Genomic DNA, 144,179 nt, shown 5'->3' with positions numbered 1-144,179 from the left:
GTGGTACTGGTGGGGTCTTCCCATCCGCCTCAAGTTTGTGGATTCACAAATGCTTTGCTGCATACCTCGGTTGTAACGAGTGGTTATTTCAGTCAAAGTTGCTCAGTCAAAGTTGCTCTTCTATCAGCTTGAATCAGTTGGCCCTTTCTCCTCTGACCTCTAGCATAAACGAGACATTTTTTGCCCACAGGACTGCCGCATACTGGATGTTTTTCCCTTTTCACACCGTTCTTTGTAAACCCTAGAAATGGTTGTGTGTTACAATCCCAGTAACTGAGCAGTTTGTGTAATACTCAGACCGGCCCGTCTGGCACCAACAACTATGCCACGCTCAAAATTGCTTAAATCACCTTTCTTTCCCATTCTGACATAGTTTGGAGTTCAGGAGATTGTCTTGACCAGGAGTCTTGACCTTTTTTTACATTGAGTAAGTGGCTTTAAAAAAAAATCCAAGTATGAGCCTAATTAAACATGCAGTTTTTTTTTTTTTTTTTTTCATTTTTACATTTATTTTTTATTACCGGAAGTTCAATTCCAGGCTGCAGCAAAGTCAGATTATGAAGAAGAATCATCTGTTTCCTGTAGTCTTGTCCCGATGGCCATCTAGGAGAAAGGGTCTTGACTGTGGATCTGCCTCTGGGGCTCATCTAGTTATCCTGGTTTCCCCTGACATTCAGGGCTGAGGAGGTCCTCTCTAGATTCACTATCTAGGCTAGATGCATAATGGATCTGGGTGACTGCAGTGACCATCTAATCTGGATTCAGACTGGATCTGGTGGCTACGGTAACCTCGGAATAAGACAGAGAAACAGACTTCTTCTAATGATGTAGCAAGTGCATCGTGTGTTATGGGATGTGTTCCCAGTATTAGTTTTCCTAATTAATGCAGCCTAAAAAAACTTTAACTGATTTGAATATCGGAAATGTGTTAGCGTGTTATGTGTAAGCCAGGTAAAAGAAATGGATCTTTAATCTAGATTTAAACTGACAGTGTGTCTGCCTCCCGAACAGTGTTAGGTAGGTTATTCCAGAGTTTGGGCTCTAAATAGGAAAAGGATCTGCCCGCCCGCAGTTGATTTTGATATTCTAGGTATAATCAAATTGCCAAAGTTTGAGAATGCAGTGGACATGGAGGACTATAGTGCAATAAGTGCTCATTCAAATAATGAGGTGCTGAACCATTCAGGGCTTCATTAGAATAATGTTGTGAAGCACCATTACTTCAAACGAGTTATACCTGAAGCATGCCCTCTGTAAAAATATTACAGTAATTTAACCTTGAGGAAAAATGCAGTTTTTACGAATGCTCTAGAAATGTGTCTTTCAAAGGAAAGATTTGACAGAGCAGCCATCAAGTCTTAGACAGAGTTCTAGGTTTTTACATGCAGTTTTTAGGTCCTATAATTAACACCTCTGTTCTACACTTGTGACATGACATACTTCACTTGTGATCGATATGATACCTCTTCATTCACTGTAATATACTGGTGGGGGTCAGATAAGTATGATTTAAACCATGCACTTCCATTAATGCCAGCAACATTTTTTAGTCTATTCAAGAAAATGTTGTGGTCAATAGTGTTGAAAGCAGCACTAAGATCTAAGAGCACTAATAGAGCTCAGAGTAATGAGGCAGCACAAGCACTATCACTACTGCAACAGGGAACTGGAAGGGTGTCAGATTATGTCATCAAGTTCTGCATGCTCGCCGCGTCTAGCAGTTTTAACAGCAGAGCGCTGTGGGACCACTTCCTCCATAGACTGGCTGAGCACATAAAGGATGAGATCTACTCCCTGGAGTTGCCTCCCTCATTCGATGGGTTGGTCGAAATCGCCACTCTGTGTATACTCTGTGTATGGAGTATGGACTCTGTGTACTCTGTGTATGGAGATCAGGCATGAGAGTTCATGAGAGTGCTAAAAGCGCAACATCACCACGGTTTGGGTTCTCTAAAGAGGAACCCATGCAGATCGGCCAAGCTTATCTCACAGCCTGGGAACGGTGGCATCGGATCACCCAGGGGTTGTCTCTATTGGGGGTGAGGCGGGGCATATGGTTACTGCCCCCAGAAAAAAGGCAACCTCGTTCTGGAGAGAGGTCACAAAGTACAAACCCGATTCCAAAATAGTTGGGCCACTGTACAAATTGTGAGAAAAAAGGAATGGAATAATTTACAAATGTCATGCCAAATATTGGCTCATTTTGGATTTCATAAGAGCTACACATTCCAAAAAAGTTGGGACAGGTAGCAATAAGAGGCCGGAAAAGTTAAAGGGGGGGTGAAATGCTCGTTTTCACTCAATATCCTGTTAATCTTGAGTACATATAGAGTAGTACTGCATCCTTCATAAATCCAAAAAGTCTTTAGTTTTATTATATTCATAAGAGAAAGATAGTCTGTACCGATTTTTGCCGGAAAAACACGACCGACTGGAGGCGTGACGTGTGGGCGGAGCTAAAGAATCACGAGCGCGAATAGGCTTTTGCGTTGAGAGCATGTGGAAACTGTGACATTACCGTGAGGGAAAAACCATCATCCAAAACAAACCATGGCTTACAGTCAGATTCAGCCGTTTATTTATGATCCAGAATCAAATCCAGAGGCTGAAACTGAACGAAAGCAGCAGCAGAAACGACTCGCTCCGAGCGGGGCTCGAACCCGGGTCTCTGGCATGGGAGGGGACGCACTAACAAGGAGGCAGAGATATTTGAAGCAGTTTTACTCACCGCCTGCGATTCCAACACACGGTCGTGACCCTTTTTCCTTGGGATTGCATCATCCTTAAAAAATAAACGATACGCAAATCCGTCGTCAAACTGGGCCTTGTGAACAACCATCTTCGAAATGCAGGGAACAAACAAAAACACTTGCAAAACTCCGTTGATGCTCAGTAAAAATAAACTCCATCCACTGGTCCCTTAATGCTGTTTTTTTTTTTGGTAATCTGTGCAGGGTTGTCTTGCCCTGGCAACCAAAAACACACTTCTTTTGTGACTTTTCGCGATGCTCTCGCTCTGATCAGTGAAGCGCTATGATCAGTGAAATGTCTGTGCTGCTCAGCCTCGCTATACGGGAGCGCGCTCTTCCGGCAGAAGTGCGTCAGGACCCATATAAGGAAATTCCGCTCCATCTAACGTCACACAGAGCCATACTCGAAAAAAACTTTCCGAAACTTGTGACAAACCGGAAGGAGTATTTTGGGAACAAAAATACTCCTTCAAATGTACAACTTAATTTTTGAAACTTTGTCCATGTTTAGCATGGGAATCCAACTCTTTAACAGTGTAAAAAACTTAGTATGCATGAAATAGCATTTCACCCCCCCCCCCCCCCTTTAAATTTACATATAAGGAACAGCTGAAGGACCAATTTGCAACTTATTAGGTCAAATGGCAACAAGATTGGTTATAAAAAGAGCCTCTCAGATTGCAGTGTATCTCAGAAGTCAAGATGGGCAGAGGATCATCAATTCCCCCAATGCTGTGGTGAAAAATAGTGGAGCAATATCATAAAGGAGTTTCTCAGATAAAAATTGCTAAGAGTTTGAAGTTATCATAATCTACAAAGCATAATATCATCCAAAGATTCAGAGAATCTGCAACAATCATAAGGGTCAATGCCGGAAAACCATACTAGATGCCTAGATCTTCAGGCCCTTAGATGGCACTGCATCACATACAGGAATGCTACTGTAATGGAAATCACAACATGGGGTTATGAATACTTCCAGAAAACATTGCCGGTGAACACAGTCCACTGTGCCATTCGCCGCTGCCGGCTAAAACTCTATAGGTCAAAAATGAAGCCATATCTAAACATGATCGAGAAGCACAGGCATTTTCTCTGGACCAAGGCTCATTTAAAATAGACTGTTGGCAAAGTGTAAAATTGTTCTGTGGTCAGACAAATCAAAATTTTAAGTTCTTTTTGGAAAGCTGGGACGCCATGTTATTCAGACTAAAGAGGACAAGGACAACCCAAGTTGTTATCAGAGCTCAGTTCGGAAGCCTGCATATCTGATGGTATGGGGTGGCATGAGTGCGTGTGGCATGAGCAGCTTAACACATCTGGAAAGGTGCAATCAATGCTCAAAGATATATCCAAGTTCTAGAACAACATATGCTCCCATCCAGACATTGTCTCTTTCAGGGAAGACCTTGCATTTTCCAACATGACAATGCCAGACCACATACTGCATAAATTACAACATCATGGCTGTGTAGAAGAAGAATCCGGGTACTGAAATGGCCAGCCTGCAGTCCAGATCTTTCACCCATAGAAAACATTTGGCGCATCATAAAGAGGAATATGCAACACAGAAGACCTAAGCCAGTTGAGCAACTAGAAGCCAGTATTAGACAAGAATGGGACAAAATTCCTATTCCTAAACTTGAGCAACTTGTCTGCTCAGTCCACTGTTATAAAAAAGAAGAGGGGATGCCACACAGTGGTAAACATGGTCTCGTCCTAACTTTTTTTTTTAGATGTGTTGATGCTGAAATTCAAAATCTACTTTTTTTCCCTTAAATTGATACATTTTCTCAGTTTAGACATTTGATATGTCATCTATGTCGTATTCTGAATAAAAGTGAAATTTGAAACTTCCACATCATTGCATTCTGTTTTTATTCACAATTTGTACAGTGTCCCTAGGGCTGTCACGATATTAGATTTTTCATATCACGGTTATTGTGGCCATAAGAATTCACGATGTCGATATATCGTGATATTTATAGAAACCTTAGGGGTAGGGAAGATATCAGTCAAATTATTTTTAACTTTGTTTATTGAGTTTTCTTTTTCACCCAACGAGCATAATATTGATACTGATAAACGCAGGGCACAAGACTGGCTTTCTCCGTCTTCTTTGAAGCTCTTATGAAATAACAAGAGAGAAAATACTGTCAAGTTCAACAGTATGATGAACAAATATTAATGGTAACACTTTACAATAAGATGCCATTTGTTAACATTAATGTATTAACGAAAATGAATGAATAATGAACAATACATTTATTACACAATTTATTAATCTTAATTAATCTCTGTTAATGTTAATAAAAATCAAGTTATTCATTGTTCATCTTCATAGTACATTAATGTTTACAAACACAACTTGTGATTTTAACAATGCATTAGTAAATGCTGAAATTAACATGAACTAAGATTAATAAATGCTTTGGAAATATTGTTCATTATTATTTATGTTATTTATATATGTTAAATAATGTAATTAACTAATGTTAACTAATGAACCTTATTGAAGAATGACCACAGATGAGGCATTAAGTGCATGGCACTGTGACCAACTTAACATTTTACAGAGTTTAATGTAGCAATGTGGTCGCTCAGTTTTTCAAGATCTGTTTTAATCGTGTAACTGTTCATAGATTTGAACAAAGAAAGAAATGAAGTGTTACTACTCACAGGCCGTATTGATAGCAAATACAAAAATAAGACGAGTAAAGAAAACACGGTACTTATTAAAATAATCACCCTTTACTTAAGTATATGAACACAGAAAACCGCTGTTAATAGCTTATATAATATTTCACAGTCTATGACTAGTAAAATAATAACAACTTAATCTGATGAACACAGCTCTCCTCAGAGTCGCTGCGAGTGCTGAGTCTTCTTCTTGTGTGACAGGTCTCAGCGTTAAGGCATGATACAGCCACCTGGGCACTCAACCAGGTACTGTTACCAAGTATTTACATGTGGTGTCATCATAAGAGAAGTGTTCATTTTAAATATTGCAGTTATCACTAATACCGGTATATCCTCATACACTAAATTAACATGATATCGATAATTGTTTATTTGAATATCACGGTTATCGTCAATACCGGTATATCGCAACAGCCCTAAGTGTCCCAACTTTTTTGGAATCAGGTTTGTACAAGTAGCTACTAATTTTCACACTCCTGACAATCACAAAGCGGTTCAATGATTTCTGGAGTTTGCCAATTTATACAGGTGGTTTATTTGAGTGTTTAGTCAGATCACCCTTCCTCTGACTAATCTCACACTCCACATGATGGCGATTCTGTTGGTCTGATCAGGCTCAGGAGGCCTTTGAAAGACTGAAGGGATGCTTCATTTCAGCCCAAATTTTAATTAACCCAGTCCCGTCTCGCCAATTCATAGTGGAAGCATCAGAGGTGGGAGTGGGGGCTATTTTGTCTCGAAGTTCACCCCAATATTTCATGTTTCGAGAATCAAGCCTATTAACTCTCCACTCCAACTCCAGACCTTGGTCCCTCCACCTCCCAGACTGATCGAGGGTTTGCTTGCCTACTCTGTATGATGGCTCCTTGATGGCTCCTTGATGTTAGGCTAAGGGGTAGGGCAATAACTGTTATCCCAATCCCATGTTATACTACAGAACTGAAGAGGAGAAAAGTTGAAACAAAAATTGTGAAATCTTGGACTGATGATGCTATTGAGAGTTTAAGAGGATGTTTTGACTGTACCATATGGAATGTTTTTATTGATTCATCTGCTGATATTGATGAGCTTAATGATGTGGTTAGTTCCTGGGTAACTTATTGTGTTGACTCTGTCATTCCCGAAAAAGTTGTGAAGATATATCCAAATAATAAGCCATGGGTGAGCACCAATCTTAAGGATTTGTTGATTAAGAAAAGAACTGCTTTTCAACGAGGGGATTTGCTTGAAGTTAAAAATGTACAGAAATTAATTAGACAATTACAATTACAATTACAACAATAACTGATAGACTGGGAGGGTAAAGCTCTGGAGGAGAGATGCTGGATTCCGGCTCATGGATCGCGCCCTCAGATCAATTCCATGGTGACTCTTCCAAAGATGCCAGAAGGCATCCCATGAGGGGAGGAATTCTGCCATGGTCGGCACCTCTCTTTCGGTTTCATTCCTACATGTGGTGGTTTGTTTTTTCCTGTCATCAGCTGCTGCACGTGTGCAACATTCAGTGCTAACTCAAAGCACTGTGCGCTCCATTAGCCCCACACCTGTTACTCATTTCCCCTTGCTATTTATTAAGTTGGCTTGAGAAAGCCAACTTACTGAAATCCTATTTAAACTTATTATTATTAAGTTGGCTTGAGAAAGCCAACTTACTGAAATCCTATTTAAACTTCTTCTTCTTATTATTATTTTTCTGGCCGGAAAATTTTTGGACACTAACTCCTCCTAGACCGTTCAAGCTACATACTCCACACTCGGGTCAGACCTTCATACTGTTCTGACTTGGTGTGCTATATCTTTTCAGACTGGTTTGAGTTACGGTTTTCTTAAAAATTAATATTAAAAATCATAAAAATGCCCATAGACTTTCATTGACAGGATGTTCAGATGACCCAAGCTCCAAATCCCATTAGACTCAATCAAGCTTTGATACTAATCAATTTAAACACATTCAAACTCATCTAATCTATCTATCTATCTATCTATGTATCTATCTATGTATCTATCTATCTATCTGACTATTTATATCTATCTATCTATCTATCAATCTGACTATTTCTATCTATCAATCTGACTATTTCTATCTATCTATCTATCTATCTATCTATCTATCTATCTATCTATCTATCTATCTATCTATCTATCATAAATCATGGTAAACTATGATAAATCATGCTAGAATCAGTAAATCATACTTGAACATGGTGGTAAATAATGGTAAACTATGGTAAATCATGGTAAACTATGGTAAATCATACTTGAACATGGTAAATCGTGGTATACTATAGTAAATCATGGTAAACTATGGTAAATCGTGGTAAATAATGGTAAACCATGGTAAATCATGGTAAACTATGGTAAATCGTGGTAAACTATGGTAAATCATGCTAGAATCATAGTAAATCATACTTGAACATGGTAAATCATGGTATACTATAGTAAATAATGGTAAACTATGGTAAATCATGGTAAATTGTGGTAAATAATGGTAAACTATGGTAAATCATGGTAAACTATGGTAAATCGTGGTAAACTATGGTAAATCATGCTAGAATCATAGTAAATCATACTTGAACATGGTAAATCATGGTACACTATAGTAAATAATGGTAAACTATGGTAAATCATGGTAAACTATGGTAAATCATGCTAAACTATGGTAAATCATGCTAGAATCAGTAAATTATACTTGAACATGGCAAATCGTGGTATACTATAGTAAATCATGGTAGACTATGGTAAATCATGGTAAATCATGGTAAACTATAGTAAATCGTGGTAAATCATGGTAAACTATGGTAAATCATGCTAGAATCAATAAATCATACTTGAACATGGTAAATCGTGGTATACTATAGTAAATCATGGTAAACTACGGTAAATCGTGGTAAATTGTGGTAAATCATGGTAAACTATGGTAAATCATGCTAGAATCAATAAATCATATTTGAACATGGTAAATAGTGGTATACTATAGTAAATCATAGTAAAATACGGTAAATCGTGGTAAACTATGCTAAATCAGGCTAGAATCAGTAAATCATACTTGAACATGGTAAATCATGGTATACTATGGTAAATCATGGTATACTATGGTAAATCGTGGTAAATAATGGTAAACTATGGTAAATCATGGTAAACTATAGGTAAATCATGGTAAATCGTGGTGAACTATGCTAAATCAGGCTAGAATCAGTAAATCATACTTGAACATGGTAAATCGTGGTATACTATAGTAAATCATGGTAAACTATGGTAAATCATGGTAAACTATGGTAAATCATGCTAGAAACATGCTAGTCGCATGCTAGTCATGTTAGAAACATGCTAATCATGCTAAAATCATGTTAGCAACATGCTAGTCGCATGCTAGTCATGCTAGAAACATCCTAGCAACATGCTAATCATGTTAGCAACATGCTAATCATGATAGAAACATGCTAGTGACGTTAGCAATATGCTAATAATGCTAGAAACATGTTAGCAAAATGCTAATCATGGTAAAATAATGCTAGCAACATGCTAGTCCCATGCTAATCATGTTAGAAACATGCTAACAACATGCTAATCATGCAAGCAACATGCTAGTCGCATGCTAGCAACATGCTAATCATGCTAAAAACATGCTAGTGACATGCTAGCAATGTGCTAATCATGTTAGAAATATGCTAGCAACAATGTTAATCATGGTAAAATCATGCTAGCAACATGCTAGTCGCATGCTAATCATGTTAGCAACATGCTAGCAACATGCTAGTCCCATGCTAATCATGTTAGAAACATGTTAACAACATGGTAATCATGGTAGCAACATACTAGTCGCATGGTAGTCATGCTAGCAACATGTTAATCATACTAGAAAAATGGTAGCAATATGTTAATAATGCTAGGAATATGCTAGCAACAATGCTAATCATGGTAAAATCATGCTAGCAACATGCTAGTTGAATGTTAATCATGCTAGAAACATGCTAGCGACATGCTAGCAACATGGTAATCATGCTAGAAACATGTTAGCAACATGCTAATCATGCTACAATCATGCTATTCGCATGCTAATCATGCTAGAAAAATGTTAACATTATGCTAATATTGCTAAAATAACGCTAGCAACATGTAAGTCGCTTGCTAGAAACATGATAACAACATGTTAATCATGCTAAATTCATGCTAGCAACATGTTAGTCGCATACTAGTCATGCTAGAAACATGTTAACAAAATGCTAATCATGCTAGCAACATGCTAGTCGCATGCTAATTATGCTAGAAACATGCTGGCATCATGCTAATCATGCTAAAATCATGCAAGCAAGATGCTAGTCGCATGCTAGTCATGCTATAAACATGTTAACAACATGCTAATCATGCTAGCAACATGGTAGTCATGCTAGAAACATGCTAGTAACATGCTAGCAACATGCTAATCATGCTAGCGACATGGTAGCAAACATTCTAATCATGGTAGAAACATGCTAGCAACATGCTAATCATGGTAAAATAATGCTAGCAACATGCTAGTTGCATGCTAGTCATGCTAGAAACATGCTAGCAACATGCTAATCATGCTAGAAACATGCTAGTCGCATGATAACCATGCTAGAAACATGCTAACAACATGCTAAAATCATGCTAATCATGTTAGCAACATGTGAGTCGCATGCTAATCATGCTAGAAACATGCTAACAACATACTAACCATGCTAGAAACATGCTAGCGACATGCTAACAACATGCTAATAATGCTAGAAACATGCTAACGATATGCTAACAACATGCTAATCATGTTAGAAACATGTTAGCAAACATGCTAATCATGCTAGAAACATGTTAGCTACATGCTAGCAGCATGTTAATCATGCTAGAAACATGCTACAAACATTGTAGCGACATGCTAGTCATGCTAACAACATACTAGTAACTTGCTAATCATGCTAGAAACATGTTAGTCGCATGCATTCTTTCTGTCAAACTAATCTATCTATCATTTTTTCTTTTTAACTAATCTATATCATTCTTTCTAACTAATCTATCTGTCATTCTTTCTAACTAATATATCTTTCTTTCTTTCAACTAATCTATCAATCTAACTTTAAACTATAAACTTCTAACTTCTTTAAACTTCTTCAAACTTTCTGGTCAGGCTTTCTCAAGCCAACTTAAAGTTTGTCTCAACAAACTTTTTTTTCTAGTTCTTCTTCTTATTATTATTATTTTTCTGGCCGGAAAAGTTTTGGACACTAACTCCTCCTAGACCGTTCAAGCTACATACTCCAATCTCGGGTCAGACCTTCATACTGTTCTGAATTGGTGTGCTATATCTTTTCAGACTGGTTTGAGTTTTCGGTTTTCGGTTTGACGGTTTTCTTAAAAATGAATATTAAAAATCATAAAAATGCCCATAGACTTTCATTGACAGGATGTTCTGATAACCCAAGCTCCAAATCCCATTAGACTCAATCAAGCTTTGATGCTAATCAATTTAAACTCATTCAAACTCATCTAATCTATCTATCTATCTATCTGACTATTTATATCTATCTATCTATCATAGATAATAAATCATGGTAAACTATGATAAATCATGCTAGAATCAGTAAATCATACTTGAACATGGTAAAAATCGTGGTATACTATGGAAAATCATGGTAAACTACGGTAAATCGTGGTAAATAATGGTAAACTATGGTAAATCATGGTAAACTATGGTAAATTGTGGTAAACGATGGTAAATCATGCTAGAATCATAGTAAATCATACTTGAACATGGTAAATCGTGGTATAGTATAGTAAATCATGGTGAACTATGGTAAATCATGGTAAATCATGGTAAACTATGATAAATCATGGTAAACTATGGTAAATCATGCTAGAATCAGTAAATCATACTTGAACATGGCAAATCGTGGTATACTATAGTAAGTCATGGTAAACTATAGTAAATCGTGGTAAATCATGGTAAATCATGCTAGAATCAATAAATCATACTTGAACATGGTAAATCGTGGTATACTATAGTAAATCATGGTAAACTATGGTAAATCGAGGTAAATCATGGTAAACTATGGTAAATCTACGTAAACTATGATAAATCATGCTAGAATCAGTAAATCATACTTGAACATGGTAAATTGTGGTATACTATAGTAAATCATGGTAAACTATGGTAAATCATGGTAAACTATGATAAATCATGCTAGAATCAGTAAATCATATTTGAACATGGTAAATCATGGTATACTATAGTAAATCATGGTATACTATAGTAAATCATGGTAAACTATGGTAAATCATGGTAAATCATGGTAAACTATGGTAAATCATGCTAGAATCAATAAATCATACTTGAACATGGTAAATCGTGGTATACTATAGTAAATCATGGTAAACTATGGTAAATCATGGTAAACTATGATAAATCATGCTAGAATCAGTAAATCATATTTGAACATGGTAAATCATGGTATACTATAGTAAATCATGGTAAACTATGGTAAATCATGGTAAATCATGGTAAACTATGGTAAATCGTGGTAAATCATGATAAACTATGTTAAATCATGCTAGAATCAGTAAATCATACTTGAACATTGTAAATCATGGTATACTATAGTAAATCATGGTAAACTATGGTAAATCGTGGTAATCATGGTAAACTATCATAAAGTAAATCATGGTAAACTATGGTAAATCATGGTAAACTATGATAAATCATGCTAGAATCAGTAAATCATATTTGAACATGGTAAATCATGGTATACTATAGTAAATCATGGTAAACTATGGTAAATCATGGTAAATCATGGTAAACTATGGTAAATCATGCTAGAATCAATAAATCATACTTGAACATGGTAAATCGTGGTATACTATAGTAAATCATGGTAAACTATGGTAAATCATGGTAAACTATGATAAATCATGCTAGAATCAGTAAATCATATTTGAACATGGTAAATCATGGTATACTATAGTAAATCATGGTAAACTATGGTAAATCATGGTAAATCATGGTAAACTATGGTAAATCGTGGTAAATCATGATAAACTATGTTAAATCATGCTAGAATCAGTAAATCATACTTGAACATTGTAAATCATGGTATACTATAGTAAATCATGGTAAACTATGGTAAATCGTGGTAATCATGGTAAACTATCATAAATCATACTAGAATCAGCAAATCATACTTGAACATGGTAAATCGTGGTCTACTATAGTAAATCATGGTAAACTATGGTAAATCGTGGTAAATCATGGTAAACTATGATAAATCATGCTAGAATCAGTAAATCATACTTGAACATGGTATACTATAGTAAATCATGGTAAAAACATGCTAGCAACATGCTCCAAAGCACTGAACAACATTCATTTGGAAAACAGTGTCTCAATAATGCAAAATGATAGTTACAGGCAGTTCATCATTGAATTCATTGATGTCATCTCTGTTCAGTTGAAATAGTGTCTGTTTTAATTTGCAATCAAGTCAACGATATCGCTGTAGATGAAGTGACCCCAACTAAGCAAGCCAGAGGCGACAGCGGCAAGGAACCGAAACTCCATCGGTGACAGAATGGAGAAAAAAACCTTGGGAGAAACCAGGCTCAGTTGGGGGGCCAGTTCTCCTCTGACCAGACGAAACCAGTAGTTCAATTCCAGGCTGCAGCAAAGTCAGATTGTGCAGAAGAATCATCTGTTTCCTGTGGTCTTGTCCTGGTGCTCCTCTGAGACAAGGTCTTTACAGGGGATCTGTATCTGGGGCTCTAGTTGTCCTGGTCTCCGCTGTCTTTCAGGGCAGTAGAGGTCCTTTCTAGGTGCTGATCCACCATCTGGTCTGGATACGTACTGGATCCGGGTGACTGCAGTGACCCTCTGATCTGGACACAGACTGGATCTGGTGGCCACGGTGACCTCGGAACAAGAGAGAAACAGACAAATATTAGCGTAGATGCCATTCTTCTAATGATGTAGAAAGTACGGTGTTATGTGAAGTGTTCCGGTTCCAGTTTACCTAATTAATGCAGCCTAAAAATCTTTTAACGGATTTGGATATTAAAAGCATATTAGTATGTTATGTGTATGCCAGGTTAAAGAGATGGGTCTTTAATCTAGATTTAAACTGCAAGAGTGTGTCTGCCTCCTGAACAATGTTAGGTAGGTTATTCCAGAGTTTAGGCGCCAAATAGGAAAAGGATCTGCCGCCCGCAGTTGATTTTGATATTCTAGGTATTATCAAATTGCCTGAGTTTTGAGAACGTAGCGGACGTAGAGGAGTATAATGTAAAAGGAGCTCATTCAAATACTGAGGTGCTAAACCATTCAGGGCTTTATAAGTAATAAGCAATATTTTAAAATCTATACGATGTTTGATAGGGAGCCAGTGCAGTGTGGACAGGACCGGGCTAATATGGTCATACTTCCTGGTTCTAGTAAGAACTCTTGCTGCTGCATTTTGGACTAGCTGTAGTTTGTTTACCAAGCGTGCCGAACAACCACCCAATAAAGCATTACAGTAGTCTAACCTTGAAGTCATAAATGCATGGATTAACATTTCTGCATTTGACATTGAGAGCATAGGCCGTAATTTAGATATATTTTTGAGATGGAAAAATGCAGTTTTACAAATGCTAGAAACGTGGCTTTCTAAGGAAAGATTGCGATCAAGTAGCACACCTAGGTTCCTAACTGATGACGATGAATTGACAGAGCAACCATCAAGTCTTAGACAGTGTTCTAGGTTATTACAAGTAGAGTTTTTAGGCCCTATGATTAACACCTCTGTTTTTTCTGAATTTAGCAGTAAGAAATTACTCGTCATCCAATTTTTTATATCGACTATGCATTCCATTAGTTTTTCAAATTGGTGTGTTTCACCGGGCTGCGAGGAAATATAGAGCTACGTATCATCAGCATAACAGTGAAAGCTAACACCATGTTTCCTGATGATATCTCCCAAGGGTAACATATAAAGCGTGAAGAGTAGCGGCCCTAGAACTGAGCCTTGAGGTACTCCATACTGCACTTGTGATCGATATGATACATCTTCATTCACTGCTACGAACTGATGGCGGTCATATAAGTACGATTTAAACCATGCTAATGCACTTCCACTGATGCCAACAAAGTGTTCAAGTCTATGCAAAAGAATGTTGTGGTCAATTGTGTCAAACGCAGCACTAAGATCCAATAAAACTAATAGAGAGATACACCCACGATCAGATGATAAGAGAAGATCATTTGTAACTCTAAGGAGAGCAGTTTCAGTACTATGATACGATAGTCATGCTATAATCATGCTAGCAACATGCTAACAACATGTTAATCATGCTAGAAACATTTTAACAACGTGCTAATCAAATGCTAATCACGCAAAAAATATACTAGCAACATGTTAGTCATGATAACAAAATGCTAGCAACATGCTATTAACATGCTAATCATGCTAGGAACATGTTAGTCATGCTAGAAACATGCTAACAACATGCTAGTCATTCTAACAAACTGCTAGTAACTTGCTAATCATGCTAGAAACATGCTAGCAGCATGTTAATCATGCTAGAAACATGCTAGAAACATGGTAGCGACATGCTAGTCATGGTAACAACATGCTATTCAAATGCTAATCATGCTAGAAACATGTTAGCAACATGCTAGTCATGCTAGAAACAGGGTAGCAACATGCTAGTCATTCTGACAAACTGCTAGTAACTTGCTAATCATGCTAGAAACATGTTAGCAGCATGTTAATCATGCTAGAAACATACTAGAAACATGGTAGCGACATGCTAGTCATGCTAACAACATGCTAGTCGCATGATAATCATGCTTGAAACATGTTAACAACATGTTAAAATCTGTGACGACTAGTAAAAGAGGAGGAAGCAATTGCAGGCAATCAGATGAAGTTTATTGAAATCAGAGTCCAGAATGTTGGCAATGGAAAAGAAGGTCTACGGTGGCGTGAGAAGAGCTGGATGGTGAAGTCGATGGTGAAGGTGAAGACGGTCAAATGGATGAAACCAGGAACGGACCGGAACACTGACACGAAGACGACAACACGAACACAATCCAGCACACGAACACGGGAGACGGTAATCCAGCTAGGAAGCGGAGACATGAGTGAGGATCTGACGACAGACAGAGAGAGAGGTGAGTGTTTATAGCTGAGTGGAGATGAGGATCAGCTGGAGCGAGACAATCAACATACAGGTGACAACAATTAGCCAAACGAGCACATGGAGACTACGAGAGTACAAATACAAACACAAAACATGACACGGAGGAAACAATGGATTTCCTACCGTGACAGTACCCCCTCCCCTAGGACGTCACCTGACGTTCCCAGCCTGCTTTACCTGTAGATTGTAATCATCAATAAGGCGGTGATCCAGTATGTCCCGAGCAGGAACCCACCTTCTCTCCTCCGGACCGTAACCTTCCCAATCCACCAAGTACTGAAATCCGCGTCCCCTCCGTCTAGAGTCCAGAATACGATTAACCAAATATGTGGTCTCCCCATTAACGATACGAGGCGGGGGGGGAACCGGGGCAGGCGGATTAAGACGGGAAAAAATCACCGGTTTAATTTTGGACACATGGAACACGGGATGAACCCTCCTGTACGCCGGAGGAAGGCTAAGATGCACTGTTACCGGATTAATGATTTTGGTAACAGAAAACGGGCCAATAAATTTGGGAGCAAGTTTATTCGAAACGGAACGCATAGGAATATTCAGGGTTGAAAGCCACACTCTTTGACCGACGACGTAATGGGGAGGCTTCGACCGGTGGCGATCGGCCTTAGCCTTGGTGCGCGACCTAGCCTGGAGCAGAGCTCTGCGAGCTCTGGTCCAGGTGCGGTGACACCTCTGGACTAATGCGTGTGCGGAGGGGACCGAAACCTCGGATTCCGTACTGACAAAATTAGGTGGTTGGTACCCTAAACTACACTTAAATGGAGACATGCCCGTAGATGACACTGGCAAAGAATTGTGTGCGTACTCCACAATTGAGAGTTGCTGACACCAGGACGAAGGATTATTGGAAGCCAAACATCGCAAAACCCTTTCGACATCCTGATTGGCTCGCTCGGTTTGACCATTGCTCTGGGGATGGAACCCGGAAGAAAGACTAACAGTCGCTCCTAACAATTTACAAAATTCTCGCCAAAATTTGGACACAAATTGGGGACCCCTGTCAGAAACCACGTCTGTCGGAAGGCCATGTATATGGAAGACGTGGTCAATGACAGCTACCGCTGTTTCCTTGGCTGAAGGTAATTTGGGCAAGGGAATAAAATGAGTCGCCTTCGAGAACCGGTCCACTAAGGTTAAAATCACCGTATTGCCCTTAGAGGGCGGGAGGGCGGTAATGAAATCTAGCGAAATGTGGGACCAGGGTCTCGAAGGGACAGACAGCGGTAAGAGTAACCCATCTGGAGGTCGATTGGAAGTCTTACCAATAGCGCAAACTGAACAAGCCAAGACGAAGTCGTGGACGTCACGAGCCATACCAGGCCACCAAAATCGTTGCTTGACTAGAAACCTAGTTCTACTAACCCCTGGGTGACAAGCAACACTGGAACAATGACCCCACTGGAGAACGTCTGACCGTAACCCCTCCGGCACAAACAATCGGTTTGGTGGGCAACGAGCCTGGGGCGTTACCCCTTGTAAGGCAGTCAACACCTTCGATTCGACCTCCCATCTGAGCGCGGAGATAATGATGGTCCCCGGTAAAATGGGCTCGGGAGTAGCAGTACGATCGGAACGCTCAAAAAGACGGGATAAAGCATCGGGTTTGATGTTTTTGGAACCCGGCCGGTAAGAAAGTGTAAAATCGAAACGACCGAAAAACAATGCCCACCGAGCCTGCCTGGAGTTAAGTCTTTTGGCGGTTCTAATGTATTCGAGATTCTTATGGTCCGTCCATACAATGAAAGGTACACCCGACCCCTCAAGCCAGTGACGCCATTCTTCCAGTGCAAGTTTGACTGCCAACAACTCTCGATTGCCAATGTCATAATTAACTTCCGCAGGAGATAGACAGTGAGAATAATACGTGCAAGGATGCACCTTTCCGTCTGAGGATGCGCGTTGGGACAACACTGCTCCTACCCCCACCTCTGACGCGTCGACCTCCACTACGAATTGACGTGAGCGATCAGGGGTGACGAGAATGGGAGCTGAAACAAAGCAGCTTTTCAGTTTGGCAAACGCAGCCTCGGCTGCGTTTGACCACCTGAACGTCAAACTAGGGGAGGTCAAGGCGGTCAGAGGAGCGGCTAGTTGGCTGAAATTGCGAATGAAACGCCGGTAAAAATTGGCGAACCCCAGAAATCTCTGCAGGGCCTTGCGAGACTCTGGGGATGGCCAATTTACCACAGCCTTAACCTTCTCAGGATCCATGCGAACACCCTCAGTCGAAATGATGTGTCCTAGAAAAGAAACAGACTGTGCATGAAAAACGCATTTCTCCGCCTTGACAAACAATCCATTCTCTAGCAACCGCAGAAGCACTCGTCGTACGTGTTGCACGTGTTCCTGGAGAGACGAAGAAAAAATCAATATGTCATCCAGGTAAACATATATGTACAGATCGACCATGTCTCGCAACACGTCATTAACGAGTGCTTGGAAGACTGCTGGCGAGTTCGTAAGCCCGAAAGGCATCACGCAGTACTCAAAATGACCTCTAGGGGTGTTAAAGGCAGTCTTCCACTCATCCCCCTCCCTGATGCGGACCAAATGATAAGCATTACGTAAGTCCAATTTAGTGAAAACGGACGCTCCCTGCAACCTCTCAAAAGCTGAAGACATAAGCGGCAAAGGATAGGTATTCTTTACCGTTATGTTGTTCAGCCCTCGGTAGTCAATGCAAGGTCGCAAGGATCCGTCCTTCTTTCCCACAAAAAAGAACCCCGCCCCCGCTGGAGAAGAAGAAGGGCGGATAAACCCCGTTGCTAGAGAACTGGATATATATTTCTCCATGGCCGCCGTCTCTGGAATAGACAAAGAATATAACTTGCCCTTAGGCGGAGAAGTACCTGGCAATAACTCTATCGCACAGTCATAGGGACGATGAGGAGGAAGAGAATCAGCACGAGACTTACTGAACACCTCCTTCAGGTCGTGGTACTCCGCGGGCACGTTAGCCAAATCCACTGCTTCCCCCTGAAACACAGACTCAGAAACATTAACACCAGCAGACAAAAGACAAGACAAATGACATTCCTCGCTCCAGCTAACCACAGATCCGAGGCGCCAATCGATCCTGGGGTTGTGTTTCTGGAGCCAGGTGTGACCGAGAACAATGGGGGATTGAGGTGAGTCCGTGATGAAGAATGAAATCTCCTCCGTATGGTTGCCAGATGTGATGAGAGAAACAGGTAAGGTGGTCTGTGTGATGACTGGCAGTCTGTGTCCGTTGAGTGCAAAAGGTGCAATGGGGTGTTTGAGGGAGGTGAGAGGAATATTGAGTTTAGTAGCAAACTTAAAGTCCATGAAACTACCCTCGGCCCCAGAATCCAACAAAGCGTGATGATCGAGTGCGTGGGTGGACCACCGTAGACTCACCGGAAGGAGTGTCGATGTAGATGAGGTCTTCCTGGCAGAGATCCCACCCGATAGTAGCCTCCGTTTTACTATCGGGCTTGGTCTTTTACTGGACAGCGCTGGATGTGATGTTCTTGGCTGCCGCAGTATAAACATAGTCCCAGGGATCTCCGCCTGATCCTCTCCTCCCGGGAGAGCTGAGCTCGCCCCACCTGCATGGGTTCAAGATCTCCAGGTGGGCTGACCGCAACCTCTGAGTGCTGACGCTGAGCCTCCGGTCTGGTCGCGAGAACTGCTCTCCCCCTCCGTCTGGCGGCTTGGTCGAGTCGGTTGTCTACTCTGATGGTGAGGTCGGTCAGGCCATTGAGAGAAGTGGGGAGCTCGACGGCGCGGATCTCCTGTTGGATGCGGTCAGCCAACCCATGCAGGAAGTGATCCCACTGCGCCTCTTCGTTCCACTTACACTCCGCCGCCAGGGTGCGGAACTCAATGGAATAGTCGGATACGGACCTGTCTTCCTGACGTAGGTCCGTGAGAAGTCTTGCCGCCTCCCTCCCGGCGACGGAGCGGTCGAAGACCCGTCTCATCTCCTCCGAAAGGGCGTGGAACGAGGCACAGCAGCTGTCTTGGTTCTCCCACACCGCCGTCCCCCAGAGGGCAGCCCTCCCCGTCAGTAGTGACAAGACGAATGCCACCTTCATTTCCTCGGTGCAAAATGTGCGGGGCTGCAGGGCGAAGTGCAGAGAACAATGAGACAGAAATGATCGACAAAACTCTGGCTCACCCGCATATTTCTCAGGGATGGGGAGGCGTGGTTCGAACTGGGAAATCTCCCCGGAGACAATCGGCGGTGTGGGTGGCGTGGGAGGCGCAGCGGGTGGCGGTTGTAGTTGATGTTGAGCCTGGAGAGCGAGCTCGGACACCTTTGTAACGGATATGCAGATCATCGATTCAGGTGTTTAATTCAGATTTTCCAAATGAAACTCTTTTTGCACCAAGTGCCTGGCCTGGCGCCAGCCTGGCTGGACTTAAATTATTTACGATGCCCATGCGAGCTTCAAAGAAGAAACGAAAACCCCCAACCCAAATTCCTCCAACACACTGGAGACAAAGGAAACCTTTCGTATAAGTTCCTTACTTTCATTTTATTATTAATATGTATTTTAATTATGTTTATGGATTGCATAAAATGGTTAATCCTTGTTATGTGAAGAGTATAAGTTGCAAGCTCATACTTTAGGAAATGTCTCTCCTCACTTTAACCTTCTCAAAGAGAACCATGTTTCTGCAACCCCCACTTTTGCAGGTTGTAAAAGTTTACGACCACACAGGACAGGAGAGAAGCCAAATCACTGGCTTCTTTTGAACAATGCATTCTATGGAATGTATTCATTAACTTTCTGTTTTTATGTTTTATAAATGTATTACGTATTCCCTTTTGGTACATTTAGATGTTTCCCAACATCTGCAGTGTTATCATGTGTTAAGCAAATCTTTAAATGTGTAATTCGATCTAAAAATTAGATCTTTGATCATATATATATATTATGTTTAGTCTTGTTCTAATCGTCATGCTCTGACAGACCCATTTATCTAGCGCAAAGTAATGAAATATGTATGTAATCTGAATTACAAACTTGCTAGAATAAACCCTGGAATTTGGACAAGCCCTAGATCTCCAGGGGGGGGGGGTTGTCTCCACAGAGACAAAGGAACTTTTCCCTCCGCTTCAGATCGCGGACTTTCATTGGCTGTTTACGCGAAAAAGGGGCGTGAACTATTTCAAGCTATAAGAATTGACCAAACAAGGTCCACCTCTCTTCTCGCTTTTTCTTCCTCTTCTTCTCGTTCTTGGTTCTCGGACACGCTGCTCTCCTGTGCGACCCTCCGCGCGACCTCGCGCCGCCCTCATAGCGCAAGCCCCCCCCCTCAGCACAGGGGCTGAGAGAAAAAGCCATTTTAATGGCTCCTTTAGAAGCTTTCATTTCGTTCGTTTCTTTTCTTTACTAAGTTTATTCAACTATTCGCCTCTCCACGCAAGGAAGGCGAATTCTGGGACATTGTTTGTTGAACCTTTCAAATACCGCGCGAGGACAGAACAAAGGACCACGTGCTCCACGCTCACGCAAAGATCCAGCGAAGCGTGCACGCGCGTCACATGGCCTCCAGCACACGCACGCTGTTTTCAAAAGGACAAGCGCACAAAGCTTCACAAAAAGACCACGCTCACGCGCTGGGCCATGCAAGTATCACTTTTCTATGGAGATTTAAATGCTGCTTTAAAGTGTTTTTATGATCTGATAGTTGTTGGCTTCCAAAAGTTACTGACTATGATTTTCATACCTGAGCTCCTTATGTGATCTCATTCTATTTTCTCTCTCTCTCTCTCTCTCTCTCTCTCTTTTATTTGGATTCGTTATGTATTGTATAAAGCTTACTGTTTGTATTGTCGTACGCATATTTACTCTGTGTGATTTGTAGTTTGATGTATTACTAGTTTAATTATTAAAAACCCATATACTGACGATTGGCTTGGACTCCACCCCACTCACATTACGAGTCACTGAGATGTCTGATCTATAGCTACAAGCTCTAAATTTAGAAACTAAATTTATCATAAGGATAGGATAATATTTTCATGGCCAGAGAATACTTTTCCTTGAATTATAAGGCGTGATAACTTTATTGAAAATTGATAGGTCTACAGTGGTTTGCTGGACATACCACGGTTTGATTTGCAGTAATTTACAGTAAGAGATATCACAATAATTGATATGAAGAATGTAATATTGACATATTAATGAGTAAGTTACAGTGCCCTGTGATTATTTATTGTTATAGGCAATTGAGCTATTTTTCATAATCAATCAAATTTAATGTAACTGTCATCTGAGATCTAAATTAATCATATTCCTGGTTAATTATTCAAATTCCCTATATATCATTTGAGTTAATTATTCTGTAAGACTCTTTGTTGTTACATTATGGTGGAGAATGCGGGCATTTCAAACTTCGTTTTGTGAGCAATCAATCTATGTATATGGTTTTTAATAATTTCTGCACGTGCGCTATGAAATTATGTAATGTTACTTGTGAGATAAGTCGCAAGACGCGAACTCACTCAACTGACGGAGGCAAAAAGCTGGTCAGTCAGCGCGCTAGATATTTGTAGAAACTTAACAGTATAGTCACTGTTATTTTTAATGAAAGTAAACTGCAGTATAATGTTAAAAGTATCCTGTTAAGAAAGACCAAAATCTTTTTACAGTGAGAACATTTTAATATGAATAATTAAAAGATAAAGAAATCTTTTAATAGTTGCAACATGTAAATCTGAACATGAGCGATGTTCCTCTGATTCAGTTAAAAAGGCCTTGCTTATTGAATTCGTGGTAAACCACAATAATATTCAAAAATAAAACGATAAAAACTCCTGGTCTAAAATTGGCTTAGCTACCCGATTTTTAAACCTAAAACATTTAAATCATAAGTGCTATTTTGATAAATGTTTATTGGAGTCAACAGTTGGAAAATTCCTGTTTTTATTACAGTTGTGTTTTGGAAGTGAACGGATCCTTCTTCAACCTATGTTAATATAGCACCTCAGAGATTAAAACCTTTGGTTTGTTACTTGTGATTTTTGATGCAGAAAATCAGCCTGACAAACGATCAGATAATTTCTAAGTCATATTGAAATTGTAGTTCCGCTATCTAAACACCAGAGGGAACGTGTGGGTTAGAAATTTCAGGGTACACCCTGCTTTCTGATTCCAGCTTGCATGAGTGCAAAGCTGCCAACCTGTGGCCATTTCAGATAATGCGCTCTGATTGCTAATTTATAATCCCCTGTGATGTATATTTGAATTGGATGTCTAAATTCTCGATAATTATTTGCATTTACAGCTTTGCTCGTGCGAATATTATTACAGGGAAACAAAAGAATGTTCTCTGCCTTTGACTGTTTACATTTACTTTGAGTTTGGTTCAAACATGATTTGAATTAAAATGTAATTGTTAATAGTGGAAATCTAGATGTGTCAGGTCAACCACTGATTGACCCACTTAGAAGGTAAGCCATCTAGTGGCAGTCTCCTGTTAAATCGACTAACAGACCTCTGTCTTTTCCATTCTGTTTTGAAATTGCATGTCCACTTTTACCCTCTTTGATTAATCTCACACTGTTTGATTAATTTCATGATCATTAATGATGACTTACAAGCTATCAATGGTTATTATAGGATATTATTCAGATTTTCCTTTTTAATTCATACATGCTTATTTTAAATTTTGATTTAAACCAGTTTTGAATTTTTAATTTGAATTAAGTTTTCTGCTCAGCAGGTTAAAGACAGAGAAGCAGTACTTCCCCCCCCCCCCCCCCCCCCCCCTTGTGGTGAAAACCAGCTACTCCTTCTCCCTTGTTTCATTCCTGTCTTTTAATTTGATGTTTATTATTTTTCTTCTCTCTTTTGACTTAGGTTATTTTGATAATTACCATTATTATCATTATTCCTTTGTTTTGTTTTATTATTATTAGGTAAAGCTGTTACCTCTCCTCTCTACATATATAGTAACTCAATTGATGTTAAACAAACCAAACCTTAATTAACTTTAAGTTTCCTTTGTTCATCCTTTGTGTATTTGATTGTAGAACTCCCTCGGTGATTGGACAGTCATCTCAGGTTTCCAGTGAGCAAGGCTGCCCGACCGGTGTCACCGATACTGGCTGCGAGTGAAACTCGGTTCCTCTTGTCTCAAGAGACATCAGCAATTTTGGCACTCCAAAGGTTGTGCTAAAAGTCACAATCCGTTCGAGACGGCGCCACGCCAGAGTAACGGAGGACCGGGGACACTGCGGTTCAGTGTTTGGGGAGCACCGGGGAGGTTGACCAAGCCACTGGTTCCCACCTGAATGACTTCAATTCAACCAGGTGAACCAAAAGTGATAAAACCTATCCACTTATTATAAGCCACAGAATATTAGATATTCCCCCGGATATATTTTAAGTGTTCTGACCCTTTTACTGCTTTAAGCCACACCATATTTCTAGGTTTCCTACCCAGATAGCCCACTCACCTGTTGGCCCTATCTTAAAACCTAGCAGTAGGCTTAGGCCTCCTTATTCCCACTAACACATTGTGTTTCTATTGTTTTCATCTCATTTCAAGTGTTGTGTTTCACTTTGATCTTTTTCTACCCTCTGTTCTGTTGTGATTTGTTTCTTTCATTTCACATAGAGACAGTAACCTGGGAGCCACCAACGAAGTTAAATAGTAGAGCGACCACCAGCAGCCGGTGTCATCACACGACCCGCTAGGCTACTGCCTGTCAAATCTCCATTTCAGGTCCTTCGTTGACCCAAGTTAATTGGCTTGACTTAACTGTCTGACTGTTTGCATCAGTCAGCCCCAAAATTCTCATAAACGGCACAGCCCGTATGAATATAGCTCGTTAAACGTAGAACGAACTTGCATTGGTCTTTTTGTGTGTGTGTGCTGTGCTTCTCTCGCCGACAGAGAATCAGGATGTTCCAGGCATCCAGTCCAGCAGGCCACCTCTCGACATGGTTGAAAGCAGTGACGACCCCCTTCCTGCCCAAGGACGCCAGTAACCTGCAGCACCCAGAGCAACTAGACACCGAGCTAGATGAACTGATAGCACGCGATCCAAACCAAAGTGACTACTACAGAGAACTCGCCAGGATCTTCGGAAGCCTAGTTCCCATTCTCGTCGCCCAGGCACGGCTCAGTGAACGGAGCAACATCGCGGAGGAGGCCTGGAAGGACCAGGCCCCAACCCAGAGTCATCTTGATCAGCTCCTCCTCGAGACCCAGAACCAGCGCGAGAAAGAGGACGACACAGATCCAGAGCTACAGAAAGGAGTTGAAAGACTTCACAATGCCCTGCAAGATCTTCGCCTCGACACGGATCAAAGAGAACAGCTGGAGAGAGAAGCCAGAAAAGACCTCACCAAAAAACTCCAGCAAGGTGACGCTCTCCTAAAAAGAGCAGAGACTGAATTGAAAGAAAGAGACTATAAAACCTGGGCCTGCAAAACACACTTGCAAGCGGCCCGAGCTAAATTCAACAAGCTTACTCTGCAGAGAGATGAGCTCCAAGATGAACTTGACACTGTTCACACCGAACTGAGACAATCTCACAGATTACAGAGTGGCTGGATCGGAGAAACGCACACCACAAAATTTCTCCCGGGCCACCACTCCAACCCTTTCAGCCAAGAACCCAGAGCTGGAAAAGGGGGTGTAATCTCCCTTCTAAGGAAATCACCAGCCAACTTACAAGAACATCTGTCAACAACGGAGGGAAGAGAACCCTTCCAGAGAACGCATGTCACCAAACCCTGCACTGATCACAGAGAACTTCACAAGCTAGCCAGAAGCATCTCCACATTCATTCCAGATCCTGCAGGAGGACATGACGTTCATGCTTCTTTACAAGCCATTGACTTTCATTTGCAAACTGTCGCCAACGTGACAGATGTGAACACATTGTACCTGTTAAAAATCACGTCCAGCCATGATGTGCATTGCTTTCTGGATCGTCAACCAGAGACTGTCAAAGCGTACTACCAGCAACTGCTACAGACTTTGATTCTTGAATTCTCTGATCCAAACTCAGACCATGGGCTCCTTATTGCTATGGACCTCAAACAGGGCCGATTTGAAAACCCACAGACTTTCTGTAGTCAGTTACAAAACACCTACTTCGGAGCATGCAACGAACCAGGTATGGAACAGGATTTCAACTTAAAAACTCTGTTCCTCCTAAACCTACATGCCATTTGGAGTTTTCATCTCAGAGTCCCAGTGTGTCCCCGTAACAGGATTACACAAGAGTTACGGAACTTAGCCCACAAAGCTTGCACCAAGCAAAAGACTATTTGTGAAAAGACTGTGAAAAAACCCAAAGTCTCTGAGCACTGCTTGGAGTTAACCCTAGATGGCATCCTACAACACCACAGTCACAGACATTTTTACAGAGAGTCAATACCGTTCCAAGCCAGCAGAGGGCAACACAGTGCAGCCACGTCTGAGACAGCAGAGATCCTGAGGGTGCTGAAAGTGCTTCTTCACATGAAAACTCACAAGGAAGATGAGCCAAGCACCCAGAACACTGCCCGTCATCTACAGACCACAGACCTAACTGTTACTGCACAAAGTGACAACAACACCCACGCTCCACAGTCAACAGCTGCACACCCTGAACGAGACAGCACAGGTCCTCACACCAGGTACCACAAACACAAGGTACCAGAAAATGCTGTTTTGACTACCTGCCTTCGCAGCGAGCTACACAAGACCGGTCCTCACCAACCACCGATCGTCACACCTGCCCTGATGCCAACATTCCTGGGCAGCCTTGTCAAAAAGGGGGTGGGCCGAAAAGGAGTCAACAGGGAAGACCTGATCGACACAGGATTAAACCTGACGGTGACCTCATCTTACCTTTTCAAAAGACTCCAATTTGAAGCTAAGAGACAAGATCGAACTCTTACACCTCAAACTTATGAACTGAATGTACAGGTGTACAGACAGGATGACATCCAGTTTGAACAGGTTGTTTCCATTCACCTGACATTCGTTCCGATGAGTCTAATACATCCCATGTATGTCCCACCAATGAACACTCATACATTGCTCATCGACAAAGACCTGCTAGAACACTTTGACCCTTTTCTGAACTTCAAACAGCTAAAAGACTTTGCTCAAGTGCGAGAACCTCTTTCTCTCCAGCCACACAGGTTGGAGGACTTTAACGATCACACTGACACCCTTGCCAAAACTGGCACACTAAACAACATTCTGTGGTCACTCCCAACCCACCCACCCACATTCAAGGTTGAAGTGATTACACACAGCACAAGAACTTTACTAGCTAAACTGCCTACCTCAGAATCGCTTACGCAGGCTCCGTTGTCTACACTGACCAACAAAGCGGATATGCGGGCTTCTGAAACCTCGATAATGACTTTGCTTTACCACCTCTCAGACCCCTCCATCCACCCTGGCAACCAGTCTACTGTCACTGGCAACCAGTCTACTGTCACTGGCAACCAGTCTACTGTCACTGGCAACCAGTCTACAGTCACTGACAACCAGTCTACTGTCACTGGCAACCAGTCTACAGTCACTGACAACCAAAGCCCCAGACCACTGCATGATACACAAACCATGCTGCGTGCACAGAACAATATTGTGGGTTGTGCACCGTCTGACATCACAATGCCAGGGCGTGTAATGCCACGGAGCAAAAGGGGGATAATGCCAATATATTTCCATGACGCAGCATGTGCTGCACCACGCAGCACCAGAGCCACTGACAAAACACTGAAGCAAGCGTCATGCCAGCAGCAAGATGTGGCAAAACATGGGCGAGGGCGAGCTAAACCCAGTCGCCGCCCACGAAGCAAAGCGACTGTCCTGTCCAACCAAAGACAGGCCTTGTTTGTTTCTTTCTCCCCTTTCTCTCTCTCTCTCCCTATTATCTGTACCAGGATGCTGCTGTGGTTTGCCGTGCCGTGCTGTCAGCCAAAGAGAGGACAGCTGCCACCGAGAAAACCGCTGAGACTCCTGACTACCGATGACAGGGCACACTACCCCAGCACTGTAACCGAATACAGCTGTACAAGGTTCCGATGGAGAGAGGACTCCCTCACTCACACTGAGGCCGATGTAAAACACATGTTCAGCCAACATGAGAAAGTGACTGTTACACAAATGGAGTTAAGTGGACACCACCACCGCTCCAAACAGTTCCCGGGAGCTTTGCTTAGAGCCGCTGCTGCCGCCAGAATGTTTAACATTGTTATGTCCAGTGTCAATGCAGCGAACCAGACTGTAAACTCCTTGAAACCACTGTTTACTGTCTTCCAGAAGAACTTTACCCAGACTCAGCTGTTTACAGCATTAACAACAGACATGCTGTGGGAGGTTAGCTCCTCCAAAGACAGCCTAACCACGAGTAAAACCCCACCATACATGATACCCTTAAGCCTTGTGTTAACTGTGCTGTCTTACACCATCACCATGCCAGCTGACCTGCTACGAATGCACCTGGCCAACTCTCTGGATAGCGCCTTCCTACGGCATGTCAACCCCAAACCGAGAGAAGTGAACGTGCTCCTGAACCAACCCATCAGCGAGTCAAGCCAAGTCTACAGACCTAAAGACATTGTCAGTGTCAGGATGTGGAAGAGCAACACCCACACCAAAACACACATTCCAAATGTGGTGGCCTACCACGACAGCGACACACAGCTGTACCTGGCCCCAAACATGCACATGTGTACTTTAACCAAAGACATTCATTATCTCTGCCTTAGCAAACCCTTCCTCAGACACAACTCTGAAGGAATCTGCGAGCTGCAACCCTGGGTCAGCGATACGCGCTGCCCTGCCGAAGCCAAGCCTCGTACACAAGTCACAGAAATGCAAGCAGAGATTGTGGGTAACAGATGGCTCGTCAACACTCCTGTGCACTCAGCTACGCTGACCTACGACCAGCATGACACCGCCACCCGTGCTAACCTGCTGGACCAAGTACTGAAAGGTACCACCCAACACATTGACATTACTCCTGTCGACACAGCCCTCCAAGCACAGCCTCGACAGCCCGTTCTGAACCAGTCATCTGCGGTCCGAGCCTGGACTGCTCCCGACACTGCACGGTGCATCTCCACCGTCATTGGTCCCGCCCTGACTCTTGGCGTGACCTTCATCCTATACAGGATACTCAACGGATGCAAATCTCTACAGCCAAACTCATGACAACTGTGGCTGGAGGTCTCCGATGGAATCCCCGGAAAAGGGACGCAAAGTCAAAGACAATACCGAACCTCACCAAGCTGAATCCTCAGCTTCAGGAACCACCTGTCATCATGACCCACCTGCTGCATGACCATCACGATTCACCTGTCATCTGCCCATCCTGATGATAGCCGTCCGATGATGTCCACACAGGGACTTCATCTGACGGAAGGGGGATGTGTAACGGATATGCAGATCATCGATTCAGGTGTTTAATTCAGATTTTCCAAATGAAACTCTTTTTGCACCAAGTGCCTGGCCTGGCGCCAGCCTGGCTGGACTTAAATTATTTACGATGCCCATGCGAGCTTCAAAGAAGAAACGAAAACCCCCAACCCAAATTCCTCCAACACACTGGAGACAAAGGAAACCTTTCGTATAAGTTCCTTACTTTCATTTTATTATTAATATGTATTTTAATTATGTTTATGAATTGCATAAAATGGTTAATCCTTGTTATGTGAAGAGTATAAGTTGCAAGCTCATACTTTAGGAAATGTCTCTCCTCACTTTAACCTTCTCAAAAAGAGCCATGTTTCTGCAACCCCCACTTTTGCAGGTTGTAAAAGTTTACGACCACACAGGACAGGAGAGAAGCCAAATCACTGGCTTCTTTTGAACAATGCATTCTATGGAATGTATTCATTAACTTTCTGTTTTTATGTTTTATAAATGTATTACGTATTCCCTTTTGGTACATTTAGATGTTTCCCAACATCTGCAGTGTTATCATGTGTTAAGCAAATCTTTAAATGTGTAATTCGATCTAAAAATTAGATCTTTGATCATATATATATTATGTTTAGTCTTGTTCTAATCGTCATGCTCTGACAGACCCATTTATCTAGCGCAAAGTAATGAAATATGTATGTAATCTGAATTACAAACTTGCTAGAATAAACCCTGGAATTTGGACAAGCCCTAGATCTCCGGGGGGGGGGTTGTCTCCACAGAGACAAAGGAACTTTTCCCTCCGCTTCAGATCGCGGACTTTCATTGGCTGTTTACGCGAAAAAGGGGCGTGAACTATTTCAAGCTATAAGAATTGACCAAACAAGGTCCACCTCTCTTCTCGCTTTTTCTTCCTCTTCTTCTCGTTCTTGGTTCTCGGACACGCTGCTCTCCTGTGCGACCCTCCGCACGGCCTCGCGCCGCGCTCATATCGCAAGCCCCCCCCCTCAGCACAGGGGCTGAGAGAAAAAGCCATTTTAATGGCTCCTTTAGAAGCTTTCATTTCGTTCGTTTCTTTTCTTTACTAAGTTTATTCAACTATTCGCCTCTCCACGCAAGGAAGGCGAATTCTGGGACATTGTTTGTTGAACCTTTCAAATACCGTGCGAGGACAGAACAAAGGACCATGTGCCCCACGCTCACGCAAAGATCCAGCGAAGCGTGCACGCGCGTCACATGGCCTCCAGCACACGCACGCTGTTTTCAAAAAGACAAGCGCACAAAGCTTCACAAAAAGACCACGCTCACGCGCTGGGCCATGCAAGTATCACTTTTCTATGGAGATTTAAATGCTGCTTTAAAGTGTTTTTATGATCTGATAGTTGTTGGCTTCCAAAAGTTACTGACTATGATTTTCATACCTGAGCTCCTTATGTGATCTCATTCTATTTTCTCTCTCTCTCTCTCTCTCTCTCTCTCTTTTATTTGAATTCGTTATGTATTGTATAAAGCTTACTGTTTGTATTGTCGTACGCATATTTACTCTGTGTGATTTGTAGTTTGATGTATTACTAGTTTAATTATTAAAAACCCATATACTGACGATTGGCTTGGACTCCACCCCACTCACATTACGAGTCACTGAGATGTCTGATCTATAGCTACAAGCTCTAAATTTAGAAACTAAATTTATCATGAGGATAGGATAATATTTTCATGGCCAGAGAATACTTTTCCTTGAATTATAAGGCGTGATAACTTTATTGAAAATTGATAGGTCTACAGTGGTTTGCTGGACATACCACGGTTTGATTTGCAGTAATTTACAGTAAGAGATATCACAATAATTGATATGAAGAATGTAATATTGACATATTAATGAGTAAGTTACAGTGCCCTGTGATTATTTATTGTTATAGGCAATTGAGCTATTTTTCATAATCAATCAAATTTAATGTAACTGTCATCTGAGATCTAAATTAATCATATTCCTGATTAATTATTCAAATTCCCTATATATCATTTGAGTTAATTATTCTGTAAGACTCATTGTTGTTACACCTTTGTCACCATTGCTTGGAAAGCTCGACCCATCTCATCTATCGCCTTGTCTTGGCGATCCATACGACCAATGGCTCTCTGCAGAAATTCCTCCAGATGAGATGGGGAGCGATTGCCTGCTGCTTCCATGATGGTCAGATCCTACTGTGGCGACTAGTAAAAGAGGAGGAAGCAATTGCAGGCAATCAGATGAAGTTTATTGAAATCCAGTTCAGAATGTTGGCAATGGAAAAGAAGGTCTACGGTGGCGTGAGAAGAGCTGGATGGTGAAGTCGATGGTGAAGGTGAAGACGGTCAAATGGATGAAACCAGGAACGGACCGGAACACTGACACGAAGACGACAACACGAACACAATCCAGCACACGAACACGGGAGACGGTAATCCAGCTAGGAAGCGGAGACATGAGTGAGGATCTGACGACAGACAGAGAGAGAGGTGAGTGTTTATAGCTGAGTGGAGATGAGGATCAGCTGGAACGAGACGATCAACATACAGGTGACAACAATTAGCCAAACGAGCACATGGAGACTACGAGAGTACAAATACAAACACAAAACATGACACGGAGGAAACAATGGATTTCCTACCGTGACAAAATCATGCTAATCATGTTTGCAACATGCTAATGGCATGCTAATCATGCTATAAACATGCTAGCGACATGCTAGCAACATTCTAATAATGTTAGAAACATGTTAGCAACATGCTAGTCATGTTAGAAAAATGCAAACAACATGCTAGCAAAATGCTAATCATGCTAGAAGCATGCTAGCGACATGCTAGCAACATGCTAATCATGCTAGAAACATGCTAGCTACATGGTAGTCGCATGATAATCATGCTAGAAACATGTTAGCAACATGCTAGTCATGTTAGAAAAATGCAAACATCATGCTAGCAACATGCTAATCATGCTAGAAGCATGCTAGCGACACGCTAGCAACATGCTAATCATGCTAGAAACATGCTAGCAAAATGCTAATCATGTTAGAGACATGCTAGCGACATGTTAATCATGCTAAAATCATGCTAGCGACATGCTAGTCGCATCCTTATCATGCTAGAAACATGTTAACAACATGCTAATCATGCTAGAAACATTTTAGCAACGTGCTAGTCAAATGCTAATCATGCAAGAAATATACTAGCAACATGTTAGTCATGATAACAATATGCTATCAACATGCTATTAACATGCTAATCATGCTAGGAACATGCTAGTCATGCTAGAAACATGCTAGTAACATGCTAGTCATTCTAACAAACTGCTAGCAGCATGTTAATCATGCTAGAAACATGCTAGAAACATGGTAGCGACATGATAGTCATGCTAACAACATGCTATTCGCATGCTAATCATGCTAGAAACATGTTAGCAACATGTTAGTCATGCTAGAAACATGGTAGCAACATGCTAGTCATGCTAACAACATGTTAGTAACTTGTTAATCATGTTAGAAAAATGTTAGTCACATGCATTCTTTCTGTCAAACTAATCTATCTATCAATTTTTCTTTTGAACTAATCTATATCATTCTTTCTAACTAAACTATCTGTCATTCTTTCTAACTAATATATCTTTCTTTCTTTCAACTAATCTATCAATCTAACTTTTAACTATAAACTTCTAACTTCTTTAAACTTCTTCAAACTTTCTGGTCAGGCTTTCTCAAGCCAACTTAAAGTTTGTCTCAACAAACTTTTTTTTCTAGTTCCCATCTATGGCTTCTCTCTGTGACATTATGTATTTTGTGTTACGTGTGCTCTTACCTTATATGTTCTGAGATATCCTCTCTGCTAATCATTTTTTACTGTGTCCAGGATCCTCAGAGAGGATTAATTTATCCACTGTATAACTGTCCTGGATTGGGAGTGCTAGACTGAACTTTTTTCTGTCATCCTCCCAGCCATCCATCCATCCAGTTGGTTTTGACACCCTGATTTCTCCTAAACTTTTTGTTATCTCTCTGATGTTATCATCCAAAGTTTATAATAGATGTAATTCCTCTTTTGGCACAGCACTTGAGTCAAACCGTATTTTTTTTTTTTATATATAAATTTTTTTTGTTTGTTTTTTTTTTTTTTGTGTATGTGTTGTCTAGGCTCAAGGATGGCAGAAACAGGGAAATTTATGAATGAGCTAGAAAAGACAAATTTTCAACCTGGACCACCTGGAGCTCTTTATTCCTGTCCCAGCATTCCCAACTGCTCCAAAAATAAAAACTTTCAACTTACGTGTCACGTTGGGAGCTTACTTGTACAAAAACAAATAAACAACGACTCTCCAGCGTTTCAAACTGTATACACAACAACAACAACAACAACAACAACAACAACAACAACAACAGACAGCTAGCTAGCACACATGCTATGGTCTGGGGCAGGTGAAAAGTCTCCAGAGGCAGTAAAGGCCAAGAAGGGCACACTTCAGATGGAGTCTCCAGTTTTTATCCACAAGCTCTCCCTCCAGCAACCAATCAGAGCAACCAGGTGATTGATTAAAAACCAGGACCAGCTGATCTTCATTAAGTTTTTGCAGGGCATAGAGAGGGAGAGAGAGAGAGAGAGAAAACAAAACACTGCCAAGACAAACTGTAAATCAACATAGCAGCAATATATAACTTTTAATATTTTTAAGCATTATCAACTCTTGTTGATAAAAAGTACAACCCAAAGAGTCTTCTTTCCAAAGACACCAAAATCATGCGTGTAACACACTGAAGTAAGGAACTTTTACAATTTTAAGTCAGGTAGGGCACTTTCAGCTGTGAGTCCCATAATGGGGGGTACTGGCTAACAGGAAAATCTGCAACTAAATCTGCAATTAACTGGCCCACGAATGTTGTTTCTTATGCTTAAATAGCATTAAAAAAAGGTTATTTTTTCAGGCTTGACCTTCCAATGCACTTATGCATTTATAACATGCTAAGAACACGCTAAGAATGCATGCGAATGGCTGGTCTATCCTTTGGGATTCTATGGGAACCAGAGCTTCTAACGGCAGCTGCAGTTTCTCAATGACCTTACCAATCAGCGATTGGCTCTTTCATTTAGAAGGTGGGACTATTCCGCCATACTGTGCATTGCAGTTTCTCCCATTCATAAGTATAGGAATGAACCATCTTTGTATTTCTATAGTCTTTGGTGTGTGCCACTGTAAAGTCTAGGTCTATTGCTCACAGCCTCAGTTTCATCCACAAAAAAATTGTAAATGCTGTCTACCCTGACTAAAGTCTAACTACGCATCATATAAAACCCACACAAAACACAGTCACAAACAGAGATAAGAGGTGTATTTTATGCTCTTCAGGTCCCATTCACCAAGCTACCCCAGTAACCACCAACATGACTTTAAGTTTTGTGAGCAGGACACTAACTATAAGATGATGTGAAATAAAAAATAAAAATTTCAGGATGATTTTTAACTAGTCAGACATCTATGTGTCTTGCCCATCATTTGAACGGCCACATCTGAGGTAGTAAATGCATCATATTAAGTTTTTTTTATCAACTTACAGGTTATGAAGATTATTAGAACTTCAGTATGGGCGCACTCAGTCATTTCACTAAATTGTAATGTTTAATAATGAAGTGCTACACACAGTCTATTTAAGACTAATTGGTACTCGCTATGACTGCTGTCAAATGCTAGACTAAGACAGTCCATTCCTCAAATTCATAGAACCTGAGTAAAGAAAATGCTGTACATATTCAAACAACCATTTCTTTATTTATCCTTGCATTGCAAACGAGCAGAGACAGTCCAAAAAATGTGTTACTTCATTCAAGCTTCATTCAAGTTTTTTTAATATACTTATATATATATATATATATATATATATATATATATATATATATATATATATATATATATATATATATATATATATATTAAAAAAATCGACCTCAGTCGACTGCATCAATCCAAAACACAGCATGCATTTGTTCTCTAGCTGATTGTAAATGTGCTAGTTCCACACACAGATGACTTAAGTCTGACTGTACTGGTGATGGTCCTCTCTTCTTTTCTTTACTGCTTCCTTTTCTTCTCACCCCTTCTGGTTCATATGCCACATCCTCTTTTTCTTCCTCTTCTTTCTTCTGATTGGTCAACTTCCTTCAATTTTACAATGGTAATTAAAAGTTGTTAAAGTTATAATAGGAAATAGTAAGTTAGGGAAGGTGGGCAGTCTGGACACAGAATTAACACCACTGCATGTGTATACAGAGTATATCACTGTTAATATATTTATAGTATAGGACACAGGTGCTCAGGATACACTGTACTGTTTTAATGGAAAACATTATTTGCTAGTTTTACAACATTTTGTTACAGTGTACTCAATGATAAAAATTAGAATCAACAAATTCAATAGGCTACTTATTATAGAGATTTGGTTGTTATTTGTTCATGATCGAGCAATGTGTATCAAGATACCATGTTTAGTTAAGTGAGTGACTCATAATATATCTACTAATTATGTATTTAATGATTAGTTTGTGATGATTTCAAGATCTACAAAACCTTTTGTAGATGATAACAAATTTGTAACTAACACATTTTAATCATATACAAATGTGTATTAACATTTAGTAAACGATTAACTAATTTTCAACAAAAACTGAACACTATTATGAAGTATTAAAACAGTAGAGAAAACATACTTCATTATTTTATCATTGCACGGGCACTGAAAGATTCATGAACATTACATCTAACTTCCTTTATATGTACTAAAAGAGAAACGGCTCAGAAGCAGAGGAACATGGTACTTCTGTGAAGGATCACTAATGGTGAAGATGACCTGAAAATGAGAGCGAGAGAGAGAGAGAGAGAGAGAGAGATGCAGTAATAATTAACTCAGTAACAGCTGTTATTAGAAGGTCTGTGAAGTAGTGGTTTTCATTCTTGATCCCAGGGACTCTCTGGTCTGCACATTTTGTATATCATCATTTAACACCAGATTCAAATGTTATGATAAAATAAAAACTGATGATAAAATAAAAACTGATTGTGTAATGTAAGAGACACACAAAATGTGCAAAGTGGTGTGAAAGTGTCTGAACATCTGATACAAAAAAAAAAAAAGTATTCTAGGTAACTTTAAAATTAAGTTAAAAAAAATTGTCATACCTCAACATATGGATAGAAGCATGTCTCCCCCAAGGCATCCCAGTATTTTCCAGTCTCAAAACGGATTTTATACACACCAGCAATAAAACTTTCTTTTGTGATTAACCCAGGACACCGTCCATCATCATTAGTTATCCTATAATTTATATTTTATTTTTATTTTAATGATCTTTAGAAACTTTTGAAATTGATTTACTTGGAATTCACTAAATCTTAAAAATGCATAAAATCAGTCTGGTTTATACAAAACTGAAGACATTTAATCATTGGAATCAGTTAATCAGTGGAATAATTTGACAAAACTTTGATTATTTGTTTACCCTGTTGTGAGTAAGTACCACTCTGATGAAATGGGGTTTAGGCGATGAAGGCTAATGGTCATGTTGGCTCCAGGAACTCCTTTGGCTGTATTTAGCACATGAGTTGTGAGAGGGCTAGACAGAGTAGTGGCTATGTTCATATTCTGTGGCAGAAAGTGATATTACATGAATGCAGTATAATCCAGGATTGTCTGTAGAAGCTTAATGATAGGAATCCTGCTCACCTTCCAAAATATTGACATAACACCAAATGTTAAAATTTCACACAATTTAAAATTTCTTAATATTGAGAACATAATATAGCCCCAGGAATGCTTTCCTGTCAGTTGAAAAGCAGAAACGTTTTATTTTGCAGAATAATAATCTGTTGTAGGTGATCTATAAATATATGTTTTTTATTTTATTTATTTTTTTCTGGTGTGTTGTGGACAATTAAAGCATTTTGATAAAGAAACTGTAAATAGCTATGTTACATAAGACATCCTTTAGTGACAGACTTATCTCAACAAGTACTTTATTTTATACTTATTCCCTTATTACTATATTCATTTCATTACTGGTAGATTAATTTAGAAACAAAAATAATCTTACCTTATATGCTAGCATATGACACCTGATATGTTGAAGTCTGTTCATTTGAAGTGTGTTTTGTAGTAGTGCACACCAGTGGTTTAAAATAAATACAAACTGTGCAGAGGCATTATAGTGTGAGATCACAAATGAGCCAGCACCCGACAGCCCATTAATTAAATGAATTGTGAGAAGAAAATGTAATCCATTCGATACAGATTCCTCAATTGAGCACAAATGCTGGTTGTCTGATTTCAGAGTTTCTTCACTAAAAATGTGGACTGTGTGTCTGCAGAAGTGTAAATACCAAGTCAGTGACCTCTGGGTAATTTGCCTTGCATTGATAACTTGGGGCAAAGTGCAATGAATGCTTTCACAATTAAAATTACTGTAAGGAGCTTTCTAAATGCATATACATATCTTAAAATGCCAAAATGGTCCTCATATAATAAGTATTTTATTTATTGTTTTATTTATTGAGCATTGTGCTATCAGGCGCAAGGTTGGGGGTTCGATTCCCCGGGAACACATGATAGGTAAAAATTGATAGCCTGAATATACTGTAAGTCACTTTGGATAAAAGCGTCTGCTAAATGCATAGATTAATTTTTTTTGACTTGCAATTATTCTTAAAGCTGCGGTAGGTAACTGTTGACGCTCTAGCGGTTAATAAATAGAACTGCTTGCGTCTTGCGGAAGAACATTGTAGCCGGAACTACTTCTCTCTGTTTATGTCTATGAAGAATCACAAAGGTACTGGGTTACTCCGCCACGGTACCCCCGAAGCAATCTAAAATAGTCCGAATATAAACACTTATAATAGGTGCACCCTAGTGATTCAGGAGAAGCTAAAAACACGGTTTGGAAAATGGATTCATGGTGTACTCGTTTATTATATACATTTTCTACACTTTGAACACAAACAAAAGTTACGGACCGCAGCTCTGTTTTTTTCTTACCGGGAGCGGATGATTTTCTGCAAATGGCAATAGGACCACTGGGAGGAGCCAGAGGAGCTTGATTTTTTCACAGATTATCCGTCTCATATTCTACTGTCAGGACATAATGACAGGTTTAACAAATATGTAAAAAATATATTTTTACAAAAGTTACCTATACTGCAGCTTTAAAGCATGGGACTCAAAAAGCTACAGAAATGCGAAAATAAATCTTATGTGACATTATTATGGAATAAATATGTTCAGATATATTCATTAATGTTTTGGTCCAACCTCTTGCTTCTATTTCTTCACAGAATGTGTCTTTTGCCTCACTCAAGATTCAAAGACATTTGTACTGTCAATCTTCATATCAACAACAACAACAGTATAGAACCACAGAGGTAAGTAATCCTCAGGTGATTCAAAATCCAAATGGATACATTCTTAGCCATAGACGAGACCAGACAAAGTGTGTGTGGTAAGTCCTTCTGTATAGTCCTGGAGTGATCAGTGACAGCTGGTGATAATTAGTAATCGGGAGATTGACAGGGCTGATACTGGGTGAGGGTGGAGGATGGGGATTCCATGACAGAACCCCCTCAACACGGACTACTACTGAAAGCCGATGACCCCATTGTTGTGATGGAAACCTCTGTTGCGAGGTGCAGGTTTCTCCAGATGTGTATTGTAGAAAGTGGTGAGTAGGTCAGGGTCCAGTATGTTCCTTCTTGGGACCCATGAGTGTTCTTCAGGACTATAGCCCTCCCAGATATTCCAGTACACCACCTCCAGGAGTCTCAGATTTTTTTGTGCTGTAAAGACTCCTCCATCCTCTTCCACTGGCAGTAAGGTACATCACTAGGCTACACATAACACACTAAAATACTTCCAATATCCAAATCCGTTAAAGGATTTTTAGGCTGCGTTAATTAGGTAAACCGGAACCGGGGACACTTCCCATAACACCCAATGTACTTGCTACATCATTAGAAGAATGGCATTTACACTAATATTAGTCTTGTTTCTCTCTTATTCCAAGGTCATCGTAGCCACCAGATCCAGTCTGTATCCAGATCAGAGGGTCACTGCACTGAATTCAATGATGAACTGCCTTTAACTATCATTTTGCATTATTGACACACTATTTTTCTAATGGATGTTGTTCAGTTGCTTTGCAATGTATTTTGTTTAAAATACATATACTCTATATAAATAAAGGTGACTTGACTTGACTTGATACCTGGCGGAGGTGTGAAAGACCCGTTTGGTGAGAACAATAGAATCATGAATGTGGGAGTATTCATAGCCAAAAACACAGACAGAGCGCACAGGAGTGTTTGCATATGTGATCTTACAGAGATGACAAGTGCCATAAATTAATCAAATTAGCCTTCTCTAAAAACACACATGACATGGCCTTAGAAAATATTTCATAAACTTCCCAGTTTTACAGATTGGATTATGAAATTTCAGTTGAAGCTGTGGTAGACTTGTGGCTTTAGTTACATTGTGTTCCTAAACTCATATCCTACATCAATAATTTATTTAATAAATTTTTTAAAAATATGTTTTTAATCTTTTTATTTTTATGTTTGAGCTTATATATCTCTATTATCATAACAGTCTGAGTAATTTTGATTCCTGAACAGTAAACTTTGAAGTGTCAGCTTTGTAAACAAATGTTGATTATGTATCTAGTCAGAAAGAATCATGAGCAAAAACCTTTTTATATTGTATGTCATTTCTGTCTTATGACAAAAAATGGGGGGTGACTGGTAAGGGGTTAATTACTACATCCATGTTCACTGCTCACAAATAATAAATTGGCAAGAGTAATGAGAAATAACAAGATGAAATATAACTGCAAGCAAGCAATTATGGGGCCAATTATTCCAGCGGCAAATTGAGGAGCTAAGCATGGCATGGAGCATCAGACCAAATGCAAGCAATAAAAGCTATTTTAGGATGATTGTAATTGAAAAGGCTAAAAATCATAAATAAAACCTCTGGGAGCATGATTTATTGGCTTATCAAGTTTGACCAATAGGTGGCACTGTTATCAAATCGATGGGAGTTCTGTGTGAGTTGACAATGACACACACACAAAGTTTGGTGTCAATATTCCAAAGCATTTCAGAGGTACAGCCTGTTTCATTTTGGCATCAAGCTCAAATTCATTGCTGTGGTATGCAAAAATGGTTTTGTCTATCAACACAAAATCCATAACTTTTTGTCAGCATGGTCTCATTACAATAGGCAGAATTCACAGAAAGTTATTAGCATTTATTTGAAATTTCATTATAACTTTTCAAACCATTTTGAGTACATCCAAAGTTTTGTAATGTTACAACAATGCATTCTTAACATATAGAATTTTATATCATAAAATATAAAAATTATATATATATATATATATATAGAGAGAGAGAGAGAGAGAGAGAGAGAGAGAGAGAGGTAGATAAGGTAAATAATTGTTGTAGAAATGTGTATAGAGAATTTAAATCATTTCTAAAATCTTTCAAAGAAAAATAATATGTATTTTAAAAAGCTAATGAATTTTACTGGTAATATAGTTTTATATAATAATTTCACAAATGTTAAATGATCATTAAAATGATTTTTAGAAGTGGTTATAAATCATGAAAAGTGTTGGCAACAATTTATAATAAGCTCTCTTTGGTTTACATTAGTTAATGCATTAACCAACATAAACTAACAATGAACAATCTTTTTTTTTTCAAATAATTTATTAATCTTTTTATGTTAGTTATTCCTATAATTAAAAATATGAATGTTTATGTTATATCACAGTACATAAACTAATCTTAAAATAAAACTGTAATTAAACAAATTATTAGTAATAATGTATTAAAATATTTTAAATAAGCTTATATATGTATATGTATGCATGTATGAAAAACATATTTTTTACTGCATTTGTTTGTGTTAGTAAAAAATGTATATGTTAATTCATGGTATAGTAACTGATGTACATTATAAATTGTAATTAATAATGTAGCAATCCATTTTGAACAATATATTAACTAAGATTCATAAATGCTATAAAAATGATGTACATGTTAACTATATAATGGTAAAAAAAAAAACATTATTGAAAAGCATTACAATAATTGTGTGTATGTGTAATTGAGTGTGTGAGAAAGACAAATGCCATACAATTGTTGTTAATGTAATTTAATATAATTAATGTTAGTAACTGAAACCTTATTGGAAGTGTTACTCAAGTTTTATATATTGTGTTGTGTCTGTATGTGTTTCTTGATGGTTCGAATTAACCCTTTCATTGCTGTATCCCTTAATTCAAAACTGCTAAACCAAGTGTGCCCCTGTTTCATGGTGATCGACTGTCCTGCAATGTTCAGCTCCAAATCTAATGAGTCACGCCTACCTTTAATCTTCAAGCAATCCTGAAGACATTAATTAGTTGCTTCAGGTGTGTTTGATTTTGGTTGGAGCAAAACTTTGCATGACAGCTGATCGCCACCTACATCCATCTGCATGGACTCTTGTAGGTGTTTTAAACTTCCTTACTCCTATTATCAATGGCAACGGCATTGGGAAGCCAGTACATTACCAAACATTTATAGGTGTATTTATGAACTACTTAATAATGCCTATTAAAGGAGTACTATTATGCTGTTTCACTTTTTCAACTTTAGTTAGTCTGTAATGTTGCTGTTTCAGCATAAAAAAAGTTCTGCAAAGTTACAAAGCTCAAAGTCCAATTCAAAAGGAGAAATTTTATTTAATAAAAATCACATTTTAAAAACTACAATGAACAACTTATTTGGACTACAACAAATATTTTCCGGGGTTTGTGATATCACAAATATGGACAAATGGGATGAAACTTGGTTGAGCTGCACTAGAGAAGGCTGGTGTTATATGTAGTTGACCATGAAGGCTGGAAGAAAAAAAAAAGTTAAGACATGACCACTGGACAGCAAAATGCTTACTGGTTCAAAAGGGTCAGAAAAAAAAAACAAGTGGAGAAGAATAGGAACACATTAACTGCAAAGGAATTAAGAATTAAAGTGAAGAATCAGGTGAAACTATCAGGGAGCATTTAGTCTACAGTACCACCATTTTCCAGAGCTGCAACTTTCCTGGAGTTACAAGGTGTCAGGTTCTGAGAGACTTAAAAGATCCCAAAAAATGAATTAATTAGAATACCGTGAAGTATTGTGAAATACTATATATTAAGACTTTATATATAGGCTTTATGAACAGATAGGTTTTGAGTGACTCTTGAAGGACCAGCACCACCTCCTCTTGCACAACGGTTTGAGGAATATATCTTCCAGAATCTGGAATTAGGGTGCTGATTTAGGAGCTTATTTTTATTCCATCTCCTATCCTGAAAAGTCTGTCTTGCAGAATTTACTAAAAATTAATCTTCACATTAATTCCTAATTCTTTTGAAATTCTTTTTGTCATTTCTTCTCGACCTGTTTTTTTCCCCCTTCTTCTTCTTTTCTGACCCCGCTGACCCAGTCAGCATTTTTTGTCCAATGAACATGTCTTAACTTAGCCATTTCTGTATTGCATTTGTGTTTGATATTTCTCATGGGGATTTCATAATTTTCTACTTTTCAGTTTGACTTTTCATGTATGTACTGTACATGTTGAAGAACTGACAATAAAGCAGACTTGACTTGACTAATACTAATAGCTGAAACTTTGGAATAGTTTACCTATAAATGTGCGATTTGCTTCACTAGCAAGTTTTAAATCTGCTCTCAAATCTTATTTGTTTTCTTTGGCTTTTGATTAAGGTTAGTTTAAGGGTTTGATGTTAAAGTGTTCTGATGTGTTTATTTTTCATGTGATGCATGCTTCCTTTTAATGCTCTTTATATGATATGTGTTTTGGTGCAACTCTGTTGTTTTTAAATGTGCTATTGAAATAAATGTTGACTTGACTTGATAGCTGAAGAGAATGATAAAGAAGGGCAATCTGTTAGCATGCTAACCATTTAGCATTCTTATTTAGAATGGCAGCGATTATCATAAATTCAGTCATTTCTGTGCAGCTTGATTCAAAGATCATCTGATCAGATTTTGGGCAGAACTGGACAAAATTTGAGGTAATGAAGAAATTGTCATTAAAAAAACAACAAAAAAACAAAAACAAAACAGCAGTTTATACAATTCAACATGTTTTTTTTTTTTTTTTTTTGTATAAAACACGTTTTTCATTGACATTTCTATTTGTTTGAAATTTATTTTTGCAATTCTGTCTGGTGCTTCTAGTGGTAAATTACAAAGCATTGGACCAAAACAAAATGTATTGTGCCAGAGGTTTTAGATTTCGATTTAGGATCTGGGAGTACAAACATAAAAAGAAAAAAATAATTGCATAAAATTTTTCATATATAAAATACAGTCCGAAATTAAGTTAATTGATAAGAACAATAAAGCCACTTCTAACTCCTTAATACCTAATGTGTGTAAAATCATAAAACACTATATTTATTACTGTATATGTGTGTCTGTGCCTGTGGATAGTTGGAACTAATTTGTTTCCTAATTATTTCCTATCAATTAAAATTATTGTGAAACAAAAAATGCTGTAGAGAATTATGGTCACTGATTAATCCTGTAGTTGAGTGGTCTCTTCAGTATGGCTCTGATTTAAGACTCCTGTACAGACAGCAGGTGAAAAACATGCCAACAATCTGAAAGAACAAACAAGAGAAGAAACGCCTGATATTAATAAAATTCCAAACAATATCATAAATGTACATATGATGTACATAGTCATCATGGAAAAAATAATAATATGGACAGAACTACTCAGTTATATACGGAGCCCCTCTGGTCCCAATTTTGTCAAAACAAAAAAGATAACTATCTTGTGGCTTCAAGATAGTAACTCGTGGCTTCAAGATACTATCTCGTGGCCTCAAGATACTAACTCGTGGCCTCAAGATAAGTAATTTGTGGCCTCAAGATACTAACTCGTGGCCTCTGACACATGGACCCTTTGTTATAAAACTGGACCCTGTACTGTAGTGAAATGTAATACTTCACATTCTGTGCAATATTTTCTGTTTTAATATTCAGTGTAATATAGTTTGCTGCAGTTCTGCTTCTATTTATTTACTAGTACTGTTCATCACAATCAATTAAATTATGTTAATACAGTAATGTAAATCATGTAGGCTGCATATCCATAGTCTTTTATAATTCTTCTTCATATTTTATAGCATATATATTTCTGAGTTAAACAAAAGCAAGTAATTGCAATGATACATACAACACTCGGTTAATCTTTGTAACGTAAATCTCCTCAGATGACTGATGCCTGACGAGTTACATAAGATAGTAACTCGTGGCCTCAGACAGGACCTCTACAGCCCTGAAAGACAGCGGAGACCAGGACAACTAGAGCCCCAGATACAGATCCCCTGTAAAGACCTTGTCTCAGAGGACCACCAGGACAAGACCAGAGGAAACATTTGATTCTTCTGCACAATCTGACTTTGCTGCAGCCTGGAATTGAACTACTGGTTTCGTCTGGTCAGAGGAGAACTGGCCCCCCAACTGAGCCTGGTTTCTCCCAAGGTTTTTTTTTCTCCATTCTGTCACCGATGGAGTTTTGGTTCCTTGCCGCTGTCGCCTCTGGCTTGCTTAGTTGGGGTCACTTCATCTACAGCGATATCATTGACTTGATTGCAAATAAATGCACAGACACTATTTAAACTGAACAGAGATGACATAACTGAATTCAATGATGAACTGCCTTTAACTATCATTTTGCATTATTGACACACTGTTTTCCAAATGAATGTTGTTCAGTGCTTTGACGCAATGTATTTTGTTTAAAGCACTATATAAATAAAGGTGATTGATTGATTGATACTATCTTGTGGCCTCATGATACTAACTCGTGGCCTCAAGATACTAACTCGTGGCCTCAAGATACTATCTTGTGGCCTCAAGATAAGTAACTCGTGGCCTCAAGCTATTAACTCGTGGCCTCAAGAAGTATCTGACACATGGACCCTTTGTTATTAAACTGGACCCAAGTACTGTAGTGCAATGTAATACTTCACATTCTGTGCAATATTCTGTGTTTTAATATTCAGTGTAATATGGTTTTCTGCAGTTCTGCTTCTATTTATTTACTAGTACTGTTCATAACAATCAATTCAATTCTGTTAATACAGTAATGTAAATCTTGTAGGCTGCATATCCATAGTCCTTCATAATTCTTCTTCATATTTTATAGCAAATGTTTCTGATTTAAACAAAACCAAGTAATTGCAATGATACATAACACAACACTCGGTTAATCTTTGTAACCTAAATCTCCTCAGATGACATAGATGCCTGACAACTTTGTTGTTGTGATTAACGTAAACACGCAATTCATACTTTGCAGTCAGGTGACTACCATGGATACCTTGCGGGCAACAAACGCTGACAAAAAGCTTTCAAGTGTGCATCCAATTGCACAACAACTATGTGGCATGCAGACGACGATTGTTTCACCTCAAAACACCAACTTTTGTATATTAAAACTGGCAATGTCCTGGCAAGATCCTATTAATTCATAGTACTGGCTGGGAAATACCCGGAAATACACATAAATACATACAGTCAGATGGAGGTACCGTGACCTAAGCCTAGAATGCCCTCTGCTGACTTTTTATCGTTAGGGCTACATGGACATGCTTCAATTTGTAAAACACTTTAATAATTAATGAACCAGTCTGCACACTACTATAGGCTAACTTAAAATCAGAATCAGAAATACTTTATTGATCTTTATTGATATTGATAACCCGGGAGACAATTCTTGTGTCACAGTTGATGTGCACATCAAGACATTTAAAGGAATATAAATAATAATAGAAGTTGGTAAATAAACAAGTAGCCTATATACTGTACATGTAAAAAAATATAAATATATGCTAAAAAATATGAAGAAGAATTATGAAGAACTATGGATATGCAGCCTACAAGATTTACATTACTGTATTAACAGAATTTAATTGATTGTGATGAACAGTAGTAGTAAATAAATAGAAGCAGAACTGCAGCAAACTATATTACTCATAATATTAAAACAGATAATATTGCACAGAATGTGAAGTATTACATTGCACTACAGTACAGGGCCCAGTTTAATAACAAAGTGAGTGAAAAAGAGTGAAAGTGACGTGACATTCAGCCAAGTATGGTGACCCATACTCAGAATTTGTGCTCTGCATTTAACCCATCCGAAGTGCACACACACAGAGCAGTGAACACACACACACACACTGTGAACACACACCTGGAGAAGTGGGCAGCCATTTATGCTGTGGCACCCAGGGAGCAGTTGGGGGTTCAGTGCCTTGCTCAAGGGCACCTAAGTCATGGTATTGAAGGTGGAGAAAGAACTGTACATGCACTCCCCCCACCTACAATACCTACCGGCCCGAGACTCAAACTCAGTCACTAACCATTAGGCCATGACTTCCCAATGTAGCCATGTAGCTCAATGATGAACTGCCTTTAACTATCATTTTGCATTATTGAGACACTGTTTTCCAAATGAATGTTGTTCAGTGCTTTGGCGCAATGTATTTTGTTTAAAGCACTATATAAATAAAGGTGATTGATTGATGTGTCAGATACTTCACTATCTTGAGGCCACGAGTCAGTATCTTGAGGCCACAAGTTACTTATCTTGAGGCCAAGAGATAGTATCTTGAGGCCACGAGTTAGAATCTTGAGGGCACGAGCTAGTATCTTGAGGCCACGAGTTAGTATTTTTAGTATATATTATTTTGACAAAGTGGGACCAGAGGGGCTCCGTAGTTATAGCATGTAACAATGTTAAATTTACGATTTAAAGCCCTTAATTTATGACCCCTGATTGACATGGCAGGATGCATCAACCATGTATTGTCAGATGTAAATTTATGACTACATTTATGACCTCTTACCTCTCATGTCTGGGCAGTTTTTTATTGTGTAGTTCCTTCCTTGTCTACTTACACTTACTTCTAAAGAAGAATGTTTGGTGATGAAAGACATCCAGCTTGCTGTACGTCGACAATAATGGGATGATTATTTGAACTCAACACATAAACATGACCTTTGTCACTAAAGTGCAACAACTGTTGGTATCTTTACATTACAATTTGCCCATATTTTATTCTTTCAATTCTTTAAATTAGTCTCACTTTGAGCATCACTTCTTCTGCAGTGTGTCCGAATACCTTTTTCTCACGAGTTTCAGGAATCATGCATACATGTACAGGCAATGCTCATGAAACTTGAATCTTGTTTCAGTCCTTGAGGGTTGAAAATTTTTATGTTGTGCTTCCAAGGTTCATACCAAACTAAAGTTTAATCAAGGATATGGATATCATTTTCATCGCTATCTTAGATTATTTTAATACCCAAACAGATATTGGATAACCATTTTATTCCCTCTACTGAAAGCAACAGCTCATCGATTTATCATAACAGTTTGGGGATTATAATATCAAGGAGCTCACTTGCTAAATAATTGAATATGCTGCTTGATTTACTTCTACCATGTGAATAAATAGATGCTAAAAACCTATTTCCTCCCTGTCACAGCCACACCTTCTACACTCCCGGAATCAGACACTCATGCCACACCCACTCGTCCCCAATCACCGGAATTCTGAACACCTGTGCGTCATCACCAGTGCCACATATAAAGCCATCCGTCACCATCACCCAGTGTCTGGTCTTGCACCGATCTCCTCACCCTAACCAAACCGCCTATCGGCTAACCTACCTGATCCTCTGAACCCTCGTCTTCATCATCTGTGTTCCTGTGCCCATCGTCTTCTTCTGAGTCACCATCTGTGTCACCATCACCCAAGGGAAGTTATATCATCACTGTGTCATCTGCGTGTCAAGATTCACCTGTGTCTGAAACCTCTGTGTCATATTAAAAACTATTGCACTAATTCCTTTGTGTCCTCGTCTGTGTCTGACAGAAGACCAGACCTCATGCAGAGCTCTTCAGATACAGGCGGGGACCGCACCGCGGATCCCTTCACTGAACTGGTTCACGCTGTACGGTCCTCACTCATGCAACAAGCTCAACTTTCCTCACCGGCTGTCAACAGTTCAAACACCGCTACAACTCCGGTCACTTCTTCAGTTGCCCCTGCGAGTCCCATGGCCAAACCAGCGACATACAGCGGCACGGTGGAGGATTGCAGCGGGTTTCTGCTACAGTGTTCCCTCTACATGGAATCTAACGCTCATTTATTCACCACTGAACGCAGTCGAGTCGCATTCATCATCAACCTGCTCTCAGGTAAAGCTCTCCAATGGGCTCAATCTCTCTGGGAGTCGAACTCATCTGCCACTGGATCAGTTACTGATTTCTGTTCTCAGCTAAAATCTGTTTTTGGTCAACAAACCTCTGTATTATCTGTTCATGATCAACTATTTACAATTCGCCAACAGAGAGATGAATCCGTGAGTGATTATGCCATTCACTTCCGTACACTCGCTTACATAAGCGGCTGGAATGAAACTGCCTTAATTACTGCATATCGCCATGGGTTATGTGATAAAATACAAAGTTTGATTGCTATATTTGAAGACTCACTGGGACTTGAGTGTCTTATTCAGAAATCCATCAGAGTCGCCCAGAGACTCACTGCCTGTCATCAACTCACTCCCGCTGTAATTCCTCCGCCCGCTATACCATCTGTCGCTCCTCCAGCACCTGAACCCATGCAAGTGGACTCAAACCACCTATCCACATCGGAACATCAGGGGAGGATTAACTCCGGGCTGTGTCTCTATTGTGGGGGAGATGGACACCTCTTACCATCATGTCCAGTACGGCCTCCACACCCAGCGGTGAGTACCATCCATATACCACCTCAAACTGCTCCTCTGACTAAAACCTGGGTTACTCTAAGACATCTCCATTCTTCTGTTTCAGTACAAGCCCTCATCGACTCCGGTTCGGCGGGGAACTTCATCAACCAGCAAACATTAACTCGTCTAAATGCCAAGCATCATCGAAGCCCCGTCGAACTCAAAGTAACTACGATACAGGGAAAGCCGCTGGGCAAAGGTCGTGTCCGCTATTTCTCCCCCACAATCATCCTCCGCGTCGGACTCCTGCATGAGGAGGACATCACGTTTATGGTGCTGGAGGAATCCACCGCAGACATCATCCTGGGACGCCCCTGGCTTAACCAACACCAACCTCACATCCATTGACCCACAGGTGAGATCCTGAAATGGGGAAAGTCCTGTCATCTGACCTGCATCACTCCCCCAGTTAAAATTCCCAAGGTCATTCCTTCCATCAAGAAGTCATCCCTACCGGTCCAGTCCACATAAGTGGAAAGCCCCGACATGAAGGTGGATCATCCCTCCTGAATATCGGGCATTCCAGGATGTGTTCAGTAAGCGGTTGGCAACGAAACTTCCACCTCATAGGCCATGGGATTGCGCCATTGACCTCCTGCCTGGAGCAACCCTTCCTAAGGGACGAGTCTATCCTCTGTCCATCCCAGAGCAGAAGGCCATGGAGGAGTACATACAGGAAGCCCTCACTCAGGAATTCATCCGACCATCTACTTCCCCTGCCGCTTCCAGCTATTTCTTCGTGGCCAAGAAGGACGGAGGCTTGAGGCCGTGTATCGACTATCGCCATCTCAACTCTCAAACCGTCAAATTCAGTTATCCTCTTCCCCTGGTCCCAGCGGCGTTAGAACAACTACGCGGAGCCAAGATCTTCACTAAACTGGACTTGAGGAGCGCCTACAACCTGATCTGCATCCGGAAGGGGGACGAGTGGAAGACTGCTTTCATCACTCCTTCCGGGCACTATGAATACAGGGTCATGCCATATGGGTTATCCAACAGTCCATCCGTCTTCCAAAATTATATGAATGAAGTCTTCAGAGAATACCTTAACCAGTTCGTAATAGTCTACATCGACGACATCCTCATTTACTCCAAATCCAAGGAGGAACACATCCAACATGTCACACTCGTCCTCCGAAAACTCCGGGAACAACATCTATACCTCAAATCAGAAAAATGTGAGTTCCACACGCCCTCAGTCCAGTTCTTGGGATACAAACTACCCAAGTGGCGTGAAGATGGACCAGGGGAAGGTGGACGCCATCACACACTGGCCTCAACCTGGTTCCATTAAAGAACTCCAACGCTTCCTGGGCTTTGCCAACTTTTATAGAAGATTCATCAAGGATTACAGTTTACTCAGCTCCCCTCTAACTTCTCTCCTCCGGAACCGGCCCAAGTCTGTGTCCTGGAATCCCGTGGCCACTGAAGCCTTCCACCAACTTTAAACAAGCCTTCAAGACCGCTCCGATCCTAGTCCACCCTGATCCCAACCGACAGTTCATCGTGGAAGTGGACGCCTCATCAACCGGGGTCGGAGCAGTACTTTCCCAGCGGCAGGGGGATCCTCCACGACTCCATCCATGTGCCTTCTTCTCAAAGAAGCTATCCCCGGCGGAGCAGAATTATGACATTGGTAACCGTGAACTACTGGCCATCAAGCTGGCTCTGGAAGAGTGGCGTCATTGGCTGGAGGGAGCCCAGTTCCCTTTCGAGGTAGTAACAGACCACCGGAACCTGGAATACCTCCGTGAAGCTAAGAGACTGAATCATCGCCAAGCTAGATGGGCCTTATTCTTCACGAGATTCGACTTTAAAGTCACTTATCGCCCTGGCTCCCAGAACAATAGAGCCGATGCCCTCTCCCGTCTTCATCAGGCAGATCCAGAACCCGAATCTCCTGAACCAATCCTCCCTCCAGCCATGATTGTAAGTCCCATTCAATGAAATATTGATCGTCTGATTGAACAAGAAAACCTTCAACACCCTGCTCCGCCGGGAGGTCCAGAAGGGAAACTCTTCGTCCCTCCTCAACATCGGATTACCCTTCTGGACTTAGCTCATACCTCTCCGGGATCTGGACATCCAGGCAGGAGGCGGACCCTCCCGCTCCTACAACAGCGTTACTGGTGGCCATCGATGGCTCTGGATACTGTCCGCTACCTCAAGGGATGCTCCGTCTGCGCCATAGCAGACACCCCTAGAAGACTCCCGGAAGGTAAACTGGTGCCTCTGCCTATTCCTGAACGTCCATGGACCCATATTGGCATAGATTTCATGACGGACCTCCCTCCTTCTCAAGGCAACACCTGTGTGCTGGTAGTGGTCGACAGGTTTTCGAAGTCATGCAAACTCATCCCTCTCAAAGGACTTCCCACTGCATTTGAAGCGGCAGAGGCACTATTCCACAATGTATTCCGTCACTTTGGCATTCCAGAGGATATCGTCTCCGACAGGGGTCCCCAATTCATCTCCAGAGTCTGGTCAGCTTTCTTCCATCTTCTAGGGGTGTCCGTCAGCCTCTCTTCAGGATACAATCCACAGACCAACGGCCCGACGGAGCGTAAGATACAGGAGATTGGGAGGTTCCGGAGGGTATACTGCCACCATAACCAGGACTGTTGGAGCCAGTACCTACCCTGGGCAGAATACGCTCAGAACTCCCTCCAGCAATCTACCACCGGGCTCACCCCATTCCAATGTGTCCTCGGATACCAGCCTCCACTCTTCCCATGGTCAGGTGAGCCCTCGGAGGTCCCAGCGGTAGATCACTGGTTCCGACAGAGCGAGAGGGTCTGGGACTCGGCTAACGTGCATCTTCAGCAGGCAGTTCGGAGGCATAAGGAGCAAGCGGATGCTCGAAGACCTACACCACAATACCAACCTGGACAGCGAGTCTGGCTCTCGACGAGGGACATCCGCCTCCGACTGCCCTGCCGTAAGCTGAGTCCCCGATACATCGGACCATTCACGATTGAACGGCAACTGAACGAAGTGACCTATAGACTCCAGCTACCTGCACAGTACCATATCTCACCTTCATTCCATGTTTCACTCCTCAAACCTTTCACTGAACCTTTGTCTCCTCCATCCACAGAGCCTGGTGATGATGCCGTACCTCCTCCTCCAGCCATCAAAGAAAACCACGACATCTTCCGGGTGAGAGCTATCCTCGACTCTCGACGACGGGGTCCTCAACTGGAGTACCTTGTAGACTGGGAGAACTACGGCCCGGAGGAGCGTTGCTGGGTTAATCGTAACGACATCCTGGACCCCAGTCTTCTCACGGACTTTCACCGAGACCATCCAGACCGCCCCACTCCCCGTGGCCGAGGTAGACCCCGTCGTCGCACAAGATCCCAGCCGTCAGGAGCTGCCCATGGAGGAGGGGGTACTGTCACAGCCACACCTTCTACACTCCCGGAATCAGACACTCACGCCACACCCACTCGTCCCCAATCACCGGAATTCTGAACACCTGTGCGTCATCACCAGTGCCACATATAAAGCCATCCGTCACCATCACCCAGTGTCTGGTCTTGCACCGATCTCCTCACCAAACCGGCTAACCTACCTGATCCTCTGAACCCTCGTCTTCATCATCTGTGTTCCTGTGCCCATCGTCTTCGTCTGAGTCACCATCTGTGTCACCATCACCCAAGGGAAGTTATATCATCACTGTGTCATCTGCGTGTCAAGATTCACCTGTGTCTGAAACCTCTGTGTCACATTAAAAACTATTGCACTAATTCCTCTTTGTACTCGTCTGTGTCTGACACTCCCTTATAAAGAGATTTTTTTTTTTAAGTATGAATGTCACCCCTCTGTAATGAATTCTAAGAATTAAGATGTTCTACACTCTTGTAATCCTATGTATACACACAACATATATCGTCTTTATACAGGAATTATTTGTCTACAAAACACCTTTATAAATGTAAAAGACCATGTTACTTAGAAAGGCATATTGTTTGTAAAATATAATCTTATATTTATATCAGACCAATACAACAAGGGCCATAAGTAATGAAAAACAAGTGTTGGTATAAAGAGAGTCATAAAAAGTACCCATGCATGCTTTTAATTTCATATTTACATTTTAATTATAGTAGCATTTACAGGTATACAACCACATGATGAAGATGAAAAAAACACTGCAGTGCTTTAGCTGACCTGCACACAGGCTATGCCCACACCCACTGCACCGATGATCTGCAAGTGATTCAGAATGAAGTTCTCAAGCTTTGTGATGCAGCCACCCTGAAAATAAAAACAATTGACAAAGCAAAAATCAAGAATATTTCAAGTTTAATATAAAGTATATGTTGAGTCAAATTACCCACAGGTTAGCTATGTGTAGGTTTATATAGGTTTTATGTTTTATATAGCTTTTATATATGTTTATACAGGTGCTTCTCAATAAATTAGAATGTTGTGGAAGTTTATTTCAGTAATTCAACTCAAATTGTGAAACTTGTGTATTAAATAAATTCAATGCACACAGACTGAAGTAGATTAAGTCTTTGGTTCTTGTAATTGTGATGATTTTGGCTCACATTACAAAACCCAACAATCTCAGCAAATTATAATACTTCATTAGACCAATTAAAGAAATGTTTTAATGAATTGTTGGCCTTCTAGAAAGTATGTTAATTTACTGTACATGTACTCAAAACTTGGTAGGGGATCCTTTTGTTTTAATTACTGCCTCAATTCGGCATGGCATGGAGGTGATCAGTTTGTGGTACTGCTGAGGTGGTATGGAAGCTCAGATTTCTTTGACGGTGCCCTTCAGCTCATCTGCATTTTTTGCTCTCCAGTTTCTCATTTTCCAACACCATGGTCATTTAACTTACTTTAGGTGCTTTTGGCAGTGTGGGCAGGTGCCAAATCTTGCTGGAAAATGAAATCAGTATCTTTAAACAGCTGGTCAGCAGAAGGAAACATGAAGTGATCCAAAATTTCTTGTTAAACAGGCACAGTGTCTTTGGTTTTCAAAAAACACAATGGACCAACACCAGCAGATGACATTGCACCCCAAATCATCACAGACTTTGGAAACTTAACACTGGACTTCAAGAAACTTGAACTATGAGCGTCACGACCCAAAATACAAAACTTGTTATTATCTTAAAAGAGGCCTTTGGACCACTGGGCAGTCAATTTCTTCTTCTCCTTAGCATAGGTAAAACGCCTCTGATGTTGTCTGTGGTTCAGCAAATTTCCTCTATACGCGAGATATGTACATTTATATCTGTGTTTATAGCCTATCTCACAGCAGCTGGAATAAATGGCAGATTGTAATCCAGAAATATCGAAACGGTAATCAACAGTGACTAGAGGTTCACCCGTAGCAAAAACCAAAATAATTCATACTGACAATTGGCTACAGAAAAAAAGTTGTTAATTGTTCAGATGACATTCTTCAGTGCAATCTCTTGCTTTGAGCATGGCAATTAACCCACACAAGACTGCAGGTCCTGACAACACACCTAGATGTTTTCTGAGAGACTGTGCTGTAAAGCTGACAGATGTCCTAACAGATATCTTCAACACCTTGCTGAGCCAGGCTTTCGTCTCCGATACTGTTCATCAATTTCAGCTCAGCATTTAACACAATAATCCCACAACAGCTCATTAATAAACTTAATCTCCTGGGCCTAAATACCTCCCTCTGTAATTGGATCCTGGACTTTCTAAGAGGAAGACCTCAGTCAGTCCGTGTCGGTCATAACACCTCGAGCACTACCACACTGAGCTCAGGTGCCCCACCTATTCCTCCCACAGTCTGTTCCAGCTCCTACCATCAGGAAGATGGTACCGGAGCATCAGAGCCTGCTCTGCCAGACTGCTCAACAGATTTTTCCTCTAGGCTGTGAGAGCCTTGAACTCAAATCACCCTGCCCCCCTCTGAAACCCCACACAAACCACATACTGAGCACTATAAACATTTTCACAAACACTGCTGTGTACATAATCCCAAAAAATAATCATTGTGTATGTTTACAGGCTCATGCACTGCAAATCATCTTGACTGTTCCACAGCCAGCTGCTTGACTTAAGATATTTCTCTTTGCACATGTACAGTTTTATGTGAAGTAGCCGTACAGTTTGTATTTTTTAGTTTATGTATAGGCAAACATTTACATTTGCAGGTGCACAACCCAGGCAAGGAAGATAACACAGTAAATAGCTGCAATTGCAGGTTTTCAAACAGAGATGGCGAGAGAGAAAACCTACAGACTGTAGCATTGAAAAAAAGTGCATATTACTAGCAAATAGCTCAAGGAGAGTGCTCAACCAAAGACAACTTCAAGTAGAAAAAAAGAATAAAGTTGGCACACCATGGCTCCAAAAAGTCCACTTCCAATTGTGTTACCTCCTCAAAACCAGCACAGCTTTACCAGCTGATGATCAGTATCAGCGGCAGATGGAGTGGCATTTAATACACAGTGAACTACAGCTCTGTGTAGTGAATGCCACTCAACCTGAAAGAAAGTGATTGAGATTTAGTAACAATCACGGGGCCATCTTTACTGACGAGATGCACATGACAACCGCATGCTATTAATTGCAAAGCCATATTAGGAACTATTTGATTATTTTGCCCAGTCCCATGTATAGGTGCATCTGAATAAATTAGAATATTGTGGAAAAATTAATTTCAGTAATTCAACTCAAACTGTGATGTCATGTATTAAATAAATTCAATGCACACAGAGTGAAGTTGTTTACGTCTTTGGTTCTTTTAATTGAGATGATTTTGGCTCACATTTGGCCCACCAATTCATTCATCTCATGCCAATTAGCTAATCAACTCAAAACACCTGCAAACACCTGAGCCTTTGTTATGGAAATTTTTAGATTTGTTAATTTGGCATTGATTGCATTAATCTCATTTAAGTATCTTTTTTAACATACAATGAATAAGGTAGTATATATAGTCCATAGGGACATTGAGTTATTTTATGTAACTTGTGCACGTAACTGCTTTAGGTTGAATAACAACATTTAAGGGGAAACTGTGTACCAGGGATGGGCAGTTTTTGAGAGTTACCAGGCATCTACGATGAGATGTGCATGAGATGTACATGTGTTATGATGTGATGTGCACTGAGCAACATGATTGGCTCAAAGGTCCTAGTCTGTCCTTCAATGTATCTTTTTACATTCTATAAAAAGTGGGCTGTAAGTCTGTGTGTTATCTCTTGCACACAGACTCAGAAGCTGTGTGCAAACCAGATCATTCTCTGCAGGGAATTAAAGCAATACAAAGACAAAACTCTGTTTGGTTTTTCATTCTCAGTCTCTACAAATTGTTATTGAATTAGAATTTCCACAACAAACTTGGCGACGAGTGACGGGATTCCACAGCTAATCGTCCGGGACCTGAGGACGTTAGTTGGTTGATCACCCTAAACCCACAAAGGGTTTAGCCCTAAACCCCAAAAAGGTTTCAGGGAAGGGGGGACTGACGTCTGAGGGCTTGTGGACCTTCACTGCTGGTTTTTCAACGAATTAGAAAACGCGTGCTACAAGCGGTGAGACTGATTTTGAAATTCCAATAACCTTAAAATTTACAAATTGGTATTTTAAATTGGCAAATTAAGATCTGGTATTCCCAGACTTTACTGGCCTAAAACCTCCATTGCTGCAAGTCCAAGCCACCCCGTTTCATGAGTAAGTGAAACAAGATTTCGCAGGTAAGCGAAAATAGGTCTGCAAGTAAGCAGGACCAGAGGTCTGCGAGTAAGCAGGACCAGGACCGTCTTGCAAGGAAGCAAGACAGGAGGTGACAAGGCAAGACTTCGGCAAGTACACTCTCAGAAAAAAAAGTACAAAACGGTACCTTTAAGGAACAAAAGCTTGTCACTGGGGTGGTACCCTCAAAGGTACATTATTGTACCTTGAGTCAGAGGAGCAAATTTGTACCTTACGTTTTTGTACCTTCTAAGGGCCAATACTGTACCTTTGAGGATCAATAATGTACCTTAGACAAAGGTACAATAAAGTACCTCTGGAAAAAGGTACAATTTTGTCCCATTAAGGTACCACCCCAGTGACAAAGCCATTTTGTACCTTTAGGTGGCAAAAAAGTTCCTTTTTATTCCTTAAGGAGTGAAAGAAAATAAGGCAAACAACAACTAACTGAATTTTAGACATTTATTTTAGTCCTTAAATGGAAAATCACAGATTCAATAATAATTCATCTCACAACCATACAATGTAACAACCCAAAATAAAATGTAACAATGTTTAGGATGTCATGTCTGATATAAAAAACATTAAAAATAATTATACATTTTTTTAAGAAGCAGTTCACTGACAACTTACTGCCACTCCAAAAACAAAATGAACAGCGATGTCAGAGAATAGATGCATAGCAGGGAATAAATACAATGAAACCATTTATATTTTCCTTCTTTCAATTTCATGAACATCACTAATAAGAACAGCAATATAGTGCAGAAAAACATAAGTTTATTATCAAAGACCAAGCAAAACACTTTAGCACACCACACCAAAGTAAAGAGAGTCACTTAACGGATAAACTAAATGACACTTGATGTGTTCTGGATTAAAAAACACAAGCTTTGAGCTCATTCACAACGCTCTACAACCCTCCTAACACAGCTTAACATAAATGCCCCATACTAACTAGTTTATCATCGACACAGTATGTATCTGCTGTAGCCTTCTCTGAATGAACCGGGAAAGGCTCAAGGGTTAGTATCACGGTTTCTTTCCACTGCTGAACAAATCGGTTGAATTTGGCTTGCTTCTTAAACGATCCTTCAAAGAGGCATGAAATCATCCTCTCAGTCAATCCATAGTCCACTGCTTCTCCGTCAACATGATTATCTAGACAATAGAGAAAAGAAAAACAGCAATGTTAACCACCACTATGGTAACAACTTAACAACAATTTAAAAAGGCAGACTGTAACGTTAGTGTAAGTCAATGGGGAAAAAGTTCGAGTCTAGTTCGCGCAAATGACGCGAATTGAGCGTTTCGCGCGATATTAATGTTTTACATGTGTATATATATGTTTTATATATATATATATATACATATAAAACATATTAATAGATTAATTGAATAAAGGCCAAAGATAAGAAACGTTTCGTTTTACCCCAAACGAATTACATTTTATCTTGAACCACTAGAGACATCAGAGCCAGCGGCAAATGTCAGAAGGTCTATCCGAGCTGAGGCTGCTCTTGGCGGATACATGATGACGGAGCTCCCGCTGATCATGTGGAGCTCATGTCTCCGAGATCGGCGAAACACATTTTTTAAATAGACACTGTCTTTATAAATAAACCACATATTTAAAGACTAAATCATACTTTCAAACCGAAATCGATAGTCACATTCCGGCCAAATGGCTTTGCTTCAGCTTTAAAATATTCCAGAACAAGAGACTGTTGGGCGGCAAAAAGTTTTTTTATTTTATTTTTATCGTTCTCCTCTAAAGCAGTCCAGCTAGCTCACATAAGTCAGAACAAAATATTTTTCGGCGGCAAAAACGCTTCTCATCAAACTCTGACGCAGTAGTTTTACAGCTAAGCTATAATGATGGGGGAAAAAACGTTTTTGCCGCCCATTAGTCTTTTGTTCTGAAATATTTTAATATTTAATTAATATTTCACGTTAACTTTTCGGCTGCAGAGTTGGATGAGAAGCGTTTTTGCCGCCGAGAAGTTAACGTTAGCTCGATGGTGAACTGTAGCCAAGATAGTACTGCTACTTATAATAATAATATTTATTTATGCTATTATTATATAATAATATTTTAACTAACGTTAACTAGTTAACGTTAATAATGGCAATCGTCAACGTGAGTCTAGCTAGCTAATCTTGACAGAGTATGAACTTGGCTAGCACTAACATTAACAGTAAAAGTTAACTTCCAACTTTGAATTAACACCACAAACACTGATTAAAAATTCAAATACTTTACCTTTGAATTTACTTTTCTCCTCTTCAGTGACCTCTATCCCCAAATTAATTAACTCAGTGATTAAATCCTCCGTGGATAAATGTCGAAGGGCCATCGTCCCACTTTTGATCGACACTGACAGAGACTGACAGTTGGATCACTGTCGATTCACACATGTATCCTTCCGCGCTGCAATATTTATGCTTCCGCCGAGTCAAACTCTGGTTAGCCTGTAGCTAGATCCTTTCAATAGAACACAACTTAAAGCGTTAACAATTATTTGTCTGTTTTATTCTAATATAAATAGGGTAAATGGTTTGAAAATCAAATTCTTCAATACTGTTTGTGAATATAAATGATTACATAATCCTCATTAACATGATTAAAAATGATTCAAAGGGACACTTCACAAAAAAAAAAAAAAAAAAAAAAAAACATTCTGATTTATTTTGCCCATATCTCAAAACTTCACAGTTAATTTAGTTTGACAATTATTGAGTTTGATAGTGTAGGTTAACTTGTGTTTGTATATTGAGAGATGACATTTTCAGCATCCACTAATTCCTGCCATTTTATATTTAAACATTAAGGTACAAATATGTAAGGGACAAATATGTACCTTACACCTTGAAAAGCTCACAATGTACAATGGAAGGTGCATAATTGTACCTTAAAGGTGCACAATTGCACCTTAAAGATACATTTTTGTACTTTTAAGGGTACATATGCAAAGTTTGTACCTTAGGGAACAAAAATGGACCTGTATTGTACCTCTTTTTCTAACAGTGTAAGCGCGAAGCCACACTGTAGTGACAACTAAGTGTGCAGAAAAGTGGACACGTTCCAGAAAGTCTTGGATATGGAGTATGGGAATGTCACATCTAAGATCGATCTTAATGATTTGGACAGTTCAATTTACAATGATATGAAAAAGAATTATGGGAAATAATTATGGAAGTCATACCCTGGGTTGAGAATTATGTTTTTTTCAAAAAAGAAAAGGTACCTTTAGCATAACAGCCCTTAACAATATAAAAGAGAACTTGGAAAAATGTGATAAATTAAGAGAATATAAAAAGTGAAAAACAAGCAAAAAGACAAGTTTCAGAAACATAGGAATTTTTATTTTACTTTTTATAGGGCAGGCGTTAAGCAGCAGAACACTGAGAAATAAATATCAATGCTATTTAGGAAAGAACTGAGAAATTACAGTTCTGTAGAAAATGCTTACAAAAGAACTGATCGTACTGTTCAGAATTCTTCTCTTTATCCCCTTAGAGAACTGCAGTGTGCCAAAGTAGACTTTGATCTAGACTCCTGGCTTCACCCCTATCGACAAATACCACAGCAGCACCAGATTCAACCACCACAGCTGCCTCCATCCTACAGAACAACTGCATCTGCACCACAGTCCTTACTGCCCGACGAAAGACAAGCACAACTTCGACAGCATCATCATCATCATCATCCAAACCACCTGTTCTGCCACCAGCAATGTCATCGGAATGACGAAATACTCCATGGCCAGAGTCAGCACCAGATCTAAAGATCATGAGAGAGTGACACTGCAGCCAGACAGCCTGAACGAGAAGAAACTGGAGGAAAAAGGAGAGCACGTCAGAGCTTTCCCCATGATTCAAGTGGCTGGGCTGAATAGAATTGTGATGGTCTCTCAACCATGGAACGAGAAACACTTTAAACAGGCAAAACAAAGCATATCATCAAGTAGTGGAAACATTGTGTCAACGGATCAAGACTGACTTTCCTGTCAGAGTGAACACCACCAAAATCACGCAGAAGAGCAGAGGTCAAAGACTGTCTCAGACTGATCCAAATGTTTGCTTTTACTGGTGGAGAGGGGACATTGAAAAATTTCACTATGCACATTTGATCAACCAAACGGCGGCTGGACCAGAGAAAGCTGAGGCAGACTGACAACAGAGACTTTCACAGCAGAAGCTGGAGAAGGAGAGGGGAGTCGGGAGCAAAGTCCACCAAGGCCACGCAGCACAAACAGCATTGTTTACTACTGTCAGAAAAATGCCTTCAAAATTTGTTAGAAAGAGATTTCATGTGAAACTGGGAAGTGGTCCAGTGCCAAATTCAAACTTTAGCTCAATCTAACAATGGCAGTTGTGTATTTACCAGTGTAAACAGAAAGATGAAGAATTATGTGAAAAGCTTGTCAAGGCTGCAAAAGACAGTTTCACTGAATTGTGCCATTCTCTGATTTACATTGTTCAGCACATATATAGTTTGGAAAAGATTACATTTTTGAATAAAAATGGTTTCATTTATAGAAACAACAGACCTGAAATGGTTAATCGAGACATAAAATAGATGTGCTGTTTCTGTTGATTTGAGAAATGAACAGCAAATGTTGTTTGATTCTCTGCCACGTTTCATTGTCCAAAAAGAACAATGACCATAGGGAAGACATTGATTTATTTGTAAAAATGTGTCTTTTTTATGTGAATTGGGTGGAGACAGCAGAGGAAAATGTTGAATACAATCCAACACTGTCTGCATACCGAATGTGTTTGCATGGGCCTGCTGTTAAAGCTGTACGTACAGTCTGTGTAATTGATGAGACAATGACAACAACCTTTTTCCTAGAAGGAAGTAGAGACTTACCCAGTGCTCAAAGAATTCCCTAAAACACTTTGGGCTTTATCTAAATTTGACTTGGGGCTGGTTAAAAATTGAGAACCAGTACAAGTCACTCCAAAGTCTGATTACAGACTCTGTGAAAATTCTCCTGTGCGTACACCTATTTTCACTGTTAAAAGATAAAGAAACATGCGAGCAAGATACTGTCAAACTTTTAGAACTTTTGGCAGCTGAGGGTCATAAGTCAGTTTGTCAAAACTGCGGTTTGTAAAAAGGGAGGTGACATTTTTAGGTCATCACCACTAAAAATGGCAAATCTTTATCTGAGAAACTAAAAGAGACAATTCAAAAGATTCTAAAGCTTATCATGAAAAAGCAACTAATGTCATTTTTGAGCATGTGTTCAAACTGTTGATGAGAGAATGGGTTTTCTTCTGTTACAGGATCATGGGGGAGACCTGTGGCCTATTTTTTGAGTAAGCTCGATCCGGTAGCGGTAGGCATACCAAAAATGCCTGAGAGCTGTTGCATCTTCAGAAAAAGCTATTTTAGCTTCAAGGGAAATTGTGGGGTAATCTTATGTGACTTTGCTCAGGCCACACAAAGTCTTTGTGATCCTGTTGGAACAGAAAACATCCCATTTGTCAACGGTCAGGTGGCTCAGGTACAATGCAATTCTACTGGAAATGCCAAACATCACAATTAAAAAAATGCACAGTGTTAAATGCAGCTACACTGTTCCCTACCAAGCAGGATGGGGAAGAACACGATTGTATTGCCACATTTGAACAGGTCTGTACACCAAGACCAGATTTAAAAGAAACCCCCTTAGAAATTGCTGACTTAATTCTATTCATTGATGGTTTAGCATCAATGAATCTACTTTTATCTACTTATTTGTATTTTTTTATTCTTTTATTATGTGTTTTATGTTCTGTCACTGTCATTCTGTTGTACTGTGGAGCTTCTGTCACGAAAACAAATTCCTCGTATGTGTAAACATACCTGGCAATAAAGCTCATTCTGATTCTGATTCTGAGAGACCCAAATAATTGGCAAAAACAGAGCAAGTTAAGCTGTAACCACTTCATATGCAACAATAAGATCTGGAGCGCTCCACGCGCATTACTCTGCGCAAGCGACTGATTTAGTAGCATTGATGGAGGCTTGCAAAATTGATGATGGACAAACAGTTACCATTTATACAAATTCTTGTCACACTTTTGGGGTTTGTCATGATTTTGGGAAATTGTGGAAACACAGGAAATTTCTAAAGTCTAATGGTAAGCCTGTTTTTAACCATGATAAAATAGCAGCATTGTTTGAAGCAATTTTGCTACCAAAGTTAGTTGCTATCTGCAAATGCGTCACACATTCCAAAACTTATGATTTTGTGATTTTAGGTAACAAGTAAGCTGATACCATGATGAAGGACGCAGCGATGAGAACATAACTTTCTTTTACCTGTGTAACATTTAACAATGATTAATTCACACTCCCTTCTGATTATCTTACAGCTATGCAATCTATTGCCACAGCAGAGGACAAGAAACATGTGAAGGCCGAGTGCAAACTGAAAACAGGCCGAGTACTGAAGACATACCATGTCTGCCAAAACACTTTTTCCCACACTATGCAAAACTTGTACATGGCCTAGATGACAAGTAAAGGGTGGATATTTGATTTGCTAAATTAATATTGGTCCACAAAGAGATTAATTTCCTTTGCAGACAGGTATTGTCAATCATGTTTGATCTGTGCCACAAGCAAAGTGGACAGAGGGCAAATGATGTCTCAAGTGGCACACCCACTTCCAAATCAGCGAATTGATAATATAATGTACAATTGAAAGCATAATTGATAATGCAAATAAAACCATCAGTAAGATTTGACATAAAAGAACTGATTAATGAAGTGTTGTGAGCAAACAGGACTGTCTTGGGTAAAAGCACTCCCCATTGTGTTAATGTATATGAGAATGAGAAAAAGAACAAAGTCTAACTTGAATCCATATGAAGTTTTGTTTGACAGGCCAACTTCCAGTGGAGTAGGACCAGAACCACAACCACTGTGCTCTACAGCCTTGTGTGAAGATGACATGCTAAAGTGTAGTAGAAAGTTGTCTCTTGTTCTCTCTCAGATATCTCAGCAGGTCAAGGACACTTTGCCCAAGTCAGTGGAAGGAATCTTGCATGATATCAGGTCTTGCTGATAACACACATAACTGAGGTTAAAGTGGCAGAGGGAGCTACGTGGGTACATGCAAGTCACTGCAGGAAGGTTCGAGCACCACCAGATGGCTACACTACAGCTCACTAAAGTGATTGACCAGCTGCCCCGTGCCAAGGGGGGCGTCTGGCTGACTTAGGTGAACAAACATACAGTGGTGTATGGGAGCTGAACACGCAGCAACATCACTGTGTGGGGGTGATCTGAGGTCAGTTTGGGCCAACGGATGACATCGAGGGACTTGAGCTGTTAGGAGAAATACCATCCGACCACTGCAGTGAAACTATACAACCAACTCAACAAGAGGGAACGGAGCTGAGAAGTTCTTCCATGCTGTAATTCCGGCGCTTGGGGTCAGCATTCTTCAAATTTATGTTGAAATTTGCGAGGTATGAACTGATGAGTTTCATGAACACTACTAAGGTGATGATGGAAGGCATCAAGAAGAAACTACGAGGACTGAGGCCGACTGCACTGCAAGATATGTCCTGGACCAGCTCTCCGCATCTCCTGGCCGGGTTGTGTGTACTTGTGGGAAATGTATTCAAAACATGACTAATTCAATTCACAGGTTAACAGCTAGAGAAGTAAATGCCAATGATGATTGGGAATGGAATTGGTTTAAGGGTTTATGGTAAAAAGAAGAATACATTGGGTTAATTGCCATCTCAGCACTGGCCATGAATTTATTTTTGCTGTGTATGTGACCTTGTGTAGTGGGAATGATTAGAAGAGCTGTAAATTCAATCATGAAATCTTTAGTAGTTCATCAGATGTTAATGTACAAGTACTTGTATATGTGAGTACTTCTGATACAATGAGATGCTAAAATCTGACACCTGCAGCAGCTCTACAGAAGAAGAGTAGTAAGTAAGCATTACATGCTGTAGAATAAAGAGGGTCTAAAGCAGGTCATTGTCAGTGTTACGAGATGATGCGACTGGAAGGAAAGTTAAGAAAGCTTCTTCTGTTTGAATATCACACTAATATTTTTACATATAATCAAATAAAATAAGAGTTATTGTTTTCTTTATAGCTTGCTTATATGTTAGGAATGACTATGTTCCATAAAAAAAAAACAATGCAGATGCTTTTTCCACCCTTGATGACAGTAATGGTGTTTAAAATCTTGAATTTACATGATTGATGTAAACTATAAGGGTAGTGTGTTCACAAATTTATCTACATTTAATCAATATAAGTGATCAATAATGATCAAAAGGGAGGAGTGTTATGGAAATTTTTAGTTTTGTTAATTTGGCATTGATTGCATTAATCTCATTTAAGTATCTTTTTAAACATACAATGAATAAGGTAGTATATATAGTCCATAGGGGCACTGAGTTATTTTATGTAACTTGTGCACGTAACTGCTTTAGGTTGAATAAAAACATTTAAGGGGAAACTGTGTACCAGGGATGGGCAGTTTTTGAGAATTTACCAGGCATCTACGATGAGATGTGCATGAGATGTACATGTGTTATGATGTGATGTGCACTGAGCAACATGATTGGCTCAAAGGTCCTAGTCTGTCCTTCAATGTATCTTTTTACATTCTATAAAAAGTGGGCTGTAAGTCTGTGTGTTATCTCTTTGCACACAGACTCAGAAGCTGTGTGTAAACCAGATCATTCTCTGCAGAGAATTAAAGCAATACAAAGACAAAACTCTGTTTGGTTTTTCATTCTCAGTCTCTACAAATTTTTATTGAATTAGAATTTCCACAACACCTTCAAATGGTCTTTCAGTTTGGTTCACTAGGCTACACAATCATAAGGAAGACTTCTGATCTGACAGTTGTCCAGAAGACAATCATTGACTCCCTTCACAAGGAGGGTAAGCCACACACATTCATTGCCAAAGAAGCTGGCTGTTCACAGAGTGCTGTGTCCAAACACATTAACAGAGAGGCAAAGGGAAGGAAAAGATGTGGTAGAAAAAAAGTGTACAAGCAATAGGGATAACCGCACCTTGTGAAACAAAACCCATTCAAAAATGTGGGAGAGATTCACAAAGAGTGGACTGCAGCTGGAGTCAGTGCTTCAATAACCACTATGCACAGACGTATGCAAGACAAGGGTTTCAGCTATCACATTCCTTGTGTCAAGCCACTCTTGAACAACAGACAGCGTCAGAAGCGTCTCTCCTGGGCTAAAGACAAAAAGGACTGGACTGCTGCTGATTGGTCCAAAGTTATGTTCTCTGATGAATTTTGCATTTCCTTTGGAAATCAGGGTCCCAGAGTCTGAAGAGAAGAGAGGCACACAATCCATATTGCTTGTGATGGTTTGGGGTGCCATGTCATCTGCTGGTGTTGGTCCACTGTGTTTTCTGAGGTCCAAGGTCAACGCAGCCATATACCAGGAAGTTTTAAAGCACTTCATGCTTTCCTGCTGCTACCAGTACCTGGTTTAAGGACCATGGTTTCCCTGTTCTTAATTGGCCAGCAAACTCGCCTGACCTTAACCCCATAGAAAATCTATGGGGTATTGCGAAGAGGAAGATGCGATATTGCCAGACCCAACAATGCAGAAGAGCTGAAGGGCACTATCAGAGCAACCTGGGCTCTCATAACACCTGAGCAGTGCCACAGACCGATCGACTCCATGCCACACCGCATTGCTGCAGTAATTCAGGCAATAGGAGCCCCAACTAAGTATTGAGTGCTGTACATGAGGCAGTATTTGGCCAGACAGTGAAGGAGGTTTTTTTATTTTTTATTTTATTTTTATTTTTTTTACGGAAAAGGCAAAGGTTGGATCAACCGGGACCATGGTTTCCCTGTTCTTAATTGGCCAGCAAACTCGCCTGACCTTAACCCCATAGAAAATCTATGGGGTATTGCGAAGAGGAAGATGCGATATTGCCAGACCCAACAATGCAGAAGAGCTGAAGGGCACTATCAAATCAACCTGGGCTCTCATAACACCTGAGCAGTGCCACAGACCGATCGACTCCATGCCACACCGCATTGCTGCAGTAATTCAGGCAATAGGAGCCCCAACTAAGTATTGAGTGCTGTACATGAGACAGTATTTGGCCAGACAGTGAAGGAGTTTTTTTTTTTTTTTTTTTTTTTTTTTTTTTACGGAAAAGGCAAAGGTTGGATCAACCGGGAGCACTCTTGCAGTGCCTGACAGGGGTTCAATATTAAGAACAATTTGGTTGTCTAAAAGGTAGATGCTATGAGGATTACTGCATAATTGTTTAACGTATCCAATGAGCTGCTTCCGATATCAATTCAGAAAATCTTGGTGCAGTCATTGTATTTGAAAAATTAAGTGTACAAAAAATAAATAGAATTTCCTGTGCCAGTGTACCCGAGATGAGTGCCATGAATCAGCGATATGGCCATTGTCAATCGTCATCTTGTCGGTACGTGAGATCGACGATACGTATCGACGATGTAATCGTGCTGGGGTGGAGGAAGAGAGAGACTCTGTTCTTGTCATGGCATGACTATAAAAGAATATATACTTTCAGATGCACTGATAAACTGATGTTAAATATAAAATTATTATATTTAAAACAGCTAGTTCATGTAATCGGGTACTACTGTCATCTCTCTTGTCTTGTGAAAAATTTGCCGCATCTGCACACGGAAGTTATCTATCTAAATGATCTGGAAATCGGTCAATGGTGAAACAATAGAGGATTTCATTTAAAGTTCAACAATTAAACCCTAATATGGACGTAAATGAACATGTTAAATATAGTATTCAAAACAGGTAAATATATTTGGAGTAAGGTTTAGTTGAAACTGATGCATTGGTCGTACGCGCTCCGGACCATGCGCCTCATGATGAGACCGACACAACACCACAGAAACAAAAGAATGAGATACAACCATTTATGTTGCAGCGCCCGGGGAGCAGTTGGGGGTTTGGTGCCTTGCTCAAGGACACCACAGTCATGGTATTGCCATCCCGAGATTCGAACCCACAACCCTAGGGTTATGGATCAAACTCTCTAACCACTAGGCCCATCTTCCCCCTCCTTGGCTGGGGGAAGAGTAGACAGGTTAGTAACATTTGATGAGGCAACCTAAAAAATTAATGCGTAGCCTACTGTGTTGCCAGCTTAGCGGTTGGTTGCCTAATTCGACAATTCCTTAAGTCTTTGTCCACATCAGTACGTTCCTGTTGGAAAAGCATCATTCCTCTTGTTTTGGCCTTCCGGCCTTTTTAAACAGCCTCCAAAATACATTTGGAACACTGGTTTCATATTGTAGTATAGACTGTGGAAACAGAGGCTTCTGAAAACAATGAATATAATTTAGTCTTGTAAAACATACCAATAGACATGATTATGGCAATAACATTAATTGCAGTTATGTGCTATTCACTTCCAAGCAGTTTCTAAAGATATTTACTTGCATGCTTTTCATATTATAGTCCTAGAAAGACAACAGAATTTTTACTCACACTTGCTGTCCTGCGGCAAAACGAGGGTAGTGGTGTATTAGATAAATTCTAAGCAATCACGCCAGTAAATGGTGAAATATGTCCCTAAATAAATTGATCCTGCCAGAATAATTGCATGAAACTTATGTCTGTGTGAGGTTTAAACATGCACGGTAAGGCAGATAATATCTTTGGACATTTCAGTGTGGATGACGACTCTGTAAAAAATGCCTTGGCTTCGTGGTAAAAAAAAAAAAAAAAAGGCATCATCATCCAACAGAACTACGTCATAACCTCATTTAACAAACTTTAAGCCACCTTCCATGGCACACGACATTTGGACATGATTGTCACATTTCTCTCTCATTTCTCCCTCTCGTGCAGATATTTTAAACTGGTCATGCAGCAACTGTTACCTTGGCATGTTCACCATGGTAAAATTAATAATTTTAATGAATATAATGTATGAATACATAGTCATAAATCAGATGGCCCCCAAAATAAAACGGTAGGTTTTATGGAGCTAATGAAGTAAATAATGGTAATTATTAATAATTATTTCTCCCATAATTATTATAAACCACCATTTTACATAAATTGTGTTTGAAGAATAATGTTAAAGTTAACAAAATATTGGTAATTCTGACATCCCACCGATAGATTTGATTAGAATATGTCACATCCGGTTGGGTGTTCGCATACGGTCTAGTTGCAGAAGTTCAAATATTTGAATTCATCCGAGGCTCAAATCGGATCTGAAATTTCCGTATACGTATGTGATCGGAACTCCACGCAGCTCCCGCACTACTTCTAGCCGCGAACCTGTATTTAGCGTCTTCACCTGAAAATTTATTGATTACGACGAGCGGTCTGCGCGGCTAGAGGAGGCAGCCTCAAACTGGGCCTCAGCTAGAAAAGCCGCGGTGACAGGCTAAGCTGCGGCGGGTAAGAACTGAGGTGTGATTCCAGTGCTCGAGGAGAGCCAGTCTTGATTGGATCAATCGTGGTGTCGAGCGAGGCGAGCTCAGGCTTTGCACGGTCTATTGGCCAAGACGTGTGGCTTGGCGAGAAGAGCAGCTGTCGCGATGACGTTTGATGGTGCTCAGTGGCAGTGTTTAATGATCATGGGTATCAGCAAAAGTAGCAGATCTGAAAAATCCCCGGTATGGATCTCCTTTGTGGAAGAAAAATTGGGTCTGTGAACATACTTTACATACTTTAAATTAAGGGGTGATGATGGTGCAATGGATAAGACAAATGCACTTGGTGTGAGAGACCCGGGTTCGACCTGGGTTCGAATCCACAGTGAGACACCAATGTGTCCCTGAGCAAGACACTTAACCTCTAGTTGCTCCAGTGGTGTGCAACCTCTGACATATATAGCAATTGTAAGTCGCTTTGGATAAAAGCGTCAGCTAAATGAATAAATGTGAATGTTTACTTTTGAATGAATACTTTTTTTTAATTGGTCTTATGGAGTATTCTAATTTGTTGAGATAGTGAATTGGTAGGTTTTTGTTAAATGTGAGTGTAACAATGATTGTTGTGTATGAAGGAAGATGGCAGGGTTGGCTGTGACTACTGACTGTTTTATTTCTAAATTCAAAACAAAAAGTGGGCAACACAGGCACAAACAAAAGACAAAACAATCTACATAAACTCATTAGAAATGTAGCAGCCAGCAGTCCTTCACTCTCTCCCCCGCTCCTGTTTCTCCTGGTGTTTTATACTCTCTCTACGCCAATTACTGCAACAAGAGACAGGTGTTCGTAATTTGCTCTTAACCCACTCACTCACTGCACGTCTCCTGACGCTCTCCCCTGCTGCAGGGTTTGCTAAACCACGGCCCCCCTTGCCACATACCCCCACCGCCCGACTCAGGCCAGGGTACCATCCGGCCTGCAACCCCCCCCCATTCCGGGAGAGGAAATCGGCCACAGCCATCTGAACACTCCCAGAACCCCCTGTCAGACGGCAACAGCCGTCACACATAGAGCAGCCTTCACCTTGGTAAACACCTGCTGGCATGGCTCTATCCACTGAACCGTATCTGGTGCTTCCTTTTTAGTGAGATCAGTCAAGAGGCTGGTTAGTTCCGAATAATTAGGCACAAACTTTCTATAATATCCCGCCAGCCCCAAGAACTGTCTCACCTCCTTTTTGGTCTTGGGACGCGGACAGGTCGCAACCGCTGCAGTCTTATCAATTTGGGGATGCACCTGTCCATGTCCCAAGGAAAAACCCAGATACTTTACCTCCACGAGCCTAATCGCACACTTCTTCGGGTTGGCCGTGAGCCCAGCCCCTCTCAGCAACCTCAGTACCGCCCTCACATGCTGCATATGCCACTGCCAGTCATTACTAAATATAATGATATCATCTAGATAAGCAGCAGCATATGCACCATGGGGCCGGAACACCCTGTCCATCAGTCGCTGAAAAGAAGCCGGCGCGCAGAACAGCCCGAAAGGCAGTGTAAAAATATTGGTTTAATCCAAACGGCATCGTGAAAGCTGTTTTTTCTCTGGATAATGGAGACAAGGGGATCTGCCAATAACCCTTTGTTAAGTCCAATGTCGAAAAAAAAAACAAGCCGTACCGAGCCGGTCAAGCAATTCGTCAACCTGTGGCATTGGATATGCGTCGAATTTCGACACAGTATTCACCTTGCGAAAATCCACACAGGACCGCACTGAGCCATCCGTTTTCGGAACTAAAACTATCGGTCTCACCCAGTTACTGTTGGATTCTTCTATTACCCCCATTTCAAGCATCGCACTTATTCTTCCTGAACTACTTTTTTCTTGTTCTCAGGCAAGCGATATGGCCGGCTGCGAACCACCATGCCCGGCTCTGTCTCGATATGGTGCTGAATGAGATTTGTATGGCCAGGTAAGGGAGAAAACACGTCAGCAAACTCCACCTGTAATGTAGTCAAATCAATGAGCTGGGAGGGCGAGAGATGATCTCCCCCTGGGGCCAGAGCGAGAGATTGATTTTTTATATTAGCTTATGGTCCAAGATCATCCTCTCTGCTAATCACCATCGCCAACATCACTGATTCTGCCTCGTCCCATTTTTTTAGGAGATTGAGGTGATAAATTTGATGTGCTCCTCTCCTATCTGAGCGTATTACCTCATAATCGAGCTCTCCAACTTAACGTGTGACCTCAAACGTACGGTTAAAAAGTTCAACCAGCCCGTCCGTTTGTGGGTGAAAGACGCTGGTCCGAATCGATTTAATAATTTGTAAAGTTTGCGTAATGTCCGTGACATAAACGCGTGCCTTGATCAGTGAGGATTTCCTTAGGAATCCCCACTCGGGAGATTAAAGAAAACAGTGCATCAGCAACATTCTTTGCGGAAATGTTGCGAAGACGCACTGCTTCTGGATATCGTGTTGCATAATCCATAATGACTAATGCAAAACGATGTCCTCGTGCTGATAGCTCTAATGGGCCGATGAGGTCCATGCCAATTCTCTCGAAGGGGACCTGCATTAATGGGAGGGGCGCAAAGGCGCTTTTGGGGTGGCTGGTGGGTTTACCAACTGACATTCACGACATGCCGCGCACCATCTGCGCACATTCTCGTGAATGCCCGGCCAAAAAAAAAAAAAACGGGTCATGAGGCGATTTAGTGTCGTTCCTTGTCCTAAATGACCAGCCATTGGATTAGAATGAGCCGCCTGAAAACGCATTTCCCTGGCGGCTCCTAGGAACTAATAACTGGGTTGTATCTTCTTTTGTCTGAGCGTCTTGGGTCACTCGATACAACCTATCTTTAATTAAAACCAACACTATGGTTTTGTCCCCTAAATTTAATGATGACTGGCACAATGGGATACTCAACCACATCCCCGTGCACACACCGTATTTTAACCATGCGGCTCGTATCCAATGCCCCGGATTGTATCAAACTTTGATGGATTGAGATTTGGTTTTCATCCTGAATCCACCAACACCTGATAGGTAACCCCCTTGATACTAATAGGTATTTGGTACCACCCAGCCTGACCGGGGGCAGCCTGCGGGACGTCCGGGACCCGATCATCGTCCCCACCTCCATAACGGATAACAAAATGGTCTGGATCCCCGCAATGCCAGCAGGCCAGCCCAGACCTCCCCGCACTCCAGTGGCAGGGAGTGGGTTAAGCAGTTGGCGTGGAGAGAGCGGGGAAACAGGGGCGGGGTCCAACCCGGCCGATGCCTGGGCAGGACTCGGGGAGCCGTATAGTGGTTTTGGCCATTCTCGAGGAGGGCCGGGTGGACAGGACCTGGGTGAAGGGACAGGCCGAGAGATAGGAGGAAAAAAAGAAGGAGAGAGAGAAGCTGATGGTAGAGGTTCGTCGACCCGGGGAACACCATCATATGGTCCTCTGTGAGATCAATAGCCGACTCCAGCGACGTGGGGCGGTGGCACTGGACCCACTCGGCAGTTCTTCTTGGTAGCCGAGTGACGAACTGCTACAGCACCACACGATCGATTATTTTCTCCACGTCGCTTCTGTCGGCCAGCGACCATTTGCGGCAAGAGTCCCGGAGCTGTTGGGCCATCATGAAGGGTCGGCCGACCCACTGGAAGATGGCCCTATTCAGGTCATCAAAAATCAGGAGGTTCCGCACCGGAAGCTGCCATGCCGCTACCTGGGACTCCCCGGAGAGCAGCGGGACCAGGCGCATCGACCACTGGTCCCGCGGCCAGCCATGGACCTCAGCCGACTTCTCAAATAAATCCAGGAATGTCTCTGGGTCGTCCTCAGGCCCTATTTTGTGAAGAGGGAGGTGGGCAGGCACAGCTTGTTGGACCGTGGCTTCTGGCTGAACCTCCCGGTCCATCCAGCTCCGGAACCTCTCGCGGTCTTCCTGCTGGGTTTGGAGGACGGCCTGAAACTGCCTCTCCTGATCTTGACGTAACTCCAACAGGGCCTGGTGTTGATCATGTTGCATGACCGCGAGGGATGTAAACATCTCTGCAAATGGTGCAGCGGAGGGCACAGGCACGGCGGCAGCATCCATCTTCCTTCCCAGGTTTCGGCACCAGTGTAACAATGTTCGTTGTGTAGGAATGAAGACGGCAGGGTCGGCTGTGACTACTGACTGCTTTATTTATAAATTCAAAACAAAAAGTGGGCAAAACAGGTACCAACAAAAGACAAAACAATCAACATAAACTCAGTCAAAATGTAGCAGCCAGCAGTCCTTCTCTCTCTCCCCCGCTCCTGTTTCTCCTGGTGTTTTGTACTCTCTCCATGCCAATTACTGCAACAAGACAGGTGTTCGTTATTTGCGCTTAACCCACTCACTCACCACGCATCTCCTGATGCTCTCCCCTGCTGCAGGGTTCGCTAAACCACGCCCCCCCCCCTGCCACAGTGAGCCAAAATCATCACAATACAAAAAGAACCAAAGACTTAAGCTACTTCAGTCTGTGTGCACCGAATCTATTTAATACACAAGTTCCACAATTTGAGTTGAATTCCTGAAATAAATGACTTTTCCATGACATTCTAATTTATTGAGATGCATCTGTATGAGAGGTGGCTATACATCCAAGTGTCTCAAGATAATTATCCCACCCCGGTCATCTGGTCGCCACATCGCCGCTCTTCCATCAGATCAAATGGTTAGAGTCAGAGTGTCAATCTTGAAAACATTACTTTGCTCAAACACCCGCCTCTCAGGTCTCTGCATTCTGTTCGCCCTGCTACTGTAAAGAAGGCCTTAGAGAATGCAAGGTCAATATTGATCAAATATGCTATTTTAAATTACTTGTTTACCTCTCACTTCTTAGACTTTTTATTTGTGACTGAGACTTGGTTAAAACAGGGTCACTTGATGCCTCTTGCCGAGATTGCTCCTCCTGACTGTGCTTTTTTCAGTTCTCCACTGGCCTCTGGACATGGTGGTGGAGTTGCAACAATTTTTAAAAACGGTTTCAAATGTAAGTCTGTGCCTATGGACACCTTTTCCAGTTTTGAAGTCCAGGTACTGAAGGCTGATTTAAATGGTCCTATGCTATGTGCTCTGATTTACAGACCCCCTAAATGCAATAAGGATTTTATTCAACAATTTTCTGATGAAGGTTGCTGGCCAGCCCTGGTTAAATACTGTCACCTGCACTTTCAGACAAGAGTGTCGAAAAGCGGAGCGAATGTGGAAAAAAGATTGGCCACAGGTTTCATTTGACATTTTAAAATCAAGTTTTTTCAACTATCAAATGGCAGTAAAAAGGGCAAAATCGAAATTATTTTCTCAATTAATTTCTGACAACGCTAAGCAACCAAACATCCTGTTTGATACGATTGACTCTATTCTAAATCCGACCACAAATATTTTATCTGAGGCCTCTATTGAGCTTTGTGAAGATTTTTTAAAAACATTTCCCTCAAAGCATTTATGATATTAGAAGCTTAATGGTTCCATCTGAACGATGGCACTTCCAACTGCCTTGTCCTATGAGATGTCTTTAAACCTTTAAACCTGTCTCTCCAACTCAGATAGCTGATATAATCTCTACTATGAAGTGTTCTGTTTCTAAGCTAGATATTATCCAGGCTCATCTTTTTAAGGATGTTTTTTCTACCATTAGTCATATGGTGACCGCTATCATAAACAGCTCTTTAACCAAAGGTGTTGTTCCAGCTAGTTTTAAACATGCAATTGTACAACCTATGTTGAAAAAACCTCAACTTGATCCAGAAATGTGCAGTAACTATCGACCGATTTCTAAACTGCCTTTTATCTCTAAGCTTTTAGAGAAAGTAGTTTCTTTCACAGCTCCAATTATATTTGAATTCTTTTAATATTTTGGACACGTTCCAATCTGGCTTTAGATTATTACATAGCACTGATTCAGCTCTGTTCAGGGTTACAAATGATATCTTTCTTGCTCTAGATTCAGGCTCTTCTGTTGTACTGGTTTTGTTAGACCTGAGTGCTGCATTTGATACCATTGACCACAACATTCTTCTTGAACAGCTAAAATATATGGTAGGTGCCAAGGGCACTGTACTAAAATGGTTTGCTTCCTACCTCGAAAAGAGGACTTTTTCTGTAAATTGTTCCTTGTCATCTGCGGCTATTTTGTTTGGTGTGCCCCAGGGATCTATTTTGGGACCTTTATTGTTTTCCCTTTATATGCTGCCCTTGGACCTCATTTTTCAGAAGTTCAACATTTCAAATCACTGTTATGCAGATAATTCTCAGCTTTACCTTCCAGTAAGGCTTGACACCACTGCTTCATTTGATGTGTTATTGGAATGTGATGATTTCAAGAGGTGGATGAGGAATAATTTTTTTGCAGCTAAATGAGGATAAAACAGTGGTTTTAATTCCCGGTTGTCTGGTAGATTCCTCTCCTGCTCTGAAAGCCCAGTTAGGTCCTCTCTCAACAAATGTATGCAAAAAAATCAAATACCTTGGAGTGATCTTTGACTCTTCACAATTCTTTGATAAACAAATTAATGTGGGTATTAGAGGAAGCTTTTTCCAATTAAGATCTATTGCAAAGTTGAAGAATATTCTTTCAAGCAAAGATTTAGAAGTTGCAATTCATGCTTTTGTAACATCACAATTAGACTATTGTGTAACGGAAACAGGTCAATTTAGCTCAAAGGAAATCATTTAAGATTTTAAAGGGAATTTGAACAGAATCACTGTTTAACGATTGGTCACTTAGACGCCCTTCGATTCAGTGAACGAGCCGTTTAACATCAAATCTGCGCTGGATACTAATATCCAAACTATAGTGAAACACTATCAATTAGCACAGTAACAAGATCGGCAGTTTAAGACATTAAGTTGTAAGCACAAAACACAAGATACTTCTCTTTTCAATATGAATAAGGCTTTATTAGATAAATCTAAGACATATAAACTAATCTAACACATAAACGCACGCACTCACACATTCACACAAGTTGCAGGAAGATATAAAGTTAGGGAGAGATGAGTTTAAGAGAATGGAAATCTGGAATCCCAAGTTTACAGCAATACGTTAAATTGCATAGACATGAACAACCATCAATCACGTAATTAGCCCTCGCATTGAGTTCCTCAGTGAGGTTAAAATTATATTAGATACACCAGCAAAGGTCACAGTCTGGAGGTAAAGTTACTTGCGTGAAAGGGCTATCCCGAGGTCGTTGATTGGCTGGAAGTTCAGTCGGTGAAGTGACGTCTTGGAAAGCCCGTGCTTGGGCGTTGGCTGAAGCTGAAGTTGTGTGGCTGGTTGGAGTTGAAAAGCGCAGACGAGGTCGACGTTACAAAACTTAACTCAGAACACGAAACTCTCAAACGGAAAAGAAAAGAAATAAATTTTGACGAGACAAGGTTGTGTTCCTTCTCATCGTGGCTAAGTAGCAGCAGGCTTGCAGGCCGAAGCACGCTGGAACCGTGATCAAAGAACAGTGATGATTAAACAGCATGGCTAGAAGCTACAAGCTAGCAAAAGCATAGCTAGAGACTAAAAGATAAAGCTAGGTAGCAAAGCTACAAGCTAAAAGCTAAGAGCAGGCATGACTAACAGCAGAGACTAAAAGCAGACTAAAAGCCAAATTTCATGGTGTCCTAGGTATATAAAGTGGCCTGTTGGCCACACCTCAAATGTTGTCTTGACCAATCAGATATTGTCTTGGCTCGGGGGGGTATCATAAATCATTTGTTTATCTTACCAAGCATGTGGTCCGAATTTTCCTGCCTTGCAGGATCTAATTTTGGACATGATTCCTATAACACGAATACGATACATGGGACAAATAAATTATTGTCAGGGCTAATTCAAGCAAGAAGATTCGATCACACACATACCAAACACAATTATAAATCGTTAAGCTATGCTATAGTTATTAAAAAAAACATACACAATAAGTGATTATAACATGATAGTCAAAAGTGTGGGTTACACATAAATGAATATGGAGTGATGCGATGGACTGATTCATTTATGAGTCTTTTTGAGTTCATTCTGGTCCATATATATGTACAAAAGCAGTTTCTTTGCCATTCTCATGACAAAGACTTTTCTGTGAAGACAGAGGTTTAAAGCCCTTCCCCCCTTAGGAATTTCAGTCTGGTTCTGCTAGGGGGGGGGAAGTCAATGGAAGTATTTAACTCATGGGTTTCCATGTGATGTCCAGCGTTGCATTTCAATTACGAACAACACATTTGGCACCAAATTTCTCTTCTTTGAATTGAAATTGTAAATAATTGTTCTAGTGGTGTTAATGTTGAAGCTGTTGTGTGAACAAGTTGGTTGGTCATCTTGCTTGGTTCTTGTGGCACTAGAACTGATTTATGACTTCCTGAGGAATTCGGCTCTCGTGTTTCAAACATCGCTTTGATAGACTCTTTAATTTGTCTGGTTCGACTCATTTGTGTTACAATTGCAACTGTCTTTATTGTGGTCTTCCTCAATCTCGATTACAAATTGTTCAAAATGCAGCTGCAAGACTTTTGACTGTCTCTAGAAAGAGGGATCATATTTCTCCTGTTTTGGCATCCCTTCACTGGTTTCCCATTAAGTTTCGAGTTGATTTTACGTTCCTTATGTTTGTTAATAAGGCGTTGTCTGGGTGTGCACCAAGGTATATTTGTGATCTTATTGTGCCATACCGTCCTGCTAGGGCACTTAGATCTTCATATCACTTGCTTTTAAAATGTGTCACGAAGTTGCTATAAATTAAAAGGTGATCGGGCCTTTTCTGTGGCTGGGCCCAAGCTTTGGAATGCTCTCCCTTATCATGTGAGGTCTGCTCCTTCATTGAATATATATTTAAATCTACTCTGAAAACACATTTTTATTCTTTAGCTTTTGGAAATTTCTAACTGTTGTTTTTTATAGTGTAGTCCTGCTATGCACAATGTACATCACTTTGGATAAATTTTTATTGTGTTAAATGTGCTTTATAAATAAAGGTTGTTGTTGTTGTTGAAGTGCAGAGAGCTTTGTAAGAAAAGCAGATGTAGGTTTACTGCGAAAGTTAATTTAGCAATTTTAATAGTACATTTTAATGTGTAAAAGTGCTTGTATTGTCCAAAATAACCATCAGAATCCATTTCACCTTTGTTTAGTGCAAGAATGTAATTCGTGGTACTCACCTCTACTTTATATATATTTGAGGGGTGATCTCTCCGACCACACAGCTTTATGACTGGGTTTTTACAGCAACTATCAGGAACCGACCGTCTGTCAGCCTTAATGGAGCGGATCCAAACGCTCTCCATCCAATCAGAAGAGCTGTTACTGCCACAGCACTTGAACTGACAGAAACAAAATAAATCCTTAGCCCATGTAGTAATGGGTATTGAACTGTTATTGAATTAATGTCAAAGAACAATGTTGGTCCATATGTAGACTGGTCAAGGATCACTTGTTATTTGTAAAAGAAAAATGAGTAAGAGTGTACACTAATGTTTTATCAGTCACCTGCCGCATACAGTGGTATAGCTGATACTCCTTAAAAGGTATAATAATGGTCCATTAGTCTGCATATAGTTGGATGGCCTTTGATTAGGGTACAGCTCCACACTGTCCATCATAAACCTCACATGACTGAATGAAACTATATAAAATAACTTGAATATAGAGATTCTGATGTTGAGGCAAATGTACACTAGAGGCAAATGTCAACACAGGGAATAGACAAAAACTGTGTCCTACTCTAAAGCAGCATCCCCTCTCCCACAGAACTCATGGTGCAGCTTGCTGAGGTGCTGTGAGTACATACATTCTCCAGTAATTTAAAACAAAGATAAAAGTCTTTTTTTTAATAGAACAAAAAGAAAGTTGCCTATCACTTCCTTCCACTAAGGGTGCACTAGTTGATTAGTAAACTCACAACATTAGATTTTATACTACATCATACTCCAGTCACTCACCCATCCTCTATTATGATATCTACTATGACTGATGTTTCAGTGGAGGATGGAGATGTCTCATACTGTAAACTGTGCAAATCACCTAAAGGGGCAGATAGGATACACAGACCAGTGAGGAGTCCAGGGAGGAAGCAAAGTACAATGTGCCTCAGAGGATAACTCTGCGGTGAAGTCTTCCTCATAAGTTTTACTCTATCAGTAGTTTTATCTCCACCTCACCGGTCCATAGATGTTGAATTACTTACAACTAGGAAAACAAATTATCAGAGGTGTAACATACTATACTGTAATGCATCACCACATTTACAAGTCATGATCAAGCCTCATGAGGGACAAAGAGTCATCTGAGTGACTTTGCATTGGAAATTGACTTTACAGCTATTCAAACTTATTAGTCTTTCAGTAGATGTTTGTTGTCAAACATTATAAAATTAAATTAAGAAGGTTTACAATTGCATTATGTCAGACTTATTAGAACTCTCAAAGTGGGTAATTTAAGAATCTATTAAAGATCTGTCTTGCCATAACACCACATAAAAAGCTGAAGTGATGTACATTGTATGTGGCATTTAGGGTGAAGACCGTGACATCAGACAAATTATTCTGTTCACCAATTTGTTAAAGTTAAACAAGCTTAGTAAGTGAAAAAATTACCTCTTGTCTGTGATGGCTCTTGGTGCCCCTGCCCCATTCTTTAAAGCCGCTATTAGTGTAAGTGTAGACTCATCTCTATCGCAATGATGAAGTATGTAATTGTCTGAGCGGATTTCTCTAAATGCTTACATAATTTGGATACTGTGTATAAGGGTTGTGCCGATAAGAGAATAGTATTGAGTATTGATAATACTATGTATCAATAGTCAGAGATACAGCCTGTGGATGATGCCTTTGACGATAGCAAGACGATTATTGATTTAATTATTATTATCAGGCTAGTGATACTTTCCAATTAATATTTGGGCTTATATGTTCCATATTAATTTGTTTTACAATTCTCTCATCATAAATAACAAAGTGCAGATGTACGTGCTAAGATTTATTCAGCATATATTGTAGATTTCTTTACTGATTATAACGGAAGTGATTTTTAAAGGGCATAAACTTGCGCTAGAGTGAAGCCAGTGATGATATTCTTCGTTTTCTGTCTCTGCTGAATAACTAAGGAAATAAACATTATAATTAGTACCTTACAATGTTTCTATTAATTTGTCATCATGTTAAATACAAATTTGGTCATATTAAAACTATTTATGACAAGACATTAGGGGTATGAAGAGATACTTCCCACGAGAAATCCCATGAGACGAGACATGAGATTGGGTTCACGAGAATGAGTAGCATTTTGAAATCAACTTTATGAAATTTTACTTATATTTTAATTAAATTATATGCAGCAATAAACAACATGTAACCTAGAGCTGCACTATTCTGGACAAATTAACAATCATGTATAAACATGAATTGGAGATCATTATTTTCTGAAAACTAAACAAAATAACCTAATTTACTAGTGGTCCTGACAAAATGTTCAGCACTTCTTAAAACAATTCGTTTTAAAGAAATATATTTATTTGAACAAAATGAAATTTTAAAATAGAAATCAATGAAGGAGTCATTGCCCCAATTCATATACTTTTTTCCCCACTGGCATATCCTAAATGAACGATTCAATGACAAATACTTTTTTAAATGGGCAGTTGTCGCCACCTGGTGGAAGAGGATGAGCATTACAACATATGCGCATATTAAAATACTTTCGTTATGATCGCTACTGTAGAGAATAAGTGTTTATACCCAAACTGTACATTTTTATCCCAGTACTTGTTTCTTAAATGTATGTAACAAAAATAATAATGTGTGGTTGAAAAGACTTGCTTTTTCTGGATTAGCAGCAGCGTGAATGATCCATTATGGGCAGCGACAAAACGTGCTTCTCACGATCCACTGACACTCACGATGTGAAAGTCATAATGGACATAACTGAATTGTTGTCATTCAGGAAGAAGATTGTGTGGGGGTTTAAACTGAGATCGTGATCTTTACATTTTTGAGCTCTAGTGTAAACACTGCAAAATGTTTTGCAAGGATATCATCAGGTTCTCATGAGACCAGTCCGATCATGCCACGAGATCTAGTCACATCCGTACAAGACATCCATATGCTACTACACCTCCTGCTGTAGTTTGTCCACAGCCTTCGTCACATGGTCCTGCTCAGGCTGATGGTATTTTTGGACCATGGTCTCCCTCAAGTTCTCCTTCAGTTCTTCATTCAGCTACAATATTCACAAAGCATGACAATGAAAGACACAAATACACAGCAAACGATTAATGAAAGAACAAGTAACTAACCTGCTGGTAATAAATGTAGGCCAAAACTCCAGCCAGGATCTCCAGCAGGAAAATGCACAGCAGTAAAACAAAATACTGACAATGGGAGGAGAGAGACAATACATTTGAGACCACTATAATCACTGGAAAAATATAGCTTGAAAATGCCAGTCATGATGATAACTTATTTTGATAACTTATTAAAAGACATACTAATACTGTTGACAAAATTACAATGAGGGAAAAAAACACTGCTAAGCTATTAATAAAGCACCATGAGTACATTTTAAGCTATGAAACTTAATGTTACAAATATCTCTTAATCTGTATGTTTCTCTTTTCATGGTCCCTTTAAGCAATTAAAATACACTCATACACATACAGTGCAATTGTATGTAAATGTTAGTGTTACAAAAAGCCTCGTCTTGAAATTAGGTAAGTCTCCTATCCAGGATGTCAATGCCCATTCAGGGCTCATGAACCAGCTGAGAACAGCCTTACCTCAGCCAGTTCTATAGTGGTAAAACATGAGATATGATTTGTTTTGGGTATATCTAATTTCCAATCTTTGGTCTAATTAATCTGTTATTAGTTCAGAACAAATTGTTTTGGCAGAGAGCAAAGTCTCATAACTTTATATTTTATGTAAAAACTGCTTTATCAGATTGTTGTTGCCCAGGGGCAATTCCAGGATTTTCATATTAGGGGGGATCAGCCCCCAATGAGGGTGTAATAGGCTAAACACAAACACAGACATACATATACAGTGCCCTCACTATTATTGGCACACTTGGTAAATATGAGCAAAGGCAGTTGTGAAAATAAATCTGCATTGTTTATCCTTTTATTCATTCATTCCGCAAATTCACAAAATTCTAACAATTCATTCAATTCAATCAAGTCAATTGAAAGTGGTGGAGAAATCTAACTGTGAAATAAATGTTTTTCTCCAATGCATGTTGGCCACAATTATTGGCACCCCTAGAATTTATTATGAGTAAAATATCTCTGAAGTATATTTCCATAAATGTTTTGCACACCAGGGTGATTGGGAGCATGAAATTGTCCAGCCATGACTTCCTGTTCCACAGGATTATAACACAAAGGCCAAACACCCATAAATCATCCATCACAAGGATTAACACCAAACAATATAACTCTGATGTGCAGAATAAAGACCGTTGAGCTTCACAAAATAGAAAGTGGCTGTACATAAAGAGCTAAACCATTGAAATTGAGGGGCTTCTATCAAATACAATTTGATACAATTTGCTACAATTCTGCCTGGAAGAGGATGTGTCTTTAATGTCCTAATGCACAGTGAGGAGGGGAGTTTGAGTGGATAAAGACTCTCCAAGGATCACAGCTGGAGAATTGCAGAGATGAGTTAAAACTTGGGGTCAGAAAGCCTAAAAGAAATAAAATAATCAAAGAGTCCCTACATCACCACGTTGTTCGTGAAGTTTTCAAGAAAATTATCCTTGTTGTCAGACACAACTGGAACTTAAAATGCCACTGGCTTTTATGGTCAGACGAAACAAAAAAGAGCTTTTGAGCAGCAAACCAACCAGATCTGTTTAATACAAATAGAGATAAAAAGTACAATATTCCATAACAAATATTAAAACCCCTTTGACTCTGCAGACCCAGTACCGGGTCTGAAAATATCATGCAATATGATTGTGCTTCATTTGCAAAGCCTTCCTTATATGGTTATCAGCCGATATATGGGTTCATTTGAAAGCTTAGAGTGTTTTCTTTAACAAGAATACCATTAATAGGGGTTTGATTCATAAAGTAGTGAAATTGAGCTAAGAAATACATTTTTCCCCACACACAAATTTCCGTCTAAAGATTGCCAATAATTTTTCAGAAGAATGTGAAAATTAAAATTAAAAATATTTTTCACAAAACAGTAAAGTCATATTTCACAGAAAGTTCTAATTCTCAGGAATTTGACGTTGCAGATCATTTTACTGTGTGACAATCACAGATCGAATGATCTGCAATAGAATTGCGAGGTGTTTCTCACCTCAGTGCAAATTATTATTCATCCTCGTAGCACCGCTTCAGTCAGCCGCAAACAGTCACAAATATCTATATACAATATTTTAGATTAAAAATCTTTGTTTCACTATTTTTATGATGTTATGACCGGGGCTAGAATCCAAAATGTGTTGCTGGTAGCCCAATGCTCTAGCCACTACACCACACAGCAGTGTAGACCCAAATTGTCCAGAGTCAGATCAAGTCAGTCATCGCTGACCACCCAGAGTCAGGTCAAGTCACCACTGACTGTCCAGAGTCAGGTCAAGTCACCGATGACCATCCAGAGTCTAGTCAAATCACCATTAACCCCCATGAGTCAAGTAAAACCACAGTTAAACTTCATGAGTCAAGTCACCGCTGATCTTCATGAACAAGGTCAAGTCACTGTCGATCTCCCAGAATCAAGGTCCAGTAAAGTCACCGCTAACCATCCAGAGTCAGGTCAAGTCATAGCTGAATGTCCAGAGTCAGGTCAAGTCACCATTAACACCCATGAGTCAAGTAAAAAACACAGTTAAACTTTATGAGTCAAGTCACGTCACCGTTGATCTTCGTGAACAAAGTCAAGTCACAGTTGATCCAGTCAAATCACTACCAATCTTCCAGAACTTCATCACGTATCAACAGATCTTCCAGAGCTTCATCATACCACAACAGATCTTTAACAAGTCTTTACATTTAAAAAATAGCTTCGTTATGGCTATTTCATTTCAGCTTGTTTTCATCCTATCCAGATAAATCGCGCCATCCGGATGCAGTGAATTTCATTGTGGTTTGAAGAGAAGTATTAAACCTATACCATTCCGACACCCTATTGGTTTGTACGCGATCCATCGCATCTGCACATGACACAAATCACATCACACTCTGATGTGTGCACCAGAGCGGAGCAGGTGGAGCTGGAGCCCACCAGGGTGGAGCAGACGACCACCACAGCTGAGAAGAGGGAACAAAAGCCCTCAGGGCGGAACAGACGACCACCACAGCTGAGAAGATCAGACAGAAGCCCACCAGGGCAGACCAGACGACCACCATAGTTGAGCAGACATGACAGAAGCCCACCAGGGTGGACCAGACGACCACCATAGTTGAGCAGACATGACAGAGGCCCACCAGGGCGGAGCAGAGGACCACCACAGTGGAGTTGATGGCACAGGAAAGCAAGTCTGGTCAGGTGGGACTGAAACAGGGAACATAAACAGGTTAATAGCGGCCTCCGTGGCCGTGATAAGATGGTAGCTGGCCTCCATGGCCATGACAGGGCAGGCGGTGAGTTCATGGAGGACCTCCGTAGCCATGACCGGAATGAATGAAAGCTCATAGACGGCCTCCATGGCCGTGACCGAATAGGACGAGAGCTCTGGAAGTGCGGCTGAGATGTGACGAGGCTCTGGTAGATCCATAGTGATTTGACTGGATTCATGAAGATTGACTGTGACTTGACTTGGTTCCTGAAGATCGACTGTGACTCGACTTGGTTCCTGAAGATCGACTGTGACTTGACTTTGCTCATGAAGATTGTTGGGGACTTGACTGTGCTCTTGAGGATCGACTTTGACTTGACTTGGTTCCTGAAGAACGACTGTGATTTGACTTTGCTCATGAAGATTGTTGGGGACTTGACTGTGCTCTTGAGGATCGACTGTGACTTGACTTGGTTCCTGAAGAACGACTGTGATTTGACTCTGTCCTTGAAGATCACCGGTGACTTGACTCTGTCCTTGACGATCACCGGTGACTTGACTCTGTCCTTGACGATCACCGGTGACTTGACCTGACTCTGGAAGGTCGATGGTGACTAGCCCTGATTCCAGAAGGTCGACGGTGACTAACCCTGACTCCGGAAGCTCGACGAGCACCTGACTCGACTCTGGAGGGTCAACCGGAACCTGACTCAACTCTGGAAAGTCAATGGGCACCTGACTCGACTCTGGACAGTCAACAGGAACTAGCCCTAACTCTGGAAGGTCAACGGTAACTAACCCTGACTCTGGATGGTCAGCGAACACTTGGCCTGACTCTGGACGGTCAACGGTGACCTGATCAATGGTAACCTGACTAGATTCTGGGAAATCAACAGGGACCTGACTTGACTCTTGGGTGTTAATGGTGACCTGACCTTGTTCTGGACGGTCAGTGGAGACTTGACCTGACTCTGGATGATCAATGGTGACCTGACTAGACTCCGGAAAATCAACAGGAACCTGATCAACGGTGACCTGACTAGAATCAAGAAGATTAAGGGTGTACTCACACTAGGCATGGTTGCCATGAACCGGGCCCGAGTACGATTGTCCCCCTCCCCACTCCCCCTCTGTCCTGCACTCACATAGGGTTTCAGCATTCGTGCCGGAGCACGCTTACATCATTATGGTGCGACGGTTTCGGGATAAACAGGAAAAGCGGCGCTCTGTGAACACAATGGAGTCCATCGCTCTGTTTTCTTTGTGATTAATTTTGTATCGTTTGGTCCACGGTGGTCCACAGCCCTCTCACAGCCTGTTGTTAAACAGATGTGTCGCCTTAGTGGCGCGAAAATTTTCACGCAATCGTGCTGCTCGTATGAGGAGGTTTGCAAGGTACCAGCTGAAGTGCAGCAAGGACTTTGCAGCTTTGATTACTTACTACAGTTCCCGTACATTGACAAGGTTAGAATTAATATACTGAAATGTAATTGAATACAATTGAAAAGTGTATTGTGAAATTTTAAATACAATATGTGTATAATGTTTTTTTTTTTTTTTTTTTTAATTATGACAGTAGCGTTCTAAAGCTAATAATCATGTAAGTTAATATAATTTGCTGGTTAATATTAGCTGCATTCTTGTATTAAGACACCTGTTTTCAACGGGACACATAACTGTTATGTATGCACTGGAGTAGTAGTTTGTTGTTTTTTTAATTCCGCTTAAAAAAACTGTAAGGTAATTGTGTATGCATAAACTATATACAGTTAACAATAGTTCTCCATTCTGCTACAGGACCATATGGATTCGGCAGAGATCTGCTGTGTGGTGGCAGCATGTTCTCAGCAGCTGGACAGACTGTGAGTTGAAGGCTAATTTCAGAATGAGAAGGACATCATTCTTGCAGCTGTGCAACAGCCTGCAGCCGCACCTTCAAAGACAGACCACTTCATTCAGAAAACCAGTGCCCGTGGACCAACGTGTTGCAATATGCATATGGAGACTGGCCACAAATGTAGAGTTCAGAACCATCTCCCATTTATTTGGGATTGGTCAGTCAACTGCTGTTAGCATTACCAACCATGTAGCCTCTGCAATTGTGAAAAATTAGCTTTCCCTTTTCATCAGAACACCATCTGAACAGGAATTTGAAAGCATAATTCAGGGATTCAGAGACAGGTGGGGCTTCCCACAATGTGGAGGAGCTATTGATGGCACTCACATTGGGATTTTGGCTCCACCTGTTAGCTCTGCAGACTACTACAACCGGAAAGGTTTCTACTCTGTTATTCTGCAAGGTGTGGTTGACAACCGACTTATGTTCTGGGACATTAATGTGGGATGGCCGGGCAAGGTTCATGATGCAAGAGTTTTTGCCAATTCATCCTTGTTTGAGAGGGGTCAGAGTAATACACTGTTCCCTCGAATAACAGAGAGGTTTGAAGGAGTAGATGTGCCAGTGGTGATTTTGGGGGATGCTGCATATCCATTACTGCCATGGTTGATGAAACCATATCCAGAAAATCAACAAACAACCCCTGCACAGGCCACCTTCAACAACCGCCTTAGCAAGGCACGGATGACTGTGGAAAGGGCATTTGGCCTCCTGAAAGGAAGGTGGAGATGCTTAATGAAGAGGTGTGATTGCCGCATAGACAACATAAACACTATTATCAGCGCATGTTGCGTGTTCTCCACAATTTTTGTCAAGTAAATGGTGAGGAATGTGAGAAGATTGCCACAGAAGAGGAAAATGTGAACAGTGAATGGAATCCTCATAATACAGCCACTAGTTCAAATGTCACCAGAGATGCATTGTGTTCATATTTCTCAAATTTGTAGAGAGATAGTGTATATTTCAGGAGGATGGTTTTCATTACATACTTCTGTGTCATGCCGCTACTACATTCAGTGCATGTATATTTATTTTACTTATTGGTTTACTATGACTTATTATTGTGCTGTTGTCAATAAAGCCATATTGTTCATTTCAAGAACAGTGCAGGAGTTATTTGCGAATAACACACAAAACATAAGATGATGCCGAAAAAAGTTTTAATCATAAACTCAGGAGCACTTCTCACAAGAAAAAAAAAAACGGTACTTCACAGAACACGACCATGTGCAGTGGTGAAACAAAATAGGCTACCTAGTGTGTGTGGTGTATAATTTATGGAAGTGTGTGGTATATATTGTAGAGGTTCGAGGTAGATTTATAAAGTGTAGAGGTTTGAGGTAGTGCATAGTGTTAGGTTAAAGTGCATAGTAAATATATGCTACAGGAAATTAAACAACTTTTGGTCATATTTACCTATTACAAACATGTTATTAATTAAAAAAACAAGATAAAACTTAAATAACCCTTATAATGAAAGGCAACGTCCAAATACAATAACAATATAAAAACATGGACGTAAACAACTGTGCCTTTACAGGTTGCGATAAACATGTGTAGAGTTATCAAGCTCAGAGTAGGATGATGATGTCTCAGCATGGTAGGGATACTGCAGATGAGGAGGAAGAGGAGGAGTAGCAGCAGGAGGAGGTGTAGGAGGAGGAGCATGAGGAGAGAGCTGGTGATGAGAGTGTGAGGGAATCATGGCATCAAACAGTCGGTTCATGGTTTGCAGGAACATAATGTTTGTTTCTTGGCGTTCCTCCCTCTGTTGTTGCAGTCGACGCTCCTCCATCTGTACTTGAGCCTTCATCCAGTTATCAAGCATTTCTTTTTCTTGCTGGTAACGCAAGTGCTCCCTTTGCATGAATTCTTCATGCTGTTTTTTCTGCATATCTAGAAAGGCAGTCATCATGTCACTCACTTCTGCCGTTCTCTTTCTCTTTTTGCCTTGTTCTGAAGGTATTGTCTCAGTGTTATCTGATGTGTCCTGTGTCTCATCACCAGTGTTTGAAGCGATTGTTGAGTCTGAATTGACCGATGTAACTACAGAAATAAAAGCAAAATAAACACAAAAGGTAATCATTTTAATAATAACATTAAACAAACATCCCTTATGTAAACTAATTTATTTCTTTTTGTAGTAAAACCCAGTTTTAACAGCATACCCATGGTCAGTTTGTGGAAACCAAGATTTTACTACAGTAACCATGGTTTCTTGGTTGGATTCGTAGTAAAACCTTGCGTAATTTACTGTAGGGACATGCACATACTGATTTAACAGAATAGCTATCAAATGGAACTGGTATGTATGTTAACGTTACTCACAGCTCTGTGATCTCTCCAGTCCTGTGTTCTCCGTATCAGATGACGTAGAATCCAGCGATCTTCGTGGATGGGACTCCAGCACATTAGGTTGGCTAGAAGGTTTGCTGCCAATTATACTGTCGACAGCGTCATACCATTGAAATGTTTCCTTTTCTTCTGCAGAGCTGCCCGATTTACGGAGTGCATCCCGTACCCTTAAATACTGTGCGCGCAGTTTTTTTACCTTGTCTCTACACTGCTCGGTAGTTCTTTGATATCCATGACGAATAAGATTTTTCTAAATATATCTGAGTTTTTATGTGTTTTGTTCAGCTGTTCTTGTATGCTCTCATCTGCCCAAATTTCCAACAAGCATTGCACCTCTGCCGTGGACCAAAGCGACCCTTTCCCCGCCATGTTGGTTTTGGAGCGTCGCAAAACCATGACGTCACACGTCCTGTTCCGTGCTCCAGCACGGTTAGCGCTCACACTGCATGCGAACCGCGCCCGAGTCCAACTGAACCGTGCCCTGGCCCACCTCTTCCAAGCGGGCCAGGGCCGGCCAATAGAGCCGCGCCCAGGCACAGTTCGGAGCACTCACACTAGTCAAACAAACCGCGCTTTGGTGGTCAAACGCACCCCGGCACGGTTCAAACTGGCAGTGTGAGTACACCCTAATTGTTGTTTCACTTGACTCTTGGGTGTTAGTGGGGACCTGACTTGACTCTGGAAAGTCAACTGAGGCTGCCATCTTGTGCAGCGGTGCTGGGCTGGCGGCCATCTTGTGCAGCGGCGCTGGTCGGGGGCAGGCAGCAGAGAATCAGAGTCGGTATAAACAATCCAAAGGTCAGGTACAGAAGGAACAAACACAAGGAAAATGCTTGGAAATGTCAGACTGGCTAAACAGGACTTCGCAGAGAGTGGGAGTGAGTGTGCTGCTTTTATGTGTGTGTAAATGAGGTGCAGGTGTCGCAAGGAAATTGGCTGATGAATGATGTGCAGGTGTGGCAGGGTGATTGTGATGCAGTGACTCATGGGGAATGTAGTTCGGGTGTGGTGCAACAGATGAGAGGTGCTAGAGTCCGAGTGACATCTGGTGGTTGATGTGGAATGGTCCTGATTGGAGTGCCCTCTACTGAAGTTCATGGGCACTCCATCTAATGATAGTGACAGAGTTATTTTTCATTTTTAGTTTTTGATTATTCACTTGGATAAATCATTCTCTTTGACAGAGCTCTAAATGTTTATTGTATATAGACAACCATACAAGGGTAATCGTTCCTAAGCCTGCACCAATGATCATTGCCATCACAGATTCCCGCAGCTAAGCTTGGATGTACATTTACATTCCATTAAAGGTTATTGATGACATGCCTCTGAAGTTTGACTTTTTGCACCATAACAATACTTATAGGCAACTAGTCATCATATCTCTAGTTCTTTAATATATTTGCATTGTACTAAAGTGCGTTCATTTTCAATGGGCATATATGCAGCTGAAACAGGTAGCCTAGTTCATCCCAAATTTTTCAGCATGAACATTTTAATATAACATAGTCATTATGGCCTATGGCCTTTAGCAAAATGTTTTTTGAGGAGGTGGGGTAGTGCACAATAGGCCCCTGTGGTGCGGCCTACTATTTTGTTCTTAATTGCATTTTTTCCCCCTTACATTACTTTTACATTTATACTTTAAGTAGTTTTTTAAACCAGTACTTTTACACTTTTACTTGAGTAAAAAGCTTGAGTTGATACTTCAACTTCTACAAAAGTCTTTTCAAACCCTAGTATCTATACTTCTACTTGAGTAATGAATGTCAATACTTTTGACACCACTGGCTTTGGTGCAAAAACGCACACCTTTTGGACAAATCTCGCAACATGATTTATCAACAGCTATAAATACTGCCTAAATAAAATGCTTATTTTGTGCACTTTATTTACTGTACCAATATTTTAAATTGGCCTTTGAACTTAAGTTTATTCAGGGCTCTAGTTTGCGACCAATTTGGTCGCACATGCAACTTAATTTTTCAATGGTGTGAAAAAAAAACAGAGGTTGCATGGTGCGACAAGCCGTTTGAGGAAAAAAAAAAAAAGTCTCCACGACGACTGAAAGTCTCCATGTGGTTCAACAACAGACACTAGAGCCCTGCATTTCAGTGTGAGGCTGACTGGCCCCAACTTTTTTATGTATAGTTCTGCACTTAAATGCACGCAATAGGCTTAAGCTAGCCGCAAAGCACCCGCAAAAGTAATAACCATTAATGTGATGGAGAAATAGTAAGTAGATTATTTACTGAAAACTATTGTTTTCTGAGTCTGTGTCGCAAGGATGAAGGTTGCCAAACCTGACTCGTCATCTCCTCAGAAGCACCTTTAGAGAGAAGTGCATCTTTACGGATTATGTTTATAATTAAAGAGTTTTTGTTTTCGATTTGTTTAATTTAGTTAAGTAGTCATTTAAAGAGATATGTTTATCATGTCTGTGAGGCATGTTTTCACAGATTTTCGGTTCATTTTTGTACTCCAGTTAAAGATGAGATGGCAGAGAGCGCATCATGTTTTTTATTTTATTTTATAAAAGCATAAAACATTGTTGATATTGTTAGTGCACACAAATAAAAGTAGACCCTTTGCAGTTATCAATGATATATTACTCTTAACATTATGAGCAAAAATGACAGTGTATACACTGCAAAAAATTCAAGTGATCAGGCTAGCGTCTCGATGTCCTGAAGCGTCTCTGCACAAACTATTTGATATAGCACACATTTATCTAGTTTTAACATTTAAACATTGTTATATGCTTGAACAGTTTTATGTCTATAGATTTTATTTTAGGCAAGCCATGATGATTTTAGAGGGCTAAATTGATCAAACATAGGCTCACTGTCTGCCGCTGACCGGTTGGTCATTATACTTAAAAAATTAATAAATTAAAAACTTATATTTAACAAATGAATAAATGTTTTTCTAAATTAACTTAATAATAAAAAATAAATAAATAAATAAATAAAATCACTTTGCCATTTGTGACACGTGTCCCGAGCGCTCATCAGCGTCGCCCTGGCAACGGAGCAGACACACCTGCACCTGCTCATCACGGGCTGAGCGGCCACACCTGCGCCTCATCTGCAGAGGCTCTCATGAACCCCGCAAGCGAGCAATGAGGTGAGAGATGTCTCCACAAGGCTTGGCTAACTTTGTCTCAAGGCAAGACGCCGAGCACCGAGCATCAAACCGCCTCACAGCAACGCCTTCCACCGCCCCGTTTTTACCAATAAAATCCACCCTTTCGGGGAATTTACCCTCATCCTTGAGTCGTGTCCTACTTCACCCCGCCACACTGGTGGAGAATGCGGGCAGGACAGTGAAGAGGACCCTTCCCCACACCGTGTGCTACTATTGGACTGGTTTGTTTTCCCCAATGGTCTCTACCTCATGTGTCTTCTCTGGTTCCCCAGGTGGCGCTCCTCCCCCGATGATGGAAGAGCTTCTGAAACATCTCACCGAGGTGAGCATCCGCCAGCAACAAATTATGGAGCACATGGCCTCTCAGCAGGGGGACACCGAGCGGGAGTTGGCCGCGCTTCGCCTCACCACAGCCCCGCGAACTCCGCTACCTGACCCCCATGTCCAGGCAACCCAGCTGCTAACCAGCTGCCATGGATTTGGTGGGGCCGCTGCTGAAGTCCGCCCGGGGCCAGGAACACATCCTGGTCATCGTGGACTATGCCACCCGGTACCCTGAGGCCATCCCCTCTGAAAGGCCATGACGAAGGCCATCGCCCAGGAGCTCTTCCTCCTCTTCAACCGGGTCGGCATCCCATCGCAGATCCTGACTGACCAGGGTACCCCCCCCCCTTTATGTCCCGGATCATGGTGGACGTGTGCAAGTTATTGAAGGTTCAACAGCTCCGCACCACAGTGTACCACCCCCAGACTGACGGGCTCGTCGAGCAGTTTGACCTGTTAGCCAGCACCCCCAATTATGAGACTCACAGCTGAAAGTGCTCTACCTTACTTATAATTGTAACAGTTTCCTACTTCAGTGTATTACAAACATAATTTTGGTGTCTTATTGAAAGAAGACCCTTTGGGCTTTACTTTTTATCAACCAGATTTAAAAATGCTCAAAAATATTAAAAGTTATAGACACTGAAGTGCCTTGAATTTATTTTTTTTTTTTAACCACACATAGATATTTTTTTTATTTGATATAAAAATACATGATATGAGTCCTGGAGCAATCTATGAAAGTAATGGGTTGAAAGCCACATGTCTCATGAGTTTATATTTCAATTCTGAATAAGATATCATGAAAAATGAGACTCCTGCAAATATCCCCCAAATATAAGAAAATAAATTTCCCAATAGTATTGAAGGCTTCTACAAACTATTTAGTCAGTAAACATACCACTGCATATTTTTTTCAATTATAATAAACTAGACAGAAACTTATTTGAGCACCAGAAAAATACAATAAGAATGAGTAAGAAAAATAAGAATAATAAGTAAATAAAAAAAAAAGATTTAACTTTGTTTGCCAATTACAGAAAATCCTGAGATTGCTAGAAATGCAGCGATGCAAATAAGTGCTGATGGCCACTTATACTGATGGTAATAACACAAATGTGCCACAAACTAAATAATCCATTCTCTCTATTCATATAGACCTGTTCACTTTGATAGCCATGATCATACAGTAGTAGCGAGCTGATTTGGGCTGATTTGCACTCAAACAGATGGTAATCATGCAGACACATTCACATTCAACATAAAACACACTCTCACATATATAAAAACTGTTGAAAAATAAAACAAAGAAAGAAAAAGGCGATCGCTATAAGTTCCGCCTCCATCAGCTGACAGGTGCGTCAGAGCGCGTAATGAGCCGCCAAAATTCGAATATACTATCTTTCATTCATTCTTTTTTCCGGTGGATCATCTCATTCTGTTTGTGACACTGTACGCTGCAAAACCATGCCGTTTTTTTACTACCAAGATGCAGTTTCTGACTGTGAGTTATTCCATAATGGAAGCAAACCGTTATGTCGCTGAATAACTGAAGTGTAAACAAAGGAATTATGATCCATATTACAACCTTATTGCTTCGTTGGACTAAACGTGCTTCATGAGATGTCGTTCAGTGGACCCTTCTCTTTCTAACTAAACTGGGATTTACAGCTGTGGATGTGTTTATGACTCATTATTACGACGGATCTGGTATGTACTGCATTTCCATTGCTCATTTTTTATGTGTACTGCTTACACAAATGTAGCAAATACAGTCTTTATTAGCTTTCCATTGAAAAACAGTGATCTGTCGTCGATGCTTGAGGCTTAGATCTTTATAATGATACATAGTTTGTCAAGATTAAATTTGTCCCGTTTCATTTAATCTATTCATAAACACTGACACGTGCAAGTTGAGAGGCGTTCAGGACGAGGGCGTCGGGGTGCTGGCTAAGAGGTTAACCAGAGATGCTGTGCCGAGTGGTGACTGAAGACCAACGGGATTGGGACCAGATGCTCCCCTATGTGCTTTTCGGCATTCGTGAAATCCCTCAGGCCTCCACCAGCTTCACCCCCTTTGAACTGCTCTTCGGCCGACAGCCCCGCGGTCTGCTCGACGTGGTCTGAGAGGCCTGGGAACAACAGCCGGCGGTACACCGAACCACCATCGAACAGGTGCGTGAAATGAGGGAATGGATTAATAGAGTGATGCCCATCGTCCGGGAACACCTCGTTAAAGCACAACAGGCGCAGCAATGGCATTACAACCGGGCGGCCCGACCACAGGAGTTCCAGCGAGGAGATCATGTCCTGGTCCTTGTGCCCACAGCTGCCTGCAAATTCCTGGCCACCTGGCAGGGCCCCTATACAGTCACAGAAAAGGTCGGCCCCGTTACGTACCGTGTATGGCAGCCCTGTAGAAGAAGGGAGGATCAACTCTACCTCATTAATCTGCTGAAGCGCTGGGTCGGGACCGGAATATTTCGGATATCAGGTGGGTCGCGGCCTGATCAAACCTCAAGCGAAGAAGGTGGCAGCTATCCACTCCGCGCTGCGGCCCACCTCTAAAACACAGGTACGGGCCTTTTGAGGTTGGCGGGGTATTACCGCAACCAATCAGAGCTGCGGTCCGTAACTTTGTTTGTGTTCAAAATGTAGAAAAATTTATATAATAATAAGCGAGTACACCATGAATCCATTTTCAAAACTGTGTTTTTAGCCTGTCCTGAATCACGAGGGTGCACCTATAATTAGTGTTTATATGAATGGCTGACACCGCAGTCGGTGTGTGAATGGGTGAATGTGAGGCAAATTGTAAAGCGCTTCGGATGGCCATGTGGTCTGTTGAAAGTGCTATATAAATGCAGTCCATTTACCATATGTACAAATTTTGCAAAAAAAGTACAAGATCAGGCTAACCGAATATATGTGATATCAAATAAGGGTTAGCACAAATGTAATCTAAATGTAATCCAGAAATAATCAGATTATGTTACCAAAAATATGTAATCTAAGAGATAATATTACTGATTACAATTTTTCTCATGTAATCTGTAATCAGTAACTGATTACAATTCATAAGTAATCTACCCAGCTCTGTTTCTGAGATACTGAATTTGGGATTTTCCTAAAAGAAATGAACATTTGAAAGATATCAGTCTGTGTGTAATGAATGAAAATAATCTACAAGTTTCACTTTTGAATTGAATTAGTGAAATAAATAAACTTTTGATGATATTCTAATTATATGACCAGCACCTGTATGTCTCTCTGATTTAAAGTAGTTTAAAGCTAAATAAATCAGAGCTGTTATTCTCATCAACACTGATGCAGAAAGCAGTATAAATAGAGCTACAACAATCCAGTTAGAAGACGTTTTGATCCACAAGTCACCCACGTTTACCATAGTTTTACTGTAGTAATGTTTTATTTTTTTGCTTCCTTTATTTTTAGTATAATATTATTATACCATGGATACTTTTACTTTTTTTTTTTTTTTTAAGGAAGAAACCAAACCACTATTTGAGGCTCAATGCTACAGAAAAGCAATAAAATTCAGGAAGAGAGCTTTCAGCATATATTATAATACATATATATATATATATATATATATATATATATATATATATATATATATATATATATATATATATATATATAAACAAACATGACATGCAGCTTTAAATAATGGCATAAATCCTTTCAAAATAATCTTTATTAATAATTGCAATTACAATTTCAAGGAAATAATAAACAATTATTATTTTTCATATAATCGTGCAGCCCTATTGATACTTTCAACTGGTGGAAGAAGTTCTGCACACAAGCTGTTTTTAAAGACAGTTCTCTTGTCTCCTATTTATTTACATATTTATGCCATCTAACTGTGGTATAATTGCAATATCACACTCGTGACCATGCAACACCTTATCTCTGTATTCAACAGCACATATTTTAAATCAGTGGCTGTTCTAACATATGATATAGTTATAAAGAATTATATCATTGTCATTTATAACAAAATCAAACAAAAAATACACAAACACTGACTGCATTATCAAATGTAAATATATATGCATTTGTCATTCAGAAGCTATCTTATCATTTTCGAATGACATGAGGGAAAAGTAATTGATAACTAATTAATTTTTTTTTGTGTGTGTGTGTGTGTTTTTAAAGTATCCCTTTAATTACAGTTTTACATTTTACAGGCCAACTATGGATGTAAAATGAGGAAAGCTTTAGTGTGCTAACCTCTTTTGGTCATACTATAAACTGTGTTGATATATACCCATCCATAAATTAATTGCCCATCAGTCATGCTTTTATACTTAAATTGAGGAACATACAGCATAAGAAAATGGAAACATAATCCTAAAGTAAACATTTAAATGGGTTCCTCACCACTCTCAGAAGTCGTCTTTGCTCCTTGAAGGTGGCACAACAGCCTAAAACCCCCGTTACCATGACAATCACCCCAGCCATGATCAGTATATAGGCAGAGACAGCATAAATCTTTGAGGACAGCAGACTGATGTAGTCACTCTTCTCAACTAGCGTCCAGATGCCTACTGCCATCACTGCACCCCCTGCCAGCTGGAAAAAAAATGTAAAGTCAATTACCAAATAAAATTTCTAAACTAAATTTCTTTTCTCCAAGATGCTATTTCACTTGGATATACATTTAGGGTGACCACCTGCTAATAAGTCCAAGGGGGGACAAGGGGTATGTTTCTGAGGGACAATGCGGGACACACCCCATGGGCAGACTCACTGATAGTGGTTTACCCATTTCTAGCACATACCACCTTACATGGTATATTAATAATGCCCTATTCCCCTAAACATGTGTAACTTATGATTTCACTTATGATTTACTTTAGCTATTTAATTGTATTTATTTTTCATTACAATTTATTCACTTTAAATAAATTATAATATAAAATTATAGGATTAAAATAAATCGTAGTTGCTCAATACCACAGGAACAGTCTAAACTCACAACTCCAGAGGTTCACGGAACGAGAAGGGGGAGGAAGGATGATGAACTTGCATGTTAGTAAAGGCAGGCGCATGAAAAAAATGCTAATGCTAATTAAGGTTAATATCTCAGCAGCACTATAACTCGACATTTTTTTTATGACATCATCGCCCTTATTTCTTCTCATTCTTTTGATGCGTGTAGGTCATGTTATGGATATTTTTACCTCAATTTTTGCATATGGCACCTTTAAATGAGTTTAGTTCAAACAGATTTCAGCACCCAAGTGATATATTATGTAACAACAATGAGTCTTACAGAATAATTAACTCAAATGATATATAGGGAATTTGAATAATTAATCAGGAATATGATTAATTTATATCTAAGATGACAGTTACATTAAATTTGATTGATTATGAAAAATAGCTCAATTGCCTATACCAATAAATAATCACAGGGCACTGTAATTTACTCATTAATATGTCAATATTCCATTCTCCATATCAATTGTTGTGATATGCCTTACTGTAAATTACTGCAAATAAAACAGTGGTTTGTCCAGCAAACCAGACTGACCTATCTTATTATAATTCAAGGAAAAATATTCTCTGGCCATGAAAACATTATCCTATCCTTATGATAAATTTAGTTTCTAAATTTAAAGCTTGTAGCTAAAGATCAGACAACTCAGTGACTCGTAATGTAAGTGGGGTGGAGTCCAAGCCAATCGTCAGTATATGGGTTTTTAATAAATCAACTAGTAATACATCAAACTACAAATCACACAGAGTAAATATGCGTACGACACTACAAACAGTAAGCTTTATGCAAGACATAACGGAATCCAAATAAAAGAGAGAGAGAGAGAGAGAGAGAATAGAATGAGATCACATAAGGAGCTCAGGTATGGAAATCATAGTCAGTAACTTTTGGAAGCCAACAACAATCAGATCATAGCAACACTTTAAAGCAGCATTTAAATCTCCATAGAGAAAGATACTTGCATGGCCCAGTGTGCGTGGCGTGAGATCGGCGTCGAGCGTGTGAGCTTTGCGCGCTGTTCCTTTTGAAAACAGCGTGCGTGGTCCTGGAGGCCATGTGACGCGCGTGCACGCTGCGCTTGATCTTGGCGTGAGCGTGGAGCACGTGGTCCTTTGTTCTGTCCTCGCGCGGTATTTGAAAGGTTCAACAAACAATGTTCCAGAATTCGTCTTCCTTGTGTGGAGAGGCGAATAGTTGAATAAACTTAGTAAAGAAAAGAAAAGAAACAACAAAAACGAAAGCTTCCAAAGGAGCCATTAAAATGGCTTTTTCTCTCAGCCCCTGTGCTGAGGTGGGCTTGCGCTATGAGCGCAGGGAAGCAACGTTGGTCGCACAGGAGAGCAGTGTGTCTGAGGACCAAGAACGAGAAGAAGAGAGGAAGAGCAGGCGGACCTTGTTCTGTCGATTCTTATAGCCTGAAATGGTTCACGCCCCTTTTTCGAGGGAACATCCAATGAACGTCCGCGATCTGCAGCGGAGGGAAAAGTTCCTTTGTCTCTGTGGAGACAACCCCCTGGTGATCTAGGGCTTGTCCAAATTCCAGGGATTATTCTAGCAAGTTCGTAATTCCAGATTAAATACATTTTTCATTACTTTGCTCTAGATAAATGGGTTTGTCAGAACATGACGATCACAACGATACTAAACATAATATGTATAAATGATCAAAACATGAAGTTACATTCAAATGCAGAATTACACATATTTAAAGATTTGATTAACACATGATAACACTGCAGATAGTCCCAATTTATATGGGAAACCTCTAATGCACCGCAAAATCAATAATATACAATATAAAGACTACATCTGAGTACATTTTACCATTCTTTTGTAAGGATTAGGTTTCCTGTCCTGTGTAGTCCTGTGTGGTCGTAAAATTTTACGAGCTGCAAGGGACTGGGGGTTGCAGCCCATGGCTCTCTTTGAGAAAGTTGGTGAGGAGAAACAATTCCAATTTATACGCTAGAAAAATTATAATCCTCGCATAACAAGGATTAACCATGGTACACACAAAACATATTCAAAATACATATTATTAATAACGATGAAAGTAAGGGACTTATACGAAAGGTTTCATTTGTGTTCAGGAATGTGGTTGGTTTAGTGTCTCCTTTGAGGCTCGTATTTTCTTGTCGTAAATAACTGTCACTCAAGGTAGGATGTGGCCGACTTCAGGGCGGCCAAAATGGTGAATTATGTAAACAACATAAGCTCATTAGTGTTACAATTATTACAGAATAAATTTACAGAATAAATTACTGCTCATATATAGCATTCGCGTTGAACAAGAGTGAATGATTTGTCCAGTTTTTTTTTTTTCTCACATGGTTTTGTAATGTCTGGGAAGCCAGAATGCGCATGCATCAACAGAAACATTTATTAGCTGAACCCTGTATTTTTTTTTACATGCGATTTATAGCAAGCCATATTACAGATGATATTACAGATGCTTTGTCAGATTTAAGTTGAAGGGCGTTTATAAAAATTGTCTTTGATCTTTCAAGCTGTTTAATGGCGCTCAGCAGGTGTTGCAGTGCATCAGTCCAAAAGAAGTTAAATAAAAAGAACCTATGCAATTATGAAATATTCTTACCACAGTTGTTTGATGAACTTGTGAAAAACTGGAGCGAGAGAAGGAGAGGAGAAAAAAAAAACGATTCGGTTCGAATGAAAATGTTAATGACAAGTTAACAAGTGCTAACGCAATGCAGGTGTACTGTACTCACGGGTATAAAATAAAAGTGAATGACCAAAATTTTTCAATCTGATATCTGATAAGATTTATCTATAATATCAGAAATATGGTGTGAATTAGGTTATATATTTTATATTTTTTATCACTTTAATAAACAGAGAGTGATAGTAAGATAAAGATTCTAGAGAAAAAAAAAAAAAACGCTACATGGAGCTACGATCAGCTCCAGCAAGGCCAGCAGGAAGCATAGAAAAGACTGTCCAGTCACCCGCCAGATATCACACAACAGATATCTGTGCATACAAACTTATGAAAAATGAATTTGCCAAGTCTATAATACCTCATTTAAAACCATATAATATTAAAAAATAAAATAATAATAATTAAAAAAAAAAAACAGCACAGGTTAATGTTCAGCTTTTATTTTTGCATTTAGATTTTACACGGACAATAAATGTGAAATCACTGTCAATAAATCAAAATTCCAGTCCGTCATTATATATATATATATATATATATATATATATATATACACACACTAGGGGTGTAATGGTACGTGTATTCGTACCGGACCGTTTCGGTACGGTGCACGTGTGTACCGAATGACTGAATGCAGTATTTTGTTTGGGGAACATAGGTACATTTTCGTGTTTCAAAATGAACATATTAAGTGGCATACAGTCTTCCGGTCATAGGCTGCTTTCTGGAAGGCAGAGAGAGGGGAGTCAGTGTGCTAGCTCGTGGAGAGGTTTCTCACCCTTTTCCTGTGTGCGTGCTGTTTATATGAGGCCCGGCTGATGAGAGGCAGGTGCGGGTGATCAGCCCGTGATGAGCCTCGAGCCGGTGCTCCTCGTGAATTACCAGGGCGAAGCTGATGTGGAATCGGGACGCTCGTCACAATATATATATATATAGTAGGGGTGTAACGGTTCACAAAATTCATGGTTTGGTTCAATACGATACACTGGTGTCACGGTTCGGTTCGGTACGGTTCGGTATGTTTTAGATATAGCAAAAAGAAAAAATTGGCAGATAAATTTTCTTGAATTTTTTCTTAAAAATGTTTTATTTATTAAAACTGACACTAAACAAACTTTTTTTTCCCCTTTTTTTTTTACATTGAACTGATGGAGCTATTCTTTACTTTGGATTCCCTGTAAACTATAATGGTGATGATAGAATGAATGGTAAATAGTAAGATTTCATATCCGCGGCTATGACATAAATGTAACGTAAATGTAGCCTACCAATCGCCGCGGTGATGTCTTTTGCCCTGTTTGAATCCATTGGAAATGTCTTTCTAAATGCTGCGGGGATAGTTTGTTGCGTGTATGTTTCTCCTTTTTTTAGTCTTTTCCCAGATACTGACACACTAAGGTGATGTCGGCGTAAATGAGTTGACATGTTTTAAGTATTCCTGCTGGTGTTTTTTTTTTTTTTTTTGTATTCCCGCTGGTGTACCCTATTGTCATGTAGCAGATGCGACCATTGTTTTTTTTATCCACCACTCTCTTGCCATCATAATTATAGTTTACAGGGAGTCCAAAGTGCACCCAAACACCAGACCTGTTGGTTATTGGAGGATCTTCTATTTCTGGTCTCAGCGCGTACTGAGTGAGCGAGTGCCTGACTGAGTAGCCTAACATAAACATATAAGTTGGGTTTTTTTTTTTTTTCTTCGGGGGTGTCAGGGGCATTGCCTGTTACATCGTTTGGGTTATTGTGCTACCTTGTTGAACGCATAACATTATATTTCACACACTTTTTTTTATTTTCCAAATATAATTAATTAGTCAAACGAACCGTTCGGTACTACATAATGCGTACCGCGTACCGAACCTAAAGCCTCGTACCGAACGGTTCAATACGAATACGCGTAAAATACCAAATTTGACTCAGATCATCTTCAGACCATGCTGGCAAAAAGTTATGAATTTTGTGTGGATATACGAAATGATTATCATTTAAAGGTCCCATTTTACGTGCTTTTTTGAAGCTTTGATTGTTTTTACAGTGTGCAATATAACGTGTTCATGTTTAATAACTTAAATAATAAAATACACTTACCGGTTGTGGTCCATAAACAATGCCTTCTCCAGACAAAGAGGGAACTGCTACATCTTTCAACAATAATCTTTGTGTGAATCCGGCATTAAACTGATTGAGAAACCTGTCCTCAGCAAAATGTGTTGCACATAGTTTTACATGTGGATTATAATTTTCGGGAACCAAGTTAAACATAAATTGTAACCATTGATCTCTAAGTACAGCATCCCTGGGAAGTCCAAACAAAGGTGATTGAAAATAACAGCGTTTCGACGACATGGCGACAAACACAAACGCAGCTCTTCCTCTTCTTGTCGGAGCGCACCAAGACCACGCCCCCTTTTTTGTGTATTCAATGGGTTTTTAGTGACGTCATTACTGCAGGAACTAGAGGGATGTAGTCCAAACGGGTCGTTCGTTGTAGGCAAATTCTGTTAAATAAAATATCTCACTTGGCATTGAACTTTGAGCTTTATAATTTTACAGATATTATTTATACTCTAACAACAACATTACACACTAACTACAGTTTAAAACATGGGATCACGAAGAACGGAACCTTTAAAGCATCAATGAATTTGCTGGAATGATGCCAAACTGCTTCTGAGGCTGTATCTCTGAAAAGCTTTGAAATATTGATACCAAACTTTGAATGTACCATTGATGCCTTACACTGACCACGCCACATCAATTTGGTCACAGCGCCACCTATTGGTCAAAAGTGATAACCAATCAATGAATTTGCTGGAATGATGCCAAACTGCATCTGAGGCTGTATCTCTGAAAAGCTTTGAGATATTGACACCAAACTTTGAATGTGCCATTGATGCCTTACACTGACCACGCCACATCAATTTGGTCACAGCGCCACCTATTGGTCAAAAGTGATAACCCTTTCATTAACCTTTCATTAACAAAAATGCTAATGACTTTTGACCATTTTAGACTATTGGAATGGAACTGGTATCAAAATATTCCTTGGGTCTTGCTGAGAACATAGATACTAAATAGTCTGCCATAGTTGGCCAAACTTCCTGTCTGCCATTTTTATATATGTTGAAAACCTACTTTTGCAAACTCCTCCTAGACCATTAGTCTAATTTTCACCAAAATCAAGCCAGATCGTCTTTAGACTGTGCTGAAAAAATGTAATAGATTTTATGTTGATAAGTGATATGTTGTACATGAACGAATAGCTCTTTTTGAACAAATCTTTTAGGTGAACAATTCGTTCTCATTCATGTAATCCACTGACTCATATTTCGTTCACTGAAATTCCTCCCTCCACAGCAACATGCGCTAATAGCAGTGCATGCGCAGCTTGACGAACCGAGTAGCTCTGTGAACTGTTTCATCTTGTCAAAGTATTACTCAACCTTGAGTCAATAGTTTTTGAGTATGACATATGATGGAGCATGTGATTTGTTGAATGTAGTGAACGAATACACCCTTCAATGAACGAGTTTCATATGAGTCTGAAACAAGGTTATAATCATTATTGAAAACAAATGAAAAAACGAAAACTATGTGGGAAAAAACATTGTCGTTGACTGAAACAAAAATAAAAATGAGACATTACAAAAAAAACGATAACTAAGTGTGTAATGTGTGTTTGGTAAAACGAACTAAAATAAAATAAAATTATAGATTAAATGTCCTTAGTTTTCATCTTTGTCAATGTCTTTCATAGAGCAAACAATGTTCAGCTGCATTTCCTTTCCCTGCGTCTCTCACTCACGCGTCTCTCACATACACACATGTGCGCACACGCACGCACACACACACACACACACACACACACACACACAGCCCCTCCCCCTCTGTGCACACCATGTCTCCATGAGAACGATCGATCAAGTTTTCGTTGTTGAAAGCATGTTCGCGAAAGGTTGGTATCTCGTTAACACCTTTACACAATCACACATTAAAAAGTGGTATAAAAATATTTATATTCTGAATATAATTTTGTCAGTGTGTTAGTCAATCCGAGAAGCGATTGCTTCTTTAGAAAGTTAACAAGTCACAAGTTTTAGGTAAAATGCATTTGGGCTGTCGATGTCAAAACACTCTATAAGCTGTGATTCAAATATTAAATAATGTTATTTCATTTGTTTACTCTTTCACTTAATGTTTGCTGCTTCAATCCAGATGAGTAGGTTATTGTATAGGGTAACTTTAGTATAAGGATGGAAATTGCCGTGGTATTTGTAAAGAAAATGATTGCTCTCTTTTTCTTTCTCTCCCATGCACACTCACTCATGTACACACCCACGGCACACACATACACTAAAATGAAAAGCTATATATAAAGTTTTTTTTTTTTTGTCATGTTCTTTTCTCAGATTTGGCTCCCTGACAATCTGACAGAAAAGTTTTTTTGTGGCTGAAAAATTGGTTGAATACATGTGGTTCATGTATGTCTTTAGTCTGTTGGCTCTTTAGGTTTTTCCCTGGAACACGTCACTTACACAGTTTGCACTTACTGTGGAGTTTTGAGACTGTTTACATTTCCCTTTCAAGGGAACTTCGAACTGCGTCCTCTAGGGGTTGCTATGGGGAACACCTCGTCGTGACCCGTGTCTGAATCATACATTGAAAAAACACCAATGTGTTGGCCTGTTTGAAGCGTGCATCTGAAAAAACTGGTAAGAGTTGTCACGAGTGTTTCCTTCAGTCTATTATCTTGAGTAGTAAGATCAATATTAAAGCGTTCCGCAATTTGTAATAACTGCTCCTTTGTGCACCTCTCAAGTAAAGATTCAGAGGGGCAGGCAAAGAAATCCTCAAGCACATTAGACATCTTCGTTCTAACACACAGACACACCTTGGCAACAACACAAACAACTCACACGAGCGAGAGGGTTGCGTCTACTAAAACTACACCTCCCATAAGCCACTGCTTCAAAAAGGAACTACAACCATCGGTTACTTAACCTACTCATTTACAAAAACTTCAAAGACTTACCACAAGTCAAAAACATATTGCAGGTTCGTGAGGGGAACAAAACGCACAAAAACCCCCCACAAATGTGTCTTATTCACAAATATTGCTGAATAGGTTCACCTCTGTGATCTGAGAGACTAGAAAACTAACTAATTCCTATCTAGTCTTCGAGGATGTACCAGGCTCGGGTCGACATTAAACGCTAAACTCAGTGACGATCAGTCAAACTGAAATTCCGAAATCGTACCCCGACAGAGATTTAAATCTCCACCCAGAATAACCCTCAAAAACAAAAAGACAAAATAATAACCAAAACAACAACCAGTGTTCCGTTGGAAGGATTGTATACACAACCCAGCTGGATACACTCTTCCTAACCGGAGTTCTCATTCACAAAAAGGGTGACCATTCACAAAAATAATCATGTAGCTACTCACCAACATTCCCTACTCCAAAGGATCCCGGACGAGCCCCCAATTTATGTCATGACCAGCTCGTTCCTGACCGTAACATAAAAAGGTTCACACATTTGTTTGATTAGCAGGATTCCTTATTCAATATAACATAACCTGTTACAAAATATAACACAATGTCTAGGGATTAAATTAACAAAAGAAAGTACCAGTCCAGTGGGCAAGGAACATTGATAAATAATAATCAACAAAAGAAAACAGGTTGGAGCAGATGACTCCTGTGAAGAACTAGGTTCTCCCAGAGGAAGTACTGAGGGGCAGTCCAGCCAAACATTTATACTTCCCACCCAGGAATTATTCAATTAGCTTGGACGTCACATGACGATGAGGATAATGGTTATCCTACCACCATCAGGTAAAGAAGAGAAAGACAGGGTCATAACTGTGTCTACTAATACTATCTTTGAGTTTCCTTTGCAGTGCTCAGTTACAGTGGTTACTAAACACTTGTCAGCACCAGCCATCCGGCTTCATGTTCTGGTATTAGGCGGCTGAGATCACAGGTTTCTGCGGGGGCCTCCTTGATCATCAGGCCTGGCACAACACTGCAGGGAATTTCATGGATGTCTGGCCAGGTCACCCTGAGGGGCAGTTACAGAAGTCTTCTTGTATATGCTGCCTCAGGGGATGCTCCCCTTGCCAGAGGTTTGTAAAATTTGAGCTTGCCTCTCCCATGCGGGTCAGCACCTCTGCGATGCTTAGGAACCTTTAGGTACACACGGTAAGCTCTGTGTACTTCCTGAAAACCACATGGTGGTCAGTGTGCATGTGAACACTTTGCACACTTTCTAAAATGCACGTGTGGTGAGTGTGCACGCAAGACTCTGTGTACTTTCTGAAAACCTGTACGTTAAGGGTTGTGCACGCCGCCTTGTTCTCTTTCTTGAAATTATTAGACCTGGGTTCCTTGTGCTCCATTCAACCAGTGTATTTGTTTATACACTTCAAGCATCGCTTCCCTCAACATGAGTGGCTATTTGGGCGATTTTCTTGGTAGTTTAGCAGTGCTCCCCTTTTCCAAGAAGGGTCGCCTATGAGTGCGCTACTCTGAATTCGGAGTTCTCCTCTCATATGAGACTGAGTTCTCTGTTTTATCCCCAGAGCGCTCCAGCTTTATTTTCACAGATCGAGTTGATGACTCTAAAACATACTGTTTTGAGATGAATGATTCCATCTGTGAGCTGCTTTATCAGAGTCCTTCGAGAGCCCCTCCTTAAAACAGTATTTGAAAATCTATGCTATGGTTAGTGTGCACGTGAAGTTTTTGCTCACTTTCTGAAATCCACACTGTGGTAAGTTTGCACACTAGTATTCTGCTTTCTTTCTAAAATCCTATACTGTGAGTGCTTTGCGCGGTTGCTTCATGTCCTTTCTTGAGTTGGTAAAAGCCCCATTCATCTTGGGCGCCACTCCACCTATGTATCCTCGGATACCTATCTAAACAGGGTGTTGCTACTAGAGAACTGTTGAGACAGCTCCTTCAGCAAGCTTATGCGAAAGCAAGCGGCAGCCCATGTGTGACAGGCAATACTTAGTATAATATGCTAGGTTCTTAGCCGTAAACCTTTAAAGGAATCTTTCCTGATTCCAAGCCTTCAGCTCTACCCCGGGCCGAGGCCCTAACAATTAAGTTGGGTATGTAGCTTAGGCATTTGGCCTTAAGGGGTACTGTCACAAGCAGCCGTCTAAAGGTCCCAGGGGCAACTCCCATGGAAATGGTAGTTGGTACTTTGTGTTTGCCATGATTCTGGCCTGCACTCCACTCAGCAACGTCTCAGGTTACGAATGTAACCATGGTTCCCTGAGTGGGGAACGAGACACTGTGTCCTCTAGCTCCATGCCATTCTTTGGACGCAAGAAGTGAATGACGTGTTCTCCCAGTGCCTGTTCATAGTCATGCCGGTAGTGACGAAATAAAAATAAAAACTAATGGAAAATGCAAAACTATAATGCTTAGTTTAGTACACTACGCACACATATCTGCTATTGCTGTGTGCGTAGTGTATTCACTGCCTCAATCACCATATCAAGAAGAACTCATTGACCATTTAATAACATCATCTGATCTGCTGTGCACAAAGTACCCTGATATTGGCCTCATTATACTTGGAGATTTGAATCATCTCAGAATCCAGGACATCTGTTTGGATAATAAACTCTGCCAGGTTGTCCAGAATAACACTAGAGGTGATGCAATACTTGATATGATCATCACTAATATGAAATCAGTGTACAAGAAACCGGAAATTCTCCCCCCAGTCAGCTCATCAGATCATAATTGTGTTTTGTGGAGTCCTAAAATACATGTAAGACCACCTCAGTGCATTAAGCAAGTAATTCGACCCATGCATGGGTCCAGTTTGAATGAGTTTGGTAGATGGATTACTACTCAATCATGGCAGCAGGTAAATAAAGCTACAGGTACCAATGAAAAGGCTAACGCTTTTTATTGTACCATCATGCCTGAAATTGACCGTCATTTTCCTATGAAGACAGTAAAAATGTATCCCTCAGATAAACCATGGATTACTCCAAAAATTAAGCATTTAATCTGCCTGAGACAAAAAGCTTTCAAGATTCGGAAATCAAGCACTCTATCAAAATTCTACAGGAACAAAGTCCAAAAGGAAATAAGCGCTGAAAAAAAACACTACTATAAATCAAGGGTAGAAGGTACAATCAAAGGGAGTCCGAGGGCTTGGCACAGGAAAATCAAATCAATGTGCGGATCTGTGAAAAAGGTGGATCGAATTGAAGTCCCGGGAATTAACCCCCAAGATTTTGTAACAACTGCTAATGTGATTAACACAAAGTTGGTCAAGGTGTCTCAATCCCTCCCGCCTCTCAAGTATGCAGACCTACCGTCTTATCTTCCATCTCCACCATTGCCCACCATTCCAGAATGGGATTGACAGAAAATTATCTTCCCTAAATTGTCACAAATCCCCTGGCCCTGACATGATTCCCCCAAGAATATTGAAGGAGTTTGCATGTGAAATCAGCAATCCTATTTGTGACATTATTAACAGCTCCCTTGTAGAAGGTGTAGTTCCCATACAATGGAAAGAGGCCATTGTCGTTCCCATACCAAAATCTTCTCCTCCGAATATTGAGGAACTAAGACCGATCTCACTAACATCCCAATTGTCAAAAATTTGTGAAAAATTTATTAAGCAATGGATCGTGAATGATATCACACCAAACCTAGATCCTATGCAGTTCGGTAGTCGACATAATCATTCCACAACACATAATTTAGTTAGCCTGATGGACTTTGTGTATAAAGCTTGTGATGAACCAGGTTCAGTGTGCACATTAGTTACAACAGATTTTGCAAAAGCTTTTGATGCTGTCGACCACACAGTAGCAATAAAGTGCCTCCTGGATCTAGGAGCGAGACCTAGTCTAATTCCATGGATCAGTAATTTTATGTCTAATCGACGTCAAAGAGTGCGTTACCATGGATATTTATCTGATTGGGAGTATCCTTCATGTGGAGTTGCCCAAGGAACCATTTTGGGACCCATAATCTTCCTAGCACTGATTAACAATGCTCTTCAAGATCAAATAAATCACTGGAAATATGTGGATGACATGACTATGGCCCAAAGGTGGACAGTTCAACAGCCCTGTACTCTCCAGCTTACATTAAATAACATTGGCATTTGGGTTGAGGACCATAAAATGAAACTCAACTCAAAAAAATGTAATGTCTTACATGTCTCCCGTATGAAACACTTGCCAACTTGGCCACAACTTTCTATAGATCAGAATATTCTAAACATCTGTGACTCTGTTAAGATCTTAGGAGTAACCATTCAGAGTGACTTAAAATGGGACGGACAAGTGGACCACATGTTGTCCTCAGCTAATAGAAAGCTTTTTGCTTTTCGTCGGCTAAAGAAATTTGGAGTTCATGATCAAGAACTGGTTACCATCTATACTGGGTACGTACGTCCAGTGTTAGAGTATGCAGTCCCAGTTTGGCATAATTCCTTGACCACTGATCAAATTAAAATGTTGGAAAGAGTGCAGAAACGTGTTTGTAAAATCATACTGGGACGAAGGTATGAAGGATATTCTGATGCCCTCTCTTTACTTGGATTGAGTACACTAGCAGAAAGACGAGTCCAATTGAGCCTTGATTTTGCTAGGAAGCTATATAAGTCTAGCTTTAGAGATTGGCTACCACCACTCAGAGAGCAGCTGATTTGACGCCAGATGAGGAACTCTACTAAACTGACAACCCCCAGATGCCGAACGGAACAATTCAGGAGATCACCTATTCCATATATGTGTAGACTCTTAAATGATTATGGATTTTAAATGGACTTCGCATACCTTTATTAAGTATTTTATTCTTCTTTTTCTTTTAATCTTGTATTTTAACTTGAGTAAATATGCTTTGACAATTCACTGTAACAGCAAAATAATTCAGTGTTCCCCTACGACAAACGTCTTTGGGTACCTGTAATGAAGCTGATAAAGCCAATAAACAAACAATAATAACATTGGTCTGAACGAAATCAAGTGATCTTGTTATTCGTGAACTAAATGACTGAACTGGTACCCATGTCATTTGTGTACGAGTTGAATGATTTGGTGCATCTTGTTCATGAATGAAATGAAATGGTAAAGTACATAGCTTATCTTGTTCGTGAACGAAATGAATGAGAGTAAACTGGGTCAGTGGGCCATTTAGGATGTCAATCTCCCAAAATGTGAAGTGCAGTTATAGGTACTGTGCACATACGCTTGTTTTCATATTTAGCATACACAACATAACTCCACTTTTAATCTCCAATTTATGAATGTGAATATATAATTTATGAACTGTCTGACCAAACAATGAAAATGTTAATTATGCAAGAAAACTTTGTGCTTCGTTCATCTGAAAAACGTATTAAGACTTTATTAAATGTGATTATGCAAGCATTTTTAATAAAGCCAAATCAGTTTTTGTAACAAGTGAATACGTTAGATGACTTAAGACATAACACATAAGACACTTTTTTTTAGCCACCTGCTGTCGTATTTGTGTAATATGTAGAAATGGTCACTAACTGATTCAGTCAATGAATCTGAACAAATCATTTTGGTGAACGAACTGAAAAGGAATAAATCCCTTGAAAGAATCAAAATTTCCACAATTAATGTTGATAGACAAAACCTTTTTGCATAGCACAGCAACAAATTTGAGGAATGATGCCAAACTACATCTGAGACTGTATTTGTGCAAAGCTTTAACATATTGACACCAAACTTTGTTTGTGTCATTGTCCGCTCACAAGAACACACCACATTGATTTGATAACAGCACTACCTATTGGTCAAACGTGAAAAGCCATTAAATCATATTAGTAGTGGTTGTATTTATGATTTTTTTTTTTTAGCTGTTTTGACTAGCTTATTTTAATAATCATTACTTCATATCTTAGTTCTGCTCTTTCTGGGCTTTTTCAGATCAACTTCTTGAAGAAACAACGGTTTTAAATACCAGACCAGACTTCTTGTTAACAGGTTTTGGGTATCAGACAAAACTCTGGTGGCTGGGTGTTGGATACAACATAAAAATGATATGTTCTGTCAAGATCAAGCATCTGGGGTTAGATCTGAAATTTCTACTGTGTAAATTTGATGCAAAATAGTGAAATGCTCTAGTGTTGAGCGATATGGTACCTCCTTTGTCCTCCTCCTCCCACTCCATCAACTGTAACAGTTTTATTTTTATTAATGAAGAACATGGCAAAGTCATCAGCTATTACACCACAATCCATCAAGCACATCTTACCAACAAACATACACTCGTTCACATCCTTCAATACATTCTGTGATGTAGAAGTCCCAAACTCATCATTTCTAATCATCCTTCTACTTGTCTTCTGTACTATTCTAGCATGAATGTCTCGAATAGTTCCTGTATCAAATGAAGGCCCACCTTCTGAAATAAGATAAATTTTTAACGAGCAGAAAAGAATGGATGTCACACCTATGTTTATCAATTTGCACTGGGTACCAACTGCTCGCATAAAATTCAAGGCATTAAATATCATGAAAAACATGAGTTGCATATTTTTTACGCACCCATGTTAACAGATCCCAGCGTTCACGCGGTTGTGCAGTGATCGTTTATGTTCCAAGTTTATTTTTGCTGTGTTGCACACGCTGAATTAAAGTGACAGCGCATCGTTTGCTGTAAAAATTTAAGTGGTGAGCCGTTATCGGCGTTAACGTGCTGCGTTAACGCGAGACCCTTATCAGGTAATAAAAAAAAATATCGCTGTTAATCTATTCTCAAAGTTGGGTTGAGAGCTGGGTCTATACTAAGCAAGCTATGATGACTTTCACCTTGATATTTTATATAACCGACTGGCTGTGGCCAGCCTAAAAAGATGCTCAGGACAGTTGACCACTGCTGCGCATCATCAAGAAAGTTTATATTTTTCACGTGTTTTTAAGCCTTACTGCTTGTCAATTTAAATATTAAAGCATCCAAAAACAAGACGCGGAAAAGCTGAACAGAGTAGTGGGTTACTCGCGCACTGTGTTCGGTGTGCACAAGAGAGAGAGAGAGCCGCATATCAAGGAAAGCGACACTGAACCGAGCTCTCTTCTGCGAAGTTCTCCTCGAATTCCCTCCTGCACCTGAACGAACAAATACAAATCGCATTTTGAACAAACAAAAAGATGTGAAAGAGCCCAATTCAGTACTCGCGGTGTGGTGTTCAGGGCTCGCGCAGAGAAAGGCGTCTCAAAACGCTTGAACATCGAATTTGCTTATTTTTGCTCTTGTGCCGACAAATACATACAAAATATGTCAAAATATCCACCTTGGAAATTATGCTCGAAAAAACTGTCAGTTATTTCTTAAGTGAAAGTAAACAGTTTAGGAAAAAGATGGGATGTGCTTTATATTGAATGCGCTTAATTTAGCTACTGGCTGCTGTAATGTTAATCCAAGAAAATGAAAATGAAAATCACTCACTGCTCTTGACTGAATTACTTTGTAATTTTAACAGTAATGCAGTAATTTCACAATAAATGTATACTAAAGCCTACTGTGTTTCACACGCAACACATGGGTTTTTGATTATGAAAGATTGTATGAAAGATTGTTACTGTTCTGTGTGGTAAGAGTCACAATGCTGAAAAGGGTGTTTTTTTTTTTTGTTTTTTTTTTTACATGATTTGAAATATAAAATAATGAACAAATGTTGTGTTTGTGTACTAAACAACCGCGGATCAGGAGCGGACTGCAAACTTGTCCTGTGTGAAAGGACAATGAGTCCATGCTGCTTCTGCACCACACACAGAACGCACATGGACTGCATACGCACTGCAGAATGTATGTATGTGTGAAGCAGGTGTAAGTCTTGTCGAGGTTTCCATTGAAAGTGAAAGTGAAGTGACATTCAGCCAAGTATGGTGACCCATACTCAGAATTTGTGCTCTGCATTTAACCCATCCGAAATGCACACACACACACACACACACACACACGCACACACACACACACACACACACACACACACACACACACACACACACACACACACACACACACACACACACACACACACACACACACACACACACACTGTGAGCACACACCCGGAGCACACACCCGGAGCAGTGGGCAGCCATTTATGCTGCGGTGCCCGGGGAGCAGTTGGGGGTTCGATGCCTTGCTCAAGGGCACCTAAGTCGTGGTATTGAAGGTGGAGAGAGAGCTGTTCATGCACTAACCCCACCCACAATTCCATCCGGCCCGAGACTAGAACTCACAACCCTACGATTGGGAGTCCAACCCTCTAACCATTAGGCCACGACTTCCCCTTGGGAAGCTTCTTAAAAAAAACATGAAGCAAACCCGGGGGCTTTATAGCTGCAACCATGTTAGCATGTCACGTTTAATGTGGTAATTTCACAGTAGGCATACACAAAGGTTCGAAGACTCGTTCTCGCCCCCTGCAGTGCAACTCAGCTAGATATACATCCGCGCTAAAATATCAAGGTGAAAGTCATCATAGCTTGCGTAGTATAGACCCAGCTCCCAACCCAAGTTTGAGAATAGATTAACGGCGATATTTTCTTTATCAGCCGATAAGAGTCTCGTATTAACGCAGGACGTTAACGTGGATAATGGCCCACCACTAATTTATTTATTTGAATTTTAGTTTAATTGTCTAAATGGGTCTTTTACTGGTTTTATTTTAAGTTATTTTAATACTTCAAAAAACTAAATGGAAATTAAAAGAAAAAAACAATATATACATATACTTGTGCATTTCAATAAATTAGAATGTTGTGGAAAAGTTCATTTATTTCAGTAATTCAACTCAAATTGTGAAACTTGTGTATTAAGTAAATTCAATGCACACAGACGGAAGTTTATGTTTTTGGTTCTTTTAATTGTGATGATTTTGGCTCACGTTTAAAAAACCCACCAATTCACGAACTCAACAAATTACAATATGGTGACATGCCAAACAGCTATTCAACTCAAAACACTTGCAAAGGTTTCTTAAGCCTTCAAAATGGTCTCTCAGTTTGGTTCACTAGGCTACACAATCATGGGGAAGACTGCTGATCTGACAGTTGTCCAGAAGACAATCATCGACACCCTTCACAAGGAGGGTAAGCCACATATTCATTGCCAAAAATGTTAGCTGTTTACAGAGTGCTCTATTCAAGCATAACAGAAAGTTAACAGAAAGTTGAGTGGAAGGAAAAGAGTGTGGAAGAAAAATATGCACAAGCAACTGAGAGAACCGTAGCATTATGAGGATTGATTCAAGCAAAATCGATTCAAGAATTTGAGTGAACTTCACAAGGAATGGATTAAGTCCGTGGTCAAGGCTACAAGAGCCACCACAAACAGATGTGTCTTTGCTGAATTTGCTGAACCACAGACAACGTCAGAAGTGTGTTACCTGAGCTAAGGAGAAGAAGAACTGGACTGTTGCCCAGTGGTCCAAAGTCCTATTTTCAGATTAGAGCAGGTTTTGTATTTCATTTGGAAACCAAGGTCCAAGAGTCTGGAGATAGGATGAACTTTCTCATCACCGGTGTTGCTTTAAGTTCAGTGTTAAGTTTCCATAGTCTGTGATGATTTGGGATGCAGTGTCATCTGCAATGGTGTTGGTCCATTGTGTTTTTTGAAAACCAAAGTCACCGCACCGGTTTACCAAGAAATTTTGGAGCACTTCATGCTTCATTCTGCTGACCAGCTTTTTGAAGATGCTGATTTCATTTTCTAGCAGGATTTGGCACCTGCCCACACTGCCAAAAGCACCAAAAGTTGGTTAAATGACCATGGTGTTGGTGTGCTTGACTGGCCAGCAAACTCACCAGACCTGAACCCCATATGCCGCGTTTCCACCGACATTACCTGGAACATTTGTACCAGGAACTTTTTCCCCAGGAACTCCCCCCCAAACCCCCCCCCCCCCCCCCCCCAGACCTGTTGCTTTCTGCTTTTCCACCGCGGTCTTGAGTACTGGGAAGATTAGGCACATACTCTGGTGACGTAGGTCTGCGCTCGTTTCCCAATACAAAGTACGCAGATTTTTGACGTGCATCCTAGTTCAGACTTTGCGTATTCGACTCGCGAGTGTGATATCCGCGACGACGCAAATCTGGTAATTCTACAAACAACAGCATACTTGATATACCTTGGCTACTGCAATTTTTTCCTCACTTTATATTTACAATATAACAAAATAGGATATCAAATACCACTGCCTCCTTTCGTTTTCATTTAAACATAATAACAACAGCAGATATGTACTTAATACAGGGAAATGTCTATATATACAGCCGTTACATTGAAAATAAATATTATATCAATTTGCCTTTTTTATTTTCATTTTAACATATAGATAAATTGGATACAGACCAAAGTTTACCTTTTAGATTTACCCAAAATGAATACGGAACTTTGAAAAAGTACTACCTCGTCAGCAGGGACTTTCTGAGGGGCATTTTTTTTTCGAGTACCAGGCCAAAGTCTGGGTAAAGTTCCTGCTGTGGAAACACGGCTATAGACAATCAATGGGGTATTGTCTATATATATATATATATATATATATATATATATATATATATAGTCCTGTCTTCCAATCCTAGTGATGTCCCTGGATACACCGTTTCAGCTTAGTCTGGAGGTACGTTACTTGCGTTGCCTGTGTAAAGTGGGTTCTCTTTGTTGTCGTTGAAAAGGGGATTTCCTGAGGTTGCTGATTGACTGGAAGTTCGGTAGTTGTTGAAGTGGCGTCTTGTGAAGCCCGTGGTTGGGCGTCTGAAGACACTGAAGAGTTGTGGGCTGGTTGAAGTTTTAGGCATGCACTCAAGGTCAGACTCGGAGACACAGCGTTACAAAACTTAACTCAGAATATGAAACTCTTAATGGAAAGGAAAGAAACTAAAGTAAAAGAACAGAAGTAAAGTAGCAAGGCTGCATCTCATTTCTAGTCTTACTTGATCTTAGTGCTGCATTCGACAGCCGATAATAACTGCAAACACACTACACTTTATATTTATATACACATACACTTATTTATCTAACACACATACTTAGTATACACTTAAATTTTGCACATAATATACATGTACATACATAATTGCATTTTGTAATATACCTGCCTACAATACTGTCAATTTGTATATTGTCATTCACTATCTACTTATTTGTATTTTTTATTCTTTTATTATGTGTTTTATGTTCTGTTGCTGTCATTCTGTTGTACTGCGGAGCTTCTGTCACGAAAACAAATTCTTCGTATGTGTAAACATACCTGGCAATAAAGCTCATTCTGATTCTGATTCTGATTCTGACACCATAGATCATGACGTACTCCTAGATCGATTACAAAACTATACAGGTATTCAAGGGCAGGCTCTAAAATGGTTTAGATCCTACCTGTCCGATCGCTACCATTTTGTTTACTTAAATGTGGTGTCATCTCATTTATCATCAGTAAAATATGGAGTGCCACAAGGACCCGTCCTAGGTCCCCTTCTATTTTCAATATACATGTTGCCCCTTAGTAATTTTATTAGAAAATACGGAATTAGATTCCACTGTTATGCTGATGATACTCAGCTATATATATCTCAATGAGACCAGATGAAACTTCTAAATTATCTAAGCTAACAGAGTGTGTTAAAAATGTAAAAGATTGGATGACAAATAATTTTCTCCAATTAAATTCGGATAAGACAGAGATATTAATTATTGGACCAAAAAACACTACACAGAATCTTGTAGATTACAATCTGCAACTAGACGGATGTACTGTTACTTGCTCTACAGTCAGAAACCTGGGTGTTATATTAGACAGCAATTTGTCTTTTGAAAATCATATTTCCAATGTTACAAAAACTGCATTCTTCCATCTTAGAAACACTGCCAAGCTACGAAACATGTTATCTGTTTCTGATGCAGAAAAGCTAGTTCATGCATTTATGACCTCTAGACTGGACTATTGTAATGCACTTCTAGGTGGTTGTCCTGCTTTGTCAATAAACAAGCTACAGGTAGTCCAAAATGCAACAGCTAGAGTCCTTACGAGGTCAAGAAAATATGATCATATTACCCCAATTTTACAGTTTCTGCCCTGGCTACCTATTAAGTTCCGTATCAGTTACAAATTATCATTACTTACCCATAAGGCACTAAATGGTTTAGCTCCTGCATTACTAACTAGCCTTCTACCACGCTACAACCCATCATGCACCCTAAGGTCACAAAACGCTGGACTTTTGGTAGTTTCTAGGATAGCAAAGTCCACTAAAGGAGGTAGAGCTTTTTCACATTTGGCTCCCAAACTCTGGAATAGCCTTCCTGATAATGTTCGGGATTCAGACACACTCTCTCTGTTTAAATCTAGATTAAAAACGCATCTCTTTCACCAAGCATTTGAATAATGTATCTCTTAAATTGTGAGTGTAGTTGCATCTGATCAAATGTGCATTTTTATTCATTAGCTTGGGTTAAACTTATTTTAGTTTGTTGGATCAGCAGCTATGCTAATGATGTCTCTACTTTGTTTCTATGTTTTGCCACAGGATTTACATCCCGTGGTAACTAGGATATACACAAGCTCCATTCTGGATCCAGAACACCTGAGAAGAGATGATGCTGACCCTCAGAGGACCTCAGATGATGCTAACCCTGAATCATCAAACAGAACTAACAATTATTGCTACACGTGTGACTGCATCATATAATAATTATTAATTAATAATATTAATAATGTTCATCGTCTAGCTGACTACGTCTTGTATTAATTTTTTCTAAAAATCCTGTAAAACGTGCACAAACTGACAGTCACCACCATAAGCTACTACTAAATACTGTAGAAACATAATTTTCTGTAAAGTTGCTTTGTAACGATTTGTATTGTAAAAAGTGCTATACAAATAAACTTGAATTGAATTAAAGTTTGACGAGACTAGGTGGAATTTCTTCTCATCGTGGCTAAGTAGCAGCAGGCGTTCAGGCCGAAGCATGCTGGAACCGTGCTCAAAGAACGCTAAGGCATGGCTAAGAGCAAAAGCTAAAAGCCGGCATGATTAAAAGCAAAAGCTAAAAGCTAAATTTGATGGTGTCCTGAGTATTTAAACTGGCCTTTCGGCCACACCTCAAATGTTGTCTTGACCAATTAGATATTGTCTTTGCTTGGGGTTTTGGGATGTTTCTCCAACCCCATAGATAAATCAAATGTTATCTTACATCTTCTATCACCATTGGCCTCGAGTCTCGCACAACAGAGCCACATGTTTAGAAAGCCATGTAAAATTAAGGTGAGTTCAACTTTTTAAAAACATATCTCAAGATTTCATGTTGAGTTTTTCCCCATCCCACTGCATCTCATGTTTAAATGAAAAATTTACTCTATGGTTGGCTTTTCGCCCTTTGCATTAAACTATGCATGGATACATGATGCTGTTTTGTTTATAGTTGTTTAAGCAACTTAATTATAATTGGTTTATCAACATTATTTTAAATATTATGCACTTTTTTCACAGTCATGTTTTCACAGTCACAGTCTTATGCTTTGAATAAACGTGCATTAGTAATATTTTGCCCAATGCACCTTCTTGTGGCCTCAGAAGAGAAGCCAAAAGCTTTTCTTTACCCTAACTAAAATTATGCATTTTAAATTCAAATATAATTAGAATTTTGATAATATTTAATTGCGTAATTTGAATTTAGTTTTTCAGCCATTTTGGCAGCCCTAGTTCATTTTGGTGCATCTACATCTGTAAAAGACAGTTTCTCTGCCATTGTTTGATATAAGAATGTTCTGTGAAGAATGTTGCATTTGTACATTTTTTTTTAAATATTGGGTAGAGAGAAACCAAAAGAGTATGTATAATGTTAGCTGGTTATCTTCATTTATTAATTAGATACAGTCAAATAAATTTATTCAAAACACACCTTTAACATTACACATTTTCACAGTTTAATCTCTATAGTTTCAAATAAAATAATTTAAACTATAAATAATATAGTTTAAAATAAAATATCACAAGGACTCAGAGTTAAACTGTGTCAGAACAAATTAATCTTGATAATGTTAGATAACTTTGATAGATAGGTATCAGTGATGCGTGTGTCAATGTATTAATAACCTTCACCCGACCTACGTTTTCAACTAACCTGCCCGCAATTCGGAAGATAATGTTGTACCAGATTCGCTTCCTGATCCGCATGTTAGTAAATGCTCATCGTAGCATCATTGGGCCATTGACGTAGGAACTTAAAAAAAAAAAAATAATATATTCTAATTTTGTCAAAAATAATAATAATAAAAAAAATTGTCAATAAGCTCATAATTTGTACTAAAATAGTCTAGTCACAGTTTACTTTATTTTGCTAACCTTACATAAATGAACTATAGTGTCCCACACCCACTAATAAAAAAAAATATAAAAATATATATCTCTGAATAATTTTTGGTTTGACTTTATATCCTTGCTCTATGGTCCATCACCTGTAATTTAATAGCATTAGAGCTGCTCCATTGTAGCGACTTATTACTGTAACGACCCGCTTTGCTGTAATAATGAATGGAACCACTCGTTATAAATCTGTGATATTTTTCACAAATATAAGTCGCATTTTTTTTTTATCTGAAACATGCTGTGCTTTATATTCCAAAAGCCACTCATATAATGCAGAAACTTTCAAGCAAGCAAAACGCACAACGCGTGCATGTATTTGTACTGTTTGAGAACAAGAGGGACAGTAGTAAAGTACAGCCTACCACATTACACACAGTCTGCTAGATTCACTTTTGCCAGAAAGTCATGTATGCCTAAGGTTGAAAATAAATGATGTTTATAGTAAATGCCCCTATAAATTTTATTTTTTCTACAATTTAGTTTTAATCCATATGAGTGTACTAAGTGAGTGAATGTCAAAGACCACAACAGAAGTGCGCGAGCGTGCTCTCTCTCTCTCTCGCTCACACACACACACACACACACACCCATACACAGACACACACACACACACACACACACACGTTGGTATATGTGGTTTATGGGGACTCTCCATAGGCGTAATGGGTTTTATTCTGTACAAACTGTATTTTCTATTGCCCTACCCCAACCCTACACCTAAACCTAACCCTCACAGGAAACTTTGTGCATTTTTGGATTTTCAAAATAACTAATTCTGTATGATTTATAAGCGTTTTGAATTACGGGGACCCTAAAAATGTCCTCATAAACCACCTCCTCATTGTAATACCTGTGTCATACCTATGTCATTATACAAATTTGTGTCCTCGTTAACCACATAAACAAGCTCACAGACACACACACACTCACACGACAGAAGTGCTCGAGCATTCTCTCTCTCTCTCTCCCTCCCTACCATTAAGTATCTTGTGCATTGTTTTACTTGTTTATGACATATACAACCAAACTACAAACTTTCCAGTGATGAAATGATCACTCGACAAGCTCACGCATCTCCGCAGCTGTGCCCTCAACCCACTGAGCGTGCTTTATCAGCTCGCGCACGTCAGCTATAAATGCTTTAATACTGAATGTGTAACATTTCATTGCAATAGGGGTCCATCCAAATATCTTGTGATCATGATTACTATCATAGGTTTACATGTGATGGTTAGCTGTGCATCTCTTGCCCCAAATTTGACAATCTCTTTTCAAAATTGAAATTGACAATAATTGTTCTAATTGTGTTAATGTTGAAAGCTGTTCTATGAAAGAGTTGGTTGGTTAGCTTGCTTCAGAATGGCTGGCACACAGATTTGATTTACAACATCCTGTTGCCTTTCTGCAGAATTCGGCTCCTCATGTTTCAACCATGCTCCCAAACTAATCTTTAATTTGTCTGGTACGGGTCTGATAGGCTACATCCCTCCCTTTCGATTGGCGAGGTGTTTAGCTGAAGACATCATTGATCGCTGGAGAAACAAAGGCAGAAGAAGCAGACAAACACAGCAAACAACAAGACAACACTTCCATGTCAGTTACTGTACTGGTGTAGGCATCAGGTTATTTAGGTACATGTGGTTAAGTTTAATTAGTCAATGTAGTTTAGTACATTGAAGATAGTTTAGATCATTTTGGAAATTTTTATTTTATGTTAATTCATCAATCAAATTTATGGTTAACTTTGTTTGGTTCTTCTAGTTTGTCTTAATTTAAACGTTTGAAATGAGTTGACCTATCGTGCATGGAGCTCTATGGCTTCCATTCAGTTTAGAGTGGCTGGAGGATATTAGGTGTGGTGAGTCAATCCTAATATCAGACCTTCGACCCTTGCGGGGTGTCTAGGTGTTTCACCTACTCAGGAAAGAATGGAAGGAGAAGGATAGGTAAAAGAAGGAAAAAACAAAACAAAGCTGCTGTGGGTTTTCCTAGCATGGCTTACAACTACTGTTGAGCTAGGATGTCATGTGCAGCTAGTGTGTCATGTACCTTAACTTAGTGTCAGGTGTTCTACAGTACCTATTGTGAGGATGGCTGCATGTTTCTTCATGGTGGGCCCTTGTATCTTTTTTGTGCTAAAATCAAGAAATTATACCTGTGGGAAGAAAACATATGTTGAATGTGTTATCACTAGATGTGGTTACCTCTGGGTGTAGGTAATGTTGTGTGTGTTAATGGTGTTGTGTGTGTGTGGTCAGATCTGTTTCAGTCTGTGTTGTCTAACCCCTCTTCTTGTATGTCACTGAAGACTGGTTCTCTGCATTCTTGGCTTGGATGAGAGAAAGTACATGGTCTAATGGGGGTCAGTCCAGCAAGGCAGGAAGTTCTTTAGCAGACAGTCGGAGGTAGTTTGGCTTGGCTGTGTGAAGCTGGGTTGCAAAACTTTGTCTCCTCTTACACTGTTCTTGTGATGCCTTCTGGCTGTGGCAGACTTTCTGACCTTCTGTGCTGTTGGTTGCTGTTGCCAAGACAAGAATGTGATTCTTGGAGTTGGAGTTTATTTGACTGTTTGTTAGTGAGCAATTGGTGACTGAGGTGATTTTTCAAAACCTTTTGGTTTCTTGAAAAGCGTGGCTGGTCCCATAGATTTTTCCAGCAGGAGCCTCTTGTCGACCTTGTTTGGTTTTCAAGGCAGTTAACGGTCTGTATTCAGACTCAGGGTTTGTAAACTCTTTAATCAGGACCTCACAAAGTCACTGGTAGTTTGACTTTGTTTGACTGGGCTGTCGATCTAGGAAGTTTTGTACCTTGGGGCTGGACGTGGCTCTAAGGAGGTATAACCGGTCTCTGTCAGTCATAGGAGTTCTCATTTCCAGATGAAATTAAATATCTTGCAGGTAATCCTAGATGTTGTGGCCCTCTTTGGAGTTCGGGTGGAACCTGCTGATGTTTTCAGACAGCTTGTTGAGGTCTTTGATTGTCATCCCATGTGCTGCTCCAAGGTCAGCTTGGACGGGAGGTTTTCTTTCATTGAGAGGAAAGGGTTGTGTGGCGAAGGCAGGTGAGGTTTTGGGTTGTGGTCCTTTGCTCCTTTCGCCATATGCCAGTTCTTGGACGTGGGACTCTGCTCTGCTCAGAAGTGATGAGGCTAAGAGATGTTTCTTGTTTCGCTCTTGTTTCTGCTGGTAAGCATACTGGAGTTCTTTTCTGACCATGTAGAGCTCATCATTGGTATTGTCTAGTTGTTGGGTCAGATTGTCCATTTCAGTTCTGTACCTTTTCAAGGTGGTTTTCCAAAGTACTGATTTCTGAATTCTTGTTTCTGATGTCTATCTTGGCTTTCTCTAGTAGCTGTCCGGCATACTGGAGTCTGTTTACCAGGTCTACTTGGGCAGCTGTTGCATGTTGCTGGTCGATCTGAGCTGCTGCCAGGGTTGCTTGGAGCTTCTTAACTTGTTCCATTGTTTCCTTTCTTTCTATCTTTGGGTGCATTGAGTTGATCTTGAACTTTCACTTCCAGCTTGTTTATGCAATTGATCACATGTCAGCTCCTCTTGAAGGTGAGTGATGTGCTTGTTGCTCAGTTTCAGCTGGGTTGTGAAGGCATAGCTTAGGGAGCTGGTGATCTTGACTAGCTCCTCATGGTGGTTGTTCTGGCTTGAATCTTGTGTCAGGAATCTTCTCAGGATTAGGAATATTATTATTAAAAATAATAACAGTTCAAATGCCTTGAGCGTGAGGCTGTCTGTCAGGCCTCTCAGCCAAGTGTTCACATCTTCCCCATGGGAAAAAGGGGTCTGCAGTCTGCTGCATGTTTGCACGCTGGGGAGAAGAGACTGACACAGATCTGTGTGGAGTAAAAGCCTATATGTGGTGGGACAACTAAGTATTGTATCAGTGATTGTGAACCACTAGTGAAGTGTGGTGATGACTGTGTTGGTCTCAGGGTGTCCAAGTAGACTAGAGATGTGAAGACTTTGTCACTTTAATGAGGAAGATGAAAAGAGAGAACGAGGTGAAAAACAAATTCAGTGACAAGCAACAATTTCCAATTTTCAAATGAGGACTTTATTTTCCCAATTAAATGTTATCAAGAAGGCAAAGAATATTATTAAATATATTGTTTTGGACAAAATAATATAATAATAATGCTAATATCTCTTTCCTTAGTCTGACAGGATTGACACCGTACACCTTACAGTTGAACCGCTCACCAGGGAGGTTGCGAAGGTGACAGTTGTTCAACACTTATCTCTATTAAAATTGATCTCAGCATTGGATGAGATGCTAAAACTTTGCGTTTCCAAATGTAGGAAGGTTAGGAAGAAAAACGGAGGGGTTGATTATAATCGAATTTCTAAGGATAATTAGTCTTCTTTGACATGATTGTGTATCTCATTCACTTGGAATTGATTGATGGTTCTTACAGTTCCCTACAAATGTGAAAAGTGAAGAGGAAAGAAAGCAGGAGAGAACAGGAGAGAAGGGACAGAGAGCATTGTTTTAGTTGCTTCACAACTAATCAAACTAAATAAACTTCGAGTGAAAGAGAGTTGTCTTTCTGATTTATTTGAACTCGTAGTGAGCCATAACAATGTCTCCTATTAGGGCTCAGGTGTGTCGTTCCCAAGCTACGATACAAAGAGGAAAGGAAAGGTAAGAAGAAGTAAAATTAAAAAGTAATAAATGGACAAAATAAGCAAAAATGAAATTAAATAAAGGAGGACATCAATAAATAAAAAAAGGTGGCTAAGTGGCTAACTCCAACAGGAAGAAAGAGGGGTAACACACTAAAATAAGTACCAGTCTGAATAGAATATATTAAGATGGGTAATAAATTAGGTAGAATAAGTTAACTTAAACTTTCAAAGTTCAAGGTTTATTCATTCCTAAAATAATTAGGCCCAAAAGAGAATACTAGAAGTAATGATCATATGAATTTATCTGAGAGGGAAATTTTGAATGATTCCAAATAAATGTAATGTTTCAATTATATTTGAATTTGACACAATTAATAATTGTGAGTCAGTATTTCCCTTTCTAGTAAAATGCCCACTTGCCCAAACAGACACTATTCAACCACTGGATGTTAATTTTAATGGGTAATCCTTGAGGCTAGTGGCTTTAGCACATACCTGTCAAGTATCCCGTTTTGGCCGGGAAAGTCACGTATTTTACCCTTCTTTCCCGCCGTCCTCCCGTATTAGTATTTTCCCGTAAATCTCCCGTATTTTAATTCTTTAATTTTAACCTGCGTTATTAATAAAATAATAATAAAAAAAAAAAACATTCCCAATCTGAGCTCTGTTATAGTCTCGCGATAACTGCCACCTGCAGTAGCCTGTCGCAAGGGGTGTGTGAGGTCAGATGACATGAGTTATAACGTGGGAAAAACAACAACAAAAGAAAAAACAGAGACGGATGATGGATGCTACGATAGAGAGTGAAGGCACACCTTCCAAAAAACCAAAACCCATGTGTAAATACCGTGATAAATGCGACAGCGAATTTACTTTTTTAAAGAATGCAAAGTCTGCAACAAATTTGTACAACAACTCACTAAAAGAGTAAAAGAAAAGTTATGTGAAATGAAAAGAAAAACTGTAAAAAAAAAAAAAAAAGCAATATGAAATTAAAAGAATGTGTGGAATGAAAATAAAATGTAAATGTAAAGACAAGCAATGTAAAATTAACAGAAAATATGCAAATAACCCTTTAAATAAATGCTCTTCATATATACCGTTTTGTGTTTTCATTTGGGCTATAACACCTGTCTTAAAATGTAAGGGATACTGGAGCTTTGTTGGGGTGGTGGGACTGCTCGCGGTGGGCGCCGGAAAATTTCCCTTATTTTCAAATTCAAAACTTGACAGGTATGCTTTAGCATAAACATCAATGTAAATACAACTGTTTCGTTAGCTTAGCAACAACATGGAGTTTGTTTACACTAGCGACGATGCGCAGTTCAAAGTTACTCCGGAAGTATGTCAAAGACTTCCGTGTCACGGTCGTAACTGTGGCAACCAAAACAAACTCTATTGAACTAGCATGTGAATCGTTGCATTGCAAGTACAGTTAAGCATGTTAAATGAAATGTCAGTGCATTTCAACACTGTAAAATTAACAACACCGCTTTTAGGTGGTTTTTGCAATGTGGCACTTAAACTCTCAGTTCGTGTAGAGTTAAATTTAACTTAATTCAAATAGCAGCTTCATACTGGGAAAACAGTGATAATTAAAGCTGCAAGCAGCGATTAACGGGCCCTCACACCTGGGCTCACCGCCAATGGGTGGCTTTAGTAAAACAGCGAACATAGAGAAATATGCATTTAAAGTGGTAAATATAGGAGGAATATGACGAAGTCATTAATATGTGCCTATCTTCCTGGTGCTATGACTTTAATTTCGGCATGTTGATTTCGTCAGTCCAGCACTTTTATTATATATATAAAATTTGTTGCAGATTGAACATGGTACGTTTGAGATAGTTTAAAGCATGATGTGTCCAATTGCCAACAAGTGGCGCTATGATTATAACTGAATATTGGCCTTTAGATGTCTTCAGGCCATGAAGCCTTCCAAATATGTGAAGTCTAGTGCAGACTGGACATTGTGTGTTAAATTTAGTGTAAAACAAGACATTTCCTGTTGCCAGCAGGTGGCACTATGATTATAATGGAATATTGGCCTTCAAATGTGTTCAGGCTAGGACTCTTATCAAAAATGTGAAGTTTGACGAAGATAGGACATTTTATGCTTGAGTTACAAAAATGTTTATTCCCATGGTGAGACCTAAAACTTTGTCATAGACACAGCCTTTAACTAAAAATCAAGATCTTCACAATTTAACAACGCAAAGGCCTTTATATTAAACTGAACAATATTTTTTTTTTATGTCCTTAAATTTCTAGGAGTAGCTCATTACAGCGTAAAACATGTCACTTCCTGTTGCCAGAAGGTGGCGCTATGACTATAACTGAATACGGGGATGTAGATCTGTTCAGGTCAGCAGTCTTATCAAACATGTGAAGCTGGGGCAGATTGGACATTGTATGTCTGAATTACAGCAACTTCTATTCTCATGGCGAAACATAACAATTTTTAAGGCCGCCACAGACATGCCTTTCAACGAAAACTCAAGATCTTCACAATTTAACATTGCAAAGGACTTTAGATTACACTGACCAAATATGGTGTTGACCTTAATAAATCTTTAGGAGGAGTTTGTTAAAGTACAACCCCTGAAAATGGCAAAAACAACAAATTTTACACAGAAAGTTACAAATAACTGACTTTCCTGTTGGGATTCGAATTTCATGCCAAAGTACTTTTTTGTAGGTATTGGTGTGTTACATGTGTGTAATCTTGTACATGTACATGAAATTGAGCTCGAAACCATATATTAAAAGCTAACAGAGGCAGTAGCATTTACAAACAACAGTGTATCTAAAAGTATGAGACAACAACAAACAAACTGCGACTGCCGCACACAAACAAAATAAAACCAAACACAAAATAAAATCCAGGCCTGGTCCTCTCTCGCCCTTCACTGTCGTAACACCTCCTTTATCCTTCCAGATCTCCTCCGTGGGACTCGAGACCAGTGACTGGCGCAGGTGTCACTCATTTCCAATCACTCCACCGGCCTTGCTCCGTTCCCACGGCTCTCAGCCCCGCCCCACTTGTCACACATACCATTAAAGGCTGTGCTGTAGGGTTAATTTTTCAAAGAATTTGAGCAAATTGCTTGTTGGTAATAAACATTTAAACTGTTATCCATTGCATTTTATGTTGTTGGGTATCACAAAACGGAATATAATACGAAAAAGTAGGTACTATCTTACAGCGGTTTGCAACGATTCTCCTTTCCTCCACAATGCATTGCATTACGTCACGTTGGGGAGAGAATTTACCAAAGCCCACCTTGAGAGCATTGAGAGTGACTAGAGAGAAGAGTAGTAGACGAGAGTATTAAGATAGCGCAGATTATAGATAAATAGTTAAATACATAGATATAGACAGATAGATAGACTAGATATATAGATAGATATCGACCAACAGCGACCAAAACGCACTCACTTCCCTACAGCACAAGCTTTCCAACGCAGTTTCCATGGGACAGCACCGCCCGTACAAGCACCTGCCAAACACAGCGACAGACACGCAGCTACGTCTGCAACAACATTTTCACCGGAGGAAGAGATAAACGCTTAGAAATGCCCATATAGCTAGCATGATGCTGTAACGGAAACAGGTCAATTTAGCTCAAAGGGAATAATTTAATAATTTAAAGGGAATTTGAACAGAATCACTGTTTCAGGGCTGATCGCTGAGACGCCCTGCGATTCACTGAATGAGCCGTTTAACATCAAATCTGCGCTGGATACTAATATCCAAACTATAGTGAAAACACTATCAATTAGCACAGTAGCAAGATTGGCAGTTTAAGACATTAACTTGTAAGCACAAAACACAAGATATTTCTCTTTTCAATATGAATAAGGCTTTATTAGATAAATCTAAGACATAAACGCACGCACACACACATTCACACAAGTTGCAGGAAGATCGAAAGTTAGGGAAAGATGAGTTTAAGAGAAAATGAAATATGGAATCCCAAGTTTACAGCAATACGTTAAATTGCATAGACATGAACAACCATCAATCACGTAATTAGCCCTCGCGTTGAGTTCTTCAGTGAGGTTAAAATTATATTAGATACATCAGTAAAGGTCACAGTCTGGAGGTAAAGTTACTTGCGTCTCCTGTGAAAAAGAAGTGCCGGTGAAAGGGCTATGAGGTCGTTGATTGGCTGGAAGTTCAGACGCTGAAGGGACGTCTTGAGAAGCCCGTGGTTGTTGGGTGTTGGCTGAAGATGGAGTTGTGTGGCTGGTTGGAGTTGAAACGCGCAGACGAGGTCGACGTTACAAAACTTAACTCAGAACACGAAACTCTCAAACGGAAAAGAAAAGAAATAAAGTTTGACGAGACGAGGTGGTGTTCCTTCTCATCGTGGCTAAGTAGCAGCAGGCGGGCAGGCTGAAGCACGCTGCAACCGCGCTCAAAGAATAGTGATGACAAACAGCATGACTAAATAGCTAAAGCAAGGATAGAACTAAAAGCCAAGATTTTATGGCGTCCTAAGTATTTAAACTGCCTGTTGGCCACACCTCAAATGTTGTCTTGACTAATCAGATATTTTCTTGGCTCGGGGGTATCATAAATCATATGTTTATCTTACCAAGCATGTGGTCCGAATTTTCCTGCCTTGCAGAGTCTAATTTTGGACATGATTCCTATTACCAGGTTATGATATATTTGACAAATAAATGATTGTCAGGACAATATCAAGCAAGCAGATTCGATCACACACTATGAATCGTTAAGCTATGCCATAGTTATTAAAAAAAACATACACAATAAGTGATTATAACATGATAGTCAAATGTGTGGGTTACACATAAACGAATATGGAGTGAAGCGATGGACTGATTCATTTATAAGTCTTTTTGAGTTCATTCTGGTCCATATATATGTACAAAAAGCAGTTTCTTTGTCATTCTCTGACATAGGGATGTTCTATGAAGAGGTTCAAAGCCCCTTCCCCCTCTTAGGAATTTCAGTCTGGTTCTGCTAGGTGGGGGGAAGTCAATGGAAGTGTTTAACTCGATCTCATGGGTTTACATGTGATGTCCAGCGTTGCATTTCCATTACGAACAACACATTTGACACCAAATTCTCTTCTTCGAATTGAAATTGTCAATAATTGTTTAGTGGTGTTAATGTTGAAAGCTGTTGTGTGAACAAGTTGGTTGGTCATCTTGCTTGGTTCTTGTGGCACTAGAACTGATTTATGACTTCCTGAGGAATTCGGCTCCTTGTTTCAAACATCGCTTTGATAGACTCTTTAATTTGTCTGGTTCGACTCAATTCTGTTACAATGCCTTCTATTTCTAGATGACAGAGACAAAGGTTACCGGTACTTATCTGAACTAACTTCATGATCACTGCAACTAGATATAAAGAAAACGTTGATTTTTGACTCGGTGCTATCCAATGACAGTAAAAAAAAAAAAAAAAAATCTCCTCGGACCATGCATTTAATTGGCTTTGACATCCATCAGTTCTTGGCAATTCCTCATTTGCCCTCTCACGTCTGGCTGGTTCGAAATTATATGGCTGCGGGCCATCATACATGTTGGCTGTTGCCACCTCTTCCTCATCCCAGTTTTTATCGCAACGTTACATTGTCCTAAAATAGTTTTTTCAACGTGTACCGCTTGCATAAACACTGCATCCGTAGGCAGTATTATCCGTATGGGCTGTCATTGTTGTTTCGTGTCCAGTGTGACGTCGGATCTCGGAGTACATCGATCTAGGACGAGTTCACGGGTGGGAACTCATGGGTTTGACTGCCATTGAAAACTGCACTTTCACGGGTTTAAGGTTGGAAAACACGGGTTACGGGTTGCCTGGAACACAGAATCATCCTAGGCTGAGGCTACCTTTCCTCCACTTCTCCCCAACGGGACGTCATCACCAAATTGCGTATAAAAAAACTTTAATACCAAAAACTTAAAAAACTGGTCTTAAAGACCATTTTTGAGACATTTTAAAAATGATATACATATCTTGAGTGATTTATGTACCGATTAATCGACAGTGGTGGTTAACCTGCAACATGGGCTGTACTTACACAGGTTCTTCACGATCCTCTTCATTAACATTCTCTGCGTCTAAATCGGGCTCAGACTGACAAGCAATATAAAGGAAGTCATTGCTTACAATACAACAGTAAACCACCCCTTTAAACAGCAAAATAATGGCTGTTTGGTGGTCTGTTGAGTAAGTACAGACTTTCCCCTCGTTGAGCAGTAGCAGGGGAGCGGATTCTCTGGTATCAACAGCTAAGATAACGGCACCATAATCCAAATGTAGAAAGCTTCTAGCAACAATGTTAACATTCCTTTCAATTAGAAATTTTGCCCTTTGACACCTGTTTTTACAGTATATTGTTTGTCTACACACTTGCTAAATTTACAAAATAAACACTAAATGTGCAAAGATAATAGAAGGTAAGCAGCTAACTGAGATGAAAAAGTAAACTTCAATTATGCCTTGCCTACATACACTTTTAAACAGTCCATCAGATGACAATAACAGATACCAACCCAAAACAGGAAATTGAAGGTGAAGAGCAGGTATTTTAGGCAAATGGTCCCACATGTTTCGTTCTTCTCTTTATTTGCCCCCATCTGATGAAGAAAAAGGACATGTATGAACTAAATGCAACTGAACACTTTTGTTGGGCTAATATGTTGTGGTTTTGTGGATGTGCAGAGTATTTGCTTTTGTCTTCTCAAATCTTACATTAACGACCAAAACATTTCATTTTGTCCTTGTTATTCAAGCCTCTTCTGGTTGTTTATTCTCAGAGTTTGCATGCTCTTTAAAAAAAAAAACACTTAAAATATATACTTTTGACACATGAGTGATGAATGTGTCTGGATCTCTGTTTATCTGCCACTCATTTAAAAACACAGATGTTCACAGCAATTATTGAAACACACCACACACACACACACACACACACACACACACACACACATCAATTATAAACAGTTGAGATATCCCTTACAAGACAATACTGTGGTGGTAACATTGCTATATAATGGTGTTCCAGCTAATACCATTCTACATGTCTAAAAGACCAAAGCTGTACAATCATACTTTATTGTTAAGATTAATTTCAAAATAAATCATCGTTTTCACATACGTAACATTTAGAGTAACTAATAACAATGCTCACTAAATGCAACTTTTCAGTTCAACTTGGAGTAAGAATTATCTCTGCAGGTTGGGAGTATTTGGGGTTGGTTATATACAGTACAGACCAAAAGTTTGGATACACCTTCCCATTCAAAGAGTTTTCTTTATTTTCATCACTATAAAAAATTGAAAATATGTCATATTCTAGGTTCTTCAAAGTGGCCACCTTTTGCTTTGATTACTGCTTTGCACACTCTTGGCATTCTCTTTATGAGCTTCAAGAGGTAGTCACCTGAAATGGTCTTCCAACAGATTTTAAGGAGTTCCCCGAGAGATGGTTATCACTTGTTGGCCCTTTTGCCTTCAGTCTGTGGTCCAGCAAGTTTCTGGAGTGAAATCTAATTCCCTCATGAATGCGGGTATACTGTACACACACACACACACACACACACACACACACACACACACACACACACACACACACACACTCATTTCAGATTTTTTTATTTTTTTATTTAAATTCTGAACAGATTATATTTAGTCTAGAAAGTAGCTGTCATTTTTTTAATCTCTAAAAATCTTGTTACAGTGAAAGGAATAGCAGAGTGCAGTTAAAAAACAAACTTAAATCCGCACTGGCCATTTACAGGTGTTCAAGAAATCAACAGATATGTCTGTGATTGGCTACATTGCGTTTTCACCGGATCACAAAAACTGTTCAACAAGGTAGGTTAATTACTTGTCAGCTTCGAAGGAAGATAAGTAGATGTATAATATAATTGTTCATTTGTGCACAAAATGTTATTAATTGTTTGTGGTTTTAAATGTTTACACAACAATTTCAGCCACTGATTTGCTAGAGGTAGCCTATCGTTAGAATACTCTACAAGTAAATGGGCCAGCATCTGTTAAATATTTTCTCATATTCCTCTGTTTAGCTAATAAAGTATGTCATTTGAAGTTGTGTAAAATATGGTGGTACAAACTTGCTCACTGTATTGTAAGACTGTAAGGTGAGAAATGAAGAACGATATAAAGACTCTTATGTAGTGACAACTATTTAACTTATTTTTCTCCCTAAAAAAGGTGTCACATGGAATTGCATGACAGCCTACAGTTCATGTGGAGAAGCTGTTTGTTTGTAATTAATATATCTGCTACAAATCAGCAGAGTTTGATACTTGCCTGTTATTTTTTTTATCCTAGTTTGCAGAAGCTCTTCTAATCGGGGAGAATTACATTTTCGCAAGTTACATATGAGGCCACTATTGCACACATACTACATGGGTAAACGTTCTCAGAATTAACTTTATTATTATTTTTTTTATCTGATGCAGGGGATGGTGGATGATGACCAACAGAGTTTGTACTTTATCAGTGTAGTAGTTAAAAATCATTTGCAAAATAATAAAAAAAAAACTTGTATAGCCTACTATTTGATACAAATGTTGTATTTGACCAATTTTAAAGTTTTACTACATTTTGTTCCTGAAATCCACACTTTTGGAATCAATATAATCTAAGGAAATCTTACCAAGCACAAGCAAATAAAACATGTTCCATGGATAAAGGGTTTTGTAAAAAAGATCATGTTGATGGATATTCTACTAATATTAAAAATATGTTGGTCATTCTTGAATGGCTTATTCTGCAGTGGGTATAAACAATATGAAAAGCATGTATAATCATGGAAGCAGCCTATAACGTGCTTGCTTGTGTTGATCAGTAGGCCTATTCCTAGACACATTTACTAATTTTTTACACCCTTGTGTAGCTTTCACCTGTTTTTTATTTTTATTTTTTTTTTTTATTTTGTTTTTGCAAAGCATGACCATGTATTTTATATTTATACAGGTGTGTAGTAAACATCATTTATGTAATGCCTTCACCACATCTGTTAATAAGACTTTTAACAGAATCAGTTGAAGTCTTTATTCAGCAAAAGCATTCTACTTTTATCTTTGAAAAAAAAATATATATACACATAACTGTATGGTTTGATTTAGCTATTTGTTATTAAACTATAAAACATTTTAATTGTTATAAGTTTGTAGAAAATAAGCAAAACATTGGTAAAGTACTGTAAGGTTGTTAATTTCAAAACTTGACCAAAACACATTTGAGTCAAAATGATTTTCATTCGAATCTTAAATTCATCTCAAAGTACACCACAATGCAGTATATGATTGAAGACGAAAATAAAGTGTATAAAGACATTTTTACAAACCTTTTTTAACTATGTAGTGCATTTTATCTACTAAATGTATCATTTTTGGCCAAAAGAGAGAGAGAGAGAGAGAGAGAGAGAGAGAGAGAGAGAGAGAGAGAGAGAGAGAGAGAGAGAGAGAGAGAGAGAGAGAGATTAAGAATGTTTATATTACAGTTATTACAATAATAAATGTGTGTATTAAAAAAACATTCAGCTTTCGCCTTGTTATTAAAAACCTTTTTTTTTTTAATGACTGAGCAAACGATTAGGAATGACAGAATAATCATCATACATTTTATTATGGCAAAACAGATACATTTTGGTATCTGTTTACAAGTTATTAAACGACACATTTTAATGACTTATTTATGTAAAATAAGAATATTAAAAAAAATGCTTAAATGTTGTAGGCTATTGTAACAATAGTAATAAAAATAAAAAAACAATACACTAAGCATAATGTCATTCTGCGCTAAAACATACCTTTTTGAAAAATCGCTTGTTTCAGAGACAACGCACTAATATTTTCAACGCGAAACAGGAAACTCATGAATATTCATGTATGTTCCGCCCAGTGACACCAAATATCTCAGACACCGAAAATTTCAGAACACCGGTTACTCACCTGTCTGAACATGTTCAGGATTGCTGCTTCAATAGAGCACAAAGCCATGCTGAATAAGGTAACTATTATAAAACTATCTTTAAAGCGCAGAAATAGACCAGTATGTTATTCAGAATTCAGCCTTATAAAATAATTCAGAGCACATTTATAATATACTTATTTGACCATCTTCCATGTTGCATGAAGCTTATCTTTATTTATTTGACCAACTTTCATATTGCATAAAGCTTAGCTTTGTTTATTTATTCAGATTATTCCATCTCCGTCTCATTTTTAATTTATTTTATTATTAGCTTATTGATTTCTACTGCGGTAAGTTAACTCAATACCAGCCGCTAGGCCAGCCCAGAAATCAACGCTGCAGTTCTACTCATTAGAATCTCAGTCCCCTAATTCAGTGTTCTATGCTTTCGACCTCGAAGGGTAATTCCATAAAGATCTAACTTACTACGAACAATTTGCAGAGATCTTACCTTTATAAGCTGATTTCACACAAAGCCAGTCAAAAAAAGTAAGAATCGGTCCACATAAAAAAAAATAAAAACAACTTAACACACTTAATTTATCGGCTAGTTTACCTTTTTTTCTTCTTCTTCAGAACAGAACGAACAGCAGAGAAACAACGTGCCCAAAGAAAAGTTCGAAGGAGCTCCACCCTAGTGAGCAGGGTTGCCAGGTGCCAGAAACATTTCCAACCCAAAATCCTGCAATACCGGAGGCTAAAATTTTAGTGCCACATCTGATCTCGTGTGTGAGTGTGTGTGTGTGTGTGTGTGTGTGTACTGATATATATACACAGTACAGACCAAAAGTTTGGAAACATTACTATTTTTAATGTTTTTGAAAGAAGTTTCTTCTGCTCATCAAGCCTGCATTTATTTGATCAAAAATACAGAAAAAAAAATGTAATATTGTGATATATTATTACAATTTAAAATAATTGTTTTTAAATGTTTTATACTTTATAATTTATTTCTGTGATGCAAAGCTGAATTTTTAGAATCATTATCACATGATCCTTTAGAAATTATTCTAATATGATGATTCATTATCAAAGTTGGAAAAAGTTCTGCTTCTTAATATTTTTTCAGAACATGTGATACTTTTTTAGGATACTTTGATGAATAAAAAGTAAAAGAAAAAAAAAGGAAGAAGCTATGTTTTTAAATTATAAATATTTTGTAATAACAATATACACTACTGGTCAGTAATATTTTTCGTTTTTTCTTCTTTTTAAATCAAATCAATACTTTTATTCAGCAAGGATGTGTTAAAATAATAAAATGCGATAGTAAAGAAAATATATTATTAGAATATATATTATTAGAATTGTTTTGTTTTATTTTGAATAAGTGCAGTTATTTTTAACCTTTTATTCATCAAATATATTAGACAGCAGAACTGTTTCCAACTGCTAGCAGAAGTAACAGGATGGAAATACTGGGATGTGCAGGCCCTTGTTGCAAGTTAAAGTAGCTTCATGCTTGCTTAGGCTGCTGTAGTTGTTGGCTGATTTGACAATTGCTCAAACCTTGTCTGAATTAATACAGTCCTGTTGGAAAAGCATCTTTTCCTCTCATTTTGGCCTTCAGGCCCTTTTAAACAGCCTCCAGAGCAGATAAATTTGGGATGCTGTTTTCCTGTTGTAGTATGGACTGTGGAAATAGAGGCTTTGAAACGATGTAGCCGTTTTTTTTTTTTTTTTTTAACCATTGTACCAATAGACATGTCTATAGCAGTACGGTTAATTGCATTAATGTGATATTCAAATTCAAGCCGTTTCTAAAGATATTTACTTTGCATGCTTTTCATATTACAGTCCTAAAAAGCTAAAAATTTACTCACACTTGCTGTTCTGTAGCCAAACACGAGGCAGTTGCGTTTTTTTGAAAAATTCTGAATAATCATGCCAGTAAATGGTGAAATATGTCCCTAAATAATTTATCCTGCCGGAATAATTGCATGAAACTTATGTCTGTATCATCTCAGTGAGGTTTAAACATGCACAGCAAAGCATATGTAATGTCTTTAGACATTTCGGTGTGGATGACAACTCTGGAAAAAGCCTTTGCTTCGTGGTTAAAAAGTGGCATCGTCATCAGACAGAGTGAAGTCATAACGTCGTTTGACAAATTTTGGCGTCTTCATAAATCGCATTCTATATATAAAGTCTATTTAAATTGTTCAGATAAGCAAATCATGAAGTTTTCTTGCATGATTAGCATTTTAATTGTTTGGTCAGACGGTTCATATATTGGTCCATGTATTCACGTTCATAAATCGGGGATTAAACGTGGAATTATCTTTTGTATGCGAAATATGTAAACGAGCATATGTGCACAATACCTATAACTGCGCTTCACATTTTGCAATATTGACATGCAAATGGCTAACTGACCCGGTTTAATCTCATCAAGTTTGTTAAGATAAGATATGTACCAGTTCATTGCGTTTACGAACTACATATCGGTTTATACACATGTATACCAGTTTAGTCCTTTCGTTCACGAATGAGAGCTCTCGATCTCTGAGACTCATATGAAACTCGCTCATTGTGGATGACAACTCTGAAAAATTCTTCATGAATGAGTGTAAACTGAGAACGATTCGTTTGCCTAAAAGATTTATTCGAAAAAAACGATTCTTTCATGAACGACATATCACTACAACGCACAGTCTTCGCTGCTAGTGGAGGCAGCATCAAACTGCGCCACGGCCGAAAAAGCAAGAGAGGCTTACTGCGGTGAGAACTGGAGCACGGCTGCGATCCAGCATTATAAGAGAGCCCAGTCCTGGCGGGACAATCATGTTGTTGAGTGAGGCGAGCTCAGGGATTTGCACGAGCTTTTGGCCACAACGTGTGGCTTGGAGAGAAGCCGATCCTGACCCGATGACGCTTATTGGTGTTCGGCGGATAGATATCTTTGTCGGAAAGGAAGATTGGGCCTGTGATAAGATGACGGACAGAGTGAACCGAATGCTGACAAACGGTCTATGCCGAAAAAACTGTTGTGGGACAGGAGGTAGGAAGACTGGATATATATACGCTTGTGTGCTATTTAGGATGATTAGCTAAACGAGATGCACCTGTGCCAAATTGGATGATTATCTGATCGTGCTTCTCCCGAACTTTGTTAATAAAACCACATTTCATGTGACGTTACATAGTAGTGCGGCCACCATTTGTAGGACCGAATTTGCACTCTGCTGTGTTCTGGGCTGTGATAAAAGCAAATCACAATGGATTATTTACCAAGAGATGTTGATGTATGGGATTTTTATGATCAAATACTTCTCGTAAGCATATATGCGTTTTTACATTTTAGTATTTTAGTTAGCAAGTTCGAAATGAAACTTGCAAAAGGTTAAATTCATGTGAGAGACTGTTGATTTGCCAGAAAACTTTAGTTATGCTCTACCTAAAGCTAATAAATTGACTAAAAGTTGTTTTTTTCTTTGATGTAAGCACAGTTATGAGAGTTAAGAATATTTACGCTGCACTAAATTTAACAGACAAAACACTCCAATCCACAAACAAACAGATGAGGAAGAGGAGGATGATGACAGTCCAACACATAACATTACAAAGAGAAAGGTTTGTAGTTTTAGTTTCCACATTCTTATTTTTATGAATGTAACAATGTAATTGCTTCAAAGATGTTAGAGGGAAGAGGATTTGTTTGTACTATTATTATAATTCTGTAGAAGATTGTTCTTTTTAAATAATCTCACTTAACAAAATGTATAAGCTAGTTGCAGTGATTTTACGATGACAATGTACTACAATCAAATTTAAATTCATCAACATGTCTGAGATCATTTGCAAGAGCTGTGTCTAGGTTTTACAGTTGCTATGTAAGCAGATGTTTAGGTGCTCACCACTACCAAAACACATTTAATTGACCACAACAGAACACATATTTACAGTTGTGTTGATACTTCACTTAGCATGTAGAGACATAAAGGAATAACTGAATATTTCTCCTAAATATGCCACAAATGTCTTGTAAACTATGTTTTGCAGTAACCAAGAAAGTGTCAGCACGAAAATAAATGACAGACATTCCTCCTCAGATACCTGTGAACATCGAGCAGTGCTTGGAGTCAGACAGTGGACATCATCTTCATTGATACTTCTCTAAGTGGACTACCAAGTGAGATAAGGTTTTATTGACAAGACAGACTGATACAAGAGGTAGTGAAGTGCACAACAGATACTGAACAGGAACACAAACAGAACAGCTAGGGAAGGCCACTGGGAAGACTTTACAACTGGAAACAACTGGCAGAATACTTGGGCAACAGAGGGGGCAGCATGACCAGGCTGATAGAGAAGGCCACACAAGGCACCATAGAGCAGAGCTCAGAAACTTGACCACTCACTCTGGAGACAGACCAGATGCCAGGCTGGTAGAACCAGGGCAGGACAAATGAGAGCAGGTCAGGAACTCGAACACAAGACTAGACAGGACAAAGCGCCACAAAAACAACTTAAATCCAAAACAAAAGAACATAAACCAATGAACTGATAAAAGTAAAGTAAGAAAATAAGAAATTACCAGTTTAACCAACTTAAGAGAATGATCAAACAAAACCAAGAATCAAGACTAGAAAACTAAAATATTACAAATGAAAGCAAAGGGCAAGAACAAACAAATTACTAAAACTAGGGGCAAGACAAGAACACAGAATCACAAGGACTAGACAAAACAAGGGCACAAGACCAACCAGACAGGGAGACATGGACACATATCCAGCCATATCCACAGACAGAGGGGGTGAGAATGACAACAGATATATACTTATACCTATATATATGGCTTGTCTAGCGTCTTGTGTTCGTAAGAGCGTCAGGGCTGTGACGATGGATGATTTTTACCACCGCGGTAGTCATGGACCAACAACCGCCGGTGGCGCGGTGTTGAAAAAAATAAAAATTATATATATATATGTATATATATATGTATAAATATATTCGTGTCAAAATGTGATAGTTAACGAAGGCGCTCATTTTTTTCAGTTTAATGTATTCAAAATATTAAACGTAGGGGCGTGGATGGCCACCCACTCACAACTGCTGCTTCTGTCACTTTTTCTCATGACAATAAGTGAATTTATTCAGTCGCAGAATGACTGAACAGGAGACGTTTCAGACACGCGCTCCTCTTCACTTTATTATCAGGTGCAAGTTAAGCGAGCCCGGAAATGGTCCTGCCGGTGCGCGCTTCCTTTGTGCATATCCTCATATCAAACTGCGAAATAAACTATGTGCAAGCAGTGTCGTGGTCAGTTAATTCATGGAATTACCAAAAAAAGGTGATTAAAGCTGTCTTAAACTGTGCATGCATGTAATATATTTTATATATATTATATACAGGATATATTTATATATGTAGGTTATGCACATGTCTATGAAATCAGCCCAGCACTGTCTCACTCATCTACCACATCGTCAGTTCGTGTTTATTTGAGAACTTCTGTCAGTGAACGCCGCCTGCAAAACACTAAAATAAATATAAAAAAATAATGCAGTTGAACAAGAAAGACGCCTAAATAAGAAAATTTAATACACCCTGTCTAACGGACGTGAGCGCGCAGTGTGACAAAATACTCATTATAGTCAGTGATGCTACACTGGATGCAGCACAACACGACATGATAAATCCCCGTCCGGTCTGTGAGGTACTGACACAGAGTTTAAATGTCCTGTATAGACACTAAACAGACTAAACCTGTCGCAACGCTGTGGTGTTGCGTCCGGTTTACTTTTCCGCCACCAAGCACGCTAAGTAACTCCTCATCTGCACGAGCTCTCTTTGAAATAGAAATCGTTGCCATATTTCTTGTTACCATTTTTATTTATCGCTGTCTTGTTTATATTTGGCCAGTTTGGAGAAAGCCTCACCAACCTGACCAGCCAGCGTTTGCGATCACAAGAGCTTGTGCAAACGCGGATGGGTGACATGAAGGCTCAACACTAAATTAATGTGCTGAATGCATAAACTATTTTCCTGCGCTCAAATATCTCAATATAAAGGAAACGCTGTATCTGAGGTAATTTGTTTATTACCATAGACTTAGAATTTGCAACTATTACAGTTATTACACTTATATACAACATTTTGTATTATGCTTGCTATAGAGTGTGGTCTGCGTTGGATGTCCGTGTCTTCCCCGGAACCCCGTCCACTCTTCGCAACCACCATCAAGCAACACTACTTACCTTTGGCTCGCTCCCCGCAGTTCCTGTGTCACCCTTTCCTGCTGCCTACTCACCTCCGCCTCATTCATCATTCCTTTCCACCATCTTGGACAGTAAATTCCTCCCAGCGTTATTTGTGTTCCAGTTTTGTATTGTCTCCGTATTCTCATTAAACATTGTTAACCTCGCACTTGCTTCCAGCTCCTCCTTCACCCAGTCGTTACAGAACGCTCTCACCAACCATGGAAGCAGCGGGCACCACTTCACTATCGTAATTTATTCACCACAGCATCAACTGCATGGATCAGCAGCATGAAAGCAATGTAAACACCAGACGCGCGATCCAAGCGCTGGTGACACAGGCGTCCGAGGTCACCAACCAGATTCTCCAACTCACCTCTCCCACTGCGCCCACCGCACCGCTCGTCCCCCGGGAGACCTCCCAGGACCACTTCCGGCCAGAGCCGCGACTTCCAGCGCCAGAGAGTTACTCCGGTGAGCCAAACTTTTGCAAGACTTTCCTTAATAAATGTTCCATTCATTTTGCATTACAGCCCCGCACCTTCGCGACAGAGGAGTCAAAGGTTGCGTTTGCGCTTATGCTACTATCTGGCAGAGCCGCCTTATGGGGGACAGCGGTGTGGGAGAATCAAAATCCGTGTTGCGCCTCGTTCCACGCCCTCTTCGATGAGATGAAACGGGTCTTCAATCGAGCCGCGGCTGGCAGGGAGGCCGCCCACCAGCTCTTGGACCTGAAACAAGGAAGATCATCAGTGGCGGACTATTCCATTCAGTTCCGTACCTGGCGGCGCAGTGGGATTGATTCCTGCATGGGCTGGCCGACCGTGTTCAGAAGGAGATCTACCTCCTCGAGCTGCCCCCAACGCTCAATGGCCTAATCCACCTGGCCCTTCGGGTAGATGCTCGGATTAACCGCCTGGGTAGACAAGTCAGTCCTACACGCCATCCCATCTCTCCGGAAAGGGGCCGCCCGAGTCGAGAGAACATGGTCGGTCCCGTAGACGATCACGAACCCATTCAGGTGGGTAGAGCTCGGCTTTCCCGGAGGGTGAGACAGCGGCGGAGGTCCCAAGGACTATGTTTATATTGCAGTGGCTCGGAGCATTCCATCTATTCATGCCCGGTAAAAGAGCCAGCCCGGTAGTAAGTTTGAGGCTACTATCGGTTGGGATCTCCGCCGGGAAGTCCTCAACCACATCATCGACTTTCCTTCCGGTGAAACTGCGGTGGGAGAATCACACTGATGACTGTCACGCCCTTCTGGACTCTGGGGCCAAAGGTAATTTCATTGACTCCCATTGCACATCACTGCACTCAATAGTCAGGAACTGCCACACGTCACCCACAACACTGAACCCATCACTCTGCTCACCTCAGGCAACCACAGTGAAACCATATGCTTTTACCTCATGGACTCCCCTGTAGCTCCCATTGTTTTGGGGTTCCAACACTGTCACATTGTCGAGTGAAAGTTGTTACGAGTCTTGTCTGGTTTCTGCTTGTCCTGTTGTGCCTGTTTCTGTCTTTCAGAAAGAGAACATGGTGTTATCAAACGTGCCCGCAGAGTACTTGGACCTTAAGGAGGTGTTCAGTAAGTCCCATGCTGCTCTCTTCCTCCGCATCGTCCCTACGACTGTGCGATAGATTTAGTGCCAGGTAAGTCTCAGCCTAAAGGCAAACTTTACTCTCTTTCTATTCTGGAGAGGGAGGCCATGGAGAAATACATTTCTGATTCCTTGGCATCGAGGTTCATCCACCCTTCCTCTTCTACAGCGGGGGCGGGATTCTTTTTTGTGGGTAAGAAGGATGGTTCTCTGCGACCTTGTATAGACTACCGAGAGCTGAACAACATCACGATAAAGAACGCCTATCCATTACCGTTGATGTCTTCAGCTTTCGAGAGGTTACAGGGAGCATCCGTATTCAATGCCTACTCGCATATGACTTTTACCAACAAAAAGTGTCTTAGAAAATTTAAATCAATATATTGTTTTCTGTGAGTGAGTAAACAAGATGATTTACACATAATTTAGAAAGAAAAATTCTAGGCTACAAGCTCCAGTTCTCAACAGTCCCGGGAACCAATGTTATGTATGTGTTTTATGGCCTTATTCAAGTGATTTAACATTTTTAGTTTTTCACTAACCATGCATAAATTTTTTTTTCTCAAAAATACAATCATGTACATGCAATCATGTACATGTACATTTCACATATTATTATAGCCCGGTTTGTGCTGATTACAGTGAGATTAGACTTTACCCATTTAGATATTTAAAAGAAACTGAAAAAAAGCACAAATATCAGGGCATGACAAAACTTCTCCAGGCCCCAAAAGATTTCAGAATTAGAGACACGCATCCAAACTTTAATTGAGGACAGTAAGAATGTTAGGGCTCTGGACATGGCTTTGGATGCGTCTAGCTCAGGGATTCCTGTACACTGTCCGGTTACAGCAGAGCCCCTGCAGCAGGGCAACTGGGTGACGGTGAGGCAGCGTAGTCGTGGGTCAAAACACCACTCTTCTGTTCTGATCAAAACATGAAACAGGTTCTCCCCACTCTTTGATGAACCCACTGAGAAACCTGATGAAAGTGCTCTAGTTATTGGTGATTCTATTGTACAGAACGTGAATATAGAGACACCAGCCACCATAGTCAAATGTTTACCGGGAGCCAGAGCGCCTGACATCTTGGCAAATTTAAAAGTGCTGGCTAATGCTAAACGTAAATACAGTAAGATTGTTATTCATGCTGGCGCTAATGATGTTTGACTTCACCAGTCGGAGATCACTAAAAATAACTTTAAAGAGGTGTGTGAACTTGCAAGCACGATGTCAGACACTGTAATATGCTCTGGTCTAGGGCTGCACGATGTGTTGTTTAAGCATCGATATCGCGATGTACAAATCCACGATAGTCACATCGCAGGATGTACGATGTAGGCTGTCATAGTTGATCCGTTATTCATTAACTGTATGGGCCAAAGAGCGCGTGTGAGAGAGAGAGAGAGCGCGAGCGTGCAGCCGGCGATACACTAGATGCGTGGCGCAAGCGTCTCAGCTGCGTGGCGGGTCCGTTTTTTATTCGGCTCGCATGTTAACAGGTTAGAGCTTGCAGCACGGCTCACGCTACGCAGAAAACACGTGCATGCTAGAAATAGAGCCGATGCCTATTTATATTGCACCCGTCACTGGCCTGAGAGAGAGAGAGCGCGCGTGCAAAGCAAGCCCCGGCCGCACGCTCAATGTCTTCAAACAACATGAGCGCTGTCTTGCTCTCTCTTCCTCGCGCATATTAATCAATTGACATGATGGTGTCGATGTTTAAATAATTTAAAATGAGAATGTAAGTGTGCTCACCCCATTTTTGTTTGTAAGAAAAAAAATTGATTTCATATCGCAATATATATAGCAGAAAAATAAAATATCGCAATGTAAATTTTTCCCTATATCGTGCAGCCCTACTCTGGTCCCCTCCCTGCTTACCGTGGTGATGAGATGCATAGCAGATTGTCATCACTCAATGGCTGGATGTCTAAGTGGTGCCCACAGAATAACATAGGTTTCATAGACAATTGGACGAGCTTTTGGGGCAGACCTGACCTGTTTAAAAGAGATGGACTTCATCCTTCCCGGGGTGGAGCTGCTCCTCTCTCGAAAAATATGGCAAATAGTCTTAGAGTTCATACTTGACTAACTGGGGCCCAGGTCAAGAAGCAGAAAGACCGGCTAAACCAACCGTCTGCTAGCTGCCTCCCGTCACAGAGGTCAGTTAATTCTCAGCACACAGAGACTCTTTCAGCTAGATATCACACTATAGAGACTGTGTCTGTTTCCCGAACTAGAAAATACAAAAAAAGTCCAAACCAAGTTAAGGTTAACAATTTAATTGAGGTTCAACAAATAAAAAAAAACAAATGCAATATGGATAAACAAATGATAAAGCTTGGCTTATTGAATATCAGATCCATTTCTACGA

At 39.9% G+C, this 144,179-nt stretch overlaps 2 protein-coding genes across 6 annotated transcripts; both read right to left on the bottom strand.

The window, feature by feature from the left end:
- Positions 1 to 34,939: 34,939 nt before the first annotated feature.
- On the bottom strand, positions 34,940 to 37,378 carry uraha (urate (5-hydroxyiso-) hydrolase a). The gene is made up of 4 exons (XM_026286375.1): positions 37,113 to 37,378; positions 36,522 to 36,664; positions 36,202 to 36,337; positions 34,940 to 35,872 (listed from the first exon to the last, which is right to left on the bottom strand). Exons 1-4 carry the CDS (start codon positions 37,155 to 37,157, stop codon positions 35,783 to 35,785), a joined length of 414 nt encoding a protein of 137 aa, XP_026142160.1. The 5' UTR covers positions 37,158 to 37,378; the 3' UTR covers positions 34,940 to 35,782.
- A 4,541-nt stretch (positions 37,379 to 41,919) lies between these two features.
- Positions 41,920 to 134,724, bottom strand: cd151l (CD151 antigen, like). Of its 5 annotated transcripts, none has more exons than XM_026286373.1 (9): positions 134,555 to 134,723; positions 131,435 to 131,566; positions 130,545 to 130,628; positions 96,680 to 96,871; positions 81,341 to 81,415; positions 81,160 to 81,264; positions 78,210 to 78,371; positions 53,098 to 53,184; positions 41,920 to 43,730 (listed from the first exon to the last, which is right to left on the bottom strand). In XM_026286373.1, exons 3-9 carry the CDS (start codon positions 130,626 to 130,628, stop codon positions 43,671 to 43,673), a joined length of 765 nt encoding a protein of 254 aa, XP_026142158.1. In that variant the 5' UTR covers positions 131,435 to 131,566; positions 134,555 to 134,723; the 3' UTR covers positions 41,920 to 43,670. The 5 variants fall into 5 exon arrangements, with proteins under 5 accessions (XP_026142158.1, XP_026142157.1, XP_026142155.1 ...); XM_026286372.1 differs by having other exon boundaries at positions 134,450 to 134,562; XM_026286370.1 differs by lacking the exon at positions 131,435 to 131,566 and having other exon boundaries at positions 134,555 to 134,722.
- Positions 134,725 to 144,179: the final 9,455 nt, after the last annotated feature.

Source organism: Carassius auratus, chromosome 17 (genome assembly GCF_003368295.1).
Source record: "Carassius auratus strain Wakin chromosome 17, ASM336829v1, whole genome shotgun sequence".
In the NCBI taxonomy this organism is placed as follows: domain Eukaryota; kingdom Metazoa; phylum Chordata; class Actinopteri; order Cypriniformes; family Cyprinidae; genus Carassius; species Carassius auratus.
This window is presented reverse-complemented; position numbering and strand designations above follow the sequence as displayed.

Excerpts from the sequence above, each read along its gene's own strand:
- uraha (XM_026286375.1), bottom strand. The coding sequence starts at position 37,157 with ATGAACAGACTTCAACATATCAGGTGTCATATGCTAGCATATAAG. Across the intron at positions 36,665-37,112 it reads GTCATATGCTAGCATATAAG|AATATGAACATAGCCACTAC; the intron begins GTAAGATTATTT and ends TTTCTGCCACAG. Across the intron at positions 35,873-36,201 it reads GCTTCTATCCATATGTTGAG|GTCATCTTCACCATTAGTGA; the intron begins GTATGACAATTT and ends TCTCATTTTCAG.
- cd151l (XM_026286373.1), bottom strand. The coding sequence starts at position 130,628 with ATGGGGGCAAATAAAGAGAAGAACGAAACATGTGGGACCATTTGCCTA. Across the intron at positions 81,416-96,679 it reads AAAGACGACTTCTGAGAGTG|TATTTTGTTTTACTGCTGTG; the intron begins GTGAGGAACCCA and ends TCCCATTGTCAG. Across the intron at positions 78,372-81,159 it reads TGGACAAACTACAGCAGGAG|TTCAAGTGCTGTGGCAGTAA; the intron begins GTGTAGTAGCAT and ends TGTTTCTGTCAG.